General features: G+C 56.5%; 6 protein-coding genes across 17 annotated transcripts in view; 3 read left to right on the top strand and 3 right to left on the bottom strand.

Moving 5' to 3' along the window:
• The window catches only part of LOC143168065 (chromobox protein homolog 8-like), a 27,395-nt gene extending 3,891 nt beyond the window's left edge, over positions 1-23,504 (bottom strand). The window contains exons 1-5 of one of the 2 annotated variants that reach the window (XM_076354180.1): positions 23,387-23,504; positions 23,259-23,302; positions 22,392-22,457; positions 21,598-21,664; positions 18,796-21,060 (exon numbers count right to left, since the gene is read on the bottom strand). In XM_076354180.1, the coding sequence (XP_076210295.1) occupies positions 19,720-21,060; positions 21,598-21,664; positions 22,392-22,457; positions 23,259-23,302; positions 23,387-23,455 (1,587 nt within the window). In that variant the 5' untranslated portion in view covers positions 23,456-23,504 and the 3' untranslated portion in view covers positions 18,796-19,719. Of the gene's footprint in view, positions 1-18,795; positions 21,061-21,597; positions 21,665-22,391; positions 22,458-23,258; positions 23,303-23,386 lie in introns of those variants that run through there. The other variant, XM_076354181.1, reaches the window with a different exon arrangement.
• Positions 23,505-46,890: 23,386 nt separating this feature from the next.
• TBC1D16 (TBC1 domain family member 16) lies at positions 46,891-80,368 on the bottom strand. 4 transcript variants are annotated; one of them, XM_076354139.1, is made up of 12 exons: positions 80,339-80,368; positions 72,964-73,199; positions 71,284-71,914; positions 57,008-57,205; positions 56,028-56,175; positions 54,807-54,974; positions 53,964-54,112; positions 53,035-53,169; positions 51,713-51,899; positions 50,382-50,561; positions 49,691-49,837; positions 46,891-49,152 (listed from the first exon to the last, which is right to left on the bottom strand). In XM_076354139.1, exons 2-12 carry the CDS (start codon positions 73,139-73,141, stop codon positions 48,907-48,909), a joined length of 2,367 nt encoding a protein of 788 aa, XP_076210254.1. In that variant the 5' UTR covers positions 73,142-73,199; positions 80,339-80,368; the 3' UTR covers positions 46,891-48,906. The 4 variants fall into 4 exon arrangements, with proteins under 4 accessions (XP_076210254.1, XP_076210253.1, XP_076210255.1 ...); XM_076354138.1 differs by lacking the exon at positions 80,339-80,368 and adding an exon at positions 79,972-80,082; XM_076354140.1 differs by lacking the exon at positions 80,339-80,368 and adding an exon at positions 79,972-80,082 and having other exon boundaries at positions 54,807-54,971.
• Positions 80,369-80,771: 403 nt separating this feature from the next.
• Positions 80,772-94,187, top strand: CCDC40 (coiled-coil domain 40 molecular ruler complex subunit). The gene is made up of 19 exons (XM_076354137.1): positions 80,772-81,004; positions 81,713-81,844; positions 82,244-82,415; positions 82,619-82,776; positions 83,297-83,380; positions 83,469-83,688; positions 84,528-84,685; positions 85,832-85,954; positions 86,323-86,444; positions 87,189-87,432; positions 87,541-87,723; positions 89,037-89,282; positions 90,053-90,266; positions 90,814-90,983; positions 91,107-91,198; positions 91,797-91,917; positions 92,594-92,782; positions 93,038-93,196; positions 93,829-94,187. Exons 1-19 carry the CDS (start codon positions 80,906-80,908, stop codon positions 94,072-94,074), a joined length of 3,132 nt encoding a protein of 1,043 aa, XP_076210252.1. The 5' UTR covers positions 80,772-80,905; the 3' UTR covers positions 94,075-94,187.
• Positions 94,188-94,544: 357 nt separating this feature from the next.
• GAA (alpha glucosidase) lies at positions 94,545-101,691 on the top strand. The gene is made up of 19 exons (XM_076354118.1): positions 94,545-94,922; positions 95,003-95,148; positions 95,526-95,691; positions 96,110-96,206; positions 96,290-96,409; positions 96,576-96,694; positions 96,816-96,947; positions 97,107-97,217; positions 97,401-97,514; positions 97,632-97,716; positions 97,840-97,957; positions 98,363-98,496; positions 98,631-98,782; positions 99,036-99,184; positions 99,295-99,436; positions 99,655-99,753; positions 99,950-100,114; positions 100,569-100,721; positions 101,199-101,691. The coding sequence occupies exons 1-19, from the start codon at positions 94,545-94,547 to the stop codon at positions 101,256-101,258; spliced, it is 2,640 nt and encodes an 879-aa protein (XP_076210233.1). The 3' UTR covers positions 101,259-101,691.
• A 537-nt stretch (positions 101,692-102,228) lies between these two features.
• On the bottom strand, positions 102,229-106,065 carry SGSH (N-sulfoglucosamine sulfohydrolase). Of its 2 annotated transcripts, none has more exons than XM_076354183.1 (8): positions 105,956-106,065; positions 105,484-105,644; positions 105,131-105,236; positions 104,413-104,563; positions 103,987-104,143; positions 103,662-103,743; positions 103,375-103,578; positions 102,229-103,039 (listed from the first exon to the last, which is right to left on the bottom strand). In XM_076354183.1, the coding sequence occupies exons 1-8, from the start codon at positions 106,041-106,043 to the stop codon at positions 102,480-102,482; spliced, it is 1,509 nt and encodes a 502-aa protein (XP_076210298.1). In that variant the 5' UTR covers positions 106,044-106,065; the 3' UTR covers positions 102,229-102,479. The 2 variants fall into 2 exon arrangements, with proteins under 2 accessions (XP_076210298.1, XP_076210297.1); XM_076354182.1 differs by having other exon boundaries at positions 102,800-102,987; positions 105,956-106,048.
• Positions 106,066-106,401: 336 nt separating this feature from the next.
• SLC26A11 (solute carrier family 26 member 11) lies at positions 106,402-114,901 on the top strand. 7 transcript variants are annotated; one of them, XM_076354151.1, is made up of 16 exons: positions 106,402-106,679; positions 106,977-107,169; positions 107,365-107,450; positions 108,310-108,389; positions 109,219-109,361; positions 109,649-109,824; positions 109,980-110,052; positions 110,473-110,523; positions 111,332-111,392; positions 111,779-111,834; positions 111,954-112,094; positions 112,212-112,339; positions 112,759-112,858; positions 113,147-113,280; positions 113,633-113,705; positions 113,961-114,901. In XM_076354151.1, exons 1-16 carry the CDS (start codon positions 106,482-106,484, stop codon positions 114,053-114,055), a joined length of 1,788 nt encoding a protein of 595 aa, XP_076210266.1. In that variant the 5' UTR covers positions 106,402-106,481; the 3' UTR covers positions 114,056-114,901. The 7 variants fall into 7 exon arrangements, with proteins under 7 accessions (XP_076210266.1, XP_076210265.1, XP_076210264.1 ...); XM_076354150.1 differs by having other exon boundaries at positions 113,144-113,280; XM_076354149.1 differs by having other exon boundaries at positions 111,954-112,100; positions 113,144-113,280.
• Positions 114,902-115,635: the final 734 nt, after the last annotated feature.

The raw sequence follows: 115,635 nt of genomic DNA, 5'->3' as shown, positions 1-115,635 counted from the left end.
AGGCACCTGCCTTCCCCAGGCCTGGGACGCTGCTCGGGGGGAGCCACGGGCCCCGGGGTACGCCGGGACCGGCAGCGGGGACCGGAGGGCACCGGCGTTGTCTCCGTCCCGGGGATCGTTGTCTCCCGGGGCTCCTGCCTGCCGCCGCGGAGCCCTGCCCGGTCCCGCCACCCGGGCGTGCAGGGACCTCCAACTGGGGTCACGGGGGCAACGGTTCCCCTGCGGTGGGGGGGACACGGGTGAAGGCAGCGCCGGGGGCTGGAGCCCCGCGGCCCCACGGGGGACTCGCGGGGCGCGTGGGTCGGGTCTCAGCGGGCAGAGTCTTCCTCCCGCCGCCGCTGGCCGAGGTGAAACCGCGCTCACGGGAGGAGGCGGGAGATTTGCACCCCGCGGCTCCCGTGGGCTCCCAGCCCCACGCCTCCAGCCCCGCGGGTTTTGCGCGGCGTGCCCGGCCCGGCGCGGAGCGCGGCGCTGGTGCGGAGGGGCCGGGCGGGGGGAGCGTACCCCCCGCGCCCTCCCGGCCCCCGGCAAGCGGCGTTCCGGGGAGTTTTTCGTTAATGTCAAATTAATCGTTGGTAATTAAGGCAGGTCGCGGGGCGGGTCGTGAATTAGCGTGGACGCGGCGGCCCGGATCCCGCTCCCGGGAAGGTGCCGCGCAGAAGAGAGACCCGGGGGTAGCAACGCCCGGCCGGGGGGGCGCGGGGCCGGGGGGGGCGCGCGGATCGTCCTCCCGGGACGGACGGTGCCGCCACCCCCGCCTCGCTCCGCTGCTCGGGGCTCCCGGGGCAGCGTCCGCGGCGGCGCAGCGGGGCCGAGCGGGACCCTTCCCCGTGGCCGCGGGCGTGCTGCAGCCCGGGGAAACGGGTGTTTGCCTCGCACCTCCGCTGCCGGTGTCCCCGGTGCAGGTGGGAAGCACGGTCCCGGGCCCGAGCCTCCCCGCACCGACGCTGCACGGGAGACCCGAGGGGCCGCGGAACTCCCGGCTGAGCGGCCGCCTCTGACCCGTCGCCTGCGCGGAGCTACGCGGCTCCGCGGAGCCCCACAGTCACGCGTGGGGGCGGAGAGGGGAGAGGCCGTGGCTCTAGCTGCCTCCCGCGCGGGCAACAGCGGAGGGAATCGCTCCATCCCCCTCCATGACCCACGTGGGACACGCGCGGCCCACGTGGGACACGCGCGGGCCGGGTCCTCGGTTGCGGTGCGGGGGGGGGCAGGGAGAAAGCGAGACGCAAACGAGAACGGCGCGGGGAAAGCAGCGGGGAGCGACCGCCGCTGCGTGGGGGTCCGGCCGGAGCCCCCGGGCCGTGGGCGAGCCAGGGCCGGGGCTGCGGCCGCTCGTGGGGGTCTTGGCCCGGAAGGAGAAGCGGGACGGAGCCGCCCCGGCGCCGCGGGACGAGATAGCGGCGGGCGGGACCGTCCCCGGCTCTCGCGGGCAGTTCCTCCCGCTGCCGGAGGGGGCCCGGGGACCCCCTCGGCCCGGGGCCGGCGCCGCTCCGGGGGCCCCTCCCGCCCGGCCGGGCCCACCGGGAGCAGGAGCGGAGCCCGGGCACGGGCCGCCCTCCACGCTCCCGAGGTCAACGGTAGAAGCTGCCTGGGCGCCCCACGGGCTCTCGGCCGGGGGGGCCGCTCGCCCCGCGCCCCCTCCGCCCCGCCGGCCCCGCCCGGCCCGGGCCCTGCCCCGGGGTCCCGGGGCTCAGCGCGGACTCGGGGACGGCTCCGGCCCGGCGCGGGCGTGTGCCGCCGCGGCAAACCCCGTTTCCGCCCTTTTCACCCCAAATCCGCCCCTCGGCCGCCGGATCTCGGCTCTCCCAGCCCGGACTCGTGCGATGAGCTCCTCGGGCTCAGCGGGCCGCCGCGGGGCTGAGTGTCCGGCTACCCCCTCGTTTCTCGCTGTGTGGGGGGCTTCCACGGCTGCGAGGCTTTGCAACGAAACCGGGGGGCTACTGCCCCTCCCGGGACCGCGCGTGGGGGCGGCGGGGCGAGCACGCGTGTCCGAGCGCGGCTGAGCCGGGGGCGGCGACGGGGCGGGAGAGAGCTGGCTCCAGCCCAACCGCCGGCACGATCGATCCCCGCGCCGCAGCCCGGCTCTTCCCTGCGGTTTCCCGTGCGCTCCGGCGACCGTGCTGCTCCCCCCACGGATACCCCCTCCCGGGACGGCTACGATCCAGCCCAGCTCCCTGTCCGGCCCGGCCCGGTTCCCCGGGCGACCGAGGCTGCCGGTGCCGGTCGGAGACCCGGCTACGCCACGGTCGCGGTCCCCCCATCTCCCTTTCTCCTGGGCGGTCCGAGCATGGCCCCAATGCTGAGACCGCGTGGGGGAAGCGGGGGCAGAGCAAGTCGTCCCCCCGGCAGAGCCCCAGCGCCTGCGAGTCCCCGAACCGACCCCGCCGCCGGGCCGGACCTTGTGTCCCGGGAGAGGCATCCTGCAGCCACGGCCCGGCCGTGGGTACCGCCGGGCAGGGCAAATCGCGCCCCGGAGCCCCATTCCACGCGAGCTCTCTGCGTTCGTGGACATCCCCCGCACCCTCGGGGAGGCCTGTCCCGGGTTCCCGCCCCGCCGCCCGGTTCGGCTCCGGGCTTCTCCCGGCCCGGTCCCATTTCCGAACGGGCGGGAAAACGATTCCCTCCAGCGGCGGCTGAACGGAGCCGGGACGAGCCTCGGGGCAAATTCACACCCCCCCGGGCCGGTGCCGGGCTGTCCCGGCGGGGCGGGCGCGGACCCGGCGACCCCGCGGCACCGCCGGTCCCCGCCGGCCCCCGGCTCTGCCCTGGGCCGGGGAGCAGCCCGGCCGCCGGCACCCCGCCTTTTCGTTTCCGAGCAGCTCGGGACGAAGCGAACAGGCGGCGACCGGCCCCGGGCTGCGGCACCTGCACCTACGCGGGTGGGGGCGGCCGGGGCAGGATCACCCCCACCCGGGACCGAGGGCGAGGGAGGGCCCGGAGACGGGGACATACACAGAGCTGCGGTCACACGTGGGCTTGCTGCAGGCGGGACCGGGCCGCCCGCGTTTCCCACCTCTTTCCCCCGCGGCACCGCGCTGCCGCGCGCCCTGACCCCCGGCATCCCCCGGTGCCGCCGAGGCCGCTGCCGGTGGGGCCGCGGGGGCGGACGCTGTCCGGAGCGCGGGGGTACCCGGTGCGGGGAGGGGAGATCTCCGGGGGTGCCCGGCCAGCGGTGCCCCCGCGGGGCCGGCTCCTTCCCACTCCCACCAGCACAGGAATTCCGTGCGAGGAAATTCTCGTGTCGACGTGTCTGACATCGAATTCAGGCCGGGACAGGGCTTCCCCGGCGGCTCCGGAGGCGCCGGCGCCCACGGCCGGCGGGGGAGGCAGCGTACCCCGGTGGGCACGGCTCACGCCCGGCGGACCCCGGGAGGGCACCGGGCACGGCTGCGTCCCCTTCCCCTGGGACCGGCGGGGCTGGCGGGGCCGCAGAGGGAGCTCGGCGCGGCCGGACCCAGCGGGGCGGAAGAGGGGCGGCGAGAAGGGGAGGGTGCGGGCAGTGTGCCGGGAGGGCAGCTGGGACAGGCAGGACCGGGGGGGGCTCCCCCAGGGCAGGCAGCTCCCCTTGGGACGGCCGTCGGGCACCGCTCTGCGCGGGTGCGGAGCGGTCCGCGCTTCCCAACCCGGCAGTGGTGCGGCTCCGCCCGCCGCCCTCCGCCCGTCCCGGAGCCTTCCCCCCGTCTTCCTCCGGCGCCGGTCGAGGCCCCCCCTCGTCCAGGTGCCCGGCGCTGCTCTCGCTCCGCCGGGGCTCGGGATGGAGCCGCCGCGACAGGGCTCGGTCCCCTGCGGGACACGCTCCACGGAGCCTCCGCGTCGGGGGATCTCCCCCTGGGCTGCGCTGGCCGGACCACGCCGAGCACCCCGGCTCGGGCCGGGCCAGTGGGGTCCTGGGCAAGGCCGCTTCTCTCCGCCCCGTCGGTCGTTATCCCCCGGTTACCACGGCCTTGGCCAGCTGGCGAGGGGACCGCTCTGGGGCGGTGCCCCGACCCCACGGCCGCCCGGGACCGAGCCGAGCATCCTCCCCGGGGCAGCCGGGCCCGGGGCGGCGGTGCTGAAGGACAGCAGCGGTCTCGCCGACCGGGGCGGCCGAGCCTCGTCTGCCGCCCCCCGACCCGGCCCGGTTCGGCCCCCGGGGGCGGGGGGCCGGGGAGCAGCGGGCGCGGCGGGCAGGCGCGGCCCGGGCTCGTCCCCAGGGTGCCGCACGGAAAGGCGACGCTCCCGGCGCGGCCCCGCCGGCCCGATTAATTCCAGGTGCTTTCCATAGGTGGCACCGTCCTCCTGGAAATGGCGGCTGCGGCCGCTGCGCAGCCGGCGGCCGCTCCCGCCACCCCCGGGGGGCACTGCCGCCCCCTCCACCCCGGGGAGCCCCCCCGCACCGCGGGCTTCAGCAGGGCGAAGCGCCCGCAGGAAGCCCCGGGAGCTGTGCCAGGCCCCGCGGCCCCGGGCAGGTGCGGGGGGGATCTCCCCTCCACGGTCCCCACGGGAGAGCAGCCGCCGTCCTCCACCGGAGCACACACCCGCGAACCATCGGAGAGTCTCCCGCGTCGGTATTGCACGTGGGAGCCGCCCCACGCGTGTCCCCACAGCCACTGGTGCACGCTCCTCAGCAGGGCCCGTGGGGGCGGCGTGCCCCGAGCACACCCCCTGCTCCGGCGAGGCTGAGCGGGGGGGGTCCCCGCCCGGCTCTCCCTGCGGGGAATGCTCCACGGGGAGCCCTGAGCGCCCACGGCAAAGCACCGACTCCCCGTTTCCAGGCATGCCGACACGCACAGAGAGCCGCTCGTCGCCCCCGGCCCGGGGCCGCCCCCCTGCAGCCGCGCTGCTCCGCGCCGCGGGTCGCACCGAAAGCCCCGTACGAGGAAAGTGCCGCTCCCGGGGGCGGGGGGGGCGGGGGGGGCCGCCGCTTTATCGCCCGCTCCAGGCTACGAGCACTCTGCAAAAAAGACCTTTTGTTTCCGGGTTTCTGAATTTGCTGATTATTTGTAGGAACATAAATACGAGTTGTTTGCAGAGGGGAGCGAAGGAGGAACCGACCCGAGTGCTGCGTCGGGCGAGGAAACCTGAACGTTTCGGGAGACACCCCACCCTCCCCCCCCCGCGTCTAACCGGCGCGGCTCCGTCCCGCCCGCGCTGCTGCCCACGTCGGTGCCGCGCTGCTCGGCCCGTAGGGACGGCAGAAGGACGAATCTGCTCCCTCGTGGCTCCGGCTGCAGCGGCCACGGAACCGCCACGAGTGGGCAGGGACCACCCGACGGCCCCGCCGGTGGGGGCCGGACCGCCGTGCCCGGCCCAGCGGCGCCGGTGGCGGCGGTCCCGCCGGGGGAGATCTCAGCTGGGATGTGACAGAGACACGGGTGCGACTGGAGCGGCCCGGCCATGTCCCTACCCCTGTCCTAGCCCCCGCCCTGCTGCCGTCCCCGCCCGTCCCCGCCCGCCCGCGCGCGGCCCCGAGACTCCGCTTTTACAAAAGCAATTAGAGGTGAAGCGCGGCCCATTTGCATTCCACCTAATGACCGGCGGCGGCTTCCCCCCGGGCGGGGGGCGGCATCTGCGGCGGGGCCCGCCCCGGTCCCCGGCCCCGTCCCGCCGTCCCGGCCCCCTCCCCGCCCCGTCCCGCCGCCCCCGGCCCCGCCCACCCCGCACAAGGTAGATGCTGTATTTAGGTTCATGCCCTTATATGGCGATGAGCGCGGCGCCCGCGGACGGCGCGCACCATATAAGGAAGCGGTGCCAGAGCCCGGGGTGAGCTGGTGAGCGTTCATTGGCCCGTCGGTATCTCAGCAACCGGCTCTCACGAGTGGAACGGCCTCGCGCCCCCCCCCCCCGCCCACCCCGCGGGCCGGGACCCCCGGGGGCGCGGGGGACGGAGCTGACACTCCCCGCTCCCACGGGGTGACCCTCGACGGGGACGCCCCCCCCACCCCCCCCCCAGTGCGCCCGCCCCCCGGGACACCCCGCCCGCCCCCCCGGTGCCGCCTCGCTGCCCCTTCCCGCCCCGGGGGTCCCGGCCGGGCCGCCCCGCCGCACGCTGCGGGAGGAGGAGCCGTAGCGCCGTCTTCCGTGGGCACCAACGGTACCGCGGGCGCCCACGGCGCTCCCGAAGTGCGGCGGGACCGCCGTCCCTGCCCTGTCCTAGTGCCTGCAACGCTGGTCACGGAGGAGACCGTGTCCGTCCCACCCGCGGCGGAGCGCCCGGAGGGGAAGGGGCGGCGGCGGGGCGGACGGGTCCCAGCGGGGCCGCGGGCCAGGAGAGACGGCGGAACAGGGTGGCCCCTGCTCCGCTCCGCCGAGCGGGGACACGGGACCATGCGTGGGCAGGGGGAGCGGGGAGCCGCGGCACTGCGCGGACACGGGTGACCAAGTTGCGGGGCACACAGACCGGGGGGGCTTCGCTGTGCCTTGCCGCACCCCGGCGGTGGCGGGCAACCCCACGGGGCCGGGCCCCCTCCTCCTCCTCCCGCAGAGGTGCGTGGACGGGGGCGGCTGGGCCGGGCGGAGGCTTCCCGGGAGGCACCGACGTCCTTCGCACCGTGCACGGCGGCTTCCACGCACGCGGGCGCCACGCGGGCTGCGCGCACCCCGGGCGCGGCAAAGCGCTTTCCCGTGTCCAGCCGCCACGGTGCGGATCGGCAGCGACAGCCCGCCCCGACCCCCCGCGGCCGCTCTACCGTGGGGGAAGGATCACGCCAGCCCGGCTCCCCACACTCGCGTTTTTGGGACGTCCCCTCGCCCCGCGGACACCCGCGAAAACCACTGGCGGGGAGCGAACCTCCGGCTGCGCGAGGGAGAGGCAGCGCAGGCGCCAGCCGCGCACCCACGCGTGCCCGCTCCGGCCCCGCGGGCAGGCGCCGGGGGGCCGCCGCCGTGGCGGGCGGGGGCCGGCGACACGGCGCGGGGCCGCAGGGCCGAGTTTTCGTGAGGCTTCGCCGCGGAACCGGTGCCGTGGCCGAGCCGCGTCCCCCCGCCCGCGCTCCCGCCCCGGTTTTATTTTATTTTATTTTATTTTATTTAATTTTAAACCGAGCGCGAAACCGGGCGCTGCGGGAGCGGCTGCGGGGCGCGGGGCACCTCCGGCGAGGCGGGCTCCGGGGGTGACCGGCCCGCCCCACCGCCGCACCGCCCCCGGGCTCGGAGCCGCCCCTGCCCTCCGCCTCGGCGGGCACCGGGCGGGGGCTGCCGGCACGTGCCGTCCCGGCGCCGCGGCGGGTGGGGCGCGATCGGGTGGGCTGCCCCGCGCCCCCCCGCCGCGCCGCAGGTGAGGCCCCGCCGGGGAGGCTCCGCGCCGGCGGCCGGCCCCGCCGCGCCGCGGGTTCCGCTCCGGTCCCGCAGCCCCGCGGGGTCTCCGGCCGCCCCCCGCGCCGCCTGCCCCGGGGCTCCCCGGGGGGGCCGCGGCCGGCGGGGAGGACTGCGCTGCTTCCTTGCCGTGTCCCCCCCGCCATGGCAGGATTCAGCGGGCTCCGCCGAGCAGCCATTTTCTGCAGCTGCGTCTCCACCGGAGCTCTGCCGGGCGGCGGGGCCGGGCGGCGGTACAGCCCGGGGGGGGGGGGTCCGCGCCCCGCTGCCTGCCGCCGGCACGGACGCCCCGAGCCCGGCCGGGCGGTGCCGGGGCCGGCCGGGCTGCACTGCAGGGCTCGCCGTGACAATCCCACCCTTTCCCCGCCATTTTGTTACCGTGCTGGCGTTTTCCCAAAGCAGAGACAGAGCGGGAGCCTTGGGAACGGGCCCCCGTTGTGCCGGGGCGGGCGGCCCCCCCGGCCCGGGGCCGCGCTCCCCTCCGCCCCCGCGGCGCCGCACCTGGCAGCGGGGCAGGTCCCGGGACGCCCGGCCGCCGCCGGCTCCTTCCCACCGGGATCGCCCCGCTCCCCTTCGCGCCCCGAGCACGCAGCAGCCGGGTCGTGGCTGTCTGGGTCCGCGCAGGACCCAGTCACGCAGGGCTGGTACCGGTCTCCGGGCCGCTGTCCCCAGGCGAAGGAGCCCGGAGCGCGGTCACCAGCCTCCCCTCCCGATGGGTCGCGGACGCGGCGCTGGTCCCCTCTTCCGCCTGCCCACGGCCAGCGCAAGTGCCCCGACGGCCGGGGGGACCGTCCCGTCGGGGAGGGTTCGCCCCGGCGCCGGGCCGCCCGGTACAGCGCCCCTCAACCCTGCCCGGTCCCGGTGGCGGTACCGGCTCCCCGCGGGACAAGCCCAAACACCCTCGCGGGAAGCCCGTGGGGACGGCGCCGGGCAGTGCGTGACCCACGCGAGGCCGGGCGGCCCGGCGGGGCGGACAGCATGGCCAGCCCGGCGGGGAGGGCGGCGCGGGGCAGGGAGGCAGTCGGAATGAGCCGCGGGGCCGTGCCGGGGGTGCGGGGCCGGGCGGGCAGGACGGCGGATGCCCCGACGGGGCGGGCCGGTCCCTCCACCCGCGCGGGGGTTGATGAACGCCGGCGACAGACACCAACCAAGGGACACAGCGGGGCGGGTGCGTGTCCCCGCCCACGGCTGCATTCCTGGGCCGGGGGGGCTCGGCTGTGGCACGACGCGGGAGACCCGAGCGCGGCGGCGGCGGCAGATGCCCCGTGTGATCGGGAGCGAGAGCGCGGCGGGGGCCGGTCCGTGCCCCGGGCCGGGCCTCCGGAGCCGAGCGGCGGCGGAAGGAGGAGAAGGGAGCGGGGAAAGGAGGGGGCTCCTGCAGTGCTGCAATGCAGCGCCGCGCCGAGAGCCGAGCCCGCCGGCCCGGCAGCGCTCCGCCGCCCCGCCGCTGCTGCAATGCAGGTGTGAGCGCCGCGCCGCGCCGGGCCGGGCCGGGCTGAACCGGGCCGAACCGAGCCGGGCATCCCGTGCCCCGCCGGGCCGCCCCCCGCCCCAACCGCGCCAGGCTTCGGCTCTCCCCCTCTTTCTCATCCCAGTTTCGTTTTCCTCCCGCTCCTGCCGGGGCCGCGGGACGTTTCCTCCCGCGGCGGGACGCAGCCGGCCGGTGTCCCCGGGACCTCCCGCCCGCGCTGTGTTTGCCGAGGGGAGGGCCTCATCCTGCCCCCGGCACTGGACGCCCAGGGACCACGCCAGCAGTCACCCTGGCCCTCCCAGCTCCCCGGATTCTCGCTGTGGCTCCCCCCGACGCCGGGACCGCTGCGAAGTCCCCGGTCTCTGCCCTGATCTGCTCCAGCTTCTCCTTGAGGAAACTCCCTCCTCCCCACGTTACCTCCGGGCCGCCCCCCGGGGCCCCCCACCCTCGCCGTCGTATGAGCCGGTGCTTCGCCCCGTCCCCGCTCTCCCCTGCCCGCGGTCCCCCTGCAAACAGCGCTGCGTGTCCCACGCGGGACCCCGGACGGGGGGGTCCCGCCTCCGCTCCGCTTCCCCGCGGTTGGCATTTGACACTTGGACGCGCACCGCGGGGACACGCAGAGCCGCGGCCGCGTGTGGGAGCACCCGGGAAGGGGGAGCCCCACGCCGCAGCCACCTGCCCCGCACCCCGCTCCGCCAAGGCTGCCCCGCCGGCCGGCGGGCCGAGGTGTCGGCGTGCGGTGGTGTGCGGGCACGGCTGCCAGTGAAACACTCGAGTGCCCTCGAGAGAAGAAATTAATCTTATAAAAGTCACAGCTGATAAAGACACAAACCCAGCAGGGCAAGGCGGATCACAGGAGTGCATAAAATATCGGGGTGCGGGGGGGGGGGGCGTTTTCGTACTGGGGGGGCCAGTATAATCACCCACTGCCCGTCCCTGTCCCACGGGCTGTGGATTACATCTCTTGCATTTTTGAATCCTGCCGTAGCAGCCTGGGGCTGAATGGCAGCAAATCTCAGAGCGGTGCCAAGCAGCCCCGATTTTTGCCCTCCCACCTGGATTTTTTTCTGACGCGGTGAAAATGGCACCGCATTCCAGCTACTGCTGGTGCGGACTTCAGCCGCTGGATCCTGTTGTGTCTTCATTTACTAGATGACAGCTCAGCCGAGTCCCTGAATTTCTTCCCTGTGTAGAGGTTTACGGGTTGATCAAAATGTCCTTAACCTTCCCTTTGAGACGCCAAGCAGCCCCACCGCCTCCGGCTTCTCGGGCTCTCCTCGCCCTCACGGCATCCCTCTGCCTGTTTTCCGACTCCTCTCCAATATTTCAGTATCTCTTTTGAGCTACCGGAGACTGTGTTACACGCGAAAGCGGGCTCACCAGTGCCACACACCGAGGCAGTACCGCCAGCCTGCTCTGCCTTGAATTTCCCCTGCAAACGCGGGGAATCCTCCTCCTTCGCGGTGCTGTCCCTGTCCCCGCCCCCGCCCCTGTCCCTACCCCCGGCCCTCCGTGTGCCAGAGCTCCGCGGAGGGCACGGCTGGAGCCGGTGCCCGGTGGCACGGCGGGGCCGAGAGAGCGGCTGTAAGCGACGGCCCTTGCCCCGGAGGTTTGTACTTGAACTCCTCCAGGCAGGCTGCTCCCCGAAGAGGGATGGGTGAGGGTACAGAGCGATCCCTGACAGCAAACCCCGCACCGGTGCTGGCGGGGGAGCAGCTCCCGGCCGGGCCCCCCGGCCCCCCGAGCGGGTTCAGCCCTTGGCTCCTCCTGCCTGTGGTCTCTCTCCAGGAGAAGGGCGGGGCGGGGGGGGGGGGGGGGGGGAAGGCACTTTGGGAACCCACCCCTCACCGGCGGGGGAACGTCCTGTGGCCCCCGAAGGATGGCTGAGCCCCGCAGCCCCGCACCAAACGGCTGCCGGGCTGGTTCTCTGCAACAACCCCTCCGGTTATCGCGTCCTTTCGTGATTCAGCATCTCACAGGACGCAGTCCCAGATCCTCCTACACAGATTCCCCGTCCCTTGGAAAGCCAGCTCGCACGGAGCCGTGCTAAACACCTCGGCTGACCGCTGTCACCAGCCCACCTCCTCGAAGGTGCTGTTATTTACGGCCTCGCTGTGCCACCTCCCACCTTGGCGTTACGCTCTCCGAGCACACGGGATGTTGCACCATGCAGCAAATTCTCAGTTACGGGGAATGGAGGTGCACAAGGCAAAGGTAAAATTGCCTTTCCAGGGAAAGAAAAAAAGAGTTAAGCCTGTTAGTCCGAAACCAGAAAAGACAATGCCACGGCCAAGACTTATTTGCCACATACCAGGCGAGAGATGGAAGGAATTCCTGTGATAATGCTCGTCTCTACTCAGCCGTTGCTGCTGAACCACAAATTGCTGCTTGCAGCACAAACTATGGAAATGTGATACATTAGATTAGGTGTCTTGTTGGTTCTCTCTGCGCTGCGTTTGCTAGGAGTTATTTCTGAGTCCTGAGAGTTAGAGCATCTTCAAGCAGCAGAGCATCAAACACTGGAAAAGTGGGTCTGCTTCAGGTTGCAGAGGTACAAAAATGAAAAACATCAGGAAAGCAGATACCGTAGAGCGAGTGAAGAATTTTTCAAAGCGGAGAGGGACACCCAGGGAGGGCTCTTCCCACCTCGGGTTAAAAATGGCTCAGGGTCAGGTTGAGCCCTTAAACTCAAGATAAGACATCATTCCACCAGCCAGCCGGGGAGAGTCAAGGCACCTCTGGTGTCTGACCACCGCATCGTCTTCTCTGCGTAACCCACAATGAATCTTCCTGTTTTATCTGCTGCTGGTGACTTCATGTGCCAGAAGGACACAGGCGGAGAAAGGATAGTGTCACGGCTGGACCCAACGCACGCAGAGGGCAGTGGCTGTAAAATACATTCCTGATGTTAAAATGACAGCCTGGCTTGCACCGCACTGCAAATGGATGGGTACATTCAGGGACAACGTTTCATCCTTCATTTTTCAAGCCATGTGGAATTACTAACATATGTGAAAATTAACGTTTACTAGCATATGTGAAAATTACCATTTATTTTGTGCTTTGAGATGCTTCGGTGGCTCCCTGATACCGAACAAATCTTCCCTCTCCAAAGCTTATATTTGGTATTTAAAAGAACCTGACTCTCCTTTTTTTTTTTTTTTTTTTAACCAAAATATAAATTACTTCTTTTCTCAAGTCCCTGCGACTGTGAGCTCTGAACAGCTCCACGAACTTGTGGAAGCGCATTCCCCACTACGGCATCAGCGGTGGGAACGGGCGTCCTCCCCTCGGGAAGCAGGAGATGGAGAAATACCAGTGCAGAGACCCAGAAATTCAGTGCCAAGGGGGGGGGGAGGGGGAACCCCCAAACTCCCATCTTCTGAAATCACGATGTCCAGGCTCACACAAAGGGTATTTTCAAGATTTTCTCGCTGCTCTCCCCCAGCAGCGGGGCCGGCCGGGGGAGCGCTGCCCGCCGCTGCCCGCCGCTGCCCGCCCCGCCCGGCGCAGCCTCACCCGCCCCCACCGCACAAGTTCTCCCGGTGCAGTTTTGCCTTCCCCTTTCCCAGCATGCCTTTTGGGGGGGGGTTAACCCTTGCCGCATGGCAGAGCCCACGCCTGCAGCCGAGCGTGGCCATTTTAGCCCGCAGGCTCGCCTCCCCTCCCCGCTGACGGCAGCTCCGCTCGCTGCCCCGCCGGCTGTTCGCCCCCCCCCCCCCCCCCCCCCCCCCAAGCCCCAGGGCCGGTTTCTTACTCTCTAAAGCGGCTAGGGACAGATCCTGCCTCGGGGCTGGCGTGGCGATGTCCACGCGGTGTGACATAGCACCGCCAAGCATCACCCCGGCCGGGCTGGACCAGCCCGGTCCCACCTGGCCATCCCCGAGCTGGTACTCGCCCCCCGCACTCGCCCAGCCACTACTGACACCGGGCAGGAGAGAAATGTTGAGTCCGAATTTCCACCCTGGCCTCTGCTGCTCACAGCTCTCGGAGCAGCTCATGGTCGGCAATTTTCCACCTTTAGCTTCAGCCGAGAGGTAGCTTTTGAAGTTTGAGTCATCCTGGTTTTCCTATTCTTGTGCTTCATAAACAAAAGCAACACAGTGCCCACGCCGCGCATCAGCGAGAGGGGAAAGGGGCAAACCTGAGCAACACAGGGCCTTTCTCCGGGCAAAACCCCGGGCAGGGGCAGGTTGCTCCCTCTGGAAGATCTGGGCTGCAGCTCATTTCACGGCTGTTACCAAACACCACCGTTCCTTGTGTTGTACATCTTGGTCCTGTCCCCACTGTGGATGAAGATGAAGCTTCCAGTGGCTTCCCAGGAGACCGGGAGATGTGGCTTTACATTGGCACAACAAGAATTTCTGCTCAGCACAGTCTTTATATCCAACATTAAATACATGTTTGTTAAAGCTTCCATCAGCTCAGACTGTCCATTCAGGCTGCCTGTTAATGCATTTTGTAATAGTATCTAAGTCTGTTTAATTTATTTTCTGTATCTGTAGCACTTTTTTGCCCTGGCTGCTACAACACAATAGCAATATCTCCTAGAGGTTTAGGTTATTCCCTTTCTCACCTCCAGCTAAGCACTTCTGTCTGAAGCATGCCTATACCACAGAGGCTGCATCCACACTCGGGCCGTGGCAATGTATAAACCCCCTGGAAAATGGGAGTGTGGCCATACCCCCCTTCCCAGTACCTCCCTGGGATAGAGAGCCGGCTGAGCTCTACCTCAGCAACTTGGCTGGGTCAGGATCTGTTGTCCCAACCGGTGCCAGTGCCATCTCTTGCAAAAGGGTCCTGGTGTTTTACAGAGATCCTGGAGGGTTTGGCAGTTGGTGATTAAGTTTCCTTCTCTCCCCACCCTTAAACCCCACAGGCCTGCTATCAGCCGGGTCGGCCAGGGGCGGCACACGGCCTGACGTGCCGAAGTCACGACTCCTGGGATTCAGGGTGCTTCCTGCCAGGCTGCGCTGCATTGCACAGCGTGTTTTATATGCTTGCTCGTTCGATAAAAATAAATCTTCATGTTTGCAGTTTGCTTTAAACTACATCAAGGTGTCAGCTGAACTGATGGCTCCCTCTGAGAAACGACTTCAGTAGGTGCCGGCAAATTGCTCCCGGGTGAGCCTGGGATCAGCCCTGCGATGGGAGATACTGGCAGGTCCCAGCCCGGGGAGAGGAGACCCCAGCTGCCTTCAGCCCCCACCCCAAACTTTCATCATTACAGAGACACTCGTTTCTCTCCTGTTTGCACCCAAAGGTCCGTCATGCAATAACACCCCTTCAATGCCCATGAGACCTCACGTGCCGGCACAGACCCAGGGACAGCTCCTATGAGCAGCTACACCACCAGGACCCTCTCTCCTTACCGTCCCCCCCCCAGCAGGCTGCACACCGCCCGGCCACAGCCACCACGGCCCCTCTCCCACATCATCCAACCCCATCCCCCTCCCCTGTCAGTCCCCGCAGCAATCGGGGGGTCCCTCCCCGGGAGTGCAGTGAGGGGGGCCCAGGAGCTGAGCCCCCATCTCCTCCATCCAACATCTTGCTCACACGACCGTTCTTCCTCGCCACACTGACGCTGCCCAAGGCCGGGCTACGCCGCAGAGCTGTGTTTAGGTCAGGTGTCACTGGTGGCAGCTGTCTTGTTGAATGCGTGAGCTGCTTCGTTTTGCCTTTAACGGGATTGTCCCCAGCTCAGGGTGCAGGCAGGAGTTTTCCCATGTGAAGGGAACCCTCCGGAGCCACTCGCCGAGGCTCTGGGCGCGCCTGGAGGTGGTCCAGGCTGTGCCCAGCACTGTGCAGCCTTTTTCCTCCTCTGGTGCAAATGTAAACAGAGCAGTGTCCTTGCAGTCGTCTCCTCCCGACACAGATCTTGCATGAATCTGGGCTGAATCCAAATGATCTTATCTGTGCAGGAGACTGAGGATTTCCTACCGCCAGGCATTTTTGACTGTTCAAACCAGAGGCAGCCCCACAGGATGGGGGAGGCGAGGGGGGCTCAGGGACGGGGCAGAACTGAGGGAAGCCCCCTTGCCGTCCCCCTCACCTAGCTGCCCCGGTTCGGCGGGGCAGGGGTGCTGCACCCTGGCCTCGCCCTCCCACAGCCGCTCTCCCAGACAGAAGGACACCAGCCCCATGGAAAATCCAGCAAAAAACCTCGGTAGCCGGCCTCTGCTGCTGGACCAGTCCCATTGGATACAGGTTTAGTTAAAATGGTTTATAGCAGCCAACACATGCACGGACAAGCTGTACAGCCCCCGCCATGCTCAAGGGGATGAGCCTGGAGAAACGCAGCCTGAACAGTGGGCTTTCCCCCCCCTGCAACGTGACCATGAATGCTTTACTTCATTGCTGGCTTCTCCAACGGGGGAGAGGTGCTGAGGCCACCATAGTCAGCACAGTCACATAGTCAGGTTCCTGACATCGCATAGCGAAATGAGAAAAGAACGGGAAAAATAAAGAAAAAACCCCACAAAATGCATGCAGTGACTGCCTGGAGGAGCTGCCCCCACCCACATATGAGCAAAAGCAACGAGTGCCCTGAATACCTGGGAAATCTTCCATTTCCCACCACATCTGGCCACTTACACCTTCTGCCCTTCTCCAGGGAGGAGCAGGAGTCCCTGCGAGGATGTTTCATATTCTGATTAAAAGACATCAGCTCCACGTCGTGTGTTTATTTAACATCCTTCTCCTTAACAGCATCCTCACCCCAGAGATGCAACCTCTTTTACCAAGCCCCAGGGCCCACCCTGCCGGCTGCCCCATGGCCATCATCTGGGGACGGTGTTTCCATCACCTCCCGTGAAGCGGGGACCGCACCAATGCCTGCTGAAACCACACAGGGCCACGGCAGTCGCTGGCGATGCAGCTCAGCGAGGGAGGGCCGGCAGCTGGATTCAAACCCCGGTGCTGGTACAGACACTGGTACCACCACAGCTCGGAGGGGAGAACCTGAAAGCAGCTTTACAGCACAGTCCTCTCAGTATGGCTGTGCATAGATGGATGCATCAGACCCTTTCAGAAGAGCTAAAATACGAACACAAATTCTCCTTTGAAATCAGCAAATGTTTGTCTGGAATAAATCCAAACCAAGCAGAGGTTAACGCATTCCTGGGAAATACATTAAATGTAGCACACACCAGCCTTCCTAATGGAGCGTGGTGGCGCTCCATCTCATCCTGGATCACTTTGATAACCATTGGAAGTCATAGTGGACTTCACAGTAATTTGCTCAGTAACAGGCATTTAGGTTTGATGCACTTAATATAGAAAGAGAGTGGTATGAATAAGTAATTAATGTCCTAAACACTTAATCTTTCCCAGCCAATTGGCACAAAGCAAGGGGAGGGTGTATCTTTTAAACCAGTAACTACTTATCACACCTTTTACTGCACAGGATGCTGCTGGAGTTGTGATAAACATGATCAAACTATTAAACTAAGAAATATCTGGCTATGTGGTTTCCAGGAAATGGTGCCTCAAACAAACCACAGCTATTGCCAGCAGAGACAATATTTTAGGTGCTTCTACGGCTCGTGGAGCGGCGGTGGGTGTAGGGAAAGGAAGCTCAGAAAGCACACACTTAGAGGAACAAAAACGGGCAACACAGTACAATCTATTTTCAAAAATGTTAATGAGCTAACTGCAAACCTGCAAAGTTATTAATCGCCAAGAGTCTCACACACCTACAGACTAGAGAAGGAAGCTGCTGACCCGGCTCACAACAGCAGCAGTGATGCTCAGGCTTTGGCCAGGAGCCTGCAAGCCCACATTTAAAAGACACATCCTACTATTTGTGAGAAACCCCGTTGGTTTAATCTACCTTTGTCTGGCTAAAGAAAAAGTTCTCCTTTTGCAGACACTCTGCCCCGGAGTAAGCCTGCCTGCCCAGCCCCGCTCCTGGACTGGCTCCTGCCGCTGTCTGTCGAGCAGCACTTCCCCTTTCATAAATCACATTTTGCATTCTGAGCATGCGTCTCCTCTTCCAAGCCATTTTTGTTTTCAGATAACCATTAGCTTAATTAATCAAGGGAAATGCATCATTTCTGATTGTCTGCTCTGCCAGCTAAGGCTGGGACGGCAGGGAAATGCTTCCCACCAAACCATCCCTGGGCATCCCCCCGGCATGGGCTGGGGTTCACCTGCCCCCGACACCTGCTCTCCAGCACCCTTGGCCGCTGCTGCCTCTGCCTGTCACTCGCACAGCCCTGGTGACACGTAGGGTTGATTAAAACCCTCTTAAGATTCAGCACAGCTAACAGGCAAAATGTTGATTTTAATCACAGCTCACCTATTTCCACTAGCTCTCTGTGCACATACAATCAGATTTTGGGGTCTCCATGCAGGCAGGTGAGAACCACAGGCACTAAACATATTGCACGAGTTTCCATTGACTTTGGAGCATCAACTGAAACAAGAGATGAACCAAGCTGTCAGTACTGACGTTGTCCACATCAAGAAGTTTAACCAAATAGCTGGGATAGAGCCATCTTTCTGGTGTAAGCTCCCAGAAGCCATTCCCACCGCCGCACGAGCACACTGAGTAGAAGACCTGAGCTCCACCAGACCAAAACCAATGCCTGCGACAACAGTGTCCACAGCTGAGATTGTTCCACTTGGATACAAGCCTCCATGGCTGTCCCACCTGAGAAAATGGCATCCACACACTGAAATCCTCTGATTTAACCCAACCTGCCTTGGAAAAGCACTCTGGCTCTGGCATGAGAACATCTGTAGGCAACGTTTAAGCTGACACAGCTCATGCAGTGGTTCCCGCTGTGAACAAGCCCCAGCAGATGACACCTGGCTGGATGCTGCCCCACCTTTCTGCGGATGCCACATAATCCTCAGGATTTAAAAAGGAACAGTTGCCAAGCTGACTTTTGAATTTATTTAAATAAAATGAAGCCTGGGAAGACTAGGTGGCCCAGAAGTGGGCAGCACAAGACGGAGGGGTTTATTTTTGCTTTGGGAACAGCACTGCCTGGACAGACACACACCGTGCCGCAGCAGGACCCAGGGGCTGAGCCCACAGGGTGGTACCCATGCCTTGGGCTCTCACACACAGCAGGGGCAACTCACCCAGGTAGTTCTAGTGTAACCGCAGGGTCCACCTTACCCAAACCAATTAATTCTGCTTCTCACAAGCTTGAGGCTCTTGTCCATACACATTCACGTGCCACCACCGACAATATTTCAACTAAGATCTCTGAAAGAGAAATCAACTTCAAGCAAAAGCCTAAGACGAGAAAGGCTGGCAACTGGGCCAGTCTGGCAAGCACAAGATTCAGAGGGCAGTTACTGTATGAGCACTCGACTCTGCTTGGGAACGTTATAAGGAATCCCGGGGGGGAGCGGGGACTGAGTGCTGTGTCTCAGCCACGTGCAGACGGGCTCCACGGGCACACTGCTAGGTTGCCACCTTCACGTGAGCCATTTTGTAAAGAATTAGCACTGCACTGTATTTTCAGTGGACTCCAGCAATTATTAATCTAGTTCAGAGATGTCTGCAGGCTTATTTGTGGAATTTGGACCATCTTCCTTTCTGCAGAAGTTCAACTCTTCGTCTAATCGTGACCCTTCCCAACGCTGGGGGTAACGCCGCTGGGGTGGCAGCATCAGGCTGAGAACTAGCTATCACCCATACATTGCAGCCACCTTCCCAGCCTGTGTTCTCAGAAGCCTTCCAGGTTTCCCATCGTAGACCTCAACGCAGCCCGTTTTGCTTTGGAGAAGCCCAGCCCTGCCTTGGCACTGCGGGGAGAGGGAAACACCGAACCACCGGCTCCTACGGCCTTGCTGCCCACCTGGGCAGCACCAGGAGAAAATGGGGTGCCTTTAAACACTGTGGGCAGCACGCTCTTGTCTGTGCTTTTGGGGAAAAGCCAGAACTATACTCGATACGTTGCATCTTGGAGCCGATTTTAACCTGCAAGCACCTGCTCCGAGGCGCCACAGCATGCCCGCACAGGGACGCCTTCCGTGCCGTCCGTATGCAGTAACAAATGCACTCCAAATCCTGGTAGTTTTTGTAAAGGTTTATAGTCCTTTGCAATGATTGCATGATACATTTCTTCCCCCGTGACACAGCCCTCGGACCAGGAAGCGCCGCTGGCAGCTCGCGCTCCACCTCCCAGCAGCTGGGCTTTGCAATCCGATCTACACTAGCTGCAGAACATCAAATGCACTTTCAACATCTCCATTTAATATTTACATTCAAGCAATTAATAATTGGAAGCTTATAGTTTAGACATTTCTAATAGCAGCAATTTCTATAATAGCTTGTTTAGCTTTAGATAACGATTTTTTTTTTTTTTTGCACATAGAAACACCACATGTGTACAGTATCAAAAAATATATACCGGGGATGGTCCTGCGGGTTGTAAGGAGGGCAAGGGGCCAAGACTAACAAATGCTGAATGGTTAAAAAGGAGAACAGAAAATATTCGTTTGATATAGTTTATAAGGTGATCTAGGGACTCCATAAATCTAGGCTTTATATTTCATTATATAAATACCTACAAATAAATATATTAGCATGGCCGGAGAGCGACCAGCTTTCAGCTCAAACAATACATTTCAATAACACCACGTACAAACGGGAGCAAGAATCACTCGACAAGTTAGCACTGTTAAAATATAATACTATAACTCTGAGTAACTGGCGGGCCCCGTCCTCGCCTGTCCCGGCGCCTGCAGGTCCCGAGGCAGCCCCCGACCGCGGGGCGGGAGCAGCGGCGTGGGACACCCCGCGTGGCAGGGACGGCCGCCACGCCTGGCCCTGCCCTGGCGTCCCCTCGGCGGAGACGGCAGGCTTGGCCGCCGCGGCGTGGGCAGGGGGCACGCGGGCTCCGGGGAAGGGGCACCAGTACCTTAGAGGGAGGCTGTGGGGCCGGCGGCCCTGGGACAGGCAGGCAGCTCCCACGGGGAGCAGCCGCTGTCCCACCTCACACCGTCACGTACTCCTTGAAGGTCACGGTCAGGCAGTTTGCGGTCACGTCTGTGATAATTATATTCCCAAAGAAGGGCTTGAATTCCTGCAGGGACTCGGCCTCCTCCTCCTCCTCCTCCTCCTCTGCAGCCTCCCGGGGCTGTGGAGGCTCCACGGCTGGTTTCTCGGCCGGCGCTGGCGGCACCTCCGGCTTCACCTGCGCCAAGGCCAGCTCGCCCTCCGCCCGTGGTTTCACGCAGCGCAAGTCTATGGGCTCATCCAGGTCCGAATCCAGCAGGATGACCTCCGGCTGGGTGGGGGTGGGTGGCTCCGACCGCTCCGGGGCCGGGGGGCTGAGGCAGGTGGGGGCACTGATGCTCCGGGAGGTCAGGCGCTTCTTGCCCGGCTCCCGCTCTGCGTGTGGCTCTGACAGGCAGCGCTTCCGCGAGCTGGGGCTGGAGAGGTTCAGTCCCATGGAGGAAGGGCTGTGCTCGCAGACGGGACTCAGGGACCAGGGCACAAGGTCCGGCTTGGTGGTGAGCTGCAGGGGCTGCTCCGCTGGAGGAAGGGACAGCTCCTTGGCCAGGGGAGTCTTTCGGGAACTTTCCTCGAGCTCCACAGGGGGCTGCCGGCCCTCGCCCTCTGCTTTGCTCAGGGCGTTGCTGCCCACCACCCTCTCCTCCCCTGGCTTCCTCCAAGCCTCCAGCTTCTCCTCCCCACCCTTCTTAGGAGTCCTCTCCTCTGCAGCCCGCTTCCGGGGTGGCTCCCCGGACTTGATCTTCACTGCCTGCATACCGTTCTCCATGTACTTGCTCATGACGATCACAATGCGCCCGTTCTTGTTTTTGTTCTTGACAATCTTCATCTTGCCCCCGAGGCCGTTGCTGGTCACCCTGTCCCTGGGGGGAGGCCCGGTACCACTGGACAGGTTCTTCTCAGCCCCATTCTTGCTCTCTGCAGCAAGGTTCTTGACCGGGCCCAGCAGATTTTTGGCTGGGCCATGAGCCCACTTGTCCGGGTGGGCGACCAGGGGGCTCTTGTTACTGTCCAAGCAGGCCTGGCTCTGCGGCTCCTTGCTGCTGGGTTGGTAATGGGGCTCGTACATCTTGGGGTCCGGCTGGTAGTGGTGGTGCTTCTTACTGTTCAGCTGGTAGTAATACTTCCCTTTGCTGTGGGACTGGTGCTTCATGCCGCTCTCCTTGCCGTTGGGCTGGTACTGGTGATGCTTCTTGCTGTTGAGTTCATACTGGTGCTGCTGGCTCTTGCCGGAGGAGCCGAGATCCAGCTTTGGCCTGTTGTCCACGGCAGGGTCCTGCAGCCCTGTGAGGATGTTTGAGCGGCGGGCGAAGGAGGGAAGCTGCAACACAAAGCCAGGGGCCGCGGTCAGCCGGGGCCAGAGAAGGAGACGCCGGTGCTCCGGCAGGTGCCGAAGGCTCCGGCAAAACCCCCGCCCCTCCAGCAGCTCTCGTTACGGGACACTGCATTATGGGGCGCCGTGTTCTCGAGCAGGCGGCCCCAGCCCACTCCAACTTACAGGCTGTGCATTGCTCCAGATTAATGAAGCAATGAAAAGAAGAAAAGCACCCTTCAATCAGCTGTCTGGGAACAGGGGCCAAGCAGGACTGCTGCTGCCGAGCTTGCGAGCAGCCTGCTAATGCCGCCCGGCTGCGGGCGCAGCAGGTCTGCCCTGCAGCCCAGAGGGAAAGGGGGGCTGGGACCGCCCCATGAGCTCAGTGCTGGGGCCTGGGGGTCTCCGGGGCATTGCGAAGCGCCTGGGCTGCGCACACAGCTCCTCAGCATGATGAAACCCGCTGAAAGCTGCTCCCTGGGGATGGGGCCACGTTGCAAACAGGCTGCCCGGGAGGTGTGGGGCTGGGTTCCACCACGCATTTACCTGCACGACCAGTGGCTTTGGCTTGGGCCCCCGCTTGCGGTATCCCATCAGCTGCTCCTGCCGCTCCCTGTGGGAACACAGAGTCACGGCGAAGCCCGAGTGGTGGCACGCGGACCCCTGGGGTGCACCCCTCCCCGCATCCCATGCCTGGCAGCTCCTGTGGTGCCAATGACCCTACATGGGTGCAGCGAGCTGGTGCGAGGGGGTGGCGGGAGGGGAGCCGGGGCCCCGCAGGTGCGGAGCCGCAGGCCGGGGGTCCCACAGGAGGCAGCGGGACGGGGCCACGGCCGACCCGCTGAGGCAGCAGGCGCCTGGCGAGGCGACTTCCCCTCTCCCGCCTCCCCCTGCTGCAGCGAGGGGCTGAAGTTTACAGTTTGCGCCAAAATGCTACAGGAAATAAATGCACGGAAAGGAAAAAAAAAAAAAAAAAAAAAAAAAGGGCAGAAAAAAAAAGAAAAAGCCCGTCCAAGCGCAGCAGCAGCAGCAGCAGCAGCAGCGCCGCCTCCTCCACTCGCAGGCATCAAATCCCCGGGCAGGCAGGCAGGAGCGCAAGGCGCGGTGTGGGGGGAGCGCGGCACGGGGGACCTTGAACCGGAGGCGTCGCCCGGCGGCCCCGCGCCGCCCGCCCCGCCGGGGCCGCGCCCCCGATCCCGGGCCCGGGCCCGTCCCGCGCCCGCCCCCGCCGCGGCCCCCCGGCTCCGTGACGCATCTGCAATTGCCGAAGCGGGCGCGGGGCGCGGGTGCCCGCCGCCCCTCCCGGCCCCCGGCCCCCCCCCCCCCCACCCGCCGCTCACCTGTTCTGGAAGGCGATGAGCAGCCGGGGGTCCAGGATGTTCTCCTCCGGCTCCCACGTGTTATATCTTGCGAGAGGGGAGGAGAGCGGCCGTCAGCCGCGGGGCCCCGCCGGGAGGGGGCCGGGGTCCCGGGCAGGGGCGCCCCGCCGCCGGCGGCCGCTGCCGGCCCGGAGCACCGGGCCCGCCCGGGAGCGGGCGTCCGGGGCTCGGGTCCCGGGGGAGGGGGATGGGCGGGGGGTGGGGGCGCGGGGACGGAACTGTTTATTTAGCGCAGTTATTATTCCGGAGGAATTCTAGGCATGTCATGATGAAATTTTCCAAATCCCCTTTCCCGGACCCAGGAAAGCGGCCGCGGCGCGGAGGAGGGACCCGGCCGCCGAGTCCAGAACAGCGGCGCGGACCCCCCCTCCCCCGCGGCCCCCCCGCCGGCACTGTCATGCAAACCCCAAATACTCCGCAGCCCGCAGCGGCCGCCCTCGCTCCGCGGCCGGTGCCTCCGCCTCCGCGGGCGGCTCTCGGGGGCCGCCCGCCCGCCGCGGGCTGCGGGGCGGCGCGGGTTATTTTTGCGGTTATTCCCCCTTCCCCCCCCCCCCCCCCGCCCCCCCCCCCCGCTCGGTTCTGCAATATGGAGCCCGGCTCCCGAGGAGGGAAAGGGGGAAGGAGCCATTTTCTGGTGCACATCAGCCGCCGCCTGCCCGCCTCGCTCGGCTCCCGCCGCCGGGCCCCGCGGCCGCTTCTCGCCGCCCGCCCGCCCGCCGCCCTGGCCGGGGCCCTTCCCGGGGCGCCGAGCGCGGCGGAGCCCCGCCGCCGGGCCGGGCCGCCCCTGCCCCATCCCCATCCCCGTCCCCATCCCCGCTCGGTACTCACTTGGGCGACCATCCCCTCCATTTCACCAGGTACTCGACTCTGCCCTGCGGAGCGCGGGAGGCAAAGACACGGCGTCAGCTGGACCCGCCACCCGCCCGGCCGCCCCCCGCCGCCCCCGCCCTCCTCACCTTTCGGATCCGCTTCTTCTCGATGCTCTCCACCGCGAAGACGTGCTCCCCCACCGCCGGCAGCTCCATGCTGCAGCCGGGAGGGGCCGGGCCGGGCCGGGCCGGGCGTCCGCGGCCGCCGCTGCAGCCGAGCTGGGCTCCGGCTCCGGCAGCTCCCGCCGCCGACCCGACAGACACTGAGCCCCGGCCGCCGCGGCACCGCAACCCGTGCAAATCCCGGAGCGAGACGTCAGGGAGGCGGCGCCTCCCGGGCCCGGCTGCCCGTCAACGGCGGGGCCGGGGGATTGGCGCAGACCTGCCGGGGAGCGAGGCGGGGAGGGGGCGGGCGGGGGCCGGGCAGGAGCGGCGCGGAGGGGGGGGGAGGCGCGGGCAGCCCGGCCCCCGCCCCACGCGTGACTCAGCACGGCCCCCACGGGCCCCGCGGCCGGCGGGGGGCGGCAGAGCCCGCGGGGCAGGTGCGCGACCCGCGCCGCCCGTGGGGGGGGTGTCAGGCGGGGGGGCCCGCCCGGAGGATGCACGGGGGCGTCCGCGCGGTGCCGGCGGGGTCCCGAACCGGGGGACGAGCCCCCTCCCCCCCCGGGAGGGCTCCACGCCGCGCCACGTCGCGGGCTGTCTTGGGCCCGAGGGGCGGCGGCGCCCACCCCCCGCACGACCCGAGCTCGCCGCCTCCGCCCGTGGGGCCCGGCCCGCAGCGGGAGGCGGGTGCGACGGAGCGGCCCCGGGCCCGGCCCAGTCCGGAGGAGCCCTCGCCACGCTCCCGGGCCGGGCGCTGCGCTGCTCGGCGGGTCCCTGCGGCCGCGGGGAGCCCGGCCCGGGGACACCCAGCGGCGGGGACCCCCGGTTGCAAGATGGCCGGAGCGCCCGGGGGAGCGGGCCCGGGGCCCGGGGCAGGTGGCGGCGAGTTTCCCTCGCCCAGTGCCGGAAGCCGCAAACGGCGGCGGCGTGCGGGGACCACGGGGCCGCCGCGGAGAGCCCGGGGCGGGCGGCTCCGCGCCTTCGCTTCTCGTTTGAGCGGATTAAGGGGAGCACGCTGAGGCCCACGCGTGTCCGTGCCGCGGGTTGCTAGCGGAGGACCCCCAGCCCCTCCCCGCTCTGCTCCGGTGAAACGTGGCGGTGTCGGAACGAAAAGCGACCTTCCCCCGGGCAGGTGGAGCGGGGCCGGCCGTGCCCGCGGCCGCTCCGAGCCGCGCCAGCAGCCGGGCACCTTCCCGGTGCGGAGCCGCGGCGGCTCCGCGCAGCCCCCGCCGTGGGCCCGGGCAGCTCCGGGCCTTCCCCGCCGCCGCTGCGAGAGCCGCGCCCCGGCCACAGCACCCCGCGGGGCAGGACAACGGGGGCGGCGGACACGCGTGGGGCTATTCCCGGGAAGGCGCTGCCGGCTGGGGGTGGCGCCGCGTGGAGCCCCCAGACCCTCCCGGGGGTATCGGCTGCCGGGGCTGGCCGAGCTCGGTCCCCACAGGTGCCGGGCTGTACCCCCAAGCCGCCGCCGGGGAAGGGGGACGCGCGGGGCGCCGCGGAGGGGAGCCCCGGCCGGGGCGGGACCGGAGCCACCGCGCCCGGTGCGCAGCGAGGCCGCCCCGGGGCCGGGGTGGGCGGGGGTCCCGGCGCTGCCGCGCCCGCTCCGCAGCCCCCGCCCGAGCTCTGCCGGGCCGCGGCGTCCCGCCGGCCCACGGACGGGGCGGCCGCTCCCCACGGGGCCGGGACCCTCGTGGCCAGGGCTGCCCGCGGGGGCTCCCGGCAACTTTCCTCGGGGTACCGGAGCGGCAGGGCTGAGCCCGAGCGGCACCAGGGCCCGGAGCGGCTCCTCTACCGGGGGTCAGACAGCAGCGCCCGGTCCCCCGAGGATGCTCCCCGTCCTCCCCGGGCCCGGGCCCGCCCGAGCCCGCGGCATCCCCGCGGCCTGCGGGCTCGCCCGGTCGCCGTCTCCCCGGGCGGAGCGGCTCCGGCCAGCAGCAGCCTGCGCCTTCGGGGGCCCTTCTCGGGCCCGGAGGTGCGGGGGCACCGGGGAGGCACCGCTGAATGTCACCGCGCCGGAGACCATAACAAAGACGCAGCCGCCGCGATCGTAGAGCCGAGCCAATAAAAAGCAAACTGATATTACAATTTTGATTTCCCTGGAGGGCCGATGGGGCTTAATGTAAGAATTATTATCCATTGTGAACAGCAGCCGAAAGAAAGCACAGACAGGAAGATTTAAATTTTTTTTTTTTTTTTTTAACGTAGCGGTTTTCCTAAGAAACATACATTCATTGAAATTTATGCCAGCGGAGTTTGTTAACCCTCCCCTTTGACATTTCAAGCTTCTCCTGTTGCCAGAGGAGACAAGCCGAGCACAAACCACTAATGCTTGCAATAAAACTAAATGCCCAGGGACGAGCGCGATTTGGTGCAATTCCCCTCCAATCTGGGTAAGCTGCAGAGCGCGTCCAGCCCGCGGAGCCGCGGCGGCTCCGGGCCCAGCCCAGCCGGGAAGGCTCAGCTCTTTCCAGGACACAGCCGGGAAGGGGAGATAAGGAGGGCAAGGGCTGGCTGCCTGGCTGCATATACATATATATTTTTAAACGTGTGACCAGACATCCTTGGCATCTCTGTAGAACCAGCCTCGGGAGCAGTACGAAGGGCCATTGATGAAATATAATATTAAAAAAAAAAAAAAAAGGTGAAAGCAACACTGAAAACCAATATTAAAAGCGTTTTAATCATTGCATGGCTCGTGGCTCCCGCAGCTCAGCACCAGCTCCTGTCCTGTAGGTTTCTGCAGGATGTTCATCTGCTTTCTGTTACCAGGCTGATTGCACATGATTCACAGTAATGATTGTAATGGTGGTGATTTTCTATCTCTTACCTTGCTCAGATAGCAGCAGTTCGTGAACTGATACAGCTTTCCCTTTGTCAATTCAAAAGAGGACACCTTATTTGAACCACATAAAATATCCTAAATAAGGAAAGCAGGAAACGTTTCCAACTGCTGCCTCTTCTTGACTGGTTGGGGCATATCACAGGGATGAGAAAAGAAAAAGGGTTTCCAACTAAAAGAAACAAGAGCCAACTGCTGACTTTTAAAGCCAAGATAGCAGTTGTTTAATACCAGGCATTTTGTTTATGATCTGCCTGTTTATAAGGCAGGTACGAGATGCAGATACACATTCTGCGGGTATTCCTCCCCTCTGCCACACACCTGTGCAAAAATTCAGGTTTCTCTTTATCTGCAGGGCATCATCAATAGGAACACCGCTCCCTCCTTTCAGCAGGACGACTCCGTCCCCGGCAGAGGTGTGAGGAGTGGGCAGACGGGCAGAGCTAGCGCGGGGGCTCCAGCCACCCCCCGTGCAGCGGGCGGCCCAGCAAGGGCCTGATCCTGAGTGGAGGCTGCTGGGGTGCAGCTGTAAGACAAAACCTCTAACAGCCAGAGACAGATGGGCTTCCTGCAGGTGCTAGGAAGCATACCAAGGCAATTTCCCCTCAAATTCTTGCTGGCCATGTTCCCTCCTACTACCCAGAGCTTTATTCTCTCTGTCTAGCTTTATTCTTTCCATCATTATTTATAAAGTTCTTACCCTGGAGACAGAGCCAACTCTGTGGCAGTGTCTCACTTGGGTTGGGTTCTGCCTCTCCAACACACAAGATGCTCCACTTCCCCTCGCCTCTTACGCCAGTAGCTCCTGCAGACCTGCTGTATGTTTGCTATCAAGCAGCACTGATTACACATGCCATCATTTCTGATGTTGCTCATTAGTCTGTATCATTATTAGCAATTCAAACCAGCAATTCTTTTTCAGCTGTAATCCTCCAATTCCACTACGAAGACCCCAAGGCTGCCATTTGGGTGCTGAGCTTCCCCCCCCCCCGTCTGCCCCGGCAGGGCCAACGGTTCCTCCTGGAGCCCAAACAGGCCAGGGGCACACCAGGCTAAGCACCAAATAATAACAGAAAGTTAATTCACGAATAGTTACAGCATTTCCTTCAAGGCCGCTCTCACAGGCAGCCAAGCACGGACTTTGCAACTCTCTTGCATGAGGGTGTCCTTGGAGGGAGGGGGAGGGCGCTGGCCCCATTCATTGCTACCTGGCCGCCCACAGCCTTGGCCAGCTGGGCTTGTGGATTTGCCCTTCTGCTTTTGTCAGCTCTGGCTTGCATTTGAAGTTGTGGCCAGTCTGAACACCGGATTACAATATAGCCCTTACTGAGGTCAACACCGTGCCAGAGAAAGACAAGGAAAAGGATGAGTAGGTAGGCTTGGGAAAAAAAAACCCAAACAAACCGCAAAAAACAAAACCCACCCACCCAATCAATAGGATGCCATGAGGTAAGATGCACACAATGAAACCCTTTTCCAGGTTGCCAAGGCAAATCTGTCAATAGAGTATTGAACAAGCAAATCTGACTTGCAATTATTGTCTCTTTCTAAATGCAAGCTGCCCCTTTGCCTCACAGTTCAAACCCAATGCAGGTGCTGAGAAGCTCAGTGATCACTGGCCAGGGCTGTTTCAAAATGGTGAGGGAAGAGTCAACTCTGCTGGAAGCTAGGCTGGAATTTACTCCAACGTGTGCACTGAAAACCCCTGGAGCATCCCCACCACTTTTGCTCCTGCAGCTGAGGTGACATGTGCCCCACCCCCAGTGTAACAGGCTTCCTAAAACAGCAAAAACCCCTTTGCAACAAACTGTTTACTCCTCAAAGCTTTCAGCAAAACATGCAGGATCATGGAGCACACGAGAGTATTTTCAGACAGTGCTGCAGGAAGAAAACCAGCGCACAGAGTGCCCAGCATTTCGTAATGCTCAGGAAAGTGCCATAAAGAGTCTGAGCACTCAAGGCTAGGGCTGTCAGTGTGGAGCAAGCGTGGTGGCCTGAAAACCAAGCACAGCAGCAGGGTCTGGAGCTGCCACCACCCACCCAGAGGCAGCAGCAGTGGAAAATCCAGAGGCAAAACCACCCTGAACTGGGTCATCGCATGGAAATTTAAATGGCTTCGCAAGTGCATCGCTGCAGTTGCTGCGGGTGCACATGGGGCCAGCTTAGGTGAATTATCTTTTCTGATGCTGCTTCCAGCGCAAGCCAGGAGAGGCTGCGTGCAAAATCCCCAAGAATGAGACACTTGCCAGGAGTACACAGCACGCTTCCACAGCAGTTTAACAAAGCACAATGGAGCCTGTTTTCGTGTGGCCGAGACACCAAGTACACGTGGCACTGTTAGCCAGAGCAGTCGTTTTGGGAGCATGGCTGGGCTCCCCTCTCCCACCTCCCCTCACCCCCAGAGCCCCACTACAAGGAAGGAGGTGACAGCCCTGCTCTGCAGAGCCACAGTCAGCGCAAGCAGGGAGGGCAGCACTGAACAGCAGGTTCCCAGGAGACTCCATCCCTTGGGGACTCAGATGGGAATAACCCCCCTTCCCCAGGGACCTCTTCTGCTGTGCCTTCACCCCCAGCCTCAAGCATGGGTGCCAGTGAGGGGGCCTTGGAGACCATCTGTCTTTAATCTTCTTAGCATCAGGCAAGTCAGGAGAAATTCAGAGGAAAGAGGCACTGAAGTCCCTCTGTCTCTGGCGGTGACTCTCCTTCCACAACACAGGGCTCAACACCCACCTGGTGGGAGCAGGTCCCGCCTGCCCCACGTTCCCAGAGCAACACAGGCTGCCTGGGATATCAGACAGCAAGCACCAGCGAAGCATTCCCACCCAGGAGGCATTCCCCTTGCCCAGTAGGAGCAGAGGGGTGCTGTAGGTCTGGGGCAGAGGGAGATGGGAATCTCTTCCCCTGCGCACCACAAGACAGCCTGGTGCACATCATCATCTGCCTCATCCTGCCCTGCACCTTCTCTGCTGTCCCCCATGGCTCCTCGAGCAGCCCTGGAGAGGGCTGTACTCAGAGCTCTCTTCCTCCTCTTATCACTTAAGCAGATGCTGTTCCTTGGCAGCTGAGTGTAATTATGAGATTTTCTCCATCAGAAATGGGTCTGCGCATGTGTCTCCTGGTGAGGCTGCAATCCACCGGTGGCAGCAGCGAGGAGTCACTCAGCTGCCCAACGAGTTGTGAAGGGATTGAGATGTTTTGTGCAAGCTTTTCTAATCTTCTCCATCCACTGGAATCACAAAAACTTCCATCAAAAAATAAACAGTGCCAACATGCTGCAAGCCCCAGACAGCTCAACTTTAAAGCTGCTCCACAAAATCAAACAAGAAGCTGCTGGAGTCAGATTTAACTTTGGACACAAAACCCCAAGTAGAACATGTTGAACAAAGGTTCCTCTGCAACAGAAGCCACAGAGGGAACACTGGAGTCCCACACTCGGGCCAAGAGCCGGGATGGCTCTGGCTGGCCCTTGGCCCAGGCATAACAGCCTGGAGGTGGCTCTGGGATTTCCTCTCCTCTCCCCTCTCCATTCTCCAGGTAGACAGGAGTTACGCTGCCGCCTGCCCTGCACCCACTGCGGAGAGCATGAGAAAGTTGGAGGCTCCAGGACATCTTGCTGAGGAGAGCAGGTTGGGGTGGTGATTAGGGTGGTGGTTTGGAAATGCTATCAATGGAGGCACTGGGAAGAAATTATCCTCTGTGGCTTCCCAGGGCTTTTCCCCCACATGACTCTCCAACACACTCGAGAGGAGAGCAAGAAATTCCCTTTTTCTTAGGAGCCAGGCTGAAAAGCTGCAGCTCATTTCCCACTGAAGGTGCAAGGACAAAAGCCTCCAGGCAGATACTTCCACCATCACAGCAAACAGAAGCCCGGCCTCCAATCGCACTCTTCAATGAGCAAAACCACCAAACTACTCCTAATAAAGTGAATCAAAGAACATACCTCCGGGAGGGTCCTTATCCCTTTCTAGGAAGACAATCTAAGATTTGTATCTAGCACAAACAAAGTCTTGACCGTGCAAAGGAGTCACCAGGCACAGAGGTTTGCCCTGCATGGTCTGACGGCAGGATAAGGGCAGACAATACAGCTGCGCTGCCAGACAGTTAACCAGAGCTTCCAGGGAAGCATTTCAGCTGGAGCTTCTTGGGTAGCTCCAGCTCTGCATGGGCAACCAGGGAGACAGCTTCACTTGAAGGGCTATGGTTTTGAAACACAAAAGCATTATCTTGACATTTCAGTAATCAAACTCAAAGAAGATTGGAGCAGCTTTACCTGAAGTTTCTTTTAAAAGCATCACCTTTCAGAGAACATTAAACACAGGGAAAACCAGTCCCAAAAACATCCTCGGGAGATAAACCACCACCCGAACCTCAGCAATAAAACATGCTGCTGGAATTGCCATATGCAGCAATATGCAGCAAAGCCTGATTCCTCCACCTCACGTGGCTGCAAAGCCAGCTTGGTCTGCCCGTGCCCACAGGGACGGCAGCACCAGCCTCTGCTCACCCCGCACCGGGCTGCTCCTCTGATCAACACGCTCATACCCCCAGAGTGAGGATAGCACCGTACCCATTCCTCCCTGCTAAGCCCCCAGGCACTCAGTACCACTTCTCCCTCCCGGGCAGGAGCTGGGCTAAGCCCCAGAAGAAAGGGCTTCAGCTGGGCGCTCTGGGGCACAGCAAGCCCAGCACACCCAGAGGTGCAGCCTGACTGCCTTGTCCCGTGCACAAACTCTCCCGGCTCCCACCCACACAAGCAACTCTTCCTGGGAGGGACAAGTATCCATAAGGCCTTCCCCAGCTGCAGAGGAAACTGAGCTGGTCATGCCAAGCTATTTAAGCACAGAGATTGACCGATTGATTGATTGATTGATTGATTTGCTAAGATTACAGCTGAGGAGAATGTGCCTGTAGCCAGGTGTTGCCATGAACTGCCTGGGAAGGGCAGGGTGACTGGCCCTGTGTAGAGCTGCTCCTGGCATACAGGGAATGGGGAAGAGGGAAACAAAGGGAAGCAGGGAAGGCTGCAGCCCTCCCATGCCAGGACCTGTGCTGCGGGTACCATGCGGGCTCCCGGCAGCAGACCTTTTATCTCCGTGCTCTGCACCATGCAGGGACTCTGCTCCCATGGCTGCCCGGTAGCGTTTGTGCAGCACCTGGCACCGCCAAGCCACGGCTCCGGCTCCCACCCGCTGCCAGGACCAGCTCCTCTGGCAGAGCAATTAGACACCATGTGGCGCTGATCCAGACCAACACCCTGGCCTCCCCTCCCTGGGCAGCACGGCGATGAGAAGACATAGACAGAAGTGATAATTACTGGTTTGGGCTGGGGCAGCTTGGGGAGCTGCAGAAAGAGGAGCAGGCGAGGGCCTTGTCAGCACACATCCCGCCTCACGGTCCAGGAATGGCACGTGGTGGAGGCTGGCACACGGGCAAAGCGCTGGTGGTCATGGCAAATTGCCTGACCATTCCTGAGCGTGGCAGAGCTGAGCCCTGGGCTGAGCTGAGCCCTGGGCTGAGCTGCTCTGAGGACTGCGGAGGTGCTGACCGCCACCACGCAGCCGGTGATGGGGACCTTCGGACTGTGCAGCTCTGGGGGCTGTGAAACACCCGGGGGCCCTTCGGTGTCCCCAGGGTTGCAGGGTCCTGGCCAGTGGCACTGCAAGCTGCGGCTCCCATGGAGCAGCCGGCACGTGGCGTTGTGGCTGTGCAGCGGGGGGGTTCGCGGCTGCGCTCTTGGGTCTCTCCTTACATGAATGGCTATGGGATCCTTGCTCCAGGCACGCCGTTCCCTCAGGAGCGAGCTGGGAGCTGCTGCGACGGATCCAGCAGCCGTGCCATGGACGGGGAGACTGTGCAGCCACAACTCGACCGAGTGCTGCTGTGTGGGAGCGAGGGGCTACGGCCTCTGCGCTTCTCCCCTGTGGCAGATCCATCGCTGGCGTCCAGCAGCCACAAAATGCAGCGTTTGACAGAGGCGTCTCGGTTTCGAAAGGTTGACTGAACCAGCCACTGGTTCATGCCCGAGCAGCAAGGCCAGGGAGTCTCGCCTGCGTGCACGCCACTGCTGTGTGCAGGCAGAGGGAGGAAGCGTGCACGGCTCTGTGGTCAGGCAGTTTCCATCCTCCCTGCACCTGAGCCGAGGCAGCAGTGCAACTCCCCAGCAGCCCTTCCCTCCGGCTGCCTGCCTCGAGGCACCGGCCAGCTTCCTTCCGCCCGCACCGCTCTGCGAGCATCGCCTCAGCAGGTTTAGCTGGAGCCCACGGCTGATTGCAAGACGATTTCACCAACCCAGTGACTGCCCTGACACTTTATCCTCTCAGCGGATTACACCAAGTATTTATGTTTTCAAAGGTTTTGGAAAGATTTACTGGGTGTGCTGTCCGCCCTCCGTGCGTTACACTGTCACCAGAGAGCTCTCTGCTATAAAGCTGCTTAGTCCAACCCAAGTCGAACTGCATTAAACCCATTAGGAAGTGCACACATTTGCCTGGGGGTGGGAGCCCATCTGTATTTGCAGGGCAGAAACCCAGAGGGTCGATGGCCTCAATCCCCTCTCCGAAGGCAGCCGCCAGCCGTGCAGCGTGGGGGGGTGTGCTCTGTGCCCCTGCTCCTGCTGACCTGTGAAGCTTGAGCACCCGCACCCAGCGTGGGTCACTGCCGCTGCAGAAAGCTCAGCCCTGGGCCTGGATGCGATTTGCAAGGTGTATGAATTCCTTAAACCAAAAGGCTGATAATCTGCAAGTCCATTGCATGTGCGTTAAACAGGGCAGAACAGGCGCTGGACTCCCGGCCGGCTGCTTCCGCGGGTGCACCAGCTCATGCCAGGTTTAGGCAACTGGAAACAGCCACGCAGGAGCTGGGTGAGCACTCCTTGGAAGACGCACGCTGGTCGCCGACTGGTTAGACTGGCTCCTCCAACCTCTGCCCCTCCTTGAACTACCTGTATTTGGTTATATAGAGCTGAGTATTTGCTAAGGGACTCAGATTGGACTCCTGGGATCCTGCACTGCTCCTGCCTGGTAGAGCGGTCCTGGCCCCGTAGTGACATTGTCCTGGGCTCTGCGGGTGCCGATGCCTGACCATCAGATGCTTTGTCATGCTGAATGTTCAGGTGAAGGCATTGCAGAGAAGACTTTGTCATTCACACCTGGGAGAGTGGCAAAGCAGCACGGTGAGAGCAGGGTGTTCCCATCTAGAGAGTCCTGCAGCCTGAGAAACCCCCACATCAAGGACCTTTCTGGGCAGGGGAAACCTCTCCACTGAGTCCTCTCCTTTTGCTTGTCGTTCACTGGGATATTCTAATGGGAATGATGTCTTCTCAGCAGAGGGATGGCAGCTCCATGGGAAGGTTGGGCCCTCTGGACACCATGTCCCCAGGATGAGCTGCCAGGATGGCAGAAGCACACAGTGTCTCACAAACTGGATGCACTGTTTTCACCTGAGAAAGAACCACCCTGGGCTGGAGGAGAGGAGCCCAGCATGGCTGGGCAGCAGCAGTGGTGCTGTGAAAGGGGCCCAGCACTGGCCACCCTGCAGTGCTGAGAGTCACCCTTGGGGAAAGGGCAGCAAGCGATTTGGCTGTGGCAAGGGGAGACCTTGGCATGTCCCGAGAGAGCGAAGGGACAGAGCTGCTGTCCCTTAGAAGGATGGAGAGATCCCTCCTTGCACGAGGCTGAGCGGGGCCACGGCTGGGCTGGGGGCTGCTCCTTGGAAAGCTGCAGACCATCTCCCTTTTCACTTCCCCTTCTCTCGGGCGAGTGTGTGTGCCCTGGGCAGCTATTTTTAGGCTGCCACTCGCTGTCTGGTTTCCCCTGGGGATGCTGAGCAGGTTCTGGGAACTCCAGCTGTCTCTCGGGCAGCGCAAGAGATGCTTCGCTTCCTGGGCTCGCTCCTTCACTTCTCAACACGTGCACCAGCTCTGCTGCTCTCCTGCAGCTGCCCTGGCATGGGAGACCCCTCCTCATGCCCCTCGCCAGGGCCGGCAGCACCAGCACTCCTAGGATGGGCAGGACGGCCTCGTCCAGGGAGGGGGGGTTGAACTTCACCCCAAGTACATTTCCCTGCTCCAGGGGTCTTCTGGATTTTGTACCTTGTGGTTGCTGCAATCTCTGGGATGCACGTGAGGGTCCACTCACCCACACTTGCACACTGGGGCTGGGGCGAGTCTGGGACAGGGACACGCGGGATGCCGTTTGGGACAGCTCTCATTGCCATGTGTGCACACTCACTCCACGTCACCGATGCTGTCTGAGGGCAGCCCACGCACTGGGGCAGCCCAGGCCGGTGCCAAAACACCCCCGTGGTGCCTGGGGAGCCACGTGCCAAGGACCCAAGGGAACACTGCGCTCCCCCCCGTCCCCCTCCACACAGCCCATCACCCAGCAGCACCAGCCCCCAGCTGCCAGCTGAGCAGCAGAGCAGTTTTTAGGTTGACCACGGATCTTCACAGAGGCACTCCGTGCAGTGGGGAGCTCCACCAGCCCAGTGGAAGAGGTCGAGAGCTCTTGTTGGAAACATGCTGTCTGTTTCTAGTCACAACAGGGACAAATTCAAGTTCCAGCTGTTAGATCTGGTTGGGTTTCCCTGCGATGGATTAAGGAGCTCCCCCAGCCCAGAGGAGCGTCCTCCCAGGTTGGCAGCACAGGCTGCAGTCAGGGCTGTGTCACTCCCCTGCTTGATCGCTCACTGGGATAAACCCCCAACACTGCGCTCTCTGGGGGCTGAAACTGTCTCAGGCTTCCAGCAGCTGGGAAGAGTCAGGAAAAGCCGAGAAAGGAGCCAAGCAAAGCGGCTTTGCCACTTTGACCAGCAAAGAGCAGCAGGGCCCTATGTGAGAGCATGGAGGACACAGGTGTGTGTTAGCCTGGGGAAAGGCTGTGGTTTCAGCCTGGGTCTGGGGGCTTTGATGATGCTGATGATCCGGCCAGGCAGACGGGATCACAGGGTGCACGGACGACTGCAGCGCTGATTCATGGAGCTCTGCTGTTAAAAACGCAGCCACTCTGTCCTAGTCCCCGAGGATTTACTGCCCGCAGCCAGGAAATAACAGCAAATGCAGCCTCCTCGCGTTGCTCACGCTGGAGGGGACAGCTGGGAGCCCAGGTGCAACCCGGGGCTCAGTCCCAGACACCCCCTTGCAGCAGCCTTGCCCAGCTGCCCTGCTCCCGCTTCTGCTCCCTTTTCTACCCCGACGTCGACGCCGAGCCCACGCTGAGTTTCCTGGGCCCCCGGCATGGCCAGCACTGACTGGCGATGTCTCACACGTGTCCCAGCCTGTGATGACCCGTGGTGGAGCCCGGGCTTAGCTCAAGCCTGGCTGGGTCTGAAATGGAGGTGAGGAGCTGCTGGAGCCCCGGTGGTGACAGGCAGCAAGTCAGCAGGCAGGAGCCCACTCTCGGGGAGTGACACCGCAGGGACGGTCGAGTCATTTGGTTTCCGACACACCCCGTATCACTCGGCGGGGCACACCCTTTCCTTCAACGGGGAGCCCAGCTTGCCTGGCCGCAGGCTCCCCGCGAGCCCTGCCCAGGTACCAGGCGGGAGGAGGATTCCCAGGGCTGGCGGTGCCGGTGGGCCCCTCGTCTCTCTGCCCGTTGACAGCTCATTTCTCTGCAGTGCTGTGAGCAAAACTGGGACTGTGTCTCTGCCCCAGCTTGGTGCAAGCTGTGCCGTGCTGGCCTGGGGCACGGCAGGGCTGCAGGGACCATGCGGCTCGGGGGGGAATGCGGAGGTGCGAAGTGACACTGTGCACACCAGCAGACTGGCACAGGGTGGAGCAGGAGGCAGGGATGCAGGGTCGTCCAAGGCAGGGATGGGGGCTGTGAGGGGCAGAGGGACAGGGATGCAGAGCTGCAGGGTGCTTGGGGACCCCCCAGGTAAGCGGGGTGCTGCCGACACGGGACACTTTGCCGCTCAGCTCCAGCTCCTCGAGCACGGCCGCCCAGGCTGGGAGGCCATCTGGGACAGCCCTCGGCGCCGTCAGGGTCAGCCCCAGGGCGGCTCCCAGCTCCGCCGTTCCCGCAGCCCATGTTTGGGCCGCGGCTGCAGCAGGGCCATAAAAGGCAGCGTGGGGAGGGCGCTGGCGCTGGGCCCGCTGCATCGGGGCCACCGCGCTGGGGGCGTCCCGGGGAGCTGCCGCTGGGAATTGGGGCTGGGGGCCGGGGCTGCTCCCGGGGCTGTGGGGCCGCCCCACGGAGGGGATGCTCTGGACCTCCCCCAGCCCGTTGCTGCCCTGCAGAACAGCCTGTGCCCCGCTGGCCCCGGGAAGGGGCCAGGCAGCCCCTGTTCTTGTGGGCAGGCCCCCACCCCAACATCCATGGCTGCCCAGGGTGCTGGGGAGCGTGTCCGGCTGGTCCTGCATGGGCATGGCCAGAGCTGCAGCTGTGCCCCAGCTGGTCACACAGCCCCGGGAAGGGACTTGCTGACTTAGTTTCAAGTGCCCTCCCCAGGTCTGGGGCACCAGGCCTGCTCTTATCTAACGTCGTCCTTCACGGAGTGGCAGTGGCAGCCCATGGCACAGGGAGGGTGTCTGCAGCTGAGACTAACTCAGGAGGTATTGCAGATGCCAAGACATGGGAATCAGAGGGACCAGGAGAGACTGGCATGGGCTGAAAGCACAGGAACAAAATCCAGGCTGAAGCCACACTGCTAATCCATCCCGGGGGATGCTCGGGCTCGGAGGCATTTCGAGGGAGAGATGATGGGGAAGGAGCTGAGGCAGAGGGGAAGGAGCAGCAAGCTCAAGAGCTCATTACGCATCGGGGTTGCAGATATGGCAGTGGCAAACTCCATGCAAGTGTTTTGGCTGAACTGAGCTTCCGTAACACAAGCTGAGGACCAGAGCTGGGAGGTGTTCAGTGAGCTGAGGTCCAGCAGATGTGCAGTAAATGCAGTCAAACCAGCCAACTGCAGGGGCAATAATGGGGAAAAAAGTGGAGACAGTGAGATTTTGGGGTGATGCAGGAGGACTCATTCCCTCTGGGGACTTCCTCCAGCTGACCCCAGGGACGTCCTTACCAGCAGTGATTGAAACACTGACCAAAGCCCAGAGAGAAGAGCAGAGGTAACAGACCCATCACAGAACAGTGACTGATTTATGAGGAAAACCTGAATGTGCTGCGGTGCTGCGGGCCGGCCAGGGTGGGGTGTGAGCCAGCCCGGAGGAATGCGAGGAAGATAAACAGTGAGAAGGAAGGGCGATTCCCTAGGTATCGGGGTGGGCACCGCCGAGCAGCAGGGCAAAGTATGAAGGCTGGAAAGCTGGGGCCATGCATCGGGACGTGTTTCCAGCTGGCGAGGTGGACGGGGTGGGGGGACTTTCCCCAAATGGCATTTATTGGGGCCTTTCGAGTTGGGTTGGGCAAAGGCTGGAAGGCTCTCCTGGTACAGTGCTGCTGGTGCTCCCGGGCAGTGGCCGAGAAGGGCCCTGGTGGCAGCTGTGTCCTTCCCGAGCCATGCCGCCGGCGCTCAGCTCAGGCCCCCGTCCCAGCGCACCCAGCAGCTTCCTTGCTCCTGCTTCAGCTTGCAAGGGGGTTTTGGCAATGCAGGCATGTAACACTAAGCCCAGCTGCAGCCATTTTAGACCTGGCATTACACAAAGCAAAGTAAATCCCCATTAATGGCACCTCCCTGCACCCCATGCGCGGCTGCCGTGGGGGTCTGGGGGCTGCAGCCTCGGGACCGGCAGGTGCAGGTGAGACCGGCTGCCTGCGCCCGCTCAGCCCCCCTGTGCTACAGAGGACACAGGGCTGTTTCATCTCTTGCCTTGGCTTTTGCTTGCGTACGCTCACACTGTTCGTTCCCTGCCTGAACAGCTAAATTAAGCTCAGCAACAATGGGCCATCGATTATCCCATTATATTTCCATCGGGCCTGACTTCACAGCTGGCTCCTGGAGGGGCAGCACACGTGGCCTTGGCAGGGGCTCAGTGCAAACAGCCCCTTGCTCAGTTCTGCTCTCTGGAGCCCTGAGCCCGATGTGAAGGCACCCCGGTAATGCCGGGTCCACAGCCCCGCATCAGCCGCTGCCTCGTCCTCTGGCAGGGACGGCACTGCAGAACCCGTACGCCAGCGGTGATGCACCTGCAAGGGAAACAGCCCCTGTTTCAGGGGAACCTCCCCGTCCCCAGCGGGCTCTCAGGGGGCCATCCAAGCTCTGGCAAGCTCAGGGCTTGCTCCAGCCATTTGCACGGGCCTGGGGGCCATGTCCTCTCTGCCCCCCGCTTTCTGTGGGGCTGTATCCCCTCCCAGGTCCCCCTTCTCCCCTCGTTGCTTCCCCCTGGTCAGCCACGGCAGAAACACTGCCTGCCTCTTCTTCTCACGTGAGTTGCCTGTGAAACCCAGGAGAAGCCAAGTGATGAGGTCCCGCGGGCCCCCTCATCCCATCCCATCCTGTCCCAACCCACGCAGGGGAACAGCCCCAGGAACACCAGGTCTCGGCTGGCCGTTTCTTCCTGTGTCACCAATTTCAGCCTTGCTTGTTCCACGTCTTTTTATTACCTGGACTGCTGATGAGTGATTTTTCAGGAACAGGAAGGTCAGCACGTGTGGACCCTCATTGACTGCCCCGCAGTGCCCACCCTCCTGGCAGGGCTCCAGCTCGGCTCTGCCCCACACCTCCGTGATGCCCGTGAGCATCCAGGTGCCATGGAGCATCCTTCCAGCGGCAATTTGCAGGAGAAGGGCTGGGTCAGGCCGTGTTTGTGGCAGCAAGGAGAGGGGTGGGCACCCCGGGGTGGTCCTGGGTGACCCGGGCAGCGCCATGTGGGGTGGTAGCCCAGGGAGGGCCCCCAGTCTGCTCCCTGCGTGGAGCTGAGTCTGTTGCCCACTCCCCGTGTGCTGCTCCTGCTGGTGGGGGGAGCTCCAAAGCAGCACAGCGGAGAGGTGACGGTGACGCTGCTGTGTCTGTACAGGGATGCTTCGCCTGCAGATCTCCTACCTGCGTCAGCAGCTGAATTCCCTGTTCTCATTCCCTGCTCTGGCAGCTCCTTAACCCTTTCCTCCCGGCAGCTGCACTGCGAGGAGGCACGGCTGAGCACACAGGCTTCTTGGAGCTTGTGTCACGGTGGCTGTGACCCTCTGGATGCAGGCTGGCTGCGGCAGCTGGGCCTGACCCTGTTCCCACACTCCTGCAGGAGGGGATGCAGCATTTTCCAGCTTGGGGAAGCTGCTCCGCATCCTGCTTGGTGCCCCCAGCTCTCCTGCAACCTTTGCGTGGCACCCCTTTCCCAGCCCAGTCCTGGCTGTACTGCATCCCTGCGCACCCTCGGCAAGCAGCTGGCGGTGCTGCTGTCCTGAGCCGGGGCTGGGTGCTGCCATGGTACGGGGCTGCACCAGGGGCCGGGGCACACTCTCCCCCACTGGCCTCGATTCCTGGGGAGAGCCGGCAGCACGGTGGCTGCTGCTCACCGAGCACCTTCCCAGCGCTCACCGCTGCAGCACCAGCGTTGGGGCAGATTTATCACCTTGGCAGAAGGCCTAAAGGCCAGCTGGTGTTCGGGCTGTTTCCAGTGTTTCCAGTCACTGCTGGAAGTTTTTCAGTGCCCACCCTGCCATGCAATATGTGGGAACTGGGTTCCGGGAACTGGGACCCGGCTGCCGGAGCCAATTCAGGCCGGGCAGCCCTCCCAGCGGGTGCCCTTGCTCCCTGGCACAAGGGGTACCAAAGGGCTCTCTGCCTTCATCCGCAGCACAGGCTCTGCCCAGTGCTGAGGGCTTGGGGTCATACAGGGGGTTCAGATCACTCTGCCGGTGTGTCTGCTGTGTCCCCACAACACCTGGGCTCTGGCAGGGCCCCCCCACGCCTCCCCTGCACCCCGGGGTGCAGGAAGCCGCAGGTAAAGAGCGGTTTGGTGCTCCCGGGAGGCCGCTGGGCTATGGAGGGGACGGTGGCTTTAGCATCCCTGGCGTGCCTCGAGGCGTGGGAGGAAGGAGCTGTGGAAATGCAAGTGGCTGCAGACTTGGCCAGCATTGCCGCTGCAGAGCCCCGAGTGTGCAGGCTGGCTGGGACAGGCTGTTTTGGGGCTTCTGAAGAGCATCGTGGTGGCCAAGGGATGGGATTCAAGGGCTGTGCCCACAGTGGGTTGTGGTCCCTGGCCAAAGTGGGGTCAATGGGGCTGGCAGCCGGTGGAGCTGAGTCTCGAGGGGGGAATGCACCCATTTGGAGCCTGGCCGCCGATACAGCCCAGGCTCCATGTTGCACAAGAAGCCATTCGCCGGATCTCCAGGTGTTTCAGCAATGCTGCTCTGCCTCCCTCCAGGAGCCAGGAAGAGCTGGAGGTATTGCAAGAGCAGAAGCCAGGGGAGGCCTGTTGTGTATAAACACCAACTCAGCACACCGAAGAGCCAGCAGCTCCTCCGGGGCTCAGCCAGGGTGGGGAGGAGACCAGCGGCGAGAGCGGGTGCTCTGGGATGGCAGCGGGGCTCAGCGGGGCTCCTCCCAGCACTGCTCCCGGGACGGTTGGTTTAGATTTTTAGACTATTTTTCTGTGTTGTATAAGCCTGTGAAAGGCAAGATAGAATCTTGGCTCAGCGCAGGCAGGACACAGCAAACCCCCTCCCCAGCGCCGCGTGTCTCTGCAGGACACTGACCTCCAACATGTGAAAGCACCTGAGAAACCTCTGGAGAGCAGAGGCCTTTGGCAGATGCCCATCGCCCAGCCACGGTGGCTGAGCCACCTCCCTGGCTGCCTCTGCCACCGCCAAGGTTAGCCAAGCACCAGCTGCAGACAGAAGCAGCTTAACTTGTTTGTGGTTCTTGAAAGACAAACCCAAGCCAAACAAAATAAAAAATCCCAGGAAGAGTCTTCAGGCTGCTCCTTCTCTGCGTCTCTGCTGCTGCTTTGTCACACGAAGCAGGAGGTTTGGCAGGGACTGAACTTGCAGCTGGCTGAATTCGGAGGGACCTGGCGTATCCAGGCACGGTGGAGGGTTGGGGGTGGCTGGAGAATCTCTTCCAGTTGGCAAAAGCGCCAATAAAAGTGCCAGCTGACACCAGGTCCCTGTTACTGGATTGCCTGAACTGTTACTGTGCTCCCTCTGGTGTTTTTGGAGCACGCCTGGTGTTGCTGGGTCAGTCACGGGCCCCAGGAGACATGGACGGCTCCACGCATCCAGCCGGGCTCCAGACAGACCCGAGTCTTTTAATGGAAATTTCCCTTTGTCAGAAGACCTCGCACAAGGACAGTCGCCTGGTTAATTCTGCTTAAAAAATGCACCTGTAGTAGAGTTGCTATTACCTCGTTGGGGTGCACCTCCAACCCTCCGACTCCAGCAAAACACAGGAAGGCAGCCAGAGCAACCACGGGGTGGAGCAGGTCCCAGTGTGAAAACAAATCCTAACCTGGGTGTTCATGCTCACACGTCGTGGCCCTGGGGATGGCCCCAGGGATTTTAACAGGAGGATGCATCTTGACTTCGCTTTGATTTTCTGCTTTTTGTACCACTGCACCACGGTGTGGCTCTATTTATTTATTTGCAGAGATGCCAGCCTGCTGAACAGAACAGAGCAAGCTTGCAAGGGGAAACAGAGGAAAAAAACCCAACCCCCTTTGATATTCCCTTCCCATGAGACCGGCTGGGGCTTTGTTTTAAAGGTGAGCTGCAGAACATCAGTTTAAATGACAGCAGCTTGCAGACAATGATGGGTTTGGAAACAAACCACCAAAGCCACGAGGGTGGGCAGGGATCCCCCTGCTTCCCAGGGGCTGGGGGCTGAGCCCAGCCTTCCAAGAGGGGCTGGGGACAGTCCCTGCCCTGGGGGTGGCTCATCCTGACGCCGCGGGTGAGAGCCTGGCGGAGCCCTTGCTTCCCTCTCCAAGCCCTGCTCCCTGCGCCTGGCCGGCTGCTGGAGAGCTCAAAGGCTTACACGGCCAAAATCCCCTCTCTGGAGAATTTCTCCAGCACTGACTACTTCTATCACCTGTATTTCCTTTATCAGTTTCAAGCATAACATTTATTTTAACTCCCCCCGGGTTGAAGCACAAGGGTGGCATTTGCCCCCCCAGGACCCGTAAGGGATGTTACAGCGAAGCTGGACCACGGGCGCTGCTCCAGCCCAGGAACCCAGCCCCGACAAGGAAAGCCCTGCAGTCGCCTTTAGGAAGCGACCCAGGCGAGAGCTCGGTGCCTTCAAGCATCTCACCCCAAAACCAAACCAGCCTGTTGGGTTCATTACCGAGACTTGCTTCATGACAACGTTACCCAGATATTTTCTTATTAAAACCAGCAGCATCCAAACACACGCCGCTCTCTGCCTGGCAGGTGAACGTGCTCTTACAAAACCGGGCTGGAGAAGCCTCTCCAAACCACGGGATCTTCAGATAGTTCTTAAAATAGAAAAAGGTGTCTAGCTTGCTGGCGGACGGTGGAGGAACCCAGGGCTGAGTGACATGGCACCCTGGGGTGCTCTGCCCCGCCGTGAGTCCTGGCTCTGCCCTGGCACCCACCGCAGCCGCTGCGGCATCCCCTCGTCCTGCGATGAACTGGCGTGGCCTTCTGGGGAGGGCAGTCGCTGTCCTGTAGTCCTCGTGCTGCCAGAAAGGAGTCCTATGGGCACATCAAGGCAAATGGCTGTAGACAGGTTCAGCAGATCAAATATTTTTAAACTGAAAATTTTGGTCTTTTTTTAACCCGTTTGAGGCTGGCCCTGTGGACATGAGCAGTCATGAAGCTCCTGCTGCACGCTTAGACACTAGATTTCAACAGTTAAGGTACCACACATACCACTTGACCACTGCAATTGCCAGACTACAGCATGGAAATTGCCTAAAAATTGTTTTTTGAAGGCAGAAACCCTATGAAATGTGAGGAAGAGTCCGATTCTCTGGCTGAACACCTCAGGGGATCATCCTTGCACTCTGCTGAGCTTCCCTCTGCCCCAAGTTAGATCAGCCGGGGAAGGGGAGCCGCAGGCAGAGACCACCGGTGCAACAGCGAGGCACGGCGGCCAGGAGCAGCGGTGATGGCCACCGGCTGCGAGGCGCAGGCAGAAGACAAAGCTCTGAAAAGATCCTGCTTTTTTCTTAGAAAACTTCAGTCTGGGGAGGAGGAAAGTGAACCAGGACTTCATGCGCCCATCGTGAGGGATGCGGGACATGGTCAAAGGCAGCAGGCATGGCCTGAAGGGAGGCCAGAGGCCAGAGCTCAGCTCTGTTACCTGGAGAGCTTTTGAAGCGGGGGAGCCCAGACCTTCACAGCAGAACTATTTTTCAAAGCCCTTTTTAAGCTCAAACTAAGAGAGAGTTGCCTTTCATAACTAGAAGAAGAAATGAACTCCATTTAAAGAGCAGCGATTTTTGGGTACTTGGATGATGTTGAAGCTCTTGGCTGAAGCACAGACTGCAATAAAATTGGCCACAAAAATATTTAAGGAGCTTCCTTTAAATTTCCAGCCTCGCAGTTAGAGCAACCTGGTTCTGGAGCAGCCTACGGGGAGAGGGGAAAGGGGGGGACCTGGCAGCTTTTGGGGTGCGACTCAGTTTGGGATAGGGCTGGGCACAGGGCTGAGCCACGTGCTGCCAGAGGAGGGCTTTCCCACCGGTGCTCCGGTGGCCCTGGGATGGGCAGCACCAGCCTGGCCGCTCTCAAGGGAGCTCCTCGCCGCAGAGTCACCGGCAGCCCCGTGGAGCGTTCAAGCCAGCGCCGCCGGCACGGCGCCCGCTGACCTCTGCCGGGGACTGCCCCCCAGCCTCAGCTTTTCTTCCCGGGTGGTGTGAAACCTCATCGTGCCTTTTGTTTCTAAATGTTTAAATGAGAGAAGGTGTGTGGAGCCTTCCCCGAAGCGCTGAGCACAAGCAGGGCAGGGCTGGGCCAGCGCCCTAGAGCAGGATGTGACCATGAACTACAGCCGGCCAGACTGGTCTATTTTTATGACCCAAGCGGAGAGACATGGAGATTAATCAGCTAGCCCACGGGGGACAAGCTAAGTTGGGTTTTAAATTCTTTGGTGCCCGTAATAACTCAGGTGAGTCTCTTTGTTCTTGTGAACTGTAATTTTTCATCTGACAGGCAGCGTCCCTTGAACGCAACAGCCAAACAGCCATGTCCAAACACACCCCGTACCCGGGAAGCGAGACCAAGCTAACCCAGCTGCCTCTTTGCTCCAGTTCACAAATGAAAATTTTCCCCCAGCGCAGGAGACTCCAGCAGCAGTTTGGCTGAACGTCGCTGCTCCGCGCCCGGCGCCGCGCCAGGCGCCTCGGCTGCCTGCATGCTTAATGCCGGGGACAAACGAAGCCGTTTCATCGATCCCTCCCGTGCGCCTACATGTGGGGCGGCTGGCTGCCTCCTCCCGGCCTCGGGACGGTGCGGGGCAGCACTCCCCTCTCCCCCCGTGCCCAACAACAGCCCAGGCATCGTGGGACGGGACGTGGGCTGGCACGGCCCAGTCCCCATCCCGGGAGGTGTCGGGCTGTGCGGCTTACACCGGTCTCCTTGGCTTTCCAGATGCAGGCGATCGGGTTCCCCGCTGGGATTATGAAGCGTAGTGTTACCGCTGCCAGGAGCGAGGACTCAGTTTTCTTTTTTTCCTGCTTGCCCTGCTCCCCTTCCCCCCGGCACCAGGAGGCAGAAGGATGTGTCAGCTCAAAGCTGAGTCTAAAGAGGCTTATGCTGACTATTTACCTTTGCAAGGGTCTATTTTTGGCTGCTCAGCTGCAGCTAATTCAATGAACAGGGCAGCGATTCAGGAGAGAAGCCACATGAGGGTCATTGTTTCTATTCACTTTACTACTTTGCAGGGGCCAGAAGCCTTGCTTCTTTTTTGTTCCTTGTTTTTTTTGAGATGGCAAAGAGTGTCACAAAGGAAAAGGGGATCTTGGGGACAGGTCAGAAGGACGGCAGAAACCTGCTGCCCTGTCCAATGCTTGACTTGTTGCCTTTCTTTCACTACAGAGGAATCCCAAGGTTGCTCCTGACCCTACCCCAGCTGCTGCCAGAGGGCTCCAGGTTGGCTCCACACACCCTCCTGTCCCCGCACCTTCCACCCAAAACAAGCTCGGAAGTTTGTGGGTAGCCAGTGTGAATTTAATAATGGCATTGGGAGTTAATGGACAGGCTGAGACCAGAATCAAATCACCCAGGACGTGACCGCTGCTGATAAACAGGGAGCCGCTGGGTTATCAGCTCTGTCTCTTTATTTCTCTGACTATTGCAAAGTGGAGTTCAGTGTATGACAGGAGCTTGGTGAGCTCCTGATGGTGAGCACAAGGGCTGCTGCTATAGAACCATAGAATAGAATCACAGAACAGTTTGGGTTGGAAGGGACCTCTAAAGGTCATCTCGTCCAGCCCCCCTGCCGTGGGCAGGGACATCTTCAACTAGACCAGGTTGCTCAGAGCCCCGTCCAACCTGACCTGGAATGTTTCCAGGGATGGGGCATCCACCACCTCTCGGGGCAACCTGGGCCAGTGTTTCACCACCCTCAGCGTAAAAAATCTCTTCCTTATATCTAGTCTAAATCTACCCCCCTTTAGTTTAAAGCCATTCCACCTTGTCCTGTCGCAACAGGCCCTGCTAAAAAGTCTGTCCCCATCTTTTTTATAAGCCCCCTTTAAGTACTGACAGGCTGCAATAAGGTCTCCCCGAAGCCTTCTCTTCTCCGGGCTGAACAACCCCAACTCTCTCAGCCTTTCTTCCTAGGAGAGGTGTTCCATCCCCCTCATCATTTTCATGCCCCTCTTCTGGACCCGCTCCAACAGGTCTGTGTCTTTCTTATGCTGAGGGCTCCAGAGCTGTTGTAGAAACACACCTAAAATCTCCTGCCGGCAGTGGGACCCGCAAGGGACAGCAGGCACAGGAGAGCTGGCCGAGGGGCGGCAGGCACGCTGGTCCCGGCGATGCGCTCCCACGCAGCTGAGCACCACTTCAAAGAGAAAAAACCAGCTTTTTCCATGTGCTGGAAAACCACAGAGCGGAGTCTTTAACTAAACAAATCCTGAGTGATTTCCACATTGCTGAATGACATTTTAATAGTGGAAAAATAATGCTAAAAATTATCTACTTCATCTCTTCCTATTATCTTTTACTGGCTGGGAACGACTGCTGCAGCAAAACCAGCTCCGGATCTTCCAGTCGGCGTTTGCTGGTGCCTCCCAGCCCGCTGCAAGCAGCTGGTGAGCCAAGGTGGGGTCTGCCCGCCCCGTGCCCAGTGTGCAGAGCCCAGCAGAGCTGCCCACGTGCCGGCTGCTCCTCGCGTAGCGCTCCCGGGGAGGCACCCGGCTGCTTTGGCGCTGACAGATGAGCCACGGTGGTGTGAAGGCATGGCGGTGATGCCCATCCGGCGCGAGGAGGCAGGTGGCAGCAGGTGGTGCCTGGCTCCTGCTGTCCCCATGGGGAGCCGGCGCCTGCCCGCGTTCCACCAAGCCGCTCTGCAGGAAGATGCTTCTGGCGTTTTCTGACATGTGGTTTTTCTGACCTTAGTTCAGCCACCGCCACTTAGAGCTTGCATCTAGATGAACATATCGAGTGCTGCCACACGTCCCCAGGCTGAAATCAGCGGAGCCTGGGGAGAGCAAGGCAGACCCAGCACCCAACACGTCTCTTTGTACAGCTGCAAAAGGACTGGCTCAAGCTGTGGGGATGGTGTCTAGCCAAGTGCTGTCCCCCGACTATAAGGTACAGCATCCAGCCTGTACAGCAACATGCAACACAAATGCCTCACACAAACTTTTATTATTCACTGAAACATCATAAATCTCAAAGAACTCCCCACTTCGCAGCAAATCAGCCACCAGCCCTTATGTGAGGTGTCACCTCCTACAACCCCAGCACGCACCTGCAGCTTTGCAGCCTCGGTACTTCTCGAAGCCGGGCTATTTTGGAGGTGTGCGATACTGCAGTAGGTTTCACCGTTGCTCTCATCAAGGGGAAGGTTTTCACCCTCTGAATTAAAGGCACACAAATCAGGAGCCAAACTGTCCTTCTGCCACACAACAGCCACTCTTTGGCGTGGTGCCTGCGTAGGGTCAAGTCTTCCTCCCCTTACGAACGCAGCGCGGACTTGGTACGTGTTGGTTTCACGCAAAGCGTCCCAGTTGCCAGCCTCCCTTCCCAGCAGGTACGCAGCACGTGGGCTCCACAACAGGCTGTGGGTAAGACCTTGCATCAAGATTTTTAGAGAAATCTGCTTGTCAGATGCAGGAACCCGCTGCAGCACTACGCATGAGGATATGGGGTTTTCCACACGTGCCGCTAACAGGACAAACATGCCTGATAGGCAAAGCTGAAAAGTAAGCATGGACTTCGCACCCCACCAGACCAAGACGCAGTTGTATAAGAGAAGCAGCGTGGTTGAAGTGAGAGGGAGCAAGACAACCAGGAAAGGCTGCAAGACTTCATACGCCATGCAGAGGGATGCAGCAAAGCCGGTACAGCCCACTGTCACCGCGTCTCCTTTTTCATTCTTACAAGGAAACTATTCCCCCGGCTCTGTTTGGCACAAACGCTGGCTCAGGACACACCTTTGGATGCCACTGAATTTGGTAAGGACATTTGGCAACACGGCTGTGCTCAAGGCCCCAGCTCCACTTCTAGTTGGCAAATTTTATAGAAGACAAGAGGAGAAACATGCTGTCCTTTCAAAAATACTTCAAGGGAAACCTTTATCAGGGACGGAGCTCAGCAAAAATGACTGCAGCAAACCAAGTTTCATTTTCACTTTGGGGTGGGGAAGAGGGTGCACTACTGGCACCAGCTGAAGAGCCTACAGCCCACTTGGAGTGTATGTGCTACAGCCTATGGCAAAGACAGGTAAGGACAGTAAATATTCAGTAATTGAGAAGAGCCAAAGGAAGCACATTGGGAAACATACTGGAAACAACAGACTTCCATAAACAAATGCCTAAAGTCTGTAGTTGTCAGCATAAAGAAACAGCTTTGCTGTAACGTCGTGAAGAAGTAAACTTTGAAAGTTGTCTATGAAATACCCTGACTACAGAAAAGCAGTGCTTTAAGACCTGTGGCTGTACACTTTCTGTACAAATGGAAAAAAAATCATGCCAGCCAGTATACCATATAAAAAAGAAAAGGCGAGAGACAAGACCTTTAGGTGACCAGTTCTTCCTCGCCAACAAAGCAGACACCTTCCCTGCAATCCCAATAATCTGCAGTTTTATTTTTGGCAGATTATAATTAAAATGGTCTTTATGGCTTTAGAGAGAAGCCACTGAGCTGCACGTTTATGATTAAAGCAGAGAGTGCGTGTGTGCGGTATGCTCTGGATGAAGGGACATCGCAGAGAGAGGCCACAGCTCTGCTCCTTCCACCTGACCCACAAACGCTGCTGGTTGTACTTGGCTCTCTTTAGTGTTCTCATTTCTCATCAGCAAGTAACAAAGTTCTGGTTGCTAACCAGTCCAATCCCAGAGGCAGAATAAAAAGTCCTTGTTAAGACCTAGAAAAGCTTCATGTTTCTAACAAAATCAAATCCAAACACGTGCAAACACTGTTCCTGGTTTGATGCATTTCGTTCAGGTTCCACCTGAACGAAATTCCAGTGCACTGGAATTTGCTTTCCCTGTAGAGTGATTTCATTCCTTGTCTGTTCTCCACCTTTCAGTCTTCTCAGGAGCCTTGACAAGCTATCCCTCCATTTTTGTCTTCAACATCTTTTCCTATGCACATCCTTCCTTCCCTGCCCTCTTCCGCTGTCACACCCTGTTCCTCTACAGCTATTTTCGGAAAGCAAAGACGTCCCGTGTTTTCAAGCCTCTCTTGCCTTCGCTTCCTGGTTTAGGAGAAGACACTTCCGCCAGTCCCCCATACGGGCAGCTCTCGGACTCTGGGTGATGGCCAGAGCACTCCACAGCGGGGATGAAGCCACTGTCCCACATTCCTGTCCCACACAGCTTGCACAGGTCATGCAGGCTGCAGGGGATGCGGGGTAACAGGTGGAACTGATAGAGCAGACTCCTCGCCTAGAGGGGAGAGAGAGACAAAGTCATTCACTCCTCACCAGAGGACAAACACGGAGAGCAGAGGTAGCCCGTGGCCTCCCGTCCCATCCTCCTGTTTAGCTACCTTAGAAGAGTCAAAGCTTCAGCAAAGGAGCATCCCTCCTGAACACAAACCTGAAGGTGAAACAAGGCACTGGAGACACTGCCAGGTCACAGGAGCCGCCGCACGCTGCAGCACATCCCACGGCCTTGCAGTCACTCCCAGCCCGAGATGGACTGGGGACCCTGGCACAAAGACGAACGGCTCTGTCTGCCGTTTCCCTGAGCATGTGCAAGGGTTATCCCAACCATACCGTTACCTCCTAAGCACTCTACAGCTACCCCTTATTTCTGCAAAACTTGTTTCCAGGTAAACAGCAGCATCCTACCCTCCCAGGCTCCAGACAAGCAGGGGGATACTGGAGATGCGGAAGATGAAGCATCACTCCCTGATTTTCCCAACGCCCTGACTCATCTCTTGGGCCTGAGTCTCGGCCCACATAAGCACACAGGCATTTACCTTCCTGAGTACAAGTTCTCCGTTCATGTGCATAGCCAGGTTGCCGAAATGCAGCAGCATCTGGTCAGTGGCCAGCTGTTGTTCAATGACGTCATCCCCGTAAATCACCACGATGGCCACACAGATAAAGAGGTGGAAATAGTCAGTCTGCAATGAGAAACCAGGGGCTGGAGTACAGCACATGGAGGCAGGGGTTTGACTTAACCTTCCCACCCTCCGCAAGCACGTCCTTAGCAGAGATTTTGTGCTCCTTCCAGTTTTGCCTAGTGATATACTGAAAATGGGTTATTGGTGAATTCTGAATCACAGCTGAGTCAAAGTCTCTTGCTTTTAGAGCATGGGAGCAAGGTTTGGACCCCAGCTTTCAAAGCAGACTAGTGATTTTTGGGAAGAAGTTTTCCAGCTGTGTAAGAGAAGTCTGAACTTCAGAAGTGGATGTTCAGCACTTTCTGAAAAACCTCCTTTTGAAGCCTGGACATCCTCAAGTAGGAGAGGCAGGTGTCCATCCTCTGTGCTACATAGATAAACCTCTTTGATAGTTACAGACCCTTTGTAACACCTACTTATTTTGGATACTTTGCTACTAAGAGCCTTTAAGGAAGTGTTCTGCAACACTTGCTGAGATGGTGAAGATTCAGCAAAGGACACAGTGCCGCCCGGTGCGCGCTGTGCCCATCTCCAGCTCTCTAACCTGATAGTGAGCCCAGCATGCTTCCCACATGCGCAAAGCCTCAGCATCTGGAAATTCACGTTTAAAACAGAGGAGGATCCAACGGTGACAGAAAAGCATCTGCAGGCCATCCTCTCCCAAGGAAGAAAGGTGCTGGTAGAAGCGCGGGTGCATGAGCCGTAGCAGCTCTCGCAGGTACATCTGGAAAAGATGCTCTCAGCTGAGCCACTGCCTCGTGCACAAGGACTCGCGCCGCCCTCACCCGTCATCCCGGGGAGCCCCCCACAGCGTGCCAGACCTGGGCTCCCGCAGAGCTGGCCACAGTTCTCTTCTCTCACAAAAAGCTCCAGCTTTATGGCCTGTTTATTACAGCACAGCCAGGAGCACGCTTGGATCTATCATTAAAGGCCAGAGCTCACAGGCGACGGCAGCTATTTCACAAGGAAGGATGGAGGGTTAGAAGAAAATCCCATGACAGCTACATTGTGAAAAGAAAGAAGGGGAGGGATTCAGGCTGAGGAAAGCGGCTAGAGCCTTAAAAACTAGAGAAAAGAAAGGACATCGCTATCTCTGGCAATATTTCATTTCAATAGAGGCCGAGCAATATGGAAGTGATTTTGGAAAGCCTGGCTATACAGGCACATTAGAGTGCATAAATCTGTACATTAACTAACTGCACCTCACCAGCAGCCTCCCATGGGGTTTCCACCACAAGTTTACCACTTTAAATTGGTGCCATCCTGACCCGGACAGGAGTGTTCAGGTTTAGAATGGATTTTTCAGGATCTTAACCAGAAAACAACTGACACTCATGTTAAAACCTAAAAAGTTCCCATTTTTAAACAAGATCACCTTATTTTAAGAACCTCTGTCAGATATGTAAAGCTTTTCGTTTGGACATCGTTTTAAAAATCTTTTAAAAATATTAAGACCTTAAAAAAAACACCACAAAGAAGAGGGCTGCAGCTCAATCAACTCCTCTGCCTCGTTCACACCAAATGCCCCAGAATCATGACAAAAACGAACCAGCGAGTCTTCACCGCCTGAGAGAAGTGCAAAGAGAAAGCAAGCAGCATCCTAAATACATTTGGTCATAAAAGATTCCTTGAATTAGCACCCTTTAGCATAGCCCAGGTAACTTTACTCTGACAATTTATTGGCTATAAATGCCTCTGGAGTGTCCCAATCACCCAGGATCAATTTTATCCATCAGGTATTTTGTGGCTTTGGAGTGTGATTCGGCACGCTGGAACCCAACAGCCCAGGTAACTGCTCTATGGCATTCTTCTAATTTGACTGGGGAGAGGAGAAGCTAAAGACAGGGCTAAAGGGAGCTCAGCATTCAGCCTCACCAGCTGTTTCTCCATATCCTCATCCCGGGGTGAGCTGATGAAGATCGTGTTCTGCATCAATCCTACAAAGCACCAGAAAGTATCCGACTCATCTAGGACCTCTGCCAGGAGTGGGGCAACCAGGTCGGACATCCCCTGGGAGTATCCAATTGTTGGGTTAAATACTGCATAGTTCAGCAAGATCCTCCTGGAGAAGAGATGCAAATGGAGAGGTGAGACACGGAGGGGGCACGTCACAGCTGAGCGCAGCACCCTTTCCCTTCTACCCCAAACTCCCACCATACAGGCTGAGTCAGGCAGAGTGCAGAAAAGCAACAGATCATTCCTACCATCTAAAAGATTAACTTGCAATTCCACCCGGAGGCTTGTGAACTTTTGAGCACCTGTACAGCATGTTGCATCCCACAGAATCGCTTTCCCTAAAATAACTATATCTAGAAGCGTAACAAAGATACACTAACGCTATACCTAACTGGAACTCTCGTTTTTTAGGATTACAACATTTTGAATCAATCCAAAGAGGCTCCTGGATGGACAAGAACTCTGAAGAGCACGCAGCAGCCTAAGACAATGGATTTGAACAGAACTCCTTAGGCTCCTGTTTTCCAACTGCAGGCCAGCCCGCTGGGAACAGTGCAGTAGGAACAAGCAACACAGTTCATCTCAGGTACAAAGACACACGACCCTACTGTAAGGTGCTTTAACACATACAGATAAACCCTGCTGCAAACATCAGTCCAGTGAAATAAACTCCAGGAGAAGGTTTTGCATACATAGACACCAAAATATAAAAAGAAAAGGAGAATTTAAAAAGACTAAGAGGACAGAAACGAAGGGCCCATGGGAAAGGAGAGATGATGCCTACACATCCATGGGGCTCCAAGCCATACTGTTAGATGAAATCCAACTGTTTTGTAGGCACGCACTTACAAGTCACACACCCATGAAGCAGACTCTGGTGTGCTCATCCTCCACCCCATCAGGAGAACCACAGACCCAAGCAACTGCCCACAACCCTGCTGCAGCACCGATGACCCTCCCATAGCCACAGAAGGCTCACACCTCTTCTGTGCCTATGTATGCAGGGAAGCTAGGTGATGGGAGCAGGGTTATTATATCAAGAAGTAAATGGCTAAAGCAGCAGTAAAAGCACTGGGGAAGAAGTCCTTGTTTCTGCATCACTTGGTACCAGCCGCCACATGCACGGTGCTCTTCAGCATTCCCAAGGCAGCAACCTAGGCAGCCTGGGCCAGGGACGCTTACCGAGTTTCTACACATTCAGTAGGACACGTTGTTTGGGACACTAGAATCAGACACTTCACCTCATAGTTTCCACATTTGGGTTGTCCTCCCCTCGAAAGAACTGGTTGCTGCGGTCAGTCCTCACGACATCTTTATCTACTGTGAACTGTACTTTACGCCAAAAATCCTTCTGTTCATCTGGAGTCATCGAAAGCCTGAAAATTGAGCAGCAACAGGAGTGCGTTGCTAAGAGAGGAATATGATTGCCACAAGGAACAAAAAGCCTTATTTCAGCTTTAGGTTTCAGAGAAAAACTATTCCTGTACGGAGTTGTCCCATCACCTGAAAAACAGACAAGCAGGTCTGTTCAGAACAGCAGATTTTCTTTCCAAATGGATTACTAGAAGGAGCCTCCTGGGTTATAAATGGGATGATATGATGTGTTTTCTGCGATAAACTCCACTTCAGAAGCAGTCGGACTCTGCTCTCCACTGCTCCTTGTGGGTGGCACACCAGAACCCACCACTCTGTTTTGATTGTCTCCTAATTAATAATACTGTTGTCCTTCTCTGGCTTAAATGTACCCACATCTAGTTTACAACATACAGTTCTTGCAGTAATAACTTCCTTGAATTAGATATCTCTTCTTCTTCCCTATTTTTACAACCGATATATTTATAAAGAAACATAAGATCCCATTTTCACCTTCAGTGTTCTAAACCATGCTAAGCTGGTAGTCTTGCCTGTGAGATAAGCTTCCTTACGTGGTACTGGCGAGCCTGTTACAAAAACCCAAGTAAGATAATATTTGAGCTGTATGGTATTAGCTCCAGACCCTCAAGAGGTCAGCTGTGCCTGGTACACCTCCTTTACCATCCCTCTCGCTTCTCTACTCCAATCAGCTTCTTCTGAAACGAAGGAGGCAGAGACGCCGTACGTCACCAGTGGTATTACTGCGACATCAGGCCTGAGGAGAGATGAGCAGGAGAGGATGAAGCTGGTCTGTTACCTTTTCTCCTGGATGTCAGAGTACTCCTTCCTCTTCTGCAGTCTCAGCGCCTCCCTTTCTTCAGAGGTGGACTCATAGCTGTAGTAGTGCAGCAGAAAGGGCCACACCTCCCCACGGATGGAAATATCAATCCCACCAAAGAAAATGGCCTGGAAGAAGGAGCAAAAGTTATGACTGGTACAGTTTTAACATTCCCAAAAACAGCAACAAGAAACTGCCCGCTACTATGCTTTGGTGGCTTTGCAGTTCTTTCCTGACAAGTGACGCCTTGATTCAAGCTCCTGCAATTTGCACATGTTTAGAGGGAAAGTGCTGGCCTTCTATTCCCAGACAAGACACAAATCGGGCTCATTTCAATGTCAATAACCCCCCCTGGAGAGGCTCTATGATTAACGTGTCGTTCTCATGTCACGGCTTAATCCCCAACCTTGGAGACACTGCATTTCACTGCAAACTTCTCTCTCAGGACCTGGACCCAGTGCTCCCCTGCAAGCCCTGCATTATTTCATACACTAATCTCAATTTTTCTGTCTTTGATTTGTTCACACTGCATTTTGCAAACACGGCTAGCACTGGACACTTTGGTTCACTAATTCCAACCGGCAGCAGAAGCCGGAGAGCTCACCCTCCTCGGTCAGAGAGATGCTCTACCATCCTGCCTGCAGCAGACTCATCTGCAGTCCCAGCAAGACCTCCAGCCAAGCACTGTATGCCAGTCTTTATGCTCTCAACTGCCCAGTTCTTGCCCCCAGCATGAAAACAAACTCTTGCAGCTTCCACTTGGGGACTCGCACTCTGCGGCAGGAGAGAAAGGATCAAAACCGCAGCAGCCAGCCCTCTCACCTTCTGCAGCTTGTACTCCTCTTCCACCTGTCCGGATTCATTCAGGTGATGGAGCCAGGCAGACACATCAAGACGCTTGTACGTGTTCTCCTCCGGGTGGGTTTCTGAGGAGGGCAGCTTGGGACGGCGGATGGAGAACTGCATACATGTTTTCTCATCAGTAAGCTGCTGAACGGGGGGGAAAACAAAACAAAAAACTGGAGGTAGGAGCCAGAGATAGCAGCAGAGTATGAAACCCAGCAATTTTCAGAGCAGGAAAACCTTTTTGCATGGTTCACGTAGGATTAAGCACTGAGGCGCTGCACTTGGGGAGGGTTTTTTTTAAATTCCAACCATTACAATAGCAAGAGTGATTAGAATAATTAAAAATCTGAGTACCACAAAACAGCTTCGTCTTAAAAAAAAATTGTTTTCATTCCTCCCCCAATCTTATCCCTGACCTGAAACTGAATTAATGCTGCTTACAGCAAAACTTCACCCTGCCAGGAATGCCTGCAATAAATTACATATGATTGGCCATATACAAAGGGATTGCTGTTAGGCAAGCAGGGAACTGCACTGCCAGGCTCTCTAAGGGCACTCATGATCCCAGTGCAAGACTGCAGCTGACATTTAATTTAAAAATCAAAGGTTGTTCAATGCAAAAAGTGAGCCCATGCGACCATAATAAGAAAAGCAGCAGGGGGCTCTGTGGGAAGGATGGAAATTTAAAAATCACTGTTTCTAATAAGCACATACAGTATCTTAAACAGATAATTAAAGAGCTCTTATCACATTTGTATGTAGATTGAACAAAATATGGCAAGATGCCTTGTCAAAACATTTTCCAATGCAGTGTGCTACGCTTCACAAAATGGATGAAAGACTCTGACAGAATTTCAGACCTACCACTGCAGATTTCCCAGCCACCTTACATGCCTAAAGCACAGTGCTGACCTGTCGGGTCTAGCAAAATAACTACCTAAGCAAGTCTTCTGGATTATCTTCCCGCATATTCCACAGGCAGAACAGGAATGGATGGGGATAAGCGAGAACAACAGAGACCTCGCGTCCAACTCGCAGTTGCATCCTAATCAACATCCAACACATTGTAGCTTTCTGCCTGACTTGGTGACATGAACTTATAGCTTCATTTCTCCAACACACTCCCCTGGCTAAAAACCTAAGCGTGAAACATCTGCTAGAAAAACCCTCTTTGCCCCATGAGCCTTGCTCAGGTACCTGGTCCTTGAGATGGGTCTCTGTGCAGTACTTCCATTGCTGAAACACCTCAGACAATTTATCCAGGCCACCATGGTGAAAATGGAAGATCTTGTACTGGCTCTCCCTGCTCGCAACAACCAGTTGTCCACAGGTGCATGCCTCGTCGCTGTGGGACAAAACAACGGGGGAGAACAACCTGCATTTATTGCCCAGGATAACGAGGAAGGGGAAACATCACATGAAAGAGATGTGGAAAGCAAATTAAAAAGAAGCGTAGCATGAAATCGTCCCTTAAAACAGGGCGCAGAAGTAATTTTACAGCTCTGGGACTCGATGATCCTTATGGGTCCCTTCCAACTTGAGATATTTTATGATTCCATGATATGGCCATAGTGACCATTTTCCCCAAGAAGCTCCACTCATGCCTGGTAACGGGCAGTCTTTTACCCTTCCACCATGTGAAGGAATTAAATTTTGTCTTCCCTCGAGAACAAAAACCCAAGAAGTCTGCCCCAGCAACATTAAGGCAGTACACAAAGTCAGCTCCTAGTGACGAGCTGACTTGGTCGCACACAGCATTGTCTAAAGAAGCAGGGAGTGAGAGCAAAAAGAGAGAGTAAAAATGTTTTTAATAACTTTTGTAATAATTTGAAAGATAACTGAAGAGGCTAAGAGCAGCAGGACCCTAGAGGAGCCCTGGTGAGGGGCAGGCAAGGGAGAAGGTACCATAGATAAAGAGATGTTTTCCACACCTCCAGGTTATTTTAAACATTTTTGGTAAGATAGCTAAGAGCAACCTTTACCTTACTAGGGAAAAAAATCCTTTAGGCCCCATAACTGTAATTCAGAGGCTCTCCCGGGGAAGGCTGACACTTGCTTTCCTGCAGAGAACCATTAGGGAAAGACTTCCAAGGAGGACTGCAGAAGCCATCTGCCCCCAGAGCCCAGTGCGCACTGATCCAGAGCACACACAAATATCACACACAATAATACGTTACCTGAAGAAGAGGCGAAGGGATCTCATTTGTCCCAGGTCCACTCTAAAGACACCACAGACCTGCTCCAGGGCAAACACTTTCTGCTGTTCATCCCATCTGGTGCTCTGCGTTTGCCCATTATTCTCCTGGAACTGGGCACTGGTGTCGAGGCTGGAGGCAGAGCTGGTGGAGCAGGTCATGCGATTGTCACACGTGTCCCTGCAGACAAGAGCGTGGAGGAAGAAAGCCCCACAAGACATCAGCCAAAGAAGACTGCATTTACATGCAATAACCACAAATGCTCCAAGTTAAAAATCCTTTGACAGAGCTCTGAAATTGGAATTCAGTGCAGGTCTAAGGAGTCAATAACCGACAGCCCACATAAGAGATTAAATTATTGTTATTTAAACTAATTCCCTCCCATCCCAAAAAACCGATCCTGTTTTTGGTCTGCTCCTGAATTCCACACAGAACCGGGGAGAGCGAAAACCATTCCTCAAAATACTGACTTTTGAGAAGGCAAAATTAAGAAGCCCAGAGTGGGAACAGCCCAGACTGCTCCGAGGAACGGCCCGTCCTCTGCTCCTTCGTCGCAGCACAAAGACCAGTTTGGGGATCCCGCCAGTCCAGCAGGCACTTGCCTGCCCTCCAGCCCACACCACAGAGCCCTGAGCTGCAGGACCCCTTCAAACCATTATGCCTCTGGGACTGATGACCCCTTGGGATGGAAAATGTTGGGCCATTGAAAAAACATGACTGCAGAAGCACAGGTCCTCGACAGGCTGCTTCAGCAGCTCCAGCAGCACTCAGTGAATAACTTCCAAAGGAAGAGACTTCTTGCCCCAAAGCTCAAGCAACCTCCTCAGCATGCAGCTCAGCTGCCCCGCACCGGGCCAGGGACAGGAGGAGTGAGCGCATTCAGACAGCAGCATTGACTGGGGATCTCATCTGGAAAATTCCCTCAGTGACCAGTAAGATCCAAAGGTATTTCCCCTGAACTCAAGTTTCTTATTACGCATTTGCAAGTGGACCTGACAAGCCTGGATTCATGCGTATAAACTTCAGACAAATGGTTTTCGCTTGCAAACTTGAAACTTCGGAGAGTTAAGGAGCGGGAAATTACGCATGAGCTCTTTAACCCGCCGCAAAGTAGAGAAAGTGAACCCAGCCGTTTTCCAATATGCTAGGAGCTCACTGTGCCCCAGATATTTATCTTTAAGAGTAAACTGAGTTTAGATTAAAAAAACCCACATGCCCGCCACCAGCCCTGATCCCAAAAGAAAAATATCACTACTTTGAGAATTAAGTGAATCTGAAACTGTGACCCCTTGATTCTTAAAAAGGCCAATACATGTGAACAATCTCAGCGCAAGCTCTGAATGGGTTCCGCTGTGAAATCAGGGTTTGCAAAACAAGGCAAGTAGCAGGTATAAAGACAGCCCCCTGCAATGCCACTTTATGCAATGTTTTCTAATCCGCTTATCTAACAATGTAGGCACTGAACGCTGAAAATCACACACTGAGCGTGCATCTGCAGCACACCACATCAGTATGCTTTCCAAGCCTGGCTACAGTGCCTCTTCCACAGGGACGAGCCTTATTTGCAGCGTCTACCCATGGTTCAGGTCATTGCATTCCAATGGACAGGTCTCCGGACATCCCAGTTAGTTGTGGGTTAAATTTTTAACCAAGCCCCCTGCGAGCCGCCCAGTTCAAATGTATGACTCAAAACCTTAGCGCCCACACGCATGGGAAACAAATCCCCGAGCCCTCTTCTCTAGTTCTGCAGCATTATGTAGATGAGACGAAGTCTGTTTTACTTTCAGCCAAAAGAGCGGCTTCGCTACTCTGTTCATGAAGTTCTGCTGCTCTATTTTTCTGAAAGAAGGCATCACAGCAAAACTTACATTCAAGCCATTTGGAGGTTGAGGTCTTAGAAGTGACACGGCAATATCGCCATGCGAGCAGGGACCATACGACATACCCAAACTCACTCAAGGAGGAACGACAGCAGTTTTTCTAGGGTAGATACCGGGATACTTCCAGCCTCACAAGCACAGCTACACACCATCACCTGCCCCTTGTGAATAATTCCATGAAAATTGTACTGGCCTTTGTGAAAAATCAAGCGTTACTTTCTGATAAAGCTGCAAAATATAACACTTTCCTACAACATTCAGTATCTCATGTTAATGCAGAAGTAATAGGAGTCCTGGTACAAGACACTTGTGCTGAACTGCTTGCTATAAGCAGCTGGTATTTATGGAGCAACACTTCATAACAGCCACAGCTGGTTACACAGGATTTTCCTGGAAGAGATGACTCAAACCAGCTCAAAGACTAAGCAGAGGCAACCATTTTTCTAAAACTCTTGCAAAGATGAACTGGTCAGTATGACAAAGAGCTGGAAGACGTGTTGGTTGTGAGGATCATTGTCCCTGCTGTTCCCTCGTCACAGACGCCAACGTGCCCATTCTTCAAGAGCATCATCTCAAATGACCAGTGGCAGAGAGACGACTGCCAAGAAACGATAGTTACCAGTAGAGCTGGGCAGGCTTGCTTTGATCCCGGGGAATCGTGTAGCTCCTCAGTACAGAACGCTACTGCCAGCTGCAGTTACTCACTACGTAACCAAAATCTGCTTCAGATACACAAGTAGCTACCCGAAAACTCAGAGGCTGGAGAGCCCAGTCACAAAGATGCTGGCAATGTTATATTTTCTAGAAATGCTTCTTCAAGACAAATGTTTACAGTTCACATTTAGCCACTAGTTACAAGCTTGTGCACGCATCCAACATACACGGAAGCAATCTGAAGCAACACGTTGCTAAAGTGGATTTACCCTTTCTGGACAGCAAAAAGCCAGTGAGTGTAAGCACGGTGCCTCAGAGTGTGCAGCCCAGGGAAATTCCAATGTTTTCACTGATGTAGAAGATGAAATCTGAAAGAGCCATCTGTGCACCCCGTGCCCTTTGGAGAGGTCGATAAACATGTACATTCATTCATAGTATAGATGCAGAGGGAGTACCACCTCAGACATTGGGGCATACCTAGTCACTGTGGAAATTAAGAAAACAACCTCACTGTGTTTAAAATTACTTTTTCCTGTATATATTGATTGAAAAAAATTGAAATGATTCTAATCTGTTGGACTACTTTGTAAAATATTTTTAATATTGAGATTATTCTGTACTTAAGTAACAACAAGTAGTATGATCAATGCTAATTTTGTGGATTTTGGGGAGTCCTCTAACTAGGCACACAAGATACACAGATGCAAGGGAAGAATTCTCCAATTTATTATTCGTCAGGCTATTATATCTGCTAGATGAGGGATTTATACCAGAGTGCCCTGCAAAAGCAGGGAGCTGAAGCTCTGCAAGGCAAATAGCTGGAGGAACATTCCAGAGAGACTTCGGGTTGTGGGATCCAGGAAAAACAGAGCGCCAGCTAGTATACAGCACTGCTCAGCAAAACAAGAGGACAAGTGCAATGGTCCACGGGAATAAAAGGGACAGGGGAAAAAAAATAAGGAGGATTAGCAAAACCTGAGGCAGGAAACCCACAGACATATTCATGATGCCACTTAAGCCTTTTCCCCTTACTGAAGTCGCATTACTCTTTTGTCTCAAAATACATCTCATTCTTGCTGCTGAGCAAGACCAGGTGGTGATGTATTTTCTCCACTCAACAATCAACTACAGCAAGCAACCGTATCTACATTCCTCAAGCTTTGGCAGCCCCTAAGAAAGCAAGCGCTTGCATAAGGCAGCCACCGTCCTCCTCCCACCGCACGGGAACGCTCGTGCACGCCCGATCCGAGGAGGTCAGCCACACTTGGCAAGTGAGACTTTCGACGTGGAGTAATGTAGTAATGGGACCTGACTTACTGTTCGGTCAAAGCATTTGTACACACCTACTGCATAAAGAGAGATAAAACCAATTATTATTTCTGTTATAGAGCCAGGGCAGAGACCCGCACCAATTACATGGGAAGGCTATCTCAGCAACAGAGATCTAATAACTCATTTTACGACATGATGTGACAAATGTAATTATAAGAGGGAAAGGGGCTGAAGATTATAGTCATGATGTGGCAGTTACCTAAGCTGTCAGCGTGCACCACCTGATTCCCAGAGAGCCTCTTGCAAGAACCAAACCCTCCTCAGCTGGCTCTCCATCACCATTGTACTAAAGCACGCCTTCGCTAATAACAGCTTTCCTTACCGCCCGAGCTATTCCTGCACGCCGGCTTGTGAAGCGTCATTTACAGACAATAAGTATCATCATAATGTATGAGCATCCATGTAATGGGAATTACATGCCCCTTTTCCTCCCCAGGGGTTAGCATTTCTCTGTTTCTCCACTATTCCCCACAGGCACTGACCTTCTAGGTTCCTCTTCTTTCCAGCAAGGTGAAATAGCTCATGGCAGCATCAGCTGCCTAAAATGTCTAAGACAGATAGCTTCAAATAAATAATCCATCAATAAAAGTTCAAAGCTATCCTGAAATGCCTAAAAATTTAGTGTAGTGACTGTACAAAGTGAGGTAATATCAGGCAGCTGGAACCCAAATCTATTGTTCTGATTAAAAAAAGTGTCCTTGACAATATACATATATAATGAGTTGTGAAACACGCTGACTTCAGTGACGTATAAAAGACATGCAAAAGAAAACAGATTGGTAATTTGGGATCATAAAAAATTTGTCGAAATATTTCTGGTCCTTCCAAGTCATGCTGCAGAGGAAGACTGGAAGGACATCGTGGGATGGCACCAGCTTCCAGAGGAGCGTGGCCATGCAGAGCCAGATGTTGACAGTGAAACGCTGCAGTCGCACCAGCTACTCGCATCTGACCAGCACAGACGAGTAGCTAGGTTAAGAATTGTGTTAAATTCACCCTTTGGCTGAAAATATTTGGAACTTGAAGTTCCTTTGCCTCAGAGAGCCCGAACAGAATCGATTTACACTGACCTCGGTGAACAGGGAAAAAGGTGTTAGATAGTCTGGATGAAAGCCTAACCAGAATTTCTGAAATTAAATGTCAAAACATCCTCATGTGGAAGCGTATCTATACGTCTGCAAACACGCATGGAAACAAATTCTTCCTATTTGTTAGGGAAACCTGTGAACAACTGCCCAGGACGTTAGAGTACAAAGTACACGAATGTCAACATGGACTTTCCAAAAGCTTGTTCCACAGGCTTTCCATTGATCTGTTTGCTTTCAAAACATAAATTTCCCTGCGTTGAACTGCACTAAATGCTATTTAGTAGCTAATTAACTTTCTGTGCTGAAAACCTCCTGTAATTGCACTTCTTTCACCTTTTTTAGCCCGTGTCCTCCAGGGAACCCAAGCTGTCCTACGGCATTTGTTCTGCTCATTTCTATCTCACAGGCACAAGTTCCTTCCTGACACCAGACTGCCAATCACGGCTGCAGAGGTCACTGGAGACCAAATTAGGAGCACTCTGCCTCTGACAAACTTGCTTTGCTTAGCTTGCCATAAAGGGAAAATAAAAGGTTATGAAAAATAATTGTATCCTTTCATGCTCGGCACCAGGAAGCAGATTCAACAGCGCTTCTAAAAGTCAGTGTATTATTGTTAGTCACTCTTCTTATTGTCAATGTTATTAACAATATTCAAAGAACAAGCTGTTTACATCTTAAAAGCGTTGGAATCCCTCCCTCCCCCCGTACAGGAAAAGAGCAGAAGAAGGTTTGTGGTTACCAGCCATCTACGCGTTGGCCACCTCACCGGCACACGCTGCGGGGAGGGCAGCCACTTCTACATTCACCCTCTGACCTTGGACTGTAACAACAAGTTCACGATCAGGGACGGGGCTCTGAATTAACATTAACTCTGCGAACACAAGCCTGACAAATAAGATATTTTAACACAACGGAACGAGGGACTCAAGGAAACCCGATTATGCAGCTTTGCCTTCCGATAGGCGTAATTGGTTTGTCCTTGAGAAATAAAGATCAAAACAATTTATTATGCTTTACGGGGCTATTGCAATCCACTTCTACAGCACCCTGCCTGCCTTCCCAGAGCACACACAACCAGCCGGCGCAGGTAGAACATGCAGCGTCCACCTCTGCCGCCGGTTTATCACCCCAAATCTTCACGGACAAAAGCCAACCTGTGTGGCGGAGCGGCTGGCGCCCCGGGACGACCCACCTCTGCAGCGGCGCTGGGTGCTGCCTTCCTGCCCCGCTCCGCCGAGGAGGGCGGCAGCTGAGCGAGAAGCCTCACTACACTGGGGGCTTTGTTGCTCCCAATTCATTCCTCCAAGTCCTCATGGCCTGAAGGGAAGCCGAGTGATTTTAGCCAGCAAGAGGGGGCATTAGAAAAACAGCCCCGCTTACCTCCAAAGGGTTCCCCCCAACTGCTGTAAATTAAACCAAAAAGAAAACAAAATAAACTGAGAATTCTTGAGTTAATTATTTTGAATGCAAATGGGAAGGGAAAAAAACCCCCAGAAGTTTGTAGTGAATTAATGTGTGTTTGAATCTCTTTTACCCAATCAAAGTCTGGAATGTGATAAACATATACCTTCAGTTAAAAGACAAGCGATCTGTTTTTCACGGATGAGACTTCCAGACAGGTGTAGGCTGCTTAGGTAAAACCCAAGCAAGGTTCTTCTCTGTGACTTCTTGTTGCAGTGAGGTAGCAGCGGCAGAGTTAGCAGTTCGATGCTTATGAATAAAATACACATAGCTCCCGAGAAGCCAAACACAACAAATCATTTAGAGCCGAGCGTATGCTGCTCAATGATGCAAATGTTACCTTCATTTTAAGGAAGGAAAATATTCCAAAAGCTGAATGGCAGATTTTTACAATCCATGCAGAGAAGGGGCACCTCATACCTAGGCTTTCGCTCATTAATAAATCAATCGAAATGCAACACTTAAAAAAAAATAATCCCTAGATGGAAAAAGTGATTTCTCAGCAAAACCTGAAAAAGAATGTTTGCTTTTCAGCCTATTCCAGACTGGAAAAGGGGACCTTTCTTACCAGTGTTTATTTTATATTTAAAATCAATGGATTATTTTGCTTTTTTCTTTCAGTTCTATCCATGCAAAAATAAAATTCTACACTAATTATGCTAATTACAATCAAGCCTTCAAAACCCTGGTCCCTTGAAAGCCCTGAAGATTACCTTTGTTCTTATATTCTTGGCTCCAAGCAAGGAATTGGGAATTTCAGGGGGACTTTTTACTGACAAAGTTAACCAACTCCCTGGACTCTGCACCGCTGCTGACCCAGTATTAGCAGAGCCAACACCACCCAGAGAGAATTTCACTGTTTCCACAATACAATGCGGATTTCCCAAGGGGAGAGCTTTCTTCAAGTAGCAGAAAAGGGAGAGGAAAAAGGAGAGCTGACTAAGAGCATGTTTCAGAGTTACTGTAAATGCTTAACGCTGTTATAATTGCGAGGGCCGAGCCAAGAAGACAGAGACTATGCAGATTTATTTGCATATACTGTTGTACTTTCAGAGGGGACATGCTCTTTATTTTGATCCAGTTAACGCAATTCTTCCCTCACAAAGCTATGGATACCTGCCAGCACCATTTATCTCCACTCTCAATTAGGATTTCTGGGCGTTACGATCGTATAAATAAGTAACAGAAGAAATGCAAGAATATCCTGGGAAAAGGCACTTTATTGCAATGCCTCCCAGAAAAAACAGCCACTGTTGTATTTTACTCTGCTCCTGCCTACCAGATCTCCCTGCTCTTGCAGTTAGACCGGTCTGTAACGCCAGCCTTCCCAAACCCACTGCCCACTCGGGAAGAGGAGCCCTGCGCTCCCTTAGAAATTCTCTGTTTCCCTTGGACAAGCCCACGCTGTAATTCCCTGTAAATAATTCTGTTTCACTGCAGTTACACAAGAGAAGAACACTGGTGCGGAGCCACCGCCCCTCAGCCCTGGTGCACGGCGGGCTGCGGCGCTGGACCTGCACCACCCTCGGGCAAAGCGCTCCCTAACGCGGCTCTCCTGAGGCAGAACAGGGGCGGGAAGGAGCCGGGCCCTCCGCTTTACCGGCTGAGAGGAGAACGGCTGCTCCGCCGAAGGGGCGGGCGGGCAGCAGGGCCGGGGGTGCCGAGCGGGGAGGCGGGAAGCAGCAGGGCCGGGGGTGCCGAGCGGGGAGGCGGGGGGGCGGCCCCGCCGGGCGGGGGCCGAGCGGCCGCCGGGGCCGGGGAGCGCCCGGCCGCGCCGCTGGGCAGAGCCCGCCCCCTGGCGGCCGCGCCGCGCCCACCGCCCGGCCCCACGGCCACGGCCACGGCCCGGCCCCACGGCCACGGCCACGGCCCGGCCCCTCGCTCACCCCGCGGCCCCTTTCCGCGGGCGCTGCGAGAGCGGAGCCGCGTCCGAAGCGGGAGTTTAGAGCATCCCCGTCCTCGTAAGCAAACCCGAACAACACCTGGCGCCCCAGAAACCTGGGGGGGGCAAAGCGGTTCCTCTCTGTTCCTCCACCGCTCCCGTTTGCATGGCCGTGGCATCTCTTTCTTAGGCATCACCTGCTCTCGTCACTGACTATTCCTCCCCTGAAATCCCGAATAAATAGCTTCACGATGCCGCTAGCTGCAATTCCTGATCTCGAGTTAGCTGTCACTATGTTCTTCCCCAGAAATCTGGCAGCGAACCAACGGAGGGAAAAAACAAACCTGCTATAATTAATGTTCTTGCTGTTCAAATGTTTATATAAAGCAAGATAGAGCAGTATGCCTCCACAATCTCTTGGATCTGTCCAACCTTCTCAGCTTTGCAGCCGGTAACAACTTTAATTGATTACACAGCATTGCTGACGGCAAACGGCTAAGGCCAGCTCCTCTTCCCAGCACCCGGCTCCGGCCAGACCACCTGAAAGTACTGCCTTAGATGAAGTTTACACCTACCCCACAACTCAGAGAGAAGGGAAAAAGGACTATCTTTCTGATGGAAGAAGGATTTGGGGATATTTTTTTCCTGGGCATGGGTTTGGGTACAAATGGGATTAGGTGCTTTGGTGTCTTATAAATCGTGCTAGTTCAGGCAAGGTCCTGGGGAACTGGAGCCTGAACCAGAAGCAGCGAGGCACCCCATGCACTCATCCCCAAGGCTGAAATCATCAAAGGTAAGATAGCATGACACAAGATGCTGCAAGAAGTTACAGGAGATTTGGAAGTCTGTGACCAATTCCCCTGGTTCTAAGAATATAATCACTTCTGTTACAACAGCGATGAATTCCCAACCTCTTGATGACTCCAGAACTCCTGCCAGTTCACACTAATTTCAGCTCATTTCCCCTATAATTTTGCCTCCTGTTTATTCTGCAGAGGTCTGAACAGCACTAAGCCTTTCAGGTGAGCTGCCAAAACAACATGATGCAACACCATACGCTCTGTTACCACCCGCTCCTGCAGCTGCTGCCACCCTCCGTAACGCTGCGCCTCCGCTCCCTCATGAGAAGGTAATTTACTGATTAGCTCCCTGGGAAGAGGCTTAACAACAGGATGTGCAACACATCTGTAAAAATTGCATCAACTGAGACGCCAAAGGAGTTTTTCCTTGTGTTGTGTGCTTTGCCTAGACAGTCTGCCAATAGTTCTGTTATGTGAATTCACGTCTGCTGAAGAACATGAGAACTGTACCATCGTTTAGCTCCGTTATGAAAATGTTTCATTGTTTTTAGTACCGGTTGCTAAAATTACCACCTTCTTACGAAAGACGTTTCCTTCTTGCATTGGTATCCATGACCACATTGGTCACATCGCTTCTGCTCGTCCTTTAAAGCAAATGCTGTGGAAGCGTGAGCTGGCGTCTATTCCATCACCTCCAGGACTCTTCGCAGAGCTCCAGCCTCTGGCCAGATGTTGCCCCAAGCTCCACTCGTACAGTTCCACCACCGAGGCTTCTCGGTCCAAATTCTGACTGTATCGACCAACATCCCAACCTGAAGTTAGTGAAGGAACCAATGCCAGCATTTATTTGTCCTCTTCAGCATTTTTATATGGTGCTCGTCGGGTAACAGCAACTGCAGTTTATTATCGAAGTGAAAAGCCTTTAGCAGCCCTGCCACCCATTGCTAGGGAAAGCTCCTGTAACCAGGGATCACTCTGGCACGGCACAAAAAAACCCCAACGACCCCACTTACAGAGCACTAAGTGCTTCCGCAACCGATGGGTATAGATCTGATGTCATGGTCAGTTAAAATAACTTCAGAAGCATTGGTTGAAAGACATTATATAGGTGTCAGATGCTATTTGGTTGCCAGGAAGTAACAAAAAGCTTTTAGTTTCACTTTACTGATGGGGAAAATGGAAGCTGGGTAATTTAGCAGGGCAGCAACAAGCCAAAGCTGGGTGTAGAGTACAGTTGTCCTGAATCAGTGCCCTTCAGACCACAAGGCAAATGTTCCCTGACAGACAGCAAACGACGACGACAGGGGAGAAAAGGAACAGGATGGAACGATTTTATTTCCAGTATCCCTCCTTTCCTACAGAAATGCAGTCAATGACAAAGCCACTATCAATACAGGCATTTCCCACATTAGCTACCTCCCTGCAGGAACCACGTGAGAAAGGGAGCAGAAAGGGGCCCCCAAAGTTAACTAGGACACAAAACCCAAGAGAGTAAAACCACCTTTCCACGAGAGATGAGTGCACTATGCAGAAGCAGTGCCAGGCTCATCTAAAAAGAGAAGCAAGAATGTGTACACTGGTGATGGGACACTCCCATAGCTCCTAGCCTGAGGAATTGTGTAAATGGGAGGAAAGCATCGACCGCTGCATGGGATCCCTGGCAGCCTGTCAAACTGAGAAGCAAAGAGGAAAAAAAAAACCCCAACCAAAAAACAATGGATACGGTTTTATTTCCTTATGTTCTACAAGGCGAGTTGTTGACTTAAAATGACTGACTCGTTGTGCAACTCAAACGCTTCCAAGCCTACCTCCCTTCTTCCTCCCTGTCACTGTTCTGCACGCACCGGTATGTGTTTGTTGGCTCCCTTCTGCCCGGGAGGCCAGGCCACCTTCTCAGAGGGTGCTCCAAGAGGCATACGGGACTTGTGGCTCCTGATCATACGGATATTCTGGCAAGCAGCTTGCTGAGCCATGTAAGTTGCCCACCCTGATCTTATCTGATCCAAGTCTACGTGTACGGCCTAATTCTTCCACAATGTCACATTTTTCCATTTCTGACTATATCTAATTACACGGAAAGAAAGATGGCTGGACTGAAACACCCATGCAATGCATTGCTTCAGCTTCTGAAACAATCACGGGGAAAAGCAGAGTTCTCTTTACAACAACTCCCCAATGCAGAGGGAAATAACCAGAAACATTCGTTCCTCTTTGCAGGGAGGAGGTGGTGACCGGGGGGTAGGGAGGGAAAAGAGTTGAAACAATCTGCCAGCAGCAGCACAAACTTTGTTCGCACTCCAATTCCGGTTCAGATGGGAAGCAGCCAGCAGAAAAAAAAACCCCTTAAGAAACAAGGAAGCCGTTCTCATGCTTGTAGTGACTTCTGAAAGAGCATCCCCCACCCCCCAAAATGCTGGGATGAACACAGGGAATAAGAGAACGCTTTTTGACAAGACTTTTGCAAAGTATTCTATGCAAAATCGCCGACTCAAATAGTTTGTAAGATCCTGCAGATATCATGCAAGGGGGCTCTATGGGGAAGAATGAATTGGCATAAAAAATGGACACACTGGACAAAAGCCTTTCAAGTCTGAAGTCCCAAACAATGAAAGGTCTGTTTTATTAATCTGCTGCAAATTATGAGTGCCGCATACACTGTATGAGGCTTCCAGACTGGTGCCAGAGGAGTTAAAAAAAAAAAAAAAAAGAAAGAAAAGAGAAGAAAAGAAAAGAAAAGAAAAAGCCTACCAGGACCACGAGCAGTGCGTTTGCAAAGCCAGCCCCTGCGTTGCTGGAGCTGTCAGGACTCCGGCAGCACGCGAGGAAAGCCGGCAGAGGGCTCGCCCGAGCCAGGCTGCGAAACAACAGGGAAATGCTGCGTGAATTCACAGGCAAGGTAGTAAAGATGCAATAAACTGTATTTCCTTCCTTCCCTGACACTATTAGCAGCTCAGAGCCTAAGTGTTGCAAAACAGTTAAACCGCAATGCTCCTTTGCCCACTTGCCGTGCCCCCAGGCGCTGTGCCGGCACCCTTCTGCACCAGCTCCTCTCCCGGTGCACGCTGTCGGGTGCAAAAGCTCTCCGAGACTGCTGCACGCCTTGGACAGCACATGGCCTTGTGGCCCAGGTCAAGGACTGGGATTTCCTCAGGATGAGTTCAATCTCCTGGTTTTCAGCAGCTAGGACATTATTCTGAACATGTCCCTCGCTACTGCCGCTGCTAACCACTAAAGCGGGGATAATGACCCCTTACTCAGGGTGTGCGGGAACTGGGCCACAGCTGAGGCCACAGCTTCCCCACACACACACTAAAAGACAGGAATGTTTTTCCTTTAAGAATCTTACCGTTGGAACTCAGAAATGTCCACAGAAGCATTTTAATTATACTTTATTTACAAAAAAAAAAAGCTTAAACACCCCCCCCCCCCCCAAACCCCCAAAACTTCACTTTTTTCAGAGTGATAGAGACAGGTCAAACACACAGATTGTCAGTGCTGCTTCAAGGAAAAATAATTTACACACTTTAAACAAACAGAGGCTTTGGTGGCAGTGGATTTGGGGGTTTTCTGTTTTTTAAGTCAGGGCCAAGAAACTTCTAAACCAGCATGACTTTCTCTGAAAGTGGATGCAGCTAAAGTTTCAACCCCCAAGCAGTAGCCCAGTGCTAGAACACAATCTGAATGGGACAAAAAGCCTAGGAACCAACAAAATAAAGTCAGTTATTAGGAATGATATTTAGTAATTCGAAGGCTTCTCTGTAAAAATTTTTCAAGGTGCGTTTCGTGACATTTATGTAGTTTCCAAAGTCTTCTACATTCCTATGAATACTTGTCAAAAAAGACTGTCAGGCATCATATTTAGAGAGCTAAAAGAGACACTGTCAAACTGACGTTGTTCAACACAATTTGGAAACCAAAGGCCCATCCTGGGCACCCCGCAGCTGCTTCGCAATGCCCCTCTGCAGCCAGAGGAGAGCTGCGGTGGGATGGGATGGGATGGGACGGGATGGGACAGGATGGGATGGGACGGGACGGGACAGCCGTGCTGGCCGGGTCGAGGCGCTGCTCAAACCGCTGCCCACCCAGCTCCTGCAGAGCTCAAGCTCAGAAAACCCTGTGGGCTCGCAGTTAATTAGAAGCATACTGCTACGACACATCTCAAATGCAAAGCTGATACAAAGTCTGAGATCACCGCACTGAAGTGTTTTAAAATATCCGGAGAGAGTTGAAGCAATTAGAATACTTCCTTCATAAACAGTGTTCCTTACTGGCATTCTCTGGGCTTGGGATTAGCCCATAAAATAAAGAGACACAATCTCTTCAAATGTCAAGTCTTAATGTAGTCTGTACATTGCTGACACGCACAAAGGAGAACTCGTTTTCCCTAATTTCAGGCGTAGTTTCAAAGTTGAGCTATATCCTTAAAATCAGCCCCACGGTGCTTCGTGAAGGCAGCACGCCCATCCTCTCCAAGATGGAAATGAGTGATACACTGCACAGAGCACAGACCAGAAAGCCAGAAACACTGCGTATCAATACAGGGAGTTATATAGGTAACCTACTGTTCGTCATTCCTTTGCCAAGGTGCCCTCTTTCCTCTATGTAGAGTTTACTGCAGATGCCATTGAGAAGCGCTGACATTTAGATATACCAGCGTTGACTAAAATATCCAGGTTAGACATTTAAGAATTAATATTTTATGTCGTAAGTGGGACCACGTTCTGAACACCAGCAAAACAAGCTCATACACGCAGGCTTTATGTCAACACGGTGCCTTGCAGAGAGGCCCTCACGGCTCAGAGGAAGTCAGACAGACGCTTTGATGTGGCTCTCCACAAGAAGTAACTAGCACATCTCCTCAGCAGAGCCAATTAGACCAACAAAGGACCTTTTTAATTTAGTAATGCTGCTTCCAGGGCTCAAGACAGTTCACCTGAAAGACTGTACATATACAGCCTTGAATGCTCGGGGCCAGGGTTCACTGAGCAGAAGCAGGACTGGCCAGCAAACAATTTCCTGTGAATTATACAGGTGTCTGAAGCAAGACGGGATATTCAGCTCAATGTCACTGTGATGCTTCCCAGTTTCCTTCAGCACCTCCAAGCTCAGCAACCAGCAGCCCAGCTATTCACCCAGAAACTAGAGAAAAGGATGCACTCACCTGCTTTCATTATCCAGAAACACAGAACTGCTGCTTTTCCCAAGAGCTTCACTAATGGGAGAGAGGCAGAAGGGGGAAGAGAAGGCATCAGAATCAGAGTCAAAAGTACTGTCCCTGCTCACGTCATCAGCAGACAGCTCCAAAGAGCCCTCGTCCTCCCCTGGCTCTGGTCTGCAGTCCAGACCTTCCTCCGTCCCTTCCACCGACGGCTCCGACCTGTTCTGCTCCTCCTGAGAACTGATTGTCGATAGGATTCCTGAGTCACTGCGGGCAGGCTGGGGGGACCGGCGGGTGCCGTCTGCTGCGGGGCAGCACTGGGAGAGCTTCTCCCCTTCCGAAGAGGGGGAGCTGATGTAAGCCACATCTTTCACAAGCTGTGACACAGTCAGGATGTCTTCTCCTTTCAGGACCACTGCCCCTCTCTGCTCGGTGGGGGAAGCCTGCCGGACAATGCCGAAACCCTGAGTGTGGCGGCTGCGTTTGCGGGGAGCTTTACGGACAGGGGAGCTCTCAGGAGTGATATAGCGCAGGGCTTCTTCATCCTGCCTCTGAATGCGGGAGTTTGGCACCCAGGCAAGGATAAGCGTGGTTCCGAGCAGCTCATCTTTCTCCATGTACAAGCACAAATAGCCTTCGAGAGAGCAAAGGAGCAATCAGTTATGACACAGATTTATTCTAAGAAAACCGCATAAGCCTGAAATTTGCCCTTCCCCGTCTCCTCCCACTTCACCACCGTTACACATGGGCAAAACAAACCCTTTTATTTACCAGGAAAGAATTCTGCCAAATGAATTGTGGAGTGCTCAACTTTATTCAGTATTTACAAACAGTTTCAAGTCTGCATATGGCTTTTGAACAGTCTAAATTCCCTCTGGCCTAAGTGGACATAGAAATGACATGCAATTACTTCTACTTCCTGGACAGATTACTAATCAAGAGTAAATTCTGAAATATGTTGCTTCATGAAAAACTTCTACTGTTTGTTAGTTAAACAATTTCAAGTGACAGCTAAACATTTCTTTCTCGAGAATATTTACCTTAGTGTAGCTAAAGGGCTACAACTTTCATGGAAAGCCAATAGGAAAAAAAAAAAAAAAAAAGAGTCACACACACAAAAAGGGAAGCGTGGGTCAATGTTCACAGAATAATTAGTTTTGTGAAGCTAAGCCAGTAGCCACAGCTCTCTGATGAAAACATGACAGAGCGCAGTAACAGATGAGAATAAAGGCACAGGGCAGTTCTTTATCTTCATTTACTGCAGTGCATGCAGCCACAATCAGGTTTTCTTTCTTTTCCCTTTACCAATGGTTGTTAAGGCCACTCCAGCAATGACAGTTACAAGATGATACTTGGCTTTCCTGAACAATACGCATATTCCAAAGAGTAACAGAAGTTACTGTCCTCAAATGACAACTGTCCATCTTCTGGCAATACAAAAGGACTTACTAAAACAGGTAAATCCATGCTAGAAAGGAGAAATATCATCAATTTTCCTACTAAAAGAAGAGCTGTTGGATCAGCTTGTGGATGGCTTTCCTTAGTCTCCCCTAAGACTGCCTTGCCCTGTCCCCCACTGGCACCTCTTCATTCTTTAGAGCCCGAGATGTAGAATTTGATACAAGCACAAACCCCAGGAGAAAGAAAAAGAATGAGCGAGCAGTGTCTGCAACACCCTATCACCTGGATGATGCTCCCCGATGCCTTGTAGCAGCTCAGGTGGATGGACACAGACATTGTTCTTAGAGTAGATAATCTCCCCATCAAGTATGGAAGATGAACTGCTGCCACCACCAGGATTCAAGGTCAGGAGGTCGGAAGCTTTTGAAGAGGCACGTCGGAGGAGTCGCCCCAGAGACATCGCCAAGGAAATGTTTCCATTATCTGTCAGCTTTAATCAGGAACCAAATTCAGAAGATCTGCCAAGAAGGAGGAAAGAATAGTGTTAGAATAAATATAACAACAGCACAGCACGTGCCTACCACTGTCTGAGAAGGAAGAGGTCTCCCATCAACTGCTGCATCAATCCTACAACTCAAGCAAGAGCGTCTAAAAACTCTGGATCTTTAACATCACCTCTACGTTTTAAAGATGCCGAAGTACAGAATCCTGGGATGTTTTTCTCTGCAACGAAGAAATATGAAGGCAGCAAAACCCAACATTTTAATAGTTACTGTAGGGAGGAAACAGAAAAGTAATGCTTGTCACTGAAAATTGCCCATTAAGGGAATAGCTCAGCGATGCAGAGCTGCCCGATGTATCACCGTCCTGGGGATGTCAAAGAGAGTCAGAGTAGACCCTGGAGGATTCCTTCAGTGCAGAAAAACTGCTGAGACCATGACATTAAACAAGGGGCTGCTGCTTCATCCACAGTAACCACTGATCTCCAGAAAAACATTAATCAAAACAAGTTCATCTTGTGCTAACCAATTTTTGGCATATTCCTGCTGTGCGTTTGAGGTTTTTGGGTTGGGATTTTTTTTTCTTTTTTGAGCAGTGATGGTTAAATAGAGCTTTTTCAGAGATAAGTGGCAAGAGAGCCACGTTCAACAGAACGGGCAGACTCCAATAGCAGTGTATGGTATGCCAATTCAAGGCAAACATTTCATCTATCAATAGGTAACTTCAGTTAACTGTGGAGTATGATCCCCAACTAATCACCAAGCAAGCTCTGTACTCAAATGAGACGTGCTGGTCATCGGGGCTGTTGGCGAGGAGCTCTACAGTGAATCCAGAGAGGTCACCCAAGCTATAAACTATTTAGCAGACAGATCAGGAAGACGACTTGATGCGTTGAAACAGCAGGTGGGTCTTGCACGAAGCAATCCCACAGTTAGCCCAACACAATTCAACGCAGAGCAGGCACTACCTGCTGCTGCCATCCCTAGCTGGGAAGCAGACCATCAGAGGCACGGCAGTTTCTGTTCTGCTGAAAGTACACAAGGAGAGGAAACATCTACTTTTGTTCCTTTGTATTTACACGGCCTTAGTTGCTCGTGAACAGGCCAGTCCGACCTAGCACGCACCACGCATTGCCATGGTGCCAGGTCCAGGGGCAGCACGTGGAGAGATCAGCTCAGCGTGTTCCTCATGATAAGACCCACACCACGGTCTGCAGAGCACGCAACAGGGTAGCCAGAAATAAAAAACAAAGCAGACAGGCCCTGACTTGTACTATCAGGGGCACTGTATGCAGGAAACATTTAGGGGGCCTAAAGCAAGCATCGTCAAACATTGAATAGCTCTGATTTCTTGAAACACAGTTTTAACGGTATCTCCAGACAAACGAGGAAGCGAGAAGGCGGAGAGGGCAAACAGAAACCAGTGCTTCCTGAAGAGCGGAGTGAAAGCTGCAGGGAAGGAAAATAGCTGTCCTGATTCTGACAGATTTGTACATACAGAAGATTTCAAATGAGACTGCCAAGTAGTTGACAGAGCCTTCATTAAAGGACAAACTATTGGTTTAACTGGCAATCGCTAGATTTCTCAGCTTGAATCACAGCATAAGCAGTTTCTGCATTTCAGGCTTTGCTGGAACTTGATGGAGAAGCCTCAACCCTGCTACGTACTGTGCCCAGCAAGTCTTTAGGATAAGGGAATTACTTTGCAAGTCCTTTGCACCCATGTCTCCTTCTAGACCAAACACAATGCGTATCTTCACGTCTCAGCCCAAAAAACCAAACACCAGAGGAGCCATATGCTTGCTCTTGTCCAGATTGCCAAAAAACACAGTACTGTTTTAGGCTCTGGGTTATATCTTGGAGAAAGTAATTTGCCTCAACCATATTTAAAGAGCAAGTCACCTTTTCTCTCATTGCACCCTGCAAGAATACAGACAGTAAACTCTGCTGCAACTTCTCCTTCCCACCACCAAGTTACAACACACCATTTCAACAAAGCGTTGAGGGAGTCCGAAGCAGTGATGCGGAGCAACCTGTAGAGCCTCAGCCTCTGGCACATCTGGAGAGCGTCATCTGTTACCACAACGTTTTGTAGGCAGCACGGTCTGCTCAGCTATGCTCCGTTGCTGTCAAGACTGAAACCAGCCTGGATATCCAGACCTTCAGCTCTGTCAGCTATTTCATCAGAACTCTAAAAGCGCAAAACCTGCATACGCAAAGGAGGAAGGTGGTATCAGGTGGCTGCGGCTGTTGACCAGGGAATGCTTCCTCAGAAAATACGAGCGAGCTTTTCCTACTAAGGACAGCAGATGGAGATGCACGTATGAAAGAAGAGCTTGTGTGATGTCTTACTGCAGCTCTCCAGGGGCTCTCAGGAATGCAGGCAGAGGTGCAGGACTTCTCTGCCAACAGAGGCAACATTTAATTAGCTTTTACCTAGCAGAGAAAGGACAAAGCAACAGGTAAAAGATCAAAAGCTGCTCCCTGGAAAGCAGGAGGAATTTAAAGGGAAATATCACTTTGATCCTGCAGAACACCTGTTGTTTCAGCACTGCCTTGATGTGCAGGTGGACGGCGCTGCAGGTACGCACATGCAGGTTGGGAAGAGGAAACAACAACAACAAAAAAAAAAAGACAGGAGGTGAAGAATATGATGTCCTGCCAGCATAGAAATTTAGTCTGCTGCATTTGTCTTGCAGAAGAGCTATGCATCAGAAACCTAAAAGGGTCCACTACGATGCTGCAAACAAATAGCTAAATATACTGGGATATATAAATATCATCAGCAGGACTCAAATTAATCCTTTCACCATTGCCACAGGCTAGGGAATTCTGTGTAGCTTTGGTTGCAGCATTAAAGAAAAACAGATGCAAGTCACTGGACAGTTTCAGGGATAGTGACGAGAGTGATCTGGGGCACGGAAAGAGATTGCCAAGGGAAGATTAAAGAAAGGGAAATGTATTAAAAGTCTTCATACATGTGAATTGTCACTGCCAAAAAAAGGAAGAGCTGTCTATGGAGGACGGGAGAAGTCATAGAGCAATTGAACTGTGGCAAGGAATATCTAGTTCAGTCATTCTAACAGCAGGTGTACCAGAATAGGGCAACCTGAAGAGGCCTTTTCCATCACTGCGCGGCTTCAAAGACAGGCCACAGAAACAGTGGCAGTCGGTCCCAGCTGGGGCCAGGTGATGGACTGTACATCTGAAGGTCACCTAGTCTACTTGTACAACCCTAAAAGTCTCTGAAACACGGCTTGTGAATGTGCCGCTCCTTCCCAGAAGACAGGAGTTCATACAACAGAAACCAGCAAGTAAGAAAAAGACCAAATCTGCAGGATTTGCTCTATTCTCAGCCCTCTTCTGTGTGGGACAACATCTGCACACACGGTCCATGGGGCCTGGGTTGTGAGGAGAAGCAGGTATGGCTGCTGCCTCTTGCACGAGCTTGGGTAGGCAGGCAGGAACTGTCCCTACAGCTAAGTCAGCATTAAATTAGCACCATTCAAAAAAATGTATTTTTCATATTAATTTTCTATTTATCCCCTGATCTGAAGGAATTCTTTCCAAGGTAGCAGAGACAACCCAGCTCTCCAGAAGCTGCAGCACTGAATTAGCTGATAAGCTCTTGCTGAGTGCCAATATTTATTAAGCACACATACATTTTCTTTTCCCACACATCAACTGTCGCCACTAAAAATCTTTGCTACAGCTACCGAGTCTGTTCGCACAGCCCCTGGCTGCTCTCCCAGTCAATGCCAGCACTTCTCAGCTACACAAGATCTCACAAACGTGCTGGGGAGCCAACTCCTGAAATCACCCCAGGAGCCTCTTCACAAAAGCCTGACCAGTTCCAGCCAGCAGCATCTCAAATTAACACCGGCTGCTCACCTCCCTTAGAAATGCCCTTCCCCTTCTCACAAACCGATCAACAACAAAATCCTGTTTGGCTTGGCAGATCGCACCCTCACCTTGGCAGATTCTGCTGGACCAAATGTTGCTGCCTCCGGCTGCACGAGATTCCTGTATTCCGGCAAAGGAGGGCAATGCAGGGGTCCTGCACGGGCTGACACAGGCTCCAGCACATTACTCCCGGTCTGCGCAGCACACGCTGACACCGGAGCCGTTCATAAGCACACAAGGCAGCAAGGCTTCTCTCACAAATAAATTTAGCCTATAAAAGGCATATGACAGCCTGCGCTTTGGGGTTGGCTGCAGCCGACAAGTCACACTGCTGAGCACTTTGTGCCTGGCAGCGGGTCTTGCGGCTCCAAGGGCAAATTTGCTGTGCAAGAGTTTAACAGCTTTACAAGCAAAATAAGCCAAGCTACAGGGCTCTTGAAGCGAAACATGAGACCTACAGCATGTCTGGCCACAGAGGAGAAGCAAGAGCTGTCAAACATCGGCACCAAATTTAAGCATGAAATGCCTTAAGTAAGGAAAACGCAACAGGCTTTTTTTCTTTTTTGCCCTTAATAACTTAATAACTGCACTGGGGAGGTCTCAAACAGCACAGAAGTTCCTGCCTCTTCCTCCCCTTGGGAAAAGCAAATGCAGGGTTTGCATCTCTGGTAGCTTAAGCACAGGTTACAGTGGGCTGGAAAGCAGAGCGACCAGAAATGGAGTACAGGAGCCCGGGAGTCAGGACTCACAGCTTCTTTCCAGTCCTCTGACTGGATTTTCTGTGCAACTCTCAGCTAGTCACTCACTTGATCTATACTTCTCTATGTATACATGAGAGCCCTTGTAACGACCTTCCCTTTGTATTGCAATACCTCTACAATGGGGGGTGGGGGGGTGGGAGCTTTCAAAACTACTAGCTATTAGCTGGAGCTATTTAAGATGACCTAGCCAAATCAAGGAAAAAAGTTTACCATAGGGAGCCATTCTGAAGTCATCCCATTTCATGGGGAGAATTATGTAGGTCACCAAAAAGTCTTTCATTGCTGACCTGCTGGTGCAGCAGTGGCACGCAGAGTACAGAGTAAAGGAAAAGTAACAGCAGTCACCAGCGAAGGCTGAAATCCTGACACTCGCACAACTCCAATTCCAGTCACTTCAGTAGAACAGATTTCACTCAGATGCATCTCAGCTGAGAAGGTAAAAAAGGGACAGCAGACTAAATACTGTAAGTTTGTGACTCAGAGATAAAAAGGGAAATGAAATGCTATCATTGGAGCCTGCCTGCTGTTCCCAGCCACACCTGCTTAGGCATAAAAAAAGCAAACTAAAAGCTTACCACCCCTCCAGCACTAAAAGTCAAACCACAACACGTGCTTTAGTGCTGAGAAATTATTTGTGCCATATGTCCCTCCATCCCAAGATTAAACATCATTTCATATTACTTAACTGCAGTGCTTGTGCAGTAGGTAACACTTTTATGGCTTTTTATTTCCAACATCCTGTAGCTGTGGTCTGATAACGCTTACAGTACGAGATCCCTAAATATCAGCAGCTAAAAAATCCCAGGAACCAATTCACAGCTGAATTGATGAACTAATTGCAAAGTCTTTTCTTAACACGACAGACATCAGACCACGCGTCTCTGCCACTCTGACACTTTGAAATAGTCTCCTTTTCACCCTGCCACAGGCAGGACCGTGCCCCCCTCCCTTCTTGCCTGCTGGACAGAGAAAAGCAACGCTCTGCCCCATCCCGGCTCTCCAGCTTTACGCCAACCACGCAGCGAGACATACAGAATAAACCCAGATATTCAGCAAATCCAACGCAGGGTCAGAGAAGCAGCTTTCAGACCTCTCTGCTTTTAGCCAAGTTATCACCAGAATGAGAATGAGCTCCTCTAAGCCCACAAACCTAAAGGAGGCTTCTACAAAAGAAGCAGCAAGCCCGAGATCTTTACCCTGAGCTGTCCTGGTCTTAACATTTCTACTAAAGATCTTTCATTTTTATTACTTGCTATTCAGAGTGGCAACTAAGAACATAATACCTTTGCAAGACAAGCTACCAGCCCGAGAACAGAAAAGATGGGCAGACCTCAGAGAGGAAGAAGCAGAGTTATTTTACAGAGTGTCAGCAACACACTGAGCAATATATCAACACATAATCCCTGCCCTGGAGCGCCTGAAGGCCATACATCAAATATCTGCCAAGGATCCAGACCATCCATCTTCATGTCTCCGCCGATAACAGAACTCAGCAAACAAAGAGGTAGATATTGGGGTAATTTGAGAGAAGACCACCTCCCCAAAAGTAAGGAAATCCTAAAAATACTCCAGCTGTACATAGCCACTCCAAAATAGCAGAAGATAAAGTTTGAGAACTGTTTCGCGTTCCGCTTTCTGCCAGCCCCGAGCCGGCAGCTCACACCGACCGCCTCGGGGGCTCCGAGGGCAGCGGGCAGCATCCCGCCCGCCTCCCCCGCCACCCTCCACGCAGCGCGGGGCTCTCGGGGGGGCTCCGGCAGGCAGCGGCGGGGGGGGGGGGGGGGGGGGGGGCGCGTAGGAAGGGAAGACAAAGAGTGGGATAAAAAAATGGATGCATCGCCAGGGTGCCGGGCAGGATACCCGGGCGCCTCGTCTCCTTCACCGGGCACGAACCCGTGTGACAGTCACACGCGTGACGAGAAGCCGGCCCGGGAACCCGGGGACCCGGGTGGGCTGGGGCAGCCGCTGCAGAGGTCAGCCGGGCCCCCGCTGCCGCCCGCCATCGCCCACGCCCACCGCAGCCCAGAAACACGGCCCCGGCCCGGCCCCGCCGCACGGAGCCGGCGTTACACACCGCTCAACGCGCCCGTAGCGAGCGACGCCCCGCCCGGCCCCGGCGCTTTTACCGGCAAAGATGAGCCCGGGGAAACTTCTGCCGGCTGGACGGCCCGGCCCCGGGCGGGCTTCGAACCGCCGTTCCCCGCGCCCCCACCGGGCCCTGCGCGGGGGCCACCGTCCCGCTCCGTCCGGCCCGGCCCGGCCCGGCGGGGGTGTGCCCGCCCGGCGGCCCCGCCCCGCCCCGCCCCGCCCCGCCCGCCGCCGGCGTGACCCGGGGCTGCCCGGCAGCCGCCTCAGGCGGGGCTGCCTCCGCGAGGGAAGGGCAAAGAGGGACACCCCCCCCCCCCCAGCGCAGCACAGCACAGCACAGCACAGCACAGCACAGCACACCCCGCCTCGCCTCGCCCCGCCCCGCCAGGGCCCCGGCGCCGTTACCTGCTGCCCCGCACCGGCGCTGGCGCGGCCATGGCAGCCGGGACGCCGCGGGCCTCGCCCGGGCCCGGCGGGCAGCGGCGGTGCGGCCCGAGCTCCCCTCTCACGGGCTGAGGTGGTGCGGCCCGAATCCCCCTCCGCCGGCTGAGGTGGTGCGGCCCGAATCCCCCTCCGCCGGCTGAGGTGGTGCGGCCCGCAGCGCTCACGTGACCGGTTGTTGACGCGTCGCCTGGCAACGGGAGAGACGGTGCAGCCGCCGGCGGGTGAGTGCGGGGCTGGGCCGCGGCCGGGGCTCCGCCGCGGCCTGGCACCGGCACCGCCACCGCGGCCCGGCACCACCCGGCACCGCTACCGCGGCCCGGCACCGCCCGGCCCGGCCCGGCCCGACACCGCCGCCCGGCACCGCCCGGCCTCCCCGGTCCCGCGTTGTGCCTGTGCCCAGCCCCGCGGCGGAGGGACGGCCTGCAGACGGCGGGGTTAACGGGCCCTGGGAGCCGGGCGCTGGGCTGGTATTCGCTCTCTGTCTCCTGCGGGACGCTCTGGTTGCAGGCAGAGGCCAGCCCCAGCCCCATGGAGGAGGCCCCCGGTGCCACAGCAGAGGGATCTGGGGTGGAATTCGGCTCCGCTGAGCGGGATATAATCAGAGTTCCATCGCATCTCGCTATGGAGGTGATTTCCTTTGAAACTTTCACGGGGCAGCATGTTCCCATGCGTTCCTTATAGAGCGACGTCTTCATGGAAGCAGTTTCAATAGGAAGAAGTAAAACAAGCGAGCAGTCTTGCACTGCATATAAAAAAAGCCACTAGAGAGTAAATTTAGTTACTGTCCTGTGTGTCAGCAGCATCTTGAAGTAGGTGTTTCTCACTCAGTTCTCAGACAGCACATTTCTGCTCTAGACACTTTAAAAAGGAAGTTATCCACATTTCATAGATGCACATACTCAGGCTCTTTTTTTTTGAGGTTTGTTGGTGATAAGTTTTTTTTCTTCCATTGGTACTGCACAATATTTTAATTTGGCAAATGATGATATGGAATAAAACAGTGTCTCTTTAGAAAGAAAGAAGAGAATAGTTTGCTACATGTAGTGCAAGCTGGATGACTTTCTTTAATAAATCCCTAAGGGCGTTGTTTTTTAAACAGATGTGAGCTAGAAACACATGTGAAATTAAAAGTGGTGTGTAGAATTTTTGTCAGGATCTTTCCTATCTTAATGCTAGCTGGGTGACCGTTTTTGCGAATGAGATTAAACTTCTAAATTAAACTTCTGTACCCTGTGGCAAAAGGCAGTTGTTACAATGCTGTAGCGTTAACATTAAACAAAGTACACAACCCGTTATAGTGCCGCTATTCTGCTTTTTGCCTGTGTTGTATGCTAGGCAATAGAGGCAGAGAACGGGGACGACAATGAAGAGGAGGAGTCTGTTCCTCTGGAGGACCAAGAAGAGACGTTTCCCCCAGCAGAAAGAGGAGTCTATGGAGCTACAGAGCTGTTCGTTGGTTCTGCAGAAGTGAGACACTATAGTAATATATATAATCTTATTCACAGAATGCATGACCAGTATTTGTAACTGTAAATTCTCCTGTTGCAGTTTTATTGCTGAAAACACAAAACCAATCAGAACTGGAACAGAGAGAAGCTAATTGGTCAAGCACGAAGTATACAAAAACTCTGACAAAACTGGAGAGGTTCCTTTGTTGTGCTATATACGTGTAAAATTATTATTTTTTTTTAATCCAGAGTGACACAGCTTTGCCAGTATTTCTGCGTGCTGATTTTAGAACAAGGCCCTCTTGTTGATTCTTTGTCTGCATTGTTCATGTCTCATGATGACAGAAATAAGCAGATTTTTAGGGGCAAATAGAGTTAGACTGAAAAGCTGTTTCAGGTGATGGATTTCATGTTCCAGGAAAAATCTCCTGAGACTTTCTCGGACAAAGTGGAATTAGACAGTTGTCCTCCTGAATTGGGTGACATGGAGCAGCCAATAACAGACAGAGGAAACCCTTCCCGCACGTCTTCAGGAGCTCCTCTGCAGGCATCTGCATTGTCAGTGGAGTTGAACGGCTGCACAGAGTCAGGTATTATTCAGTTCCTTATTAACAATACAATACTCAATACCATCTATCAAGCACAGTTTCTAGTTTTCTCCCTTTCTTCCTTTTCATTGTTAATGCAACTGGAGGCATAATACTATGAAATCTAAGTCTTTTTCTTCATCTTTTTCTTTTTTTTGGGGGGGTTGGTCCAGCTAACATTGGAGAACCCATTTCTCTCTATTCAGAGTCTGCCTTTGAGCAATTTGGTCAGCTTACTAGTGAGCGTGGTGACCAAAGATGGGAAAAGGAACGCCAGCAGCGTGGAGCTGAGGAACATGAAATAAGCAGAAGAAGTAAAGAAACCATAGAAGAAACGGAACTGGTTGTCTTGGATCCAGAACATGTGAGAAGTCCTCAAATCTTATTCTTCTTTGCAGACTTGATATTTTTATTTGTATAAAACGCGCGAGGTAAATTGTAAGCAGTGGCCTAGCTGTATGCTGAAACTACATGTTTAAAAATAGCTTTTGCAAAAGTACTGACTCCTGAATGTGTCTACTGCCTCAATATCAACCCCAAAGTTGCAGGTTCAGAAGTGAGCAATATGGTGGGCAAACCTGATACTCTTCAGTACTCCTGAAAGACAAGTACTTGCAACAAGAGTGAGTGGATGGGTTCTCAGATGTAGCTCTTCCCATATGTTTCTGACTTTCAAATGTTCTCAGTAGTCACTTTCTGATGTCAACAAATACCCGCTATATAACTCTTCTCACTTGTTACAGTGAGTGTAGCTAAAATAAGAATGCAAGTGACTATGGCAGAAAATATAACGTTTTATTTAATAATGGGAGTAGCAGTAAGGTTTCTTCATAATTTATTTACCCAAGTATGTTAAAGTTTATCAACATCATACTTCTTTACAGCCTCTGATGAGAAGATTCCAGGCTGCCCTGAAAAACTACCTTACTAAGCAGGTGGAAAAAGTGAACCTAGAGCTTCAGGAACTGGTATACGGCATTCTTTCTTTGCCTTCCCGCAGCAGCCCATCCCTGTCCAAGCTGAAGTGAGATAGCTGATTTCCTCTTGTGTTGGCAGAGGACAGCAACGAAGAAGGGCAAAGTACGGAGAGAAGAGCTTGGGGTGATTCTTTACGGAGCGCAGCAGCAGCTGGCCCATCTGCAGATGGAACTGGAGAAGAGCCATGACCGCCGTTCTCAGACGGCCACAGCACGTCGGCACTTGGAAGAGGAACTGGAGGGCCTCAGGCTTACTTACAAGAAAATGCGTCAGAACACAGATGATGAACGCAAGAAAGGTGACTGAGGCAGTCCTTGCAATGTTTCCTAATTCTAGCACTATGTGGAGAAATGAATTTGGATATAAGTCAAGCATGGGATTGAAAAATACAGTAAAATTAATCAGGAATAATGCACTCATTGAAAAGTTTCACAGATATTCCTGGTTGGCATATAATTTCTATTGTTCCTAAGACCATGTTGCTACGTTGTACTTCTTAGAAGGTCTTTAGGACTAAAACTAAAACTGTTCCTGGCAGGTAGGCTGTTCTGTGACTTAGCAGGAGGAAAATTCCCATCACTCGGTTATGTTTGCCTGTGTCTCTGTAAGGGTGTGATGAGATTGCAAGGGTGGTAGGTCATTAGGGGCATCCAGGAGTATGAGAGCACCATCCATGTGGCAGCCCATTCCAGCCAAAGAAATGGGCTTGACTAATTCTTTTTGTGTTGCAGGCATTTGGATAGGATAGCAGTAAAACAATGGCAATGGCAAGGATAGCTAAGCATTAAAATAAATTGCCTAGAAAGTTTTTGCAGGTTATTGAAAAACTTAGAGAAGCATTCAACAGACTGAGAAAGAGACAGTTCTGTTTTGGGGCAGAGGAGTGCATTCACTGCCTCCTGAGGCCTCTTCTTTGATTTCCTGGGATTCTGTGTGCTGGGAATCTTACCAAGATTTTTAGCTTTGCTTGTGGAGCTATACTCCAAAGCTGATGTAAATTTTTACTTCAGGGAGGACTGATTTAGCTGGTATGTGTGCAGGTTTTGGTTTGGGTGCTTCTATATTTCTTTCCCTTTTATCTCTGTTTAAAGTGTATCCTACAAACATACTTCTCATACTTCTCATACTTCTCCCCAGTTTCTGCAATGCAGACCCAGGTTGAAAACCTGGCCTTGCATCTCTTCTACATGCAGAATATGGACCAGGATATGCGTCATAATATTTTACTAATGAAACAGTCGACAAAGAAGGCTGAGGCAGAGAAGGTCCAGGCTGAGGTGGAAAAGAAAAAACAGGTATCAAGTAAAACTGTCTTTAAAATAAATAAATAAATACAGATGACAGTTAGTGGTGAGTCTTGGAGGACGTGCTGCCTTGTCAGAAGGAAGGCTATAGTGACTGAGTCATGGAAGATATGTGGGGATATTTTTCCCAAATAATTGAAAAAAACCACAGGCTTTTCTAAAAGTGAGAAGAATCCCCACCACCAAGATAGTGGCATGTACTGTCCAAAGGTTTTTGACCAGCCTTATAATAGTAAATCACTCTTCACTCAAGCAAAGGGGGTGTGGGGGCAGAAAGATCTTTAGAATCATAGAATAGTTTGGGTTGGAAGGGACCTTTAAAGGTCGTCTTGTCCAACCCCCCTGCCGTGGGCAGGGACATCTTCAACTAGATCAGGTTGCTCAGAGCCCCGTCCAACCTGACCTGGAATGTTTCCAGGGATGGGGCATCCACCACCTCTCTGGGCAACCTGGGCCAGTGTTTCACCACCCTCAGCGTAAAAAATTTCTTCCTTATATCTAGTCTAAATCTACCCCCCTTTAGTTTAAAGCCATTCCCCCTTGTCCTGTCGCAACAGGCCCTGCTAAAAAGTTTGCTGCTTTTAGATTTAGTGAAGAAGTATCATATGTTCAAGTCTCGAGAATTATTTGAAGTCACAATAAGTTTCACAATGAAAAGCGTACTTTGAAAATGAAGAGAGTCGGTTGGTGTGCTGGAGCTCCCTCTGCTGCCCTCTGCTTGCAGCAGGACAGACCGATTATTATTAATGCAGAATTGCATGCAAGCAGTTGAAATCAAATAGATGTAGGTGTTTTTTAACAAAGGATTTTAAAACATAAAGTATTAAGATTCCCAGCTGCTGGAGAGGTGGCACAATATAATCCATGCTGACAGGAATGAATGCTGCTTCAGATCTGAAGTATCAATTTACTACTGCAAATGGAAAAATAAAAAATCAGCAAAGAGGGTCTCATTCTCTTGAAAGTTGTCACATTCATGAGTCATTTGTGTATGAATGGAAAAGTTTCAGTAGGAATCAAATCTAATCCAATTGCCAGTTTAATCCCTTTTCTAGCCTATGTTATTCTTGTAGAATATCGTTGGTTAAGACTGAGATGATATTGCTCCTCCTGAACTGTTTGGCTCTGACTCTTTAGGATCTTCTAGTAGACCGCTTAACAAGAAAAGCCTACGAACTACAGGAACAGATTGCTCTGTTTGAAGCTCAGTTTGTGGCCCAGGCAGAGGACACGAAAGTAACTCGGCAAGCAGTAAATGAGGTAGGAGGGTGCTTTTTTCACTTCTGGTTAATAGTTCCCTCTGGAAGGACTGACCGCTTTGGCTCATGCTCGCGTGGTATGTACAATCTAGGCCAGAGCTGTATGGTTCGTTCCTGTTTGCAGGAATGAAGACTTTTTTCTTCCCCCCCCCCCCCCCCCTTAAGAATTGCCTGTAAATCACTTCCTGCCCCACCTTCTCAGCATGTTTTTTTTTTCTTGCAGACCTATGCTTTGTGGTCTGGTGTGACAATAAACCAGACACATATTGAAGCATATTATGAACAGAAGAAAAAAACTGCATTGTAACATGAGTTTGGTTTTTCAGCACAGTATAGATTCATCCTGTCTACCAACTCTCTCTTCCCTAGGCTTGTACGGAGGTACAGGCTATTAACATGGAGAAAAAGCGATTGATGAACCACTGGAATAGCAGCTTGGCTGGAATGAAGCAGAGAGATGAGGCCTATATTGCCACACAAGAGTTGCTGAGGTATGGTATCTGAAAACGGTCCTAGGAGAGACCTCAAATAATTTGGACAGGAGGGATTTTAAAAGGGGCAGTATGTCTTCTGTCAAGTTTACTACTGTATGTGCAGGACGTGTCAGACAGAACAAGTTTGCTGCTCTAAAGGACATAATAAGGTTAAGGGATAAGAAGTACAGTTCTTTGTTACTATTTTCTTTATCCAAAACACAACTCTCCCTCAGAATGTGTGGGGTTTTTAAAGCTGTTTAGAGTTTTTCTATTCATATTTTATTCCTTTAAAAGAGTTCCTTCACCTTTGCAACATCTCCCAATCCAAAGAGCTAGACAGCAAGAAAGATTTATCTATCACTTTTGGTTAGGATTTTGCGATGCCTCCAGAAATCTTCAGGAAAACCAACCTATTGTTGCCAAAGGAAGTGTTTATTTGGTCTGGAGTCTTAAAGCCTGACTGATTCTCTGAGAACACACAATACGCTTTTATATGGTGGCACCCTGGTAAGAATGGGGGGGTGGGGACAGGACTGAAAGAAAAAATTAATTTTCCTACATACATTTCCTTTTAAATCTTAATGTCTCTACCCATATTCTGGTGGCTCTGTACTGTCACAGCAGACTAGTCTTTATAAAGATCTTCCTCCTTGGTCAGTTGTTGCTGCAGTAGCGTGTTTGAAAAGAGGAATTTGTAGATGACCGTTCAGCACATGAATCAATCCCTGTGATGATTTTCCATCCTCTTTGCCTCTCCAGCAAGTACAGACATGACCTCAAGTCCCTAGAAATGGACATCCATGGCTGTAGAAAGTCGATCAGGAAGGAGGAGGAGAAGAATGAGTCGCTTGTCACCATCCTGAGCCGTTCACAGAACGATGCCAGCACGACAAAGAAACTGATTGCCCAGTGCCTTTCAAGGCAGGAGGCCTTGAAGGTTGAGTCTGGCACCTATACTCGCATTCTCCATGAGACAGAGCAGGCCCTCAACAGGACCAAGATGGTGAGAAGAGTTACTTGGAAGAAGAATCCTTTTGAATTGGACACAGGTATTTAATCCCCTTCCCCAAACAGTTGTAGTGATCCTGTCTCTGTCTTCCCTACCTTTTAGGATCAAGCTGCTCGTCTGAATGAATTGCTGTCCGTCAGTAAGGATATAGAGAAAGGGACTGATGCCAAAGAGCAGATGGAGAATGAAATCATGGCAAAGCTTCAGGACCAGATGATGTCCAGCAAAGTCACAAAGCACTTCTCACAGCTGGTTGCAAAACTTCATAGGAGAAAAACCGATCTGGTATGGTCTCTCTTCCGTCTGGGAAGGCAGGGGAAGGAAACAGCCTAAAGCAGTGTTTCTCAAGTGTGTTTTGTCAGTGTCTCCATTTTGGTTTTCAGGTCTGCAATTGAAGCTCTGCTGGGTTTGCAACTTCAATTTAGTTCTTCCAGTGATCTTATTGCAGGATTCTTGTGTACGTGAGAGAGTTTGGCCAAAAAGGCCTGACACATAACATACTATTCTTTCTGTTCTTAAAAAATGGGGCAGAATGATGAATCCTGGAAGTGTTTACTATAAAGTGGTTCAAGTTCGTATGTATTGCAGGAAGACAGTAGATATGTGGTACTTCTATACTCCACATTAAACTAACTTACATCTCTATATTGCCTCGCGGGATGTGATACAGGCATACTCTCAGTTTCCAAATAAGGATTACAGTCCAAGGAACAGTCAAACTGGACTCACAGTTCTTCATGGAATGATAAGTTGCTCTCTTTGGGAGTGTGTAACTGGTACAGATAGGAAAAACTAGAAGATTCAGCATAGTATTTATCCTATTGTGTGGGCTGGCACTAACACAACACGCTCACACCTCTGTATTTCCATGGGTTACTTCAGCCTGCCCCTGGGTTTCTTAAATCAGGTGCATATCTTAAGTAACTAGAAGACTTCCAGGGTTGGCTTTCATTGTGAGAAAGGCCCCTCCACCCCCCTTTCCAACAGATACACAAACAAGTGGATACTCTGCATTGACTCCTATTAGCATCTGTGTTGCACAGTAGAATACAGTGCAGAGACTATGAACTTGGAAAAGACCAAATTGCAACCTCTCGCAGTGTGGTCCAGGCTGTGCAGAAGTAGCAGATGGGCTCTTGAATGTTACCCGGCTGCATTCATACTGCACTCAAACAAAAGGCATACCCACACTTTCTGGCTAGTACAGTCGTCGTTAGGTGAGGGATGCGTTTGTCAGGCATGGTGGAGAAGGTACAATATAGTAATGTCCTACTACTGTTAACCAGGTAACTAGAGACATCTGGGCAGGGAAGATAATTGCAGAAGTGATGAGTGTGGTCTCTTTAAAGGGTTTTGGGATGTTTAGGCTCCTTAATGCTTTTCAACAGCCTTATGGCAGAGGTAAATATTGCTATCTCCTGTCAATAGATGGAGAAACAAAGGTACAGAGAGGGTAAGTAGCTTGCTTACGGCTTGTAGCACAGACCTGGGAGTAGAATCTAAATCCCCTGATTCCTGTGCTTTGATAAGTAGGCATTACAAATCAATGAGTTGCTGTTGGTAGCAGTAATTTGTTTCCTGTCTGTTGATATTCCTAGGAGCTGCATTTTTCCAAGGTTGAGAATGATATGGCCCAGGTTATTCTGAATGCAACTCATACCAACTGCAGGCTGACAATTCTCCAAAAAACACTTTGTGAGCTGGACAAGGAAATAAAAAATATCCATGATCTGATCAGCTGCAGGGAAAGTGAGATTGCGAAGTGCAGTCTCCTGATTGAGAACAAGCAAGGGGTCATCAGCCAGTACAACAAGAGGTTGGAGATGATTCTTTCTCAGCAGGGGGTATGTACGTTTACGTTTCAATCCCAAACTTGATTTTATTCTTTGTGGTGACCACAGATGCCCTTGATAGATGTAACTGCATAAGTGCTGGATAGTTAAAACTTTTAGGCATCAGTATTGTGATTTAAAAGCTGCACTAGTTAATGTACATGTTTACATTTGTCAGACAGTTCTTAATGCATGCGAAGAGGAGCTGGCATTAGGGAATTGTGAAACGAGGGTGTGTCTAGCCTGGACTTCTGCAGGGAGTTGTCTACACCTGATGAAAATGTTGAATGACATCAATGCTCTGGGAGTAAATAGGATCTCATTATAAAATTTGCAAAGGCTGACAAGGGGAGAATGGAACAGGCGGAGTGACTTAAGTCGCTTGATGGTTGTCCCCATTCAGATGATGCCCAGATCTGTCCCTAGCACTGTGAGCTGTAAGACCTTTATGGATACCAATGCAAAAATGATTACTGTGGCATATGCTTCGTAAACTTTTGAATGTCCAGATGTGCCTGTTGTAAGAACTTAGGAGGCCCTCTCACCACAGAGTCTGAGAACCTTTTGGGCTTCTGTTGCATTTATTCCTGTGAGGTCAGGAGTTATTAGTCCCATCCAACTCATGGGAAATGGAGGCAGAAGGTAACTAACTGACAAAATAACAGTATAGTTGAAGTATTTAGTAGGCATCTCAGCAGTTGGACCGGCCTTCTGCAATGATGCTATAAACAAGTGGTCCAGCAGCTTCTGCCTGATTAATCTCAAACTTTGCCCTCGTACAGGGGCAAGAATTGGGACCATTGGAAATTGAGATCAACAAGCTGACCAAGCAGATAGAAGAATATAATTCTGAGGTGATGACACTACAGAAGTACTGGCTCAATCTGCAGAAAGAGCTGGTGAAGTTAACACACGAACGAGAGGAACAAATAGCCTCCTTGGATATGTTAAAGAAACAGATCACAATAATGCAGCAGAAAAAAGTACGCACTGAAAGTAAGTCATTCCCCAATTCTTTCTTAAAATATTCATATATGAATGGACAAAAAAAGGAGCGAATGCTTACAGACAGGTAATGCTAGACCTTCACCAAAGAATGCCCTCAGTGCTCCTATATATGTGTGAACAATAATGCAAATGACCCCAGTACTATTCTCGGGGGCTGAGAGCCAGGCACCTTCTGCTGTTTTGCATGTTGTTATTTCCTATAACAATTGATCCTGCTGTCTTAACTGACACAGTTGAACCCTAAGTGACCATGTCACGTGTTACACTTCTTAAATAAAGTTTGCAAGTAGTTGGTAGGTAAGTGTCCCCACCAATGATAGCACTTTCCTTGGCCAAACCCAGCTCTTTTCCACAGTAGTCTCCTTCAAAACCTTATTTGATTTTTGGGCTTGATGAAAAAGGTTTTGGCTGGGTATGTGGGACACAGGTGGCTCCGCATGCAGTGTTGTCTGGCCTAGTAGCAGTTTGTCACACCTTGCTTGCATTCAACCCAGTGCTCCTGGGAATTTTAAGACTTTCTTCTGTTCACTTGTAGATGAAATTCAGCAGGAAACAAAAGAACAGAAAGACATCGAACGTCACATGAGAAACATGTCAAATGACTTGATAAAGTTGAATGTGTTGATCAACAAGAACAACAACAGTTTTGAGGAGCTGCAATATGGCAACATTATCACAGAGAACGAGTTTGTACGCTCTCTCAAGGTACAGAGGCTTGACATCTCATTTCCAGGTCTCAACCTCCCATGCAGTTCAGAGGCAAACGGTGATCCTGTAAATTTTTCTCAGTCTGACAATGTTGTATTGGTTTATGCTTCTCAACTCTAGGCAGCAGAAAAAGAATCAGTTGAGATGCAGGAGAAGCACAGTCAATTGACCGAGGAGAAGGAAAGACTCCTGAACAGCCTGGTGGAAGCAGAGTAGGTACCAGAGAGGTTCTTTGCTTTGTGCCACAGTCTTTGAACTTTCGTGTGTGTGTCCATGTTACCTTTCTTCTCCAGTCATCAAACTGAACCAGCAACAGCAAATGTGCTTCTGTCCTTGGAGAAGATGAAAGGAGTTTAATGAATTTTTGAAACGCAGAAACTGAAAGGTGCCTTAGCCGTCTCTGGAACCAGCAAGAGCTGAGAGGATGTTGGCTTTAACGATTCCAGCATGCTTGTGCTGGATGTTGCCGAGATCTGTATGGGAAGACTCTGCATGCTATCTCCTCTGCCAGTAACTCAGAGCGAATGTGCTGCACTGGACAATTAATTGGCGTCCTTCAGCCCCCTGTCAGTCTGGGCTTACTTGTTTTTACAGTCATCATGCCATTTTCTAAATTGCAGGGCTTCCTCTCTGATTTCATGCTGCTCTGTTGCTGCCCTTTTATATGTCCTGTATGGAAATTCTTAGTTTCTGCCAAACCATTCAGCTCTGTGTTGAGAATCGATCTTGGGAGTGTGCTGCCACTGATGCACAGGGAGAGCATCTTCTCTGTTGTTTACAAAGGCACTCTTTCCCTTTCTGTCATTGAAGGCATCAAATCATGCTATGGGAGAAAAAGATCCAGCTGACAAGAGAGATGCGTGCAGCGGTGGATTCTGAGACAGGACAAGGCGAAATCCAAGCCATGAGAACAGAGATTCATAGGATGCAAGTAAGCCACAGGGAAAGAGGACTGAGGAGGGGAAGCTGCACACAACGTATTCAGCTGTGGAGCTGCTGAAACATAAGGCAGGAGATGAGAAACAGGCTGGAGAAGTAGCATCTTCAAGGCCATAGCGGTATTGGAAATCTTACCGCCCTGCAGCTAGACTGAATTGAATACATCCAGCATGCATGCACTTTATGCGTTCCTTGTGCATGCTACGTAATAGGCTGCAGCAGAATCTAGATACACCTGAGAAATCTATTTAAAGTGTAACATGTCTGCCACCTTATTCTGTGACCCCAATTTATAAGCAAAGAAATGTTGATTACTAAATATTGCATCATCTTAATCACTGGTTAGGGAAGTCTTCTATTTTCTGGCAAAGCAACTCTTCTCTTTCATTCTCGGGATACTTCTGCTCTTCTGCTTTTGCTATTGCTAATGAGTTCCAGTGAAACATTTTGAAGATTACTTTAGACAAATTGATAATCCAGCCCTCTGCCTTCCAGATCCACACAGGGCAAACTAGGTTTGGATTTAGGGCAAATTTGGCTTGCCGAGGCTTACGTGTCACGTGTCTCTGGTTTATGTTGATGGGGTGCGCCACACAAAAGACTTCAGTTAGGTGCCGTTTGTAACCATTTGTTATTTTCAGCCTATTTTATATCTTGACAAATGGCAGGTCCGCTATGGCCGGCTGATGAAGCAGCAGGAGAAGATGATTCGTGATATGGAGGCATCTGTTTCTCGTAGAGAGGCGATAGCGATTCGTGGAGAGGGTCAGAACAAAACAGATAAGAAACATATCACCAAGAGCGACTTCCACCGCAGGAAACAGGAGCTGAGAAAGAAGATCAGCGAAACCCAGAAGGTGAGCAAGTAAAGCAGGGCTGCAGGAGTTCACGTAGCCTGTATTTGCCTTGTAACGAGCATCAGTGCGCACTTAGCACAGGCACATGGGGTGTCAGTACACAGACCCTGCACGGGTACAGCACTGCACAGGGGGCAGGCTTTAGAAACTCATTTAAAAAAACCAAAAACAACAGAAGAGTTCTGGGAAGATGGCCGGGAATGCAGGTGAACTAAAGAACCAGAATCTGCCATTTCCTTCTCTTCCATTTACTAGAATGCTCAAGATTGCAACAAAACTATCCTGGAGCTGGAGAGCACCCAAGCCTCCCTTAGTGCCACCTTCTTGGAAAAGCAGCAAGAATTGCGCGGACTGCAGGCTGAGTCCGATGGCCTCCGTTCAGACGCAGAATGTCTCCGGAACAAGAAACGATGGGTGAGCACATCCGCTTCCTTGCAGCAGGCGAGCCAAAACCAGAACCTGCTGCGTTCTTCTGTTGCCAGCTCCCTGTCTCTTTGTCTCGCCACCATCTCAAACTGGGCGTGCTTGGCATGTAATTTTTAGCAACACTTTAAGTTAACTGAGCACGTTTTGAGGGCTCATAGTGGTCCTGAGTTGATGCTGCAGTTGCACCCTTAGTGAGGCAGCATTCACCTGGAAACATCAGCCTGAAGGACATCGTTTGTGTCTTGAAAATACCTAGTAACAACTATCCTTTGTGAGCGTTAGCTGGCTACTCACATTACAAATTTGAGAGCCAGCTCAAGGTCTTGAATGACCTCCTATGAAGTTTTTAAGTTGGTGAAACTCTGTCCTGGCAAGGGTTGCCTTGCATGCGCGGGTATTTCTCTGATTTATGGAATTCTGTGACATGACGGTACCTCTACAGCACTCAGAATGGGGATGCTGTTTGGGTGTTATAATGGGGACTTCATAGCAGTATCCTCCTTAAGGAGCCCTTCAAAATATGATGGTTACAGTACCTGTGACACGAATCACGTCATTTTCTTAGTTCTTTTCTCTGTGTAGTCTGCTGTCAAAGCAATTTCCGCTGTTGCTTTTCTCAGAACCTTTTGGAGATTGTGGCCTACCAGACACGCCAGAAGCATCTGCAGGCGCTGAGGGAAGGGAAGTACACTCCCCTGTGCCGCACTGAACAAGCCTGGAGAAACGAGCAGCAGAAACTGCAGGACCGGCTCCGTACCATTAACGCCGTTGTCCACCAGATCCAGCAAGAACATCCTCAGCACCAAAGGGCTCTCCAGTGGCTCAGTCAGTGCTTGGAATCCAGGCTCGGCTCGCAGGAAGGCTGACAGGGACGTGGACAAAATACATATAACCATCTGTTCTTCTAGAGGCTGCAGGCTTTGTAAGTGAATAACTAAAATAAACATGTGTAAGGTTGTAATATTTATTAAAGATGTAGCATTGTAAATTTTTTTTTCTTCCTTTTTACATTTCCCCTTCGCTGCAGAAGGCAGGCTCATCAGTTTCCCTGCCCCTGCTGACCTGGCCTGGCCCTAGGGGTTTAGGGGCCGGCTGCAGCCTTGACTTTCAGGCCGGAGGGGCCGCCCGGGCCCCGCTCTCCCACCGGCTTTTGCTTGCGAGCAGCACTCGAGCGGCGGCGGGGCAGGTTGCGGGGGCCGGGGCGGCCCCGGGAAGAGGAAGGCGCCCGCTCGGAGCCGCGGCCGGGGCGGTGCTCGGGGCCGGGCCCGCCCCGCAGGCGGCGGCGTGACGCGGGCCGGGCCCGCCGCGCCTGCTGGGAGGCCGGGACGGCGGGGCCATGCCGGGGCCGCGGGTCGCCGCCGCCGCCGCCGCCGCGCTGCTGGCGCTGCTGGTCCCCGCCGCGGCGCGCAGCCCCGGGGCCGCCGGCTGCGAGGTGCCTCCGGGCGGCCGCTTCGACTGCGGCCCCGAGCGGCTGCTGTCGCGGGCGGGCTGCGAGGCGCGGGGCTGCTGCTACGCGCCCGCCGGCCCCGGCCCCGGCCCGCCCTGGTGCTTCTTCCCCCGCGGCTACCGCAGCTACCGGGCGGAGAACCTGACGGCCACCGCCACCGGCTACACCGCCCGGCTCCGCCGCGTCGCCCCCAGCTTCCTGCCGGGGGACGTGGGCAGCCTGCGGCTGGACGTGGCGCTGGAGACCCCCACCCGCCTGCGCTTCACGGTGCGCCCTGGCCCCGGTCCCGATCCCGGTCCCGGCACCCCGACCCGTCCCCAGCCGACCCCCCCTCTCTGTCCCCGCAGCTGCGGGACCCGGCCCGGCAGCGCTACGAGGTGCCCCTGGCTACGCCGCGGGCGAGCGGCCGAGCCGCCTCCACGCTCTACAGGGTGCAGGTCAACCAGGATCCCTTCGGCCTTGTCATCTACCGACAGCACGGCGGGCAGGTCCTGTAAGTGCCCGTCCTGCCCCGAGCCGGGTGAAGGCTCCCCTCGCCTTCCCGAAGGGATTCGGTCTGGAAGCGGGACCTAACACCGGCCCCAGTGATGCGCAGGAAGGGAGCCAGGGTGCAGCAGGGGACACCAGTGACGGTAGCAGGGTGGCAGTCAGCGGCTGCGGGGGCTTTGCTTTGACCCCCTCTGCAGTTCGGTGGCTGGGAAGGGAAGCAGGAATCCCAGAGCTCAGCCGAAACCTGGTTTTGTTTCATGTGGTGACAAGCATCCGTGTCCGTCCCCAGGGCTGGTGGTCCTCCAGCTCGGTGCCTCCCTCCTTCCTGGCTGCTGGGCACCACCGGAGCTGTTTGCTGGAGTCTCCCTTTCTCTCTGGCAGGCTGAACACCACCGTCGCGCCCCTCTTCTTCGCAGACCAGTTCTTGCAGATCTCCACGTCCTTGCCCTCCTGTTTCATTTCTGGGCTCGGGGAGCACCTGACGCCTCTGGTCCTCAACACGTCGTGGACCAGGGTCACCCTCTGGAACCGGGACATGGCGCCTGTGGTATGGAGCAGGGCTGAGGGAAAGGGAGACGGCTCATCTGTGCTTGCAGGGGTGGCCCCACGGCCTCTTATGTCTTGTCCGGGGCTGGGGAAAGGCGTCCGTGCTGGTTGAGCTCTGGGGCCTGGCCTCAGCGCCGGGCAAGCCCATGGGACCGTTGTCCCCAGGTCAGGCTTTGTACCCCCCTGGGGCTCCGCTCTGCGCTGCTCGGGAGCTGCTTTCCCCCCCACCGGTCCAGGGCTCTTGCTCAGGGCAGAGCTCTGCTGACTGGGGCGGTGTTTGGGGCCGCAAGCCCTGGGTTTGCACCTTGAGCCGTGACGGTGCTTCTGGCCGGCGACGAGGGGCAGGCGGGTGGGTGGGTGGGTGCTGCACCAGGGTCTCCAGCAGAGCCTCGCTGGTACCATGCTGTGCTCTGCTCCAGCCCCAGGTCAACCTCTACGGCTCCCACCCCTTCTACCTGGGGATGGAGGATGGTGGTTTGGCCCACGGTGTCTTTCTGCTGAACAGCAACGCGATGGGTGAGTCCCATGGAGGCGCCGGGCGTGGGCTTGGCCGCCGTCCCCATCCTCAGCTTGTTCCTCCGGCGCTTGTGCTTCCCCAGATGTGCTCCTGCAGCCCAGCCCAGCCCTGACCTGGCGCACGACGGGTGGGATACTGGACTTCTATGTCTTCCTGGGCCCCGACCCCAAGAGCGTGGTGCGGCAGTACCTGGACGTTGTCGGTAGGGCCGAGCCATGGGCGGGGGGCACGGGCACTCCTGGGATGGCTTTACCGGGATGCTGTGAGCTGTGTGGCGTGGCTGGCATGGCGGAGCGGGTCTGTGGGGGAGCGCAATGCTGGGCCATCCCTGTGCCCGCCTGGCCAGCACCCACGCTCCCGGCTTCCAGGGTTCCCCTTCATGCCTCCGTACTGGGGCCTGGGCTTCCACCTCTGCCGCTGGGGCTATTCCTCCACCGCCATCACCCGGCAGGTTGTGGCCAACATGACGGCAGCCCGCTTCCCCCTGGTAGGTCTCAGCTGCTCTCCAGGAGCCTCTGCCCGAAAGTGGCCATGGCAGGGCCTGATGGGGAGCCCCGGTGGGTGGGGGGTCCCTGTTCCTCCCCGAGCACCGGTGCCACTGTCCACAGGACGTGCAGTGGAATGACCTGGATTACATGGATGCCAAGAGGGATTTCACCTTCAACAAGAAAAGCTTTAAGGACTACCCGGAGATGGTGCGGGACTTCCACCTCCGTGGCCTGAGGTACATCATGATCGTGGTGAGTGACACCCCCGGCCGTGCCGGGGCTCCCGCACGGGTGGGCTGGCACTGGGGTTTCTGGCTGCTCCCAAGGGTGGTGATGGAGCTTCCTCCGAGGAAGGAGGGGGAGACCATTCCCTGCTCTTGCTGGTGAAGCCCCGGCTTTGTGCCCTGTCAGGATCCTGGTATCAGCAGCTCGGGGCCTCCCGGCACCTACAAGCCCTATGACGAGGGACTGAAGCGAGGGGTGTTCATCCGAAACGCCACAGGGCAGCCCCTGATCGGGAAGGTGCGTGCGAGGAGCAGCCCTGGTCCCCCCGGGAGGGGGCTTGAGTGGGGCCGTGGGAGCGGGACCCCGAGAGCCAGAGGGAAACACCCAGGGAATGGCCATGGTGGAAAGTGGGGCAGGGGCTGTGGGGTGCAGCGGGCTGGGGACAGCGGGGCTTTGTCTGTTGCTGCCTCCTTCTCACAGGTCTGGCCGGGCCCGACGGTTTTCCCGGACTTCACCAACCCAGAGACTCACGAGTGGTGGCACGACATGGTGAAGGACTTCCACGACCAAGTGCCTTTCGATGGCATGTGGATTGTGAGTGGCCCTGGCAGAGCTGCCGGCTGCAGCTCCCCAGCTCCTGCCCTGCGCCTCTGCTGGGCCCTGGTGTGGCAGCGAGGGCGTCCATTCTCTCCCCTTCCCTTCCCTCCCCAGGACATGAACGAGCCGTCGAACTTCGTGGAGGGCTCCCAGGACGGCTGCCCCAACAACAGCCTGGAGCAGCCCCTCTACGTGCCAGGTACGGGGAGCGGGTACCAGCCTCTGCCCAGGGGTGCGGGGAGCCCTGGGAGGAGCCTGGGTGATGCTCTGGTCCCGGCCGAGCAGGCTCTGAGCTCTCCCTCCCCACTGCCTCCCTGTGCAGGTGTGTTCGGGGGACGCCTCCAAGCTGGGACCATCTGTGCCTCCAGCCAGCAGTACCTGTCCTCCCACTACAACCTGCACAGCCTGTACGGGCTGACTGAGGCCATCGCCTCCCACGAGTAAGCCTGGGGCTCATGCCACAGCTCCTGTCCCAGAGGATGCACATCCCAGGGGAGAGACCCCTCCCCATGCTGCAGCGTGGGCAGTTTGGGCATTCGGGGCATTCGGTGGGTGTGCGAGGGTTTGGTTTATAATCCAGTGCGCTGCCTGCTGCTGCCAGCCCAGCACTGGAAGGAGCTGGAAGCAGCCCCCGGGCTGGAGCTGGTGCAGTGGGGCCGTGCTGGCTCCTGGGCTGGGCGATTGTGTCCTGCGCACTGTCCCCTGTCACCTGCCCCATGGGCGAGATGGCCCTGGGCGTCTGCCCTGGCATGTGCCAGCTCTGTGCTGCTGCTGGGAGCCACTGGTGGGGGACTGAGCCCCTTCCCCGGCTGGGTGGTGCTGAGCTGACCCCATCCTGCCCGCAGTGCGCTGCTGAGGGTCCGGGGCAAGCGCCCCTTCGTCATCTCGCGCTCCACATTTGCTGGGCACGGGCGCTACGCGGGGCACTGGACAGGGGATGTCGGCAGCGACTGGGAGCAGCTGTATTACTCCGTACCAGGTAGGCTGCGGGGTGCTGGGGCTGCATCTGTCCCCGCTTCCCCCCCTGCGCCTCCCCCGCAGCCAGTGGCTTCTCCGTGGGCTCCATGCCTGAGGCACCACAGAGCCCCGATGCCCTCTGCACCCCTTCTGCAGAGGTGCTGCTCTTCAACCTGTTCGGGGTGCCGCTGGTGGGTGCTGACATCTGTGGCTTCGTGGGTGACACGTCCGAGGAGCTGTGTGTGCGCTGGACCCAGCTGGGCACCTTCTACCCCTTCATGAGGAATCACAATGACCACGGCGCCCGGGTGAGCACCAAGAGCCCTCACCCGCCAGGCAGCAGGCAAGGGGGGGCGGTTGGGTGGACAGGGCAGGGCTGGGTGCTCTGGGGCTGTGCGAGGGGCTGTCCTGCCTGCGTGGGAAGGCGGCTGGTGCAGCTGCGGGGCTGTGTGCCGTCGGTGCCGGGCTCATGCCAGGGGGAGTCCGTCCCGCGTCCCCGAAAGGCGCCCACCATTCCTCCCCGCGTGGCCTGAGCATCCCCCTTTGGCTTCTCCCCTGCAGCCACAGGAGCCGTACGCCTTCAGCCCGGCCGCCCAGGCCGCCATGAGGAATGCCCTCCGCCTCCGCTACTCCCTCCTGCCCTTCCTCTACACCCTCTTCCACCGGGCTCACTCCGCTGGGGAGACAGTGGCGCGGCCCCTCTTCCTCGAGTGAGTGCGGGCCTGGCCGGGGCCGATGGGTGCTGGTCCCTGTGGGGCTCAGCGGGAGGTGGGTGCAGGGTCTCCCTGGCGCTGCGCTGCCCCTCCCCATCCTTCCCCAGGTTCCCCGAGGACCCCAACACCTGGGCCGTGGACCGCCAGCTCATGTGGGGCGGGGGGCTGCTCGTCACACCCGTGCTGGAGGCAGGAAAGATCAAAGTCAGCGGCTACTTCCCGGCAGGGATGTGGTACAGCCTCGCGGGGGTGGGTGCTCCCCTGCCGCGCTGTGGGGCTCTCGGGTGGCTGCGTGGGGGGCTTCACCTCGGGACCCCGTGTGCGTTCCTGCACCCCACCGCTGGTACCAGCCCCCCAGGGCTGTGTTCAGGACTCGTGCCTTGCCTGCCTTCGCTCATGGCCGTTCGAGGGCTGCGGCACTGGGCTGTGCCCTATGCCTGCTCTTTCCTCTTTTTGTTGTTATTTAGGACTCCACCATTCACAGCAAAGGGCAGTGGATCCTCTTGCAAGCTCCCCTGGACACCATTAACGTCCATGTCCGCGCAGGGCACATCCTGCCCCTGCAGGTGAGCCCCTCCGCGCTGCGGTGACGCTGCGGTGACCTGTTTGGCCAGCCCCTGCCCACGTGTGGGGCAGGGTGGAGGGCTGCAGTGCGGTCACCAGCAGACTGGATGTAGCCGAATGAGCCGTGAGCCTGTGGTACTCGGCTGGGGCAAAGCGACTCTGGCAGTGCTCAGAGCTGTGCCTGATCCTGCACCCCAGGAGCCTGCGTTCAGCACTGCTGAGTCCCGCAAGAAGGGGATGGCCTTGGTTGTGGCACTGACACCCGACGGCTTTGCCAGGGGAGACCTGTTCTGGGATGACGGGGAGAGCTGGCAGACCTTTGAGAAGGGGGACTACACCGAGATCCTCTTCCTGGCCACGCACGTGAGCGAGGGGGGGCTGCTGAGGGGCATCCGGGCACGGGTGTTTGCTGCCATGTGCAGGTCCTGGTGCTGCTGGGGCAGACGCAGTCACAGGCAGCACCGTGCCCTGGTGCAGCCAAACTGTGTCGTGCCGAAATTGCCAGACTGAGCCGCAGCCCTGCAGCGGGTGCTCAGTGTGGGCTACAGCACTGTGAGGCGGAGGGGTCGAGGCTGTGCCAGGGAGCCGGCTGCTCTCTTCTTGCACCCGCAGTGCTGCGCAGCAGTGGATGCTCTCCAGCCCTGTCCCTCTGATAAATGGCTTTGCCACTCTCCAGTGGTGGCAGAGTGCCCGTCCCCCTGGGCTCGGTGCCCTGCAGACAGGCAGCGCATTGGGCAGGGCACGCCGAGAAGCCCTGGGTGCGTGCTGGGTGGCTGGGACCTGGGAGCACGGGGTGATGGCCTCCCTGTCCCCGCAGGGTGCCGTGCTCAGCCAGCTCCTGCAGGCAAGCGCCCACCTCGACGGGGTCCTGCTGGAGGCCGTGACCGTGCTGGGTGTTACCAGCCCTCCCCGGCAAGTCCTGGCCAACGGTGCCCTCGTGAGCGACTTCTCCTACCGCAGCGACACCCAGGCGAGTGCTCATCCCCCCTGTGGGAGGGGGCGGCGGCGGGGGGGAGCTGCCAGCTGGCAGCTGGGAAGGGACTGGTGGGGGCTCAGCTGAGGGGTTGGCAGGGCTTGGCTCTAGCGATGGCACGGTACCCACTTTTTTGGCACCAAGGAGCGTAAAGGTCTGCCGAGCATGGGCTGGGTCACTGCCGTGGGGCCGGGGCAGGATTAGGCCATGCAAGGTGGCGAGGATGGGGAGATGGAGGATGGAAAGGACGCGTGGTGACGGGGCTGGAGCTCTGTGAGGAGCAGTGGCACAGCTCTGCTCCTGGGGCTGTCTGCCATGGGCACCCTTCCCAGGGGGGTCTGCAGGACCGGGGCCGTGCTGGGCTACATCTCTGCATGCACCTCAGGGGGGCAAGACCTCCCCCTTGGCTCTGACACTCCCTGGGCTGCATCCCAGCCGGTCCTCACCATGCTGACTCTTCCTTCTCCCCCTCAGGTGCTGAGAGTCCCCGTGTCGCTGCCGATGTGGGAGCAGTTTGTGATCACTTGGTCCTGAGCCCATGCCAGACCTGCGCTGCTTGGTGGGGAGAGGCAATGCTGCTCCCTCCGGCTCTGGGGCCGAATCCGTCCCATCCTTTGTAAAACCAGAGCTGCTGCTGCTCTTCCCATGCAACGTGGCTCCTGGGCTTTGGCTTCCCTTCTGGCTACTGTGGGTTCATTGGAGATGCGTGCACTGGACTTGCATCGGGGCGAGGGGGCTTGCACAACCGCTGGGGACAGGGAAACCCTCATCTCCTCCAAAATGGGGAAAAAAAAGACCCAAGTGCCTTGTGAGGCAACAAACCTGTTAACATGCGGAACTGGTAACCTGTCGAGGGACTGCGGGGAGTCTCCTGGCTGTGTTTTTGGGGAGGGGGATCCGCGCAGAGGGGCAAGGGAGCAGTGCTGTGAATAAAGTTGCTGTTTGCTGGGAGCAGCCCCAGGCCACATCTGTGCCCGTCTCTGCCGGTGCCTGTCCTGAAAGTGCTGCTGAGCCCTGGCTCAGCTCTCCTCCCCAGCTGGGACCCCCGCCTCCATCCCTGCCTTGGGGCCTCCAGCAGGACCACCTGCACCCCTTGCAGGCTACACCCCATTTCCCAAAGCACTGGGAGTCTCCCGGCTGCTCCCGCAGCCCCAGCCATGTCGTGGAACCCCTTGGTCCGTCCATCCCTGCTGGCTCCGAGCCCAAGGACTGCTGCCCTCTGGGGGCTGCCAGCCCCAGCCCGCACTGTGTGGCTCCGGTCAAGCCTCTGCCACGCAGGGAGGGAGCAGATGCCGTCATCCCTGGGCCTGTGCACCTCAGGGACTCTGGGAACTTTGTATATTTTGTTAAATTAAATTGTACCCCTGCCACCTCCTCGCTGGTACCCACTGGCCCGTTTTCCCCCAGGGGTGTGCAGCCACCCCTCTGCAGCAGGGCTGGCAGCAGGCAGGGCTGCACAGAGACTGCGGCACCGGGAGCTGGCAGGGACGTGCTCAGCTCCAGGTAAAAGTGGAGACCTCTCCCCCAGAGGTTTTATTGAGGAGCAACTGTGGCTCCTCTGGCCGAGGATAAAGGCACGAGGATCCCTGAATGTTCCAGAGCCAGGCGGTGTTTGTGATACAGAGAGCAGAGCCTCGGGGTGTCACCCAGGGATTTGGGACTGGCCCAGCCAGGATCCTGCTCTGACCCCCTCGTGCCCGATGGGCAGCGCACGGCTGTCCCATGGCAATGGGGGATGCGAGGCAGAGCTGAGGCTCACAGCTCGTTGTGCAGCGGCCGGCACTGGGGGCTCAGTTTCTTCTCCAGGACAGCATCGGGGGCACACACCCAGGGGTCACCTGTGTCCCACTGCCACTTCAAGAGCTGCGTGCGAAGCAGCTGGAAGATGGCAGTGTAGCGGGGGTCGGGGGCCAGGTTCTGGCTCTCGGTGGGGTCGCGGCTGCAGTCAAAGAGCTCCCAGCGGTCCCTGTAGTAGTACTGGTGCAGGGTCTTGTTCCAGTGGGTTGGCTGCCCGGCCCTGGTGCGGTTGAGCAGGTCTTGGAAAGTGGGCGAGATGTAGAAGTCCTGGTCGATGGGAAAGGGCATCTTGTAGTTGAGGTTGTGAATGAGGCGGAACTGCTGGTGCTGGATGGCTCGCATGGGGTAGTACATGGTCACTTCGTGGTGGCTCTGGCTGCTGAAGGCGGTGGCCCAGGGCTGCTCCGACTCCAGTGCTGGCAGGAGAGACTTTCCGGTGAGCTGCACCCGCTTCGTGCCAAAGATGCTGTAAGAAGGGTAGGGGATGGAGAACCAGTCCAAAATGGTCGGCGTGAGATCTGGAGGGGAAGAGAAGGGTGAGAGGAGGGGCTAACGCCCATGGGAGGAAACTCAGCCCTGGAGAGGTCCCCGGGGTCTGCTGCCATGTGGGCTGTGGGTGGTCCTGGGATGAGCTGCAGAGCTGAGCCCTGGGATGATGTCCCTGCAGGGGACCCTGCTGCTCCGTCGTCCCTCCTCTCCCTTCCCAGGGCTGGCCGTGCCAATGCCGAGGGCTGCAGGCTGTCCTCCAGGAGAGGACCCTGGATTTTGGCGTGGGGAGGGTGGGGACCAGCTCATGCCCCCCCGGCACAGCTCTGCACGCCTCTACTCCTTCCTGGGGGGCACGGGCTCTTACCTAAGAGGGTGGCGAAGGCCTGGCTGACCTGCCCCCAGCGCTTGGTGTGCTCGGGGGAAGAGATCAGCAAGGGCTCGGCAGTGCCCGACCGGTAGAGGTTGGTCCTGCCGCTGGGGAAGGGGATGCCGTTGTCAGAGGTGTAGATCACCAGCGTGCTGTTGTGGAAGCCAGCACGCCGCAGCTCCTCCAGGACCAGCCCGATCCCTGCGGATGGAGGGGCAGAGCTGAGGGGGGGTGGGAGGGACTGCAGCGCTTGCCAGCGCCAGCCTGGCCCCCGCAGCTCCTACCTTGGTCCATGCGCCCTATGGTTGTGTACTGGGCTGCCAGATCCGCCCGGGCAGCCGGCGTGTCTGGAACAAAGTGGGGGACCTAAATGGAGAAAGGGAAAGTGGCACATGGCAGCCATGGGGAAGGAGGTCGTGGGTACGTCAGGGTGGCCTTCACCAGCTCTCGCCCTTAACGCTGACGGCAGTGACTGAGGTGGGGGCCAGCTTGCAGCCGCCCTGGCTCCAGCGGAGGCTGGTGTCGCATGCAGCCCCCATGTGGCCCCGCGCAGCCCCATGTAGCCCCATGCAGCCCCATATAGACCCATGCAGCCTCACAGGCTCCCACCTGCACTTGCTCTGGGCGGTAGAGCTGTGGTTTCCAGTCCGGGATCCAGCCCATGCCACTTTCTCCGTTGCCGAATTTCTCACAAAAGGCCCCGTATTGGGGCTGGGAGTGCCCACAGCGGTGGGGGTCGTGGAAGGCGACATAGAGGAAGAAAGGCCTAGAGATGGAGAGGGTGGAGGTGGGGTGGTGTAGCAAAGGGCTGCCCACGTCCTCTGAGAACAACCCTGGGCTGTGCAGGGGTGAGCTGGTGTCAGCAGGAGGACTCCCACCTAATCTGGGCTTCTGAATATGGGGTGACCCAGAGACAAGGTGTCCCTTCCTAGTTGTGACCAACTGGGACATGGAGACGTCTTCAGTGAGGCCGGTTTCCCTCTCCGCTCCCATGCCCCCTCGCAACCTGCCCCGGGGACACAGGGTCCGTCTCACCTCTCATCCTGGCTCTGCAGAAACTGCCGGACGAGCGCTTTGATTCGAGTGATGTTTCTCCCAACCTGCAAGACCGAACTGTTCTCCTCTGTGTAGGCGAAGTCGAAGGGGTAGACAGCCTCGGGCCCAACATGCTTCTTCCCAATTATCCCTGCAAGAACGCAGACATGCGTTGTGTCAGGAGCAGTGGGGAGCAGGGGCTAGGACGCTGGCTGCTGCTGCTGTCTCCTCCCTGGGGGATGATGCAGATCATTTGCTCCAGCACCGACTGTGCTCAGCAAACGCTGGTGAAAGTGGAAGATGCTGCTGGCTTCTCCAGTCATTTCTGCCAGCTGCAGAGGCAATTCCACATCTGCTTGGAAAACGGGACCCACCCAGGGACCACGCTGCCCCAGGTCACAGGCGTGGGTAAGCACTAGAGCAGCTGAGCAGCCGAGGTAGAAGTTTGGGTCAAGCATGAGCCTTGTGTGAACCTGGGAACCAGGAAGGAGCAGGATGAGGAACAGAAGTGAAAGTAAGGTGTAATGAGGATGGTAGAGGAGCAGCAGTGGGGGGAAGCGAAGCAAAACCCAGGTGTCAGCACAGAGCATGGGCATGGGTCCAGTCGGTGCTGTCTAGCTTGCAGGTGGGTTAGCCGTCAAGCTCTCTCAGCCGATGGAGTTCGGTGCATAGAGGGGGGGCGTTCCCTGCCCGTGCCACTTGCCCTGGGCTCCCCTACCTGTTCGGACGTGTGCTTGGCTGAGCAGCCGGGGCAGGCTCCGCACGCCGTCAAAGGAGTTGAAGTGGTGCACGTCCTGGTGCAGCCCGTACATCCCATTCTGATGCTGCAGGCGGGGGGAGACAACACGGTTGGACGATGCCTGCCAGCCTGGCCCCAAAACAAGTCCAGCCGTGCACCAAAGTGTGTGTGCATGGGAAGCAGGTCCCAGGGGGCAGGGGAGAGAGTGGGTCAGTGGGAATGGGGATATTGCCAGGTCCTGTGACCATGCTGTAAGCACACCCGCTCTGGTCATCCCTGAGTGCCCACCGCAGACTGGCAGCCCCCACCCTGGCACGTGCGGGTGCCCCTACCTGAGGTAAGCCGGTCAGGATGCTGGCCCGGCTGGGGGAACAGCTGCTGACAGAGGTGAAGGCGTTCTGGAAGACCACGCTGCGCTGGGCCAGCGCGTCCAGGTTGGGCGTCTGGATGGCCGAGTTGTTGTAAGCGCCGCTCTCAAAGCCACCGTCATCTGCTGCAGCAGGAGGGGTGCGGGGTGAGCCCTGCAGCACCAGGCCTGACCCCCGGTGTGTCCCTAACCGTGCGGGGGGACAAAGCCCAGGGGACACTAATGACGCCGGGCTGGGGCGTGATGCTGTGGTGACCATCCCAGCAGAGGGGATGCAGCGGGACCCCCGGGGCCGTCCCTCCCCCGTCCACGGGACGCCCTGAGCGCCGAGCCCCGGGCAGGGGTACCCCGCCGCGGGGCGGGTCCCAGGGCTGGGGGCGGCGGGGGCGGACCCGGGACCGGCTCCGGGTCTCCGCCGGGCCGGCGGCCGCACTCACCCAGGAGGAGCAACACGTTGCGGGCCGGTGCCGGGGCCCCGCCGGGCCGGAGCGCGCCCAGCAGCAGCGCCAGCGCCCAGAGCCCCATGGCAGCGGCACCGGCAGCGGTACCGACCTGGCGGCGGCGGCGGGGCTCGGCGGCTCCTCCGGCCGCCCCGGCTCCTCCTCTGCCCCGGTCACATGAGGCGGCTCCGGCGGCCCAGATCCGGCCCGGGCGGAGCCACCGGATGCGCCGGGAGCCGCCGGCCCCGCGGCAGGGAACGGGGTCGCCGCGGCGGCTCCAGCGCAGCCCCGGCGGAGCCGCCCCGCCGCCCCCCGGCACCGCGGGGGTGCCCGGCCCGCTCCGCCCCGGCTCGCTCTACGGGGCGTCTCGCAGCCTCCCGGGGCGGCTGCGAGCCCGCGGTCCCTCTGCCTGCCCCGGCGAGCGGGGAGCTCCGGACCCCGCGGCGTGTCGGGGAACCCGGCGCGGCCGGGCCGGGGGCGGAGGGGGCTGGAGGCGGCCGGGCTGGGGGACGCTGCCCCGGCCATGTCGACGCCGGGTCCCCGGGAGCGTGGACAGAGCTGCCCGTGCCCCGAGGTGCGGACGAGGCTGCCCGTCCTGCGCTGGCTCCCGCGCTATTCTCTGGCCTGGCTGCAGCTCGACCTGATCGCCGGCCTGACCGTGGGGCTCACCGTCGTGCCGCAGGCGCTGGCGTACGCCGAGGTGGCCGGGCTGCCTCTCCAGGTGGGTGGCAGTGCCCTGCGGCCGTGGGTGCCCGGGGACACCCGTTCCCTGACCGCTGCCTGCGGCCTGGCAGTATGGCGGGCAGGGCAGGGAGGGCTGGGCGGCCGGGCGGCCGAGGGCTGGTCCTGTGCAGTCACCCATTTTCCGGGGCAGGAAGCTGCAGGCGCCGTGTGTTTGCTCAGGGCTGGCTGCGGGCGCTGGAGGGACCTGAGGGCAGCCCAGCCCTCCTCGTCCTGGGGGTGTCTGGCATTTCCCAGCTCCGAGCGTTGTGCCAGTGCTCCTTTTGTCCCTGTGCAGTATGGCCTCTATTCTTCCTTCATGGGCTGCTTTGTCTACTGCTTCCTGGGCACCGCCAAGGACGTGACGCTGGGTCCCACAGCCATCATGTCGCTGCTTGTCTCTTCTTACACGTTCCATGAGCCTGTCTATGCCATCTTGCTCGCCTTCCTCTCCGGCTGCATCCAGCTGGCCATGGGACTCCTGCACCTCGGTGAGATGCTCTTGTCATGCGTGGTTGTATTTTTAGGATATCGCTGAACATCCTGTAGTTGTTCCCCTGCTCCCCTGTGCTCTCCGAGACGCTGGGGTTGTCCTGCTAACACTCGTGACAGCTCTGTGTGCATGCAAACACGCTGTGTTTCCCGTCGGGGCCAGCAGCGTGCTTACTGCCACCCGTCTCATGCAGGTTTCCTTCTGGATTTCATTTCCTGCCCAGTCATTAAAGGGTTTACATCGGCTGCTTCCATCACCATTAGCTTCAACCAGATCAAGGTAGGGTCTGCTGGTCTGCTCTGGATGCCTTGCCCGCTCTCTCCTGGAGCCGGCCGTGCTGCGGAGCTGGGATATTTAGTACCAGGCTGGGCGATGTGCTTGGTGTGAGAGGAAGGAGCTGCAAAGGGCGCACAGGCCCCCCCTGCCAGTGGTTCTGGTGGGTTCCTGAGTGCTCTGTTCTGAGCAGGCCAAGCTGAATGCACCCTCTGCCTGTGACCAGCCGGTGGCATTCAGGACACCAGTAAAACCAGGACATTTGATTTGGTCACTTGCAGGAGGTGCTGGGTGATTCTTGGGCATGGTGGGTTTGCAGCTCCACTGGTCCCTTGCTGGCCTCTCGGAGGCCTGAGGCCCTCTGGCTCTTCTGGGGCTGCAGTGCTTCCTTTGTGGTTAACCAAAATCAGAGACTCAAGGGAGATGGTGTCAGGCTGTGCAAGGAACCAGCGGGCCAGTGTTGGCTAACGGCTGCGGTCGCAGTGGGGGCTGCTGCGAAGGCACTGGGCCCTTGCCGCTGCTCCCGGCACGGTGCAGGGGGACGGCAGGGCTGCGCAGGCTGGGCTGGGGCCCCAAACTGAACCCCTTCCTGGGAGGTCGCAGTCATGTGTGCAGGATGGGGTCTAGGCATCTCAGAGCATCCCTGAGCCCTGTCCGCACGGAGTCGTGCAGGGAAAGGGCCATCCTGGAGTGCGTGCAGGAGCACAGGGTGGTCGCTGAGGAGCGCTCTCACCAGCAGCATCGACACTGTGCGTGTGCCAGGGCCCCGGGCAGGGCTGAGCCCCGGTGCTCCTGGCTGTCCCTCCACGGCACCCGGCAGCTTGGGTTGTGCCGGGCTTTCACCAGGCTTTGTCTTCCTGCACAGAACATCCTGGGGCTGCAGGGGATCCCTCGGCAGTTTTTCCTGCAGGTGTATGAGACGCTGCGGAGGATCAGGGAGACCAGGTCAGCACCGTCCCTGCGCCTGCCCTGCTCTGTCCCCCTGCAGCTGCGGCGTCTCGAGCTCTGCTGCTTCGCTCCCCATCTCTTTGGTTACATCTTAGACCGATTTCTTGGTCCCTGCCCAGCGCTGTGACACAAGTGCTTGTTCTCAGCCATTTCCATTTGAGCTGAAAATTTGAAGACGGGGGAGCACGTGGGCTCCCAGGCTGCTAAAGAGGAAGGGTGGGGCAGACTTGTCTTATTTTCCACTCCCAGTTAGATACACCAGGATTTTGCCAGCCCAAAGACACTTCCTTGGGACTGTCAGTGTCGTTAAGTTCTCCTCCAGTTTTTGACAGTCCAAGAGGGAGCTCAGGCATCCCCGTGCCCCCCACCCTCTCCTGTTAGCTGCACCCATGGCTCGGGGTCTGTGCCACAGCCTGGGTTTCACACACAGCACAGTGACACACAGGATCAGCTTCATCACGGCTGGCAGAAGACCTCCCTGCCTAGCTGTGAGGGGCAGCAGCAGGAGGGGAAGGAGGCAGATCCCACTGCACTGATCCTGCCTGTCACAGGGGTCCTGATTCTCTCTTTATGAAGAGCCCACAAACCCATTAGCATCATACCGCTGAGTGGGGGAGACCCCCTCCTCCCTCTCCTGCTGCCCTGCAGGGAGGTGACGCGTTTTGCCGGTGGTGCGGAGGTGCTGGCAGCGTCCCTGTGAGCTATGCACCTCCCTGCAGAGCCACGGCACATACCCAGGCAGATGCTCTTCCTCCCACGGGGCTTCGCGGTAGCTCTCCCTGTGCCCCACAGTGTGTTTGGGCTGGCACTGATGTGCCTGTTGCAGGGCTGGGGACGCCATCCTGGGGCTGGCCTGCCTGGCTGCTCTGGCAGGGCTCCGGGCGATGAAGAGCCGCCTGCCCCGAGCTGCCTGCGTGGAGCCGCTAGCTGCCAGGGTCAGCTACCTGATCGTCTGGACCTCTGCCACGGGTTTGTTGGCTATCTCCTGCCCTCTCCCCCCCCTGCAGCCATCCCTCCTGGGGTCTCGTCTCTTCCGGGCAAGGAAGAGACAGCCCAAAACTGGTAAAGCCCAGGTCGGCAGGAGCTGAGACCTGGAGGTGGGTCAGGGAGGACAAAGTCCTAAGGATGATCCTGCTGCTGTGCATGCCCCTTCCTAAGGCTTGGAAGACCTCGGCAGCCCGGGTACCCACCTCCTGCCGTCCCTCCCGCCGCCCTAGGCTCCAGGCAGGTTTTCACAGTCGCTCTCTCTGCTGCAGCACGCAACGCCCTTGTGGTCCTGTTTGCTGGCCTGGTTGCTTACTCCTTCCAGGTGATGGGCTCCCAGCCGTTCACGCTCACCGGCAGCATCCCCCGGGGCCTCCCTGCCTTCCAGCTGCCGCGCTTCTCCATGGCTGCACCCAATGGCACCATCCCCTTCAGGAGCATGGTGGAGGTGGGTGCCAGGCTGGCCAATGGAGGCTGGGCTCCCTGCAGGCTGCTGTCTCCTTACTCCTGCGTTTGCTGGCTCCCCACGCAGTGGGAGGAGGCTCTGCTGCGGGGCGACCCTCATCCCTCGGTGGCAACACTCACCGCGTCCTTCCCTCCCAGGACATGGGGGTCGGGCTGGCCGTGGTCCCGCTCATGGGCCTGCTGGAGACCGTTGCGATTGCCAAGGCTTTTGGTATGGCTGCGCCAGGCTCCCGTGCCTGCGCTCTCAGGAGGGGTCTCTGCAGGGGGCTTGGGGTGCTGGGGACGTTGCTGTTCCCACAGGGGCAGTGGGAGGGACTGGGCTGCCCGTGCCAAGCCCGGTTCATAGTGTGGGCTGGCAGGAGGGGTCCCGCAGGGTGCTGCTGACCTCCCCTGGCCAGGCAGCTGCCCCATGCCTGACTGGGGAGTGGGCTACGGGGGTTCCGCATTGTGCACAGCTGGAGTTTGCTGTGCTCAGGGGCTGAGCATTGTCTGGGCTGCTCAGGGGGTGCTGGGATGGGGGAGTGCCGGGACGGGGTCCCACGGCTGTCCCAGGCACTGCTGGCCCCGCTCCGCGCGCATGGCGGGTCGTGCCTGCGGGAAGCTCTGGGCAATGCCGCTCGTCTCCTTTCAGCCTCGCAGAACGATTACAGGATTGACCCCAACCAGGAGCTGCTGGCTATGGGTAAGAGGCCTCTCGGAGCAGGAGGGCAGGGGGCGGGGTTCAGGCCTGAGCACCGCCGTGTGTCCCTGTGTGAGCCGGCACAGGCAGGACGCAGGAACAGCCACAAAACCACAGATGAAATGCAAATAGCGAATTTAATTTCATTACCTCGCCAATCGGGGGATCCCCGAAGTAGCACCTGGACAGAGGCACACAAGCGGGAACGCAGGCACCGCGGAGCTCGGTCCATGCTAGAGGATCAATGAACCTGCTGTTTTCGCCTGTTTATCAAGGATTCACGCAGGCGTAGTTTACCGCTGTGCTTTGATCTTTCCCACAGCAGGGCAGGAATCTGAAGCATGTTCAATAGGGTGCCCCTAAGTCTATCACAGGCCTATGTTATCTAAACACAAATGTTCTACTTGTCCAGTACACAAGGCCAAACAACAATTAGTATGATATATGTGTTTTTTGACACCCCAGCTGCAAGTCACTTGAGCGTGTTTACAATCCTCCTCGCCAATCTTCCGTTATTTTCCCACAGTCCCGCAGCCCCTGAGCTACCAGAGATCCCCATCTCAGCAGCCCTACTTCTTCCTGAAGTTTCACCTTTCTCATCTTGCATGGTGCCCCCCCAGCCTTTCTCACAGCTTAGCAATTTCTGGAGCAGCCTGAGCCCAGCTCACATGGCTGGATGGGCTCCGATCCAGCCCCGGGTACCAGCCCGGGGATGGAGGAGGTGACAGCAGGGCCACAGACTGGTCTCGTGGCCCTGGGCAGTGCCTCCCATAGCTGCTGCATCCCCAGCCTCTCTCCTTCCCCACTGCAGGCTTTGCCAACATCCTGGGCTCCTTCGTCTCATCGTATCCCATCACGGGCAGCTTTGGCCGGTGGGTAGCAGGAGGGGGAGCGGAGCCCCAGCCTGCAGGATGCTCGCTGGGGCTGTGTGGTGAGGGGGCTCTGCAAGATCTTGGGCGGAAGGTTGTGCAGACCCTGGTGGGTCCCTGAGCTCGCGTTCTGGTCCCCAGCTGCCCACCTTGGCTGCCGGGCTATGCATGGGTCCCGCGGTGACCTTCCCTCCCATCTTGCGTGCTCTGTGGTCCCGCTGCAGGCTGGGAGCCGCGGGCTTGCTCGTGTTTGTCCCCGGTGCGGTCTGACGGGGTGGGTGGTTTTCCTGGGTGGGGTCTCTGGGCAGCGGGTGGGGGCAGCTGCCGGCTGCTGCCTGCCCCGGCCAGCCCCAGCGCAGCCTGGGACAGCGTGTTGCTTTGCATTTCAGGACAGCAGTGAACGCGCAATCGGGCGTCTGCACCCCCGCAGGAGGGCTCGTCACAGGTGGAGCCCCCGACCCCCCTGTGGGCTGCTCTGCAGGCCCCCATGCCCAGCACCCGCTCCCCCCTGGGCACCCTGGGTGTCGGGGGCCCCATGGCTCAGGTGCTCCCCATCTCCCGCAGGCACCCTGGTCCTGCTCTCGCTGGCATACCTCACCTCGCTCTTCTACTACATCCCCAAAGCAGCGCTGGCTGCCGTCATCATCTCAGCTGTGGTCCCGTTGTTTGATGCTGGGATCTTCAGGACGCTCTGGCGGGTTAAGAGTGAGGGCAGTTGATTCCCAGACGCAACCCGGCTCTGCCTGCAGAGCAGGCGCTGTCCCGGAGAGCCCTGTGGTGCAAGGACAAGGCGCAGCTGAGCCTGGGTCATCTCCCTTGCAGAGCTGGACCTGGTGCCCCTCTGCGTGACGTTCCTGCTCTGCTTCTGGGAGGTCCAGTACGGCATCGTGGCCGGCGTGCTGGTCTCAGGGATTCTCCTCCTCTACTCCATCGCCAGGCCCCCAATAAAGGTGGGCTTCACACCTCATGTTGGATGTGGTGGGGCCAGCCGGGCTTGCCGGGGGGCTGGGAGAGGGCTCCCCGAGGACAGCAGGGTGTTGGGGTCCAGGATGATTTTGACCTGCTCCCGCCCTATGCCGTGACCCCAGCCTGCCATCGGCACAGCACAGGGATCCCTTTCAAGGAGCATGAGGAAAGGGTATCCCAGGAGCTGAGAGCAGGAGAGGGAGGCATCACTGTCCCTGTTGCTGCCAATGCCTGGGGTGTGTGCAGGAAGGGAGTTTCCCTGAGGGATGGGGGCTCCTTCGTGTCCCCCGCCAGCAGGAAGGACAGTGCTTTGCTTTGTCACACGGGCAGTTGTCCCAGCCTGGGGAAGGTCACAGCCCCGAGACCCCCATGACTCATCCCTCTCCTCCCGGGTCTTGCGCAGGTGTCGGAGGGGAATGTGCTCCTCCTGCAGCCGGGGAGCAGCCTGCACTTCCCAGCCATCGAGTGCCTCCGGGACGCCGTTTGCAGCCATGCCCTGGCAGGTACGGCGCTCCCCGATCCGCTGGCTTGTCCTGGGGACCTGGCTGTACCCCGGTGCCCACCTGGATCACTGCTGAGGGGGGTGGCAAGTGCTGCCCAGGCCTGCAGGCTGCGGGTGCAAGCAGGGCCAGCACAGCTTCCCTGCAGCGGGGACCGGCCCCTGGCCGCTGCCGCGCTCCCGAGGCTGTCTCACCTCTTCCAGCCACGGCTCGGGCTCTAAGGGCTGTGTCCCCTGGGCTGGTCATTTCTGGACTCGTCAAGGACATGACCGTATGCTCTTCTTCCAGCAGCATCTCCACCACGCTGCATCATCCTGGACTGTCGCCACATCAGCAGCATTGATTACACGGTGGTGGTGGGGCTGGCAGAGCTGCTGCAGGAGCTGCGCAAGCATGGCCTCTCGCTGGCCTTCTGCAGCCTGCAGGTAAGTGGGACGCAGCCTTGGCCAGCCCCGTGCGGGGTCCTGCTGCCTCTCCCCGTGCCAGGCATCAGCTCCGCTCCCCAGGGGAGGCTCCGCGACGATGGGCTCAGCCCAGCTGCCTTCCCCGTGCAGCCTGCGCTGGCCACTGGCGCCTGCCGCGAGGATGCTGCTGCCTCTCTTCTGGTAGCACCTTCATCTCAAAGAGGTGGAGGCAGCATCTGAGGCCGGCTGCAGGATGCGAGGTGGCGGGGAAGGGCTGCATCCTCTGCCCTGGGCTGGCTGGGGGCTCACAGCCCCGGAGAGACAGGAAGGGGCCAGCAGCAGGCTCCCCCAGCCCAGGTTTCTCTGCCCTCAGGACCCTGTTCTCCAAGTCCTGCTGTCCGCAGACTTAGAAGGATTCCAGCATTTCCCCAGCCGGGAGGAGGCAGGTGAGGCTCTGGGCTGCCCTGGGTGCTCTCCCGGGGCTGGGGTCCCCCAGGCTGCTGCTGAGCAGGGCTCTGGAAGACGAGCCCAGTAGTCTGACCTTTGTCAGTCCCCAAAGCTGCAGTGCGGGGGCTGCAGGGGCCTGGCTCCCGGGAAAGCAAGCAGGAGCCCCTCCAGAGAGCGGGGTCACCCTGGCCTTGGGGATTCGTGGCAAGCCTCGGCTTAACTCTCTGTCCTGCTTCTCCCCCTTCCTGGCTCAGAGCGGTGTGGAGGAGCAGATCCAGGGGGCGGCGGGGCAGCCCCCTTCACCAGCACCAGCGAGAGCTTGCTGCTGCCCGCGGGGCTCATCCAGTGAGTCAAGGAGCCGCCTGGGACCTCCTCAGGGGCAGCGTCGCCTTGCCGTCTCCTTGCCTCCAATTATGCCAGGGCTGTATGTCCTGTGCGGTGCAGAGCGGTGGCTGTGACATCCTGGTGACATCCGACCAACACCCTCCACGGGAGCCGCCTGCCCCTGTCCTGCCTCCTGGGCGGCTGGTGGGATGCCTGTCGGGGCTGGGACCGCCCCGGTGTCCCACACAGGGGAGGGCAGAGCAAGGCCAAGGACAGATGGTCCGTGGAAGGGATTAGTGGGGCAAAACCATTCCCTATCACGGTCATCAGGAAAAAGCCATCCCTCTTCCAGGCCTTCCCCATCCTCGAAGCTGCTGTCTTTTTTAAATCAGCTGTTTTAATTCTGGAGACTTTTCTTATTGTCCTGGTTTCCACTGGGACAGAGTTAATTTTCTTCCTAGTAGCTGGTACAGTGCTGTGTTTTGGATTTAGGATGAGAATAATGTTGATAAAACACTGATATTTTAGTTGTTGCTGAGCAGTGCTTACACTAAGTCAAGGACTTTTCAGCTTCTCCTACTGCCCTGCCAGCGAGGAGGCTGGGGCCACACAAGAAGCTGGGAGGGGGCACAGCCAGGACAGCTGACCCAAACTGGCCAAAGGGACATTCCATACCGTGTGACGTCATGCTGAACAAAAAACCGTGGAGAGTTGGCCGGGGGCAGCACGGCTGCTGCTCGGGAACTGGCTGGGCATCGGTCAGCGGGTGGTGAGCAATTGCATTGTGCACCACTTGTTTTGTATATTCTTTTATCATCATTATTATTATTTTCCCTTCCTTTTCTGTCCTATTAAATTGTCTTTATCTCAACCCGTTTTACCTTTTTTCCGATTCTTTCCCCCATCTCACTGCAGGGGGGAGTGAGCAAACGGCTGTGTGGTGTTTAGCTGCCTGCCAGGTTAAACCACGGCACTTATTCTGGGACATACTGAACTCTGATGCAGAGCGTTCTCTTGTCAAAGTGAGTTTCAAAGACTCTGGCCCTGCCCTCCAAGCCCAAGGGCATGCTGCAGCTCTCAACCTCAGGCTGCTGGGAGATGAAAAACATCAGTGATTTTACTCCTTACTGATCCCTCTTGGTTTGCGGGGTGTTCTGCCAAACGCTGCCATCGGGCAGGGCTGGGCTGTCCCCCCCCCGACTCCTGCCAGGCACCCGAGGGGACAGGCACCGTGGCACAAGCTTGTGCTTGCCTTGCTGTGAAATGGGTGCAAAAAGCAATAGTGCTGTCAGGCAGCAGGGCTGGGGGGGGCAGGGTTCAGGAGAAAGCAGTTTTCCTGAACTGCCCTCGGCTGACAGCCCTGTCAGGAGGGTATAATAAACCAGTAACTGCAAATGAGTCAGCGTGATCTCTTCCTTCCTTTGGGGAAAGCTTTTGCCTTTTGTGTGGGAAGGAAAAATGAAGCTCTAATTTCTGGGCGCTGCTGAGCAAATCAAGGAAAAGAAACTGAAACCATGCACAGGCTGCCTGCTTGCTCAGTGCCCGAAGGTGCGCCCTGGCACAGCTCCTCCTGCCAAAGGTTTCGCAGGTTTTGTAGGAGCGGCA

Source organism: Aptenodytes patagonicus, chromosome 16, assembly GCF_965638725.1.
Source record: "Aptenodytes patagonicus chromosome 16, bAptPat1.pri.cur, whole genome shotgun sequence".
NCBI lineage: Eukaryota > Metazoa > Chordata > Aves > Sphenisciformes > Spheniscidae > Aptenodytes > Aptenodytes patagonicus.
Note: the sequence above shows the minus strand (reverse complement) of the source record. Positions and strands in the feature narration are given on the sequence as shown.

Bases quoted from the DNA above. Each gene is read 5' to 3' on its own strand.
- TBC1D16 (XM_076354139.1), bottom strand. From the start codon at position 73,141: ATGTCTCTGGGGCGACTCCTCCGACGTGCCTCTTCAAAAGCTTCCGAC. The intron at 56,176-57,007 runs GTAACGTATTAT...TTTGTCCCACAG, and splicing joins TCCCTTCGCCTCTTCTTCAG to CGACGAGGCATGCACCTGTG. The intron at 49,153-49,690 runs GTAAATGCCTGT...TCTCCCCTCTAG, and splicing joins GAGAACTTGTACTCAGGAAG to GCGAGGAGTCTGCTCTATCA.
- CCDC40 (XM_076354137.1), top strand. From the start codon at position 80,906: ATGGAGGAGGCCCCCGGTGCCACAGCAGAGGGATCTGGGGTGGAATTC. The intron at 84,686-85,831 runs GTATCAAGTAAA...CTGACTCTTTAG, and splicing joins AGGTGGAAAAGAAAAAACAG to GATCTTCTAGTAGACCGCTT. The intron at 93,197-93,828 runs GTGAGCACATCC...TGCTTTTCTCAG, and splicing joins TCCGGAACAAGAAACGATGG to AACCTTTTGGAGATTGTGGC.
- GAA (XM_076354118.1), top strand. From the start codon at position 94,545: ATGCCGGGGCCGCGGGTCGCCGCCGCCGCCGCCGCCGCGCTGCTGGCG. The intron at 94,923-95,002 runs GTGCGCCCTGGC...CTGTCCCCGCAG, and splicing joins CCACCCGCCTGCGCTTCACG to CTGCGGGACCCGGCCCGGCA. The intron at 96,948-97,106 runs GTGAGTGACACC...GTGCCCTGTCAG, and splicing joins TGAGGTACATCATGATCGTG to GATCCTGGTATCAGCAGCTC.
- SGSH (XM_076354183.1), bottom strand. From the start codon at position 106,043: ATGGGGCTCTGGGCGCTGGCGCTGCTGCTGGGCGCGCTCCGGCCCGGC. The intron at 104,144-104,412 runs GTGAGACGGACC...CTCCATCTCTAG, and splicing joins CTGCAGAGCCAGGATGAGAG to GCCTTTCTTCCTCTATGTCG. The intron at 103,040-103,374 runs GTAAGAGCCCGT...CTTCCCCTCCAG, and splicing joins GGCCTTCGCCACCCTCTTAG to ATCTCACGCCGACCATTTTG.
- SLC26A11 (XM_076354143.1), top strand. From the start codon at position 106,482: ATGTCGACGCCGGGTCCCCGGGAGCGTGGACAGAGCTGCCCGTGCCCC. The intron at 109,825-109,908 runs GTGGGTGCCAGG...CTCCCCACGCAG, and splicing joins CCTTCAGGAGCATGGTGGAG to TGGGAGGAGGCTCTGCTGCG. The intron at 112,340-112,758 runs GTGGGCTTCACA...GGTCTTGCGCAG, and splicing joins TCGCCAGGCCCCCAATAAAG to GTGTCGGAGGGGAATGTGCT.